General features: G+C 46.2%; 9 protein-coding genes and 2 long non-coding RNA genes across 16 annotated transcripts in view; 6 read left to right on the forward strand and 5 right to left on the reverse strand.

Moving 5' to 3' along the window:
- Positions 1-1,935: 1,935 nt before the first annotated feature.
- Positions 1,936-29,589, forward strand: ppp2r5d (protein phosphatase 2, regulatory subunit B', delta). Its single transcript, XM_013265551.3, has 17 exons — positions 1,936-2,638; positions 6,392-6,472; positions 7,901-8,075; positions 8,626-8,825; positions 8,911-9,021; positions 10,309-10,401; positions 10,481-10,611; positions 21,067-21,126; positions 21,215-21,323; positions 21,403-21,456; positions 22,090-22,260; positions 22,904-23,031; positions 23,629-23,730; positions 23,807-23,879; positions 24,355-24,402; positions 24,523-24,633; positions 27,005-29,589. Exons 1-17 carry the CDS (start codon positions 2,612-2,614, stop codon positions 27,140-27,142), a joined length of 1,812 nt encoding a protein of 603 aa, XP_013121005.1. The 5' UTR covers positions 1,936-2,611; the 3' UTR covers positions 27,143-29,589.
- LOC112841948 (uncharacterized) lies at positions 10,618-13,272 on the forward strand. Its single transcript, XR_003213447.1, has 2 exons — positions 10,618-12,041; positions 12,157-13,272. It is a non-coding gene; the product is annotated as an uncharacterized LOC112841948 (long non-coding RNA).
- A 573-nt stretch (positions 29,590-30,162) lies between the features above and the next one.
- On the reverse strand, positions 30,163-37,914 carry mea1 (male-enhanced antigen 1). The gene is given in 5 exon segments (XM_003457489.5): positions 30,163-30,923; positions 30,996-31,104; positions 31,176-31,408; positions 31,411-31,546; positions 37,780-37,914. Coding segments are annotated over 4 exon segments (648 nt in total). The 5' UTR covers positions 31,535-31,546; positions 37,780-37,914; the 3' UTR covers positions 30,163-30,741.
- Positions 37,915-44,100: 6,186 nt separating this feature from the next.
- Positions 44,101-52,572, forward strand: lrrc73 (leucine rich repeat containing 73). Of its 2 annotated transcripts, none has more exons than XM_005462231.4 (7): positions 44,101-45,335; positions 47,621-47,921; positions 47,998-48,158; positions 48,748-48,870; positions 48,949-49,049; positions 49,907-50,174; positions 52,208-52,572. In XM_005462231.4, the coding sequence occupies exons 2-7, from the start codon at positions 47,650-47,652 to the stop codon at positions 52,276-52,278; spliced, it is 996 nt and encodes a 331-aa protein (XP_005462288.1). In that variant the 5' UTR covers positions 44,101-45,335; positions 47,621-47,649; the 3' UTR covers positions 52,279-52,572. The 2 variants fall into 2 exon arrangements, with proteins under 2 accessions (XP_005462288.1, XP_005462287.1); XM_005462230.3 differs by lacking the exon at positions 44,101-45,335 and adding an exon at positions 45,381-45,819.
- Positions 52,573-53,141: 569 nt separating this feature from the next.
- dlk2 (delta-like 2 homolog (Drosophila)) lies at positions 53,142-61,718 on the reverse strand. The gene is made up of 6 exons (XM_005462240.4): positions 61,612-61,718; positions 58,477-58,588; positions 57,177-57,234; positions 56,844-56,974; positions 56,623-56,767; positions 53,142-55,627 (listed from the first exon to the last, which is right to left on the reverse strand). The coding sequence occupies exons 2-6, from the start codon at positions 58,562-58,564 to the stop codon at positions 54,862-54,864; spliced, it is 1,188 nt and encodes a 395-aa protein (XP_005462297.1). The 5' UTR covers positions 58,565-58,588; positions 61,612-61,718; the 3' UTR covers positions 53,142-54,861.
- A 10,192-nt stretch (positions 61,719-71,910) lies between these two features.
- tjap1 (tight junction associated protein 1 (peripheral)) lies at positions 71,911-100,375 on the forward strand. Its single transcript, XM_019366298.2, is given in 14 exon segments — positions 71,911-72,853; positions 76,029-76,191; positions 82,441-82,508; positions 82,846-82,892; positions 86,760-87,983; positions 88,532-88,560; positions 88,785-88,946; positions 89,475-89,541; positions 91,535-91,564; positions 92,804-92,911; positions 93,174-93,257; positions 94,540-94,933; positions 94,936-95,218; positions 95,330-100,375. Coding segments are annotated over 10 exon segments (2,976 nt in total). The 5' UTR covers positions 71,911-72,853; positions 76,029-76,191; positions 82,441-82,508; positions 82,846-82,892; positions 86,760-86,807; the 3' UTR covers positions 95,973-100,375.
- A 3,218-nt stretch (positions 100,376-103,593) lies between these two features.
- LOC109204699 (putative nuclease HARBI1) lies at positions 103,594-105,288 on the forward strand. Its single transcript, XM_019366242.2, has 4 exons — positions 103,594-104,553; positions 104,630-104,742; positions 104,828-104,939; positions 105,020-105,288. Exons 1-4 carry the CDS (start codon positions 104,121-104,123, stop codon positions 105,214-105,216), a joined length of 855 nt encoding a protein of 284 aa, XP_019221787.1. The 5' UTR covers positions 103,594-104,120; the 3' UTR covers positions 105,217-105,288.
- Positions 105,289-111,209: 5,921 nt separating this feature from the next.
- On the reverse strand, positions 111,210-113,312 carry dnph1 (2'-deoxynucleoside 5'-phosphate N-hydrolase 1). The gene is made up of 4 exons (XM_003457490.5): positions 113,043-113,312; positions 111,912-111,983; positions 111,718-111,828; positions 111,210-111,638 (listed from the first exon to the last, which is right to left on the reverse strand). The coding sequence occupies exons 1-4, from the start codon at positions 113,176-113,178 to the stop codon at positions 111,523-111,525; spliced, it is 435 nt and encodes a 144-aa protein (XP_003457538.1). The 5' UTR covers positions 113,179-113,312; the 3' UTR covers positions 111,210-111,522.
- A 1,452-nt stretch (positions 113,313-114,764) lies between these two features.
- Positions 114,765-120,465, reverse strand: yipf3 (Yip1 domain family, member 3). The gene is made up of 9 exons (XM_003457477.4): positions 120,239-120,465; positions 119,481-119,690; positions 118,104-118,210; positions 117,972-118,017; positions 116,304-116,396; positions 116,086-116,217; positions 115,823-115,936; positions 115,596-115,719; positions 114,765-114,907 (listed from the first exon to the last, which is right to left on the reverse strand). The coding sequence occupies exons 1-9, from the start codon at positions 120,302-120,304 to the stop codon at positions 114,786-114,788; spliced, it is 1,014 nt and encodes a 337-aa protein (XP_003457525.1). The 5' UTR covers positions 120,305-120,465; the 3' UTR covers positions 114,765-114,785.
- Positions 120,466-130,014: 9,549 nt separating this feature from the next.
- On the reverse strand, positions 130,015-134,318 carry LOC102080839 (uncharacterized). The gene is made up of 4 exons (XR_002064317.2): positions 134,011-134,318; positions 131,512-131,637; positions 131,259-131,365; positions 130,015-130,126 (listed from the first exon to the last, which is right to left on the reverse strand). It is a non-coding gene; the product is annotated as an uncharacterized LOC102080839 (long non-coding RNA).
- Positions 133,311-141,337, forward strand: part of ncoa4 (nuclear receptor coactivator 4) — an 8,655-nt gene continuing 628 nt past the window's right edge. Inside the window, exons 1-11 of one of the 5 annotated variants that reach the window (XM_005462243.4) lie at positions 133,311-133,470; positions 136,389-136,512; positions 138,743-138,883; positions 138,965-139,053; positions 139,311-139,419; positions 139,514-139,594; positions 139,666-139,794; positions 139,878-140,567; positions 140,641-140,922; positions 141,007-141,105; positions 141,182-141,337. The exon at positions 141,182-141,337 is cut by the window's right edge and continues 628 nt beyond it. In XM_005462243.4, the coding sequence (XP_005462300.1) occupies positions 133,433-133,470; positions 136,389-136,512; positions 138,743-138,883; positions 138,965-139,053; positions 139,311-139,419; positions 139,514-139,594; positions 139,666-139,794; positions 139,878-140,567; positions 140,641-140,922; positions 141,007-141,105; positions 141,182-141,187 (1,788 nt within the window). In that variant the 5' untranslated portion in view covers positions 133,311-133,432 and the 3' untranslated portion in view covers positions 141,188-141,337. Of the gene's footprint in view, positions 133,471-134,483; positions 134,620-136,388; positions 136,513-138,742; positions 138,884-138,964; positions 139,054-139,310; positions 139,420-139,513; positions 139,595-139,665; positions 139,795-139,877; positions 140,568-140,640; positions 140,923-141,006; positions 141,106-141,181 lie in introns of those variants that run through there. The other 4 variants (XM_019366678.2, XM_019366679.2, XM_019366680.2 and 1 more) reach the window with 4 other exon arrangements.

Genomic DNA, 141,337 nt, shown 5'->3' on the forward strand with positions numbered 1-141,337 from the left:
TTCACACTTGTGTTTGTTTCAGAAAAGGCCCTGAATAACTCTTCTGCATCTGGGATGTCATGCCCCTTTGCTACCATCATGTCAGCTGCTCTTTTTAAGGCTCCCCCAACACCATCTGGTGCTCCTTTTCCATGACTAGCCTCGAAACAATTCCAAGAACCAGCCTTGAATCCTCTTCTGTCCAGTTCTGTAGTGAAAAGGTAGAAGTTTCTTCGTTGTTTGTATCGCGTACAGGGTCCGTCACTTAAAAAGTGCAGCACAGACACTTGTGGATGTTGGCCTTGAAGGTAATCTAGCACAGGATTTAGGTGCTGCCATATTGCTGGAGGGCCTTTATGTCTACTGGGGGAGATGGTGCTAAAGCACAGAGGCTCTGAGAGTCCACCAACATACAACACACCAGTATGAAGGGTGGCCTGCTGATGTGAAGCCCCAAAGTGGACCACCTGAATTTGAGAACTGTATTTACAGCTGTAGTTTTCTGAGAAGTCAACATGTATCAAAGTCTCCTCCCCTGACATGTTGTTCTTCAGCTCACGGCAGAAGGCATACTGCTGCTTGATATTAAAGTCATGCATTTTAAATTTCTTTACAAAGCTCTGGAAGAGCTCAACGAGGTCCTCTTGTGTGCCCTCCACGGATTTCTTGACTGTCACCTTGACAGTTGCCTCCATCTCTCACGCTCACTCTGCAGGTTTCTCTCCCTTCTTTCAGGATCAGCTTTAAGGCGTTCACGATACTTCCTTTGCCTTTCTGCTGCTGTTGTTGGTGCCATCTTACTCGCATCCTTAACATGGAACATGAATCACATTCAGCATGCATGCAGTATAAGAATGGTGATTGAATATAATAATAATTAATTTAAATAATTGGATAACTTAACAACCAAAGTATTAAAATCTCAACCCCATCACAATCTCACAACCCCGTTACAATCAAAAACATGACAGGGTTGAGTGTGACTGGGTTGAGATTTTTGCACAAACTGCCCGCTGCTCAATGTAGTGAATACCAGACAGAGAGCACATGGCATGCATGAAATTCAAAATCACCATATATTCATGAACTAACAAAAAACTTTTTCATAAGTAATAGTTTTCTATCTTTTTTTCATGTTACAGTGTTGAGTCATTGAGGTTGACGACCACAATATCACAAGATAAATGACTAAAATAAAGGAAAAGAATGGAGCAACTTGCCTGTCTCTGTGGTCCTGTTGTCCAAAAGACTTCAGTGATGTCACTTCCTGATGTATATGGAATTCTGGGTCACACCATTGTATTTATGGCGGTGGGATCATTCATGTAACGGGGTTGAGGGGTTAGTCAGGTACAGGAATAATTGTGATTTTAATGAATAATTAACAATTAAATTTGAAAAAAAACAAATATTAACAGCAAAAAAGCACAAATAGATGTTTAGGTTGATACCAAAATTTATTGACTTTTTAAATATTTTTATTTGGTATTTTCAAAGTAAACTTTCATCAAGGCCATGAGGGACATGACAAAATAGGTGGTGTCAAATGAAAAAACTGTATTATTTCCCATAAAAAGATAAAAATTAGTTCAATTTTTTTACACTGTATTAAAGGGTACATTTCAATATATATGTAAAGCTGTTTAAATAGAAAGTTTGGTGACCCAATAGATGAAATACACCATAAGAGACGAGAGGGACTCAAATTGTGCCATTTTCATGGAATGACTCTAATACTTGAAAAATATGGAGATGAAAAAATAATAAATTTAAAATGTAAAATAAAAAAGAACACCCAAACTTGGAAAACATGAAAATGAAAGAAATGAAAAAATGAATAAATGACATAAGTTTTTTTTTTGTTTGTTTTTTTTGTTTTAAAGAAGGAATATTACAAGTAAAACTGCCTGCAGCACACAGCTGAAAACATCTGGAGCTGCTTAATTCAAACATGTTGCTGCCTCCATCCATCGACCCATCATCCATCATCCATCATCCTCCGCTGATGACGGTGGCAGCAGGTTGAGCAGGGACTCCAGATCTTCTCCTCAGCGACACCTCTGGGTCCACCTGTGGAATTTGAGGCGCTCCCAGACCAGAAGAGGGGGTTCGGGGTCTCCCCTGAGGTCTTCCCCCGGTTAGGCATGTTGCTGCAACAAATTCATGCTGAAGAATCAAAAGTATGATTTCAGGTGCTGAGATGTGTTCTTGGGTTCTGATTCTGTGAGTGGGTGCAGCTGGAACTTTGAGCTTCGGGCTCCTGTCTGTGTGATTATAACATGTTGCTGCCGCTGCATCGGGGACAGGCGGGGGACTCGGGTGGTTCTGGCGATTCTCTGGCTCGCTCCGGTCCGCGGGGCTCGGTATCATCAGGTTGAAGGTGTTTTGTTGCTGGGGAAGACTCCAGTTCTTCCTCACCTTCCTGCAGCCTCACCCTCGCCGTTATACTCAAACTCAGCCAATCAGAAAAATCACTCCACGTATCACTAGGCAGACGTCCAGGCCGGCAGCCAATCGGATTGGGCGGCTCGGGAAAGGTCGCAGGGAGCTGAGACAGACCGAGTGACAGCGTCTGAGTCCCGGGGAGGAACATCAGGGAATCTCCGTGGAAAAGCCCCGCAACGCGGTCAAGATGCCGAACAAAACCAAGAAAGAAAAGGTAAGATCCGCGTCACTGGCGTGCCCGGGGCATTTTTCCACTGAGATTCGGTGTGGCGGGTGTTTTTTCTGCTGCTGGAGACTTCAGACGTTTTATTTCACCGAGCTAATGGCTAGCTCACCTGCTAGCTGTTAGCTCGGGCCCAGCTAGCAGAGGACCGCTAAGCTAACGGCTAGCCGCGAGTCTGTGCTCGGCGCCCGCCGCGGAGACGCTTCGTTTAACCGCACACCTGCTGAGTGTTTGAGCGCACACTTAGCAGGGATATTAGCGTGTAGCTGGCCACCGTGATTAGCCGTGCTCTGTTGCCGGAGCTCCGGAAAGAGTCGCTGACTGTGCCTGAATTATTGATGCAGGGCTCGGCTGAAGGAGAGGGTCTGAGGCGCTAGAAGCGGTTAGCCGTTAACTGAGACTACAGGATGACCGGTAGATGTCCCGCTGGATGCTGTGATTCCTAGGCTCACAGCGCAGTCTGAGCTCACCTCACACACCCAGAGAAATACCGGATTAAAGCGATTTGTTTAATGATGCAGCGCTCAGAGCTGATCAATCATTGATCGTAATGATCAGATAACTGATCAGTTTATAACCCAGCACTTATGTTCGGTTCTGCTGATTGTTATCGATTATTTGTTTAGTCTGTAAACTTGAACGGAGCAGCAAGAAAGCCAAAAGAGAAAAACTGCTGATAAGTAACGGCCACAGTCATTGATTATTGATGATCTTCTCTCTGTGAGTAATTGATTAATCGGCTGTTTCCGATGTCCGAAATTGTATTTTTCGGCGACTTTAAACTGAAAATAATTTTACAAAAGCAGGTTTGAAGTCACATTTATGTAATGAAAACGACTCGCTCAATAAATCACACAAAAAAATTAATACATTTTAAACATGAGCGAGAAAAGTATTAAAGAATAAAATAAAAACACAAACACAGCAACGAGTATTTAAAACGCGTTTAAACGATCAAATATTTTTATTCCATTTAAATATCTTTAAAAAAATATTCTTTGCAAAAATGAGAGAACTGCAAAATACAGCAAAAAACAAGACTTAAATTAAACCTAAAAATATTAATAAAGTTTCAAAATGAGATCAAAAATAACATCTGACCCCAAAATGAGTAAATTCAGTTAAAACAAAAAACAGAAAAATTAAAGCTAAAACATATAAAATTAACATTTAAAGTAAAAAAAAGAAAAGATGAAAACAGAAAAGTGTATGTATAAAAATATAAATATATTTATAAGGAAAAACCCCCATAAAACAATTGGAAACATAGAAGATCAAAATCAGAATTTGACATCCAAAACATAAATATACAGCTTCAAAATCAGAAACATGTAAATATATAAAAACAAATAAAAACTCTAAAATACACAAAACCTAATGAAAAATAAAAATACTTTTTTAAAAAAATAAATAAATATTAGAAGACTAAAAAATGGAAAATCATTTAAAAAGATGATGATAATAAATCAAACTTTGGCAGAGATCAGCTACTTTTAAGCTGAAAGGGTTTGGCTCGGTGCTGATTTCCTGTCTTCGGGTTTGATCCCGTGTGCTGGTGACACGCCTGCAGACGTCCTCACGCTGTGGCGATGCGCACATGGCTGTTGTGATAAACGCGGCTGAGATCGCGTGTTAAATATGTTAGAATGAGAATGAAGGATCGCTCAGCAGGTGAGAGGGTTCACCTGTGGGAGCACACCTCAAAGAGCAGAGGGAGCTTTGAGCTCACGCAGCCTTTATTGTGAAAGTCTATCTAGAATGATTTTGTGAAGTTGGAAAACTAAAGTAAAAATATAGAGGAGCTGTTGTGATTTCACTGTCAGTGTGCTAAAGTTCCCACCTCCCTGATGACCTGTGATACGTGCGCTCCATACAGTAAGACGTAAAAAGACTGAAAGTCATAAAAACAGATCGAAACACGGCACAGTGAGACGAGTAACTCGCCCTGGAACCTGAATTAGGATCAAAAAGTCAAAATAAGAACTGTGAAAGTGCGATGCCCGTGCTGCTGCTCAGGTTCACTCGGAGGAGAAACGCTGGTCGGTGTTCATCGAGTCTTAGCGTACACACCGGAAACTCTGATTGGCCAGCATTTAGAGCTGGGCGATAAAACGATAACGATATGTATTGCGAAATAACTTTTTCTCGATAGAAAAATTAAACTATTGCGATAGGCCTCATCTCTCTTGTCCTCTTAAAAAAAAAAAAAAAGAAAAAAAAAAAAAGAACAGCCAATCCAAATTAAGTAGTGCAGAGCCGAACCAATCACAGCCGCAGCGTCACGTCACGTGACTTGTTACGTACAGCACAAGCGCCAAGGCGCACATGTGTATTTGTTTTTGCAGCCGTGCAGCCCGGGTAATGAAGGAAATGAGTTTGCCGACTAGAGAAAAATCAACCGAGAGCGTGAGCGAAGGTTACCGAAGAAAAAACAGATGATGGTTCCAATGCCGGAGAGCTTGTCGAACGGAAGGGCCACAGAAGTTCCGTAGTGTGAAGGTATTTCGGCTATTTCAAGTCTGACAAAAAACAGAGTAGCGCGCACTGTAAATTGTGCCGAAAGCAAGTCTGGAAATACAATAAAGCGGTGCATGCTCAATCTCTGACTGAAAGCGCTGATTCGTCATTCGGCTTTTGTCAGACTAAAGTAACTGTTAAAACTGTTTGAAAAGCTAAGCTATACAACAAGGAGAGATTGAGAATTTCCTTTTAGTTCTCAGTTTATTTGATATTGACAAAAGTTAGTCAATTTTGTCTGTTCTTCTGTAAAACGACCTAAGATTTATTTTTAGAATTAATATTTTGTTTCTAAGTGGAATTGACAATTTAGTCTGTTTTGTTTTTTCTATTTTGAAACTTAAACGCTTTAGCGGCTGCCTTTTGTGTAGTTTGCAATATTTGCCTTTATTTATCTGAAACTGAAGTCTCATGTTCCTTAAGTACATCTACCCTGTTGAACTTATTATGGGAAATAAATATTTTAATTAAAACAAGCTGCTGATTATTTCACATTTTACTTGTGAGCAACGGCACATTTAAATCTTACAAATATAGTTATTTGGCTTATATCGTGATATATATCGTTATCGCCTGAAATGAAAAAAACATATCGTGATATGAAAAAATCTTATATCGCCCAGCTCTACCAGCATTTCTTTGGGATGGGTCACATGACTGCTGGCTGGAGGAAAGCATTTATTATTTTTAACATCCCGGCTGAACGTGCCGCACGCAGTCAGAGCGTCCAATAAAGAGGACGTGGCTGTGATTGGTTGGGACTCGAGCAGAAGTCCCTCCCACACGTGCCTTCACGCAGTCACACATTCACATAAGTTCAGGTTTGTGCTGCACTGATCCATACTGAGTATTGATCGATACCAGCGTTCGATCGGTAATCTGTATCCCTAGACTGGGAGTCGTTCTTTATGTGAGGAGATGTCTGAGCACCTGGGTGTCAGTGTCAGCCCGCCGGGGGTAACCTGGGTTACCTTAACCTGATCAGCTGACGGGTTACATCATCACGCCCCACACAGACAGACTGAAGCAGCTTATTCAATAACTGCAAATGTTTGATGCAGATCAGAAACAAAAATGCCGGGCTGTGGCGCTTCCTCCTCTTCCTCAGTGCTCGGTAAAGGTTTCATGTTTCAGCTCAGCTGATTTTCTTCAGCTCTGGTGTGAGTTTGTTGTCACAAAAATCAAAACAAGATCAGCTGATTTATGTTTTTCTCTGTGTGGGAACAGGAAACGACCAAATCTGCCAAAAGCAGCACGAAGAACAGCAGCGGCAGCGGGAAGGATGTGACCCCGGAGAACTTGGATGAGGTGAGTGCCGATTTGGTCACATGACAGCGAGGAGCTGATATGAAAGGTTCCACTTTAAAAAGTCGAGCTGAAGCTCTGCCTGTAGTGATTCACAAACATATGCAGAGTAATAAAGGTGAAAGTAAATATACTCGAGTCCTCCCCCTGCAGGCTGCAGGTATCCCTGCTAGAAACAGACAGAGGGTTAAAATACAGCAGCTTCATCAGTTTCTGTGGAGTCAAAGCCTGCCTTCAGTTGTCAGGCCACTCTTCTGTGGAACCAGCTGCCAGTTTGGATTCAGGAGACAGACACTGTAGCTGTGTTCAAATTCAGGGGCAGCATCCTCCTCAGGACCTGGCCTTCGCAGTCTACGTGGACTGGGGCCTCCAAAGACCGAGAAGGCCGGAAGTAAACGACTGTGAAAATGGACGGTCTAGCCTTCAGATCTGCGTCACCGCTGTCTCGGTGTAGTTTAATAAACTCGGCCGTCCTCTCCTTGCTATCTAAAATATAACAGGACACTGGCGTAAACTCGCGACCGTCTCACACTTCTGTTTAATCAGTTTTCTGTTTGACGTTTATTCAGCTGTGTGAAAACTATAACTTTAATCTCAGCCAAACTGATTTACTCAGGAACAAATAAAATACTGAAAAAAGCCAAACAATAACATTTTTAAGTTATCTGAGTGATTATATATCTTGTTTAACCTCAGTAGCCAAAGACCGCAGGTGGTCTGAAAATGATGTGCCGGGAGTCCGCTGTTCTCGTCGGCTCTAGTGACCCTTGACCTCCCGGTCAGCTATCGAGGTGGTGGGTAACAGACGTCTCCGAAAATGTTGGAGCACTTTTGCAAATATGCGATGTCTTGATAAACCGAGCAGATATTTGAAGTTTACACAGCTACTTTCTCGTCTGAAAATATCTTAAAAGTTTATTTTGTGTCACAGAAAGTTAAAGTTAGTTATGCTGCTATAGGTGTAGGCTGGTGGTGGATTCCCATGTTCCACTGGGTGTTTCTTCTTCACTCACCATGTGTTAATAGACCTCTCTGCACTGAATCATTAGTCATTATTAATCTCTGGCTCTCTTCCACAGCATGTCTTTATCTTGTCTTCCTCCCCTCACCCCAACCAGTTTCTCAGATGGCCCCGCCCCTCCCTGAGCCTGGAGGTTTCTTCCTGTTAAAAGGGAGTTCTTTCTTCCCACTGGCACCAAAGCGCTCGCTCACAGAGGGTGACATGATTGTTGGGTTTTCTCTGTTATTAACACAACAGCATCAACTTCCGGCAATTTCCATGCCATGAAGAAGAATAGATTCAAGTCAGATATTGAATGGCTGGTGTTTGTTCATTAACATCGGCGACACAAACAGACAATTAAATCTGTGCTCACTGTTTCCTCTGAAACCTGTTTTATAACCTGTGTGTGTGTGTGTGTGTGTTATCAGTCCCAGCAGCAGAGCGGCAGTAAGCGTCCCAGTAACAGCACGCCACCTCCCACCCAACTCAACAAGATCAAATACTCCGGAGGTCCTCAGCTGGTGAAGAAAGAGCGCCGCCAGAGCTCGTCCCGCTTCAGCCTGACCAAAAATAGAGAGTTACAGAAGCTGCCCGCCCTCAAAGGTAACAAAGATCCAGCTTAAACCTAATGTAAAGCCAAGTTAAACTCCTCTTGAACCATAATTAAACCTGGTAGTATCACTCAAACCTGCTGCAGGAGGGGTCTCAGCTGACAGCAGCAGTAGAATCAGCTGACAGTAGAATCAGTAGTAGTAGAATCAGCTGACAGTAGAATCAGCTGACACTAGAATTAGCTGACACTAGAATTAGCTGACACTAGAATCAGCTGACAGTAGAATCAGCTGACAGTAGAATCAGTAGCAGTAGAATCAGCTGACAGTAGAATCAGCTGACAGTAGAATCAGCTGACAGCAGAATCAGCAGCAGTAGAATCAGCTGACAGTAGAATCAGCTGACAGTAGAATCAGCTGACAGTAGAATCCCCTGGCTGTAAATAGAACCAGGTGATTGGCTGTAAGGCATGTCAATGGTAGCACGTGTGCTTTGTCAGTCGGTGGTTCTGATTGGCTGGACCTTCATCACATTTGGTGAGATCACTGATGATGTCACCACCATCGTGTTGTATGGTTGTTTCTGACTCCTCCCCTCTCAGACGCACCACCGATAGAGCGAGAGGATCTATTCGTGCAGAAGCTGCGTCAGTGCTGCGTCCTCTTTGACTTCATCAGTGACCCCCTCAGCGACCTCAAGTACAAGGAGGTGAAAAGGGCGGGGCTTAACGAGATGGTGGAGTACATCACGCACAACAGTGAAGTGGTGACCGAGTCCATCTACCCCGAGGCCGTCATCATGGTGAGAGGATGGTCTCCACCACAGAAGAACTACTTCTGGTTTGTTACTCTTTAATTAAAATAACTTTTATTTTTACTTTGTTCAGTTTTCAGTCAACGTGTTCCGCACTCTTCCTCCGTCCTCCAACCCGACCGGAGCCGAGTTTGACCCTGAGGAGGACGAGCCCACGTTGGAGGCGGCGTGGCCTCACCTGCAGGTACTTCCTGTCTGGTAAAGGATGCAGTGTTTGTAGCGTTTATGAGCTAATGCTAAAAACTAGAACCATCAGCAGACACTCAGAAACCTCAGAAAACTAGAGCCAGGCATCACATGGCACCGAAGAAGGAGAGGGAACCACAGACATGAGCTTGGTAAACATCAATTCCTCTCTGGACGCTGCTCTGATTTCTTAAGCTCATCCACACAGGAAGCAGTGAGCAGGCCATAAACACAATCAGTGACACTGCAGAGTGTTCCAGCTTCAACGCCGACCAATGAGAGCACAGAGTGAGAGTTACATCTGAGCAGGCTATGAGTGAAACACTTGGTCAGATAATATCATTAAAAATGCATAAACACGGTCCACAGGTCCAGTTCAGATGAAGATAGCAAACAGCTAGCAGCTAATCTGAGGAGCTGGAAAGAAAAGTGTCTGGACGTCTTCAAGTTTCTTGAACAGATTTCATCCAAGAAGCTTCTTCAGCTCTAACAACGACTGGTGGAGAGTCGCAGGTTTAAGCCATATGGGAGTGTCCTTTCATTCTTACAGATGTATAGGAGGCTCTTAAAATGTGGTAATCAGCGAAGCTGCACAGAAACGAAGGTCAGACACCAACGAGGGAGAATCAGAAGGACAAACAGGAGTTCAGGTTTGTCAGAGACACTCAGTCTTCTCCCAGCACGATGTCCTAGTGTACCACAGACACACACTCAACAACACAGCTGTGCAGAGAGGAGTGCTCAGGCCTCTACACTGGAGACGCCAAACAGTTCACACACGGTCACTCTGAGGACACCAATGTCCGCATGGTGGACAGAGAAGACAGATGGTTTGAAAGAGGAGTGAAAGAAGCATCTATGTCCATCTTTGAACAGAGGCCGGGGCTTATGACACGGGACTTTAACCTGCAACTCGCCACTGTAGACCGTAGAACTGAAGAAGCTTCTCGGATGAAACTTAAAGAAGTCCAGATGCTTTGTTTCCTAAGCTCCTTAGACTACGATGACCTGGATGACTGAGAACCTTCACAGATGGCTAAGGAGCTACAGCCCCCTGTGTCGCCATCCAAAAATTATGAATGGTGAAATGATCAGTTTTTACAACAGCTGTGATCATGTTTATTCCTGCTGTGAGGCTGAACATCCTGGTCTTTGTCAAAGCTCCACCTGTCAGAACATGACCTGTTTTTTGTCCAAAACCCAACGTGTGTGTCTGTGTGTGTGTGTGTGTGTGTGTGTGTCTGTGTGTGTGTGTGTGTGTCTGTGTGTGTGTGTGTGTTCACAGCTTGTGTATGAGTTCTTCCTTCGCTTCCTGGAATCTCCGGACTTCCAGCCGAACATCGCCAAAAAATACATCGACCAAAAGTTTGTACTGTTGGTAAGAAGTCAGCTGTTAGTGTTGGTGTCAGAGTTCAGGTGTGACCTGTGGGCCTCTGACTCGTTGAATTGTGTTGAAGCTGCTGGAGCTGTTTGACAGCGAGGATCCCCGAGAGAGAGACTTCCTGAAGACCATCCTGCACCGGATCTACGGCAAGTTCCTTGGCCTCCGCGCCTACATCCGACGCCAGATCAACAACATCTTCTACAGGTCAGAATCCACAGATTCAGACAGAACCACGGGCTGTTTGTCAGTACTGAAGTACGCAGGTCCGTACTTCGTAATGTCACACGGGAGTCAAGACTTCCAGAGAACACAGTGCGATTGTTCTACAATATTTGCAATACAAAATGACAGATGACATAAAACAATTCCACGTGATGTAGTAGATTTCTTTAAGAAAAAAAAGATACTTTTTTAAAGTCCTTTGGCAAAATTCACTTTTGCGTATCATCTGTTTCATAATGTCTAATAAGCCTCATACAGTTAAACTCAATCACTACATGACAGAATCACAAGCTTCTCTTAATAAACATAGTACACATGTATGCCTGAATAAAAACAAACAGGTGAGATGTTAGAACGCTTTTATTTTAGTAAACACTCAAACTTACAACAGACAGCTGCTGGGGTTTGGAAGAGAACTGAACAAATGTTTAAAATATAATCTGATCATTGTTGGAGCCGCCTTCAGGATCTCCACGTATTAACATCTGTTTTTGTTCCCGGGCAAAATGTTTCCCAGATATTTGAAGGTTACACAGCTACATTCTCGCCTGAAAATATCTTAAAGGGTTTTTTTGTGTCACAGAAACAGTCATGTTTCAAACCTTTTAGCCGCTCTACTCCGCCATTGCTGCGTTTGAGTTTTGGACGAAATGCATTCTGGGAAATTTGGCTGCACTAAGTCCACACTTTCATACATTACGGGGTTTTTCCTGTGAGCCGGAGCCAAAGTAGCACGGCTGTCACTGAGGTTAAAAATTTTATCCCAGGTTCTGGTATTTTGTGTTTGTGATATACAGACACTGCAGACACAGCTGGAGGACCGAGCTTTGGGCTGTTTGGTTGAATGTGATCCTCGGAGTAGAGATTAGAGCAAAGTGAGCTGCAGCTGCTCTGTGTACTGTGCAGTCGTCCTGTTTTTGGTTCAGATGCTGTAACCACCTATGATCACCAAACACGTCTAAATCCCAGTTTGACAGTGACCAAGATAATCCAACAATTTACCAGTCAAAGCAGCCGTATGTACGTGGAAATTACGCTGGTTACCCAGCGTTCTCTCCCCAGAAGATGCCAGAGGAGGAGCGGGGAGGTGTGCCAGTGCGGGTCAGAACTCACCTGAAACCTCTGATCGTCGCCCTTGGGGTGATGGTTTTCGACACTTGGAAACTGTTGGGGTATCTGTGGAATTCAGGCCAATTGCTTCACCGGCCATCATGGAGCATCCCACACATGGTGGGGGATGTGGGACTGTGGAGGTGGTCCCGCTGGAACGGGACGCGGCCTCAGCGTGCAACGATCCAAATGGCTCTGTTGAATACTAGATCACTAGCTAACAAAACTTTCCTTCTCAGGGACTTTTTTTTCCGTCCCGGACTTGGACTTTCTGTGTTTAACTGCGACGTGGCTTCATGCTGGTGAGTCTGCTCCTTTTTCCGAACTTCTTTCACCCGGCTGTTCGTTTTTTAGGTCCCTGCAGACCTCTGCACCGGACTAGCTTCCATATTTACATCCAGTTCTCACTGTTGTCAGGTCTCGGCAGATCTTTCAAGCTGCGGCAGGTTGGAGTTGGGTCTGCTGTTGTCTGGATGTGACACGGGTATATCAGACTGTTTCCTGTTTTCAGCCCCAGCTCTGCAATAAAGCTAGCGTCCTCTGTGAGACGTGTGCACATAGTCCTTCAAGTGTTGCAGATTTTCTCACTGCTTTTAAAAACTATGACTTTTGGACTTCCACGCAAGCTTGACTACCGAGGACCGTATTTCCCTGCACTGCTGTATTGGCTGTATTTTTTGCCCCTTTTATAACCAAATGGACTAAACCGTCCTGTCAGGCCTTGTTGGTGAGTCGACCAGCGCTCTAAGACGTGCTGAGAGAAAGTGGAAAAGGACAAGCTCCAGGTCTTGTTAGAAATCTCTGTGACTGTTTGTCAGCAGTCTGTTTACTTCTCAGATATTGTTTCTAATAACAGTCACAGGCCTCAGTTTCTTTTTAACGTTTCTAATTCAGTGGCTAATCCCTGCTGTGATGCTGGTCGGGCTGTGGTCTGTCCTGGACTGTTGTCACCTCAGGCAGAAGCAGGCCCATCTGTACCTCATCCCAACAAAGCTATCTTTGAGACCTCGCCTTTTTAAAGTGACCTTTGACTGGGACCAACTATTCTAGCTCTGATAAACAGTTCTTTTGCACTTGGTTGTGTTGCAGCTGCCTATAAACACGCTGTTGTGCAGTGTCTTATGAAAAGAAGCTGTTCTTTCTAATTACAGACCTATATCTAAATGACCATCTCTGTCACAGACACAGTTGTTTCTAAGTTTATATAATGTGTGGTAGAGTTTGAGTCAGGTTCTAGATCACATAGACTGCTCTTTGCTTCTTAATGATCTGCTTTCAGACGTTGACTCTGGCAGTTTTCGTGCTTCTAGACTCGTCTGCTGCCTTTGACGTCCTTCTGCCTCGTCTAGAACACCAAGCTCCAATCAAAGCCACTTCTGACGAGGTTCATGCCTCACCAGCAGAGGTTTCTCTGTACTTGTGGGAGACTGTTCTTCTACAACAGCACCTCTCACTTTTGGAGTACCTCAGGGTCCATTCTGGGCCCACTTCTTCTTTCACTGTGTATATTACCTCTTTGCTGATGTGTGTGTGTGCCCATTCGGCTGAACAGCAGAGATCCACAGGAGCCCGAGCTAAACTGTCTTAGCAATTAAGCCCTGGATGAGGATACGTTTGTTAAATCTTAATGACAGAAAGACCGACGTCACAGGCTTTAAGTTTGACCTCTTAAGCGAGTCTTCTGACACTCGAGTCATTTGGCTCCTTACGGTTGTGTTGCTGGGCTGGTTTCATCAGAGCCAAGCTGAAGCCTTATCGTGCTGGGCTTCACAGGTATCGAACATGCATGCATGTCCACCGTGACCCCGACATCACTCCGTGGCTGTATTAACTTCACACCAGATAAGAATCCGCTACACCCTTTCCCCATCCACTCACACTAACTTCCATTAACATCTGTTTAACTTACTAATATCAAATCGCATCTTAAGTGTGATATCATAGCAGAATTAACACCGTCACTCTCCGTCAATGGTTTGATTGGAATGTTTCCGGGTTTTTTTCTTCTCATTTTTTTTCTCACTTTTCCCCCTCTTGTTTTTATGCTGCTCACACTTGTCCTTGGTTTCTTTCTTTCTTTTTTCTTTCTTTCACTGCTTCGATCACCTGCTTCCACACTCATCCACAAACAACATCCTTTATTTCGACACATACGCACAGCACGATCACGCACAGTCATGCGCTCAACGGCAGCACATTTACATCAGTCAGACAGCGCACACAGACCTACAGGATACACACACTTAAGCCAAGCACACTCATATTAGTAAATATGCACACACATAGTCAGACTCAGGGAGCATCTCGCCACATATTCTTTCTCTCTCTCCTTCTCTTTATTTATGAACAAGTGATGTACTCTCTCCACCTGTCTAAGCGACACACACAGCGTACACCCCTAGTTATACACAGGCATCTATGGGTGCACTAAGATTCGTTACATGGAATGTAAATGGAGCTGGCTCCAGAGAAAAGAGGTTAAAAATATTTAACCAACTCAAAAAACTACAGGCAGATGTTGTCCTTTTACAAGAGACCCACAGACCTCTTAGAGGTTCGAATGAACTTAAAACACCTGAGTTTCCTAATGTGTTCTCAGCCTGTTATAATTCTAGACAAAGGGGAGTAGCAATTTTAATCCATAAAAAAATTAAATTCACAGTACTCGATACAGTTATAGATCCAGAGGGCAGATTCTTAATCATTAAACTATCTATACTTGATAAAAAGCTAAGTATTTTAAGTGTATATGGTCCAAATGTTGATGATCCCTCATTCTTTCACGGTTTTTTCAGTGCACTCTCTGAACACTTAGATGGCACACTTGTTCTTGGAGGTGACCTCAACCTTGGACTAAATGAAGAAATGCATAGGCTCAATACAGCAGGAACTCAGCGTAATTGGCAGTCCACAAATATAATCAAACAGTATATGAGTGACTTTGGTCTTTGCGATGCATGGCGCTCCCTTCACCCCAACAGTAAGGAATATGCTTTCTTCTCACATGTTCATCACTCCTACTCTCGTCTGGATTATTTGTTGGTCAGCAGCTCACTGCTGAGTGACATCTCAGACAATGAGATTCACCCTATAGCTGTCAGCGATCATGCTCCTGTATCTTTAGCACTAATACATAAGAAGAACGTTATGCCAAGTAAAAACTGGAGATTTAATACATCACTGCTTAAAGATGAAGACTTTATTAAATATTTTAAAAAAGAGTGGACTTCATATTTAGACTTTAATGACACTCCCGGAACATCAGCTTCTGTTCTATGGGAAGCAGGGAAAGCTGTGATGAGAGGTAAAATAATTTCTTTCTCATCACATAAAAAGAAAAAAGAAAACAAAAATATTTAGGAATTAGAAAAAAACCATCAAATCACTAGAAGAAGCCTACGCGTCCCACCAAGATCAGGAAACACTGAACAAAATACGCAAAACAAAACTAGAATTAAATGAGATAATTGATAAAAAAAACAAAATTCTTAGTACAAAGACTACGCTTACAAAATTATGAACATGGTAATAAATCCAGTCAATTTCTAGCAAACCAGCTAAAAATAAATAAATAAAAAACAACTATATGTGCTGTTCAAGATTCATCTGGGAACACAATATATGAACCGAAACAAATAAACAACATTTTCAGGGATTTCTATAAAACGTTGTATTCACCACAAATAAACCCATCTAAAAAGGGAATTGATCAGTTTTTAGACAACATAACTCTCCCAAAATTATTAGACACTCAAGCAATGGCACTGGATTCGCCACTGACACCAGGTGAACTCCAGGAAGCCCTGATAAGCATGCCCAATAATAAGGCTCCAGGTCCAGACGGCTTTCCTGCAGAATTCTACAAAGAATTCTGGACGATTCCAGCACCAGTTTTTTACAGAACGTTGTTGGAAAGCTTGCAGATCTAACTAAATTAAACCATATCCCACTTTTAAAGAAAGTAGAAGGTGATCTGGCTAGATGGAAATGTCTACCCATATCACTCATGGGAAGGGTTGCCGCTATAAAAATGATGGTCTTACCAAAAATAAATTATTTGTTCTCAATGATCCCAACTAAACCGCCACAAGATTGGTTCAGATCTCTAGATTCATCTATGTCCAAATTCCTTTTGAAAGACAAACCCCCACGTATAAGCTTAAAAACACTACAAAAGACCAAGGATAAAGGAGGATTAGAACTACCTAACTTTCAGCACTACTTCTTAGCCAACAGGCTTCAGTTTATCTCAGGATGGCTAAAACATACCCTCTTAGATGAACCTTGGCTAGATGTAGAACAAGCACTTTGCAATAATCTAGAGATTTCAGATCTACCATTTATCAGCTCAAACATCCAACGACATGAATGCTTCAAAAGCGTCAACATCAGCTCTTCTCTGACAGCATGGTGGGAGTTTCTAAAATTGACGGAGTCTTCATTAATCCCACGCAAACGTACACCTATCTGGAACAACCCTGACATATTACAAAACAATAATATGATAAACTTTTCAGATTGGAGTGGTAAAGGAATCAAATATTTAGAACATATACTAGAAGGAACAGAATTTATTTCATTTGACAGACTAGTTACACAATATGGGATCAACAAGAAAAGATTTTTAGAGTATCAACAAATTAAATCCATAGTAAAAAAGAAATTTAAACCGGGTCAAGTTGAATTACAAACACCACCAAGTGTGGTTCAATTTCTTACTCTTAAAACCCCCAAATTACTGTCCAAAATATACAGAATGCTTTCTAAAACAGATGAATCAATATCACTTCCTATTGCAAAATGGGAAGTGGATTTATCGATCAGCTTAGACCAAAACTTCTGGTCTCAGATTTGCTTAAAAACCTTTCATTTAATTAGAAATCCCAGTCTTCAATTAATTCAATACAAAATACTACATAGAGTGCACTATACAGGTCATCGGATGTTCAAGATGGGCTTTACGTCTACCAACAACTGCTCACACTGCCAAACCAATTCACCGGACAATTATATCCACGCTCTTTGGTTCTGTCCACCAGTTCAGAAGTTTTGGCGTGAGATATGTGAAGACTTATCGACGTGTCTGAAATGTAACATTCCAACTTCCCCTTTAGTGTGTTTGTTGGGTAGCTTAGATAATGTCACTACTAGAGCTGGGCGATATATCGAGTTTTTTAAAAATATCGATATATTTTTATACGAGATATAAGATGTGACAATATCCTTTATATCGATATAGTCTATGTTACGTTATAATTATAGTTGCGGAGCCGCAAGTTTGCCTCTCTTTCGTCCACTTTTGTCTTTACGCAACGTTACTCGACCTCGCCTCTCCTTCACTGAACACAACTCCCCCTCCTCCCCCATCGCTTCACCTGCAGGCAGCGACAAGATGGACACGGCAAATCTCCGTTAATGAGTTACTGCGCATCGCCCCGTGTGTGGAGCTGGACGGCGTCAACGTGAAAACGAGCTAACCACGCTAACGAGCTAGCCACGCTAACGCCATGCACGGCCTGAAATCCTTTCATTTTCTCAAAAGTTGACTGCGCGCCTTTTGTATGAATTCTGGTTGTGCTTGATGACCGCGAACTGATTTTATGTGATACACAGCGCTCAGCAATCTGTCAAAAAATGTTTTAGTTCGACTTTGCTAAGCTACGGAGCTGCACCGCTTGATGGATTGTCGGAGCATTACAGCTACCGAGGAGCCTCGCGGAGTGATACGTACTGTGCTTCAACGTAATATTACCGTACTGTGTGTGTATAAGGACCATAAATGGCTCCTGTTCAGAGACATGGTTACGAAGCGGATTTCAAACTCCAGGCTGTCAGTCACGCAGTAGAAGTTGGGAACAGAGCAGCTGTGAAATCTGTCTATGTTATTATGCTCAGCGTCTGTTAGTTTACATTTTGACTGCACAATTGTGAGCTCTTTGTTATGCACAAAACAACATAGTTTTCTTTTATTTATAGAGCATCATTATTTAATAAATACTCATAATTTATTTTTGAGTAGTTTTTTTCATGTACATCTATGCTGTATGTTAATAAAAGTGCCTGTGTGACATCTGGGACACAGCTTTGACTAAGAACTCTCTTTTTGTTCTTACTTTATGGCTTTAAAAAAAATATCGAGATATGAATTTTGGGTCATATCGCCCAGCTCTAGTCACTACAGAAAGGAATATCGCCCATATGGTTTTCACTGCCCTATGCATTGCCAAGAAAACAGTCCTCATGAACTGGAAAAATAAAAATAATCTTAATTCTAACCAATATAGAAATTATCTATTAGATTACATTAGTCTTGATACAGCCTCTGCCAACACATCAGATCAATTGCTCTGGGCACCTTTGATCAGCTCCATCACCTAGTGGGTGTGGGGGGTCATAGTTTGGTCCCACCTTCACTGTTGTGATGGGTGTGGGGGTAGGGACAGGCTTAGGGTGTCGGGGGGTTCCCCAGGAGCATCTTCCTTGGGGGGCTCAACCCGGGGTAGCGGTCATGGCCAATTAAGGGCTCTGTTGGCTCTTAGGTGACGGTTTCCTCATGGCTGCGTGCAGCAGGGCTAGGGGAGGGTCTGTGCTGACAGACGTGGGTTACTGACCTGGTAGCCTGGCTGCCACTGGGTGTGTCCGGGACGGGCATGAGGTTCTGGGGGCGCTCCGTCTCTGGGCTGGGCCCCTGGCCGGGCCTCGGGGGCTTGGGTCCTGGTTGGTGTGTTGCCGGGGTTGTGGGCGGGTGGGTGTATGGGGCCCAGCCCTGGCGCAGGGTGCCGCCAGTGCATCGAGCCACCTGGGGGGCTCTTCAACTGGTGGGGGAGGTTGTCACATCTTGCAGGAGCTTTCCTCTCTTCAGGAACTCTCTGCAGGAGGGGGAGATACAGGAGAGGTGGAGGAAGATCTCAGCCTGGGCGTCTATTGTCTTGTGTAGTCTGGAAGATGAGTGGATGATGGGGTGGGTGCAGTTTTCTCTGTGGTGGGGTTGGGTGGGCTGTCCCGGGCTCTGTGGGGCCGGGCGGCGCTGCTGCACTGGGCCCCGGTCCGGATGGGCCTGGGCCCCCTTTCCCTGGCGGGTTGCAGAGTATGGGGGTGCCTACTGGGGTCAGCGGGGGAGCTGGCCCCAGGGAGGGGTCACTCGCCCCTCCCTTCCTTCCCTCCCCATCTCCAGCTGCCTCCCTCTTCCCACTCCACCACAATCACCCACACATGCAGGGCCTTGGGGTAGGGGTGTGTCACCAGGGTGGAGAGGAGGCATTCCCCCCCCCCTCTGTCCCCTTCTGGCTGCCTCTGCCTCAATTTTATCCCACAACTTAGACATTCACATTACTCACACTCTCATAACACATACATATAGGACCTTGGAGGTGGGCACGCAACACGGACTCCAAATTACCATCAGGGTGTACAACCTCACCCCTGGCGTCGTTGCCCACCTCTCAATTTTAAATACACGTAGACATTGAGGGCTATCAGGAGGGGCTATGCGCTTACCTGCTGCTCTGGCAGGTAGCTCCATGCCCTCCTGGGTTTTAAATGCACCTTAGAACACACATGCATCAACACTACATATGTGCGGGTGGAGGAAGGTTTGGAGTCTTCCTACACCCCCGTTCTCTGCGGCCTGCTGGAGCGGGGGGGCTGGGAGGAGGAGTTGGCCATCCGATTGGGGTCTGGAATGTGGGGCCTCCCTGCTGCTGCCGAGTCGGGGCGGTCTGCTTCTCCCCACCGCAGGGAAAAGGGTAACACCACCTGGGTCTGGGTGCAGTTTCCCCCTCCAGGGGCAAGGGTACCCAGACCCGGTTCTTAGAGTACGCTTGGGGAGTGTGATTGTGTGTACAGCGTCTCTTTATGTCTGTCTCCATGTTGGATGAGTGTGGAATAATTGCTTATGAGAGCATGAGGGTGGGAATGGATGTTTGTATCTGTGTGTGCCTGTATGTCTGTGTCTATATGTCAGGTTGGGTATCAGACGCCACCTCTCTGGGGACATCTCAGGCCCTCCAAGGTATGGAGGCCTATCTCCCCCCACCACTCCCCTGCCAGTGGCGGACGCCCTCAGACATCAGTGCGTTGGTGGTTCTTTGTGTCCGGGGATGGGCGTCCAGATACACACCGGCTCACTCCTGGTGGCTGTTTGTCGGGGCCTGGAGCCTGGGGCTCGCTCGGGCCCCTTCGGGGGCGGGGTGCCCTCGGCCTCTCGGCCTGGGGCTCGGTCACTCTGGCACAGCTGGCTGCCGGCGGAGCTCACGGGCACGTCACTGCAACCCCCCCTGGCTTCTGCTCCGCGGCTGCTGAGTGACCCCTCATCTGGGACTCTCCTCAGCTCTTTCCTGGATAGTGGCGCGGCTGCCCCTCTGTTGGTCTTCCTTGGTCTCTTGTGTTCTGAGGGCCTCTGGATGTCTGGAGTTTTGATCTCCTCCATACCTGCTTCATGCCCTGGAGGTCGGGGCAGTGCCCCCCCCCACACCCTCTAGCAGATCATTACATGAAGGAACCTTTTAAAAACAAGCGCGCTCATGCTCACAGGTGTACACACGGGTGCTCACACACACAAACTACACCCTTTTTGGCTCCTACCTCAAAGCACACTGTGCGCTGTCGATCTTACGTGCTGCACAATAATGTTCAATATTTAGTATTTACTGTCATATTCCCATAGATCATTGTGATGATCCAGGTGATTAATATATTTATTTTTTGTCTGCTTATTCTGTTGGTTTTTGTTTGTTGCCCTTTTTCCCCGTCCCTCTTCCCCGCTGTTTTTCTTTCCTGTTTCTTTCTCTCCTTTCTTTCCACCAGTCAAGTCTGTCCCGTATTCAGCAAGTGAAAATAAAATAAACAATAAAAGGTGAATCAAATAGACCATTACGGCAAGGCTGGGATGGTCCATTTGGTAAAGTAAATCCGTTGGGCATCTTTCTTCACCTTTAGACAATAATTCTGATGGCAAAAGAGCCAAACGGGACAGGCAAAAAAAAAAAAAAAAGAAAAAAAAAAAGAACATGCATGCATGAACACATCACTCCTTCATCTTCTCTGTGTTCACCTTAGAATTGATTTTATGATTGTATTGCTACTTTTTAACAGACTGGCACCTGTGAGAGCTCTGAGCTCACCTAATGGAGGTGACGGAGCTTTTGCGGCAGTAACAGCAGATCTATGGAAAAAGCTACCTTTCCACACCTGCACACATTTAAGTCTTTATTAAAAAAACATTGGTATTTGACATCCTCACAGACGATTGGATTTTCTGATTTTATTTTAATGTTGAGTGTTGTGTTAGTCAGCTCTGTTGTTTTAAATGACGTGCTCCACCTGCAGGTTCATCTATGAGACGGAACATCACAACGGGATCGCTGAGCTGCTGGAGATCCTGGGCAGGTAACACACACACACACGCACACACACACACACACACACACACCCTGTGACCTCTGACCTCAGTGACCCCCCCCTCTGTGTGTCTCAGCATCATTAACGGCTTCGCGCTGCCTCTCAAAGAAGAACACAAGATGTTCCTGATCCGGGTTCTGCTGCCTCTGCACAAAGTGAAGTCTCTAAGCGTGTACCACCCACAGGTCAGAGGTCGCCCTGTCCGTCAGTTCGTCTGTAGCGTCCGTGTGTCTGTGCTGACTGCGTCTGTCTGTTTGTCCTCAGCTGGCCTACTGCGTGGTCCAGTTCCTGGAGAAGGACAGCGGCCTGACCGAACCTGTGAGTACCGCCCTGCTGAGCCTGTTTCCATGACAACCCTGGGTTTCTGCAGCACCACACGCACAGAAATACCCACATGATAAAAAAATACATGGTCATGCACTGAAGCGCGCACCGAAACACCTCAGAGCGCCTTCAGCCCGGCAGGGTGTTCAACTCTGTACCGGCCTCACCGGTCGCTATGGAGTCCAAGCCTGCCGAAACAGGAAGTTCAGATTGTCGGCATAAACTCACGCTGACGCAGAAATGTCACAAACACTTAAAAAATTGTGCATGTGGACACCATGTGCACGTTTGATCAGCCAATCAGACATCAAAGTTAAAGGCTGAGGAGGCAGAGCAGATTTAACCCAGAAAACAAGCAAACAAACTTTATCCATGTGGCACGATTCGGCCCTGCTGATCTGATGATGTCATAATTATGGGCGGAGCAGGCCAGCTACTAATCAAAAGGTTGGCGGTTCGATTCCTGGCTGCAGGTGTCCTGCACGCCGGGCGCCATTTACACTTAGTTTAGTCAGAGCCGCTCTTCATCACATTGAAGCTCAGCGACTGAATCGTCATGCTTGGAGAGCTGCAGTTATGATCGCTGTAACTAAACTTTTGTAACACGCTGACCTTTGACCCCTCCAGGTGATCATGGGTCTGCTGAAGTTCTGGCCAAAGACTCACAGTCCGAAGGAGGTGATGTTCCTGAACGAGCTGGAGGAGATTCTGGACGTCATCGAGCCGTCCGAGTTCGTCAAAGTCCAGGAGCCGCTCTTCAGACAGCTCGCCAAGTGTGTCTCCAGCCCGCACTTCCAGGTACCAGAAACCAGAACCTGGACCAGGGCTTCTGTTAGCTGTTTGCCATGGTGCCAGTTGTGCGCCTGGGCTCTCTAATTCCAGCTCACTGAGGGTGGAAGCATGTCGGCGTGGTGGCGCAGTGGTTAGCCTCGCAGCAGCAAGGCTGCTTGTGGTTGTGGCTCTTCCTGTCTGTGCGGCTTCCTCCGCAGTCCAAACACATGCATGTTGGCTTTACCAGTGACTCTGAGATGTGCGGTGGATAAAGTGCTCAGTAACGCTGGGATGCTGGGTCTGAACCGGGCACGGAGAGCACAGCCTTCAGTGGGAAGTCGGATCCAGTGAACGATGTTGTGTCTGAGCACGCTCAGTGCTGCTGTTTGTTTCTGTGAAACATGACAGCTTCCTGTCCCCGCAGCCTGATGATGGACACGTGGGATCAGATTAGAGGGAATGAATGTGATTGGTCGAAAAGGTGTTCAGTCGTGTTTGTGATGATCCATGTAAACGTGAACATGTCATTTCCTCTGAATGTCAGCTTTTGTAAAAATGTGTGACATCACAGCAGGACTACACAGCGGGCTTCTAATCCGAGTCCAGATCAGACCAGAGCTCCCAGTTACTGCAGCTCCGCTTAACTACACAGGTGTGTGTGTGTGTGCAGGTGGCAGAGAGAGCGCTGTATTACTGGAACAACGAGTACATCATGAGTCTGATCAGTGACAACGCCGCCAAGATCCTTCCTATCATGTTCCCTGCACTCTACAAGAACTCCAAGAGCCACTGGAACAAGTAACACACACACACACACACACACACACAAACCACTGATCAGCTCTGCCCACATCTTTGTTAGCCAGTCAGCGGTGTCCTGACAAAGACAGCAGGAGCGCTGACGTAACGAGTGTGCAGATCAATACTGAGCCTGCAGAGAGTGAGTCAGCCAATGAGAGTTGAACTTTGGAGGATCAGCGTGAGGGCGTGAGCGCAGGAAGCTGCTTGAGGTGCCCGCGCTCGTTTTCTGTCCTGTGAGATCAATGATGTCCTGCAGGGTCGTCAGGAGTGACATCACAGGAGTGTGTGTGACTCCTGATGGTTTTCTCATACAGTCGTAAAAATAAGTTTAGAAATCATCAATCGAGCACATTTCAATGGTGCAGCGAGCCTTTCATTTAAAACAGGAACTGACCAAAACACTCCCTCTGACCCCGCCCACAGAGTTCAGTGTGACGGTGAGACCATCACAGTCCCGCCTCCGTCACAGACGTTACACATGAATAAAACATAAACAAATGAAAACAAACAGTCTTGGTTCCTGTTTGTTCTCGCTGCGGCTCACACTGTCCTGTTGTTTCCACACTGATCTTCCTCCTCCTCTATCCTCCTCAGGACGATCCATGGCCTAATCTACAACGCCCTGAAGCTCTTCATGGAGATGAACCAGAAGCTGTTTGACGACTGCACGCAGCAGTACAAGGCCGAGAAACAAAAGTACGACTCTGGGATTCACACAGCTTTCGGCTCCTCTTCCTCTGCTCCTCTTTCTCACTGTGTGCGTCTCCTGCAGGGAGAAGTACAAGCTGAAGGAGCGGGAGGAGGTTTGGCACAAGATCGAGGAGCTGGCTCGGCAGAACCCTCAGGTACAGCACGCACGGGGACGTGAAACGCTGCACACTGAGCCCTGCAGATGTGACAGGGACGCTGGCTTTAAGAAACAACTGCTAATGTTTTAAAACCGAAGCCATCGTCTGTCAGTGTGACGTCATGTGATTGGTTGGTTGGTTAGCTAAATAGTGACAGGACGATACCTGGGAGGAAACTACCCATCAGTGTGAGGGGAGCACTTTGTGCTGCAGCAGTGAGTTCATGTTAAACCAGGACATACTGTGTGTCTGTAGCAGGAAGTGGCTGTTCACTGTAGTGTTTCATGTCCTCTTTAAACCTGATCACAGTATTGATCAAGATAACTGCCCACTGATTTCACTCTGTGGACGATTTCTGTTTGATCGATCTGCAGATTATTCAGCTCTGTCCCCGGGTCTCTAGATGAAATGTGGGTCAGAGGTCATCAGGATTCCTCCCCCATTAACATTATGTGTCTCTCTTTACTTACAGAGCAGTAAGCTCCACCCCCTACGCCCAGGACTCCACCCACAAGAAGAGGTCAGCTCCCAGTGTCTAATTAATGTATGTATGTGACGATCCATGAGGCTCAGGGCGCCCTGTAACACGTGTGTGTGTGTGTATGTGTGTGTGTGTGTGTGTGTGTGTGTGCGTGTGCAGTACATGGTGTATAGTAACAGCAACGTCGCCGTGTACTCGATGGAGACAGAGACGCCAACAGCCGAAGACATTCAGCTGCTGAAGAAGACTGTGGAGAGCGAGGCATCGCAGGTAGCACGCACACACAAAGACACAGAGTGATCTCACTCACATCCTCGCAGACAAAATGCTTTAATATTCTGGCGTGACATTTTCTCCGTGGCTTCGTGTTTGATGTGACAACAGTTTGATTCCAAACTCTTTGACATCAAAGTCATTAATAATTATTAGTTATAATCAGTGTTGGGTAAGTTACTTTAAATTAGTAACTTAGTTACATTACTAGTTACTTCCATCAAAAGTAACTCAGTTACTTCAAGTTACTCGTTACTTTCAAAGTAAGTAGTTACTAGGGAAAGTAACTTTGGTTTTACTCAGAATTCTCTTGTTAATGTGTTGCTTCTGTAACTGGATACCCAGCCAGATTGCCAGTCTTCTAGCTTGCTTACTTGCCACAAGTGCACTGTGCCACCTACCAATAGAAAGGAAAAAATAATGTGCACATTTCCACGAGAGAAATCCCACGCCTGGACCGTCGTTGACCGCCGCCATGATTCTAGCCTGCTTTTTACATCCAACACAAAAACTGCAGTCGTGGTGCTTTTGATTGTACTCAGAACTTGGAAATTCTGCCTTCTGAATAGGAAGATGTAGGTAACACCAGACTGCAGATGAGCTGCATACAGAGCTGGACTGGGACAAAAAAATCGTCCTGAGCATTTTGACTAGAGACCGGCCCACCATTATAGGAAAAATCATAAAGCCTTTGAATGAAAATAAACACTGTTGTGACAGTGATGTGCACTGTTCTGATGGTATATATATGTATCAATCTATCAATCGTTTGTTGTAAGACTCAGATAATTATTTATTAAAAGCGAGACATTTTAAATGAGAATAAGAAAGTACTTCTTTGTGCCCACCTTTCCCTGTTAATGCCCTACCTGGCCCCCTGGCAACACTTTGCTAGACCCGCCCCTGCACAGTTACCAGCTGTCAGCTACATAGAAAAGGATCCTGGTGTTATTTGTCTCTCAGAAACAGCTCATAACTTCCCTTCAACTCATCCATGTCACCTAAAAGGTAAACCTGTTTCTCCATCACCTGTTCAGCTCTGATGATTCAGTAAGGACATCTCCTGGTTTCATCTGCATGTTTCCCTCTCACCAGATAACCAAACCGATATCATGACCAGCAGCTTTACAGCTGTGGCTCCAGCAAACATCAGCTGATACTAGAAATTAATATTAAATAAATTCTAACAACAGCTGATCAAGCTTAAACGTGCTGCTGTTGTTTATCCGCTGGTTTCCTCTTTCTGGCGCAAAGTGGGCGATAAATAAACAAGAGAGAAAAGCCGATCAGCTGATCATTGATCAGTTTCATGATTGAAGTAGAAACAGGAGAGAATGAGAGAAGAAGAGGCAGCTGTGCAGCTTCAGCTTTGTGTCTTTTTCATTGTAGCTGAAGTCCGGGACAAACTGTGTTCCTTTTCACCTCAGTACGAAACGCGTAATATTTTCTCTGAATACGAGACGATTCTGTTTTTTACGGGACGGTTGGCAACTCTAATAATTAATCTTATGAACAAAATAAAGTTCAACATCAGTAACATAGCACCCACACAGCTGTATAGAAACTCCGTCATGCTAGCTAGCACGCAGTACGAAAATGTCAGCAAGAAAATAAACTCGCTTCGGGTCTCTCCTCTTGCCTCCCTTTTCCTTCATCCACCTGCTGGCCTCCACCACTTGCTAATGTTACTGAGTCTGTGGAAGCTCCGTGATATCCACCACACGAAGTAACGAGCCTATCTAAATCCCAGTAACGAGTAACGCGTTCCTGGTTTTGGCATAATAACTAGTTACCGTGCTCGTTACCACAATAATAACGTAGTTACTGTAACGCGTTACTTAATAACGCGTTAGTCCCAACACTGGTTATAATTACATCAATAAGTATTGTTAATTTAAAAATTACATGAATATGAATATTATGAAACTTATTGTTAAAGATTTCCTGTAATTTTACATTTTAATGTTTGAATCTGTACAAAATAATGTAAAAAATCATTTTTAGAATTTTTTTTCTCTTGTCTGACATTTTACTTTAAATATAAAAAGAAAAACATTTAAACCCCAGAGAATATTTTTATTGGTACATTTGTTTTTATTTTGGAACACATTTAAATTTACTTGACTTTTATTTTGAAATCTTCAAAAATACAAAAACAAAATTAGTAATTTCTAAATTAACGTCGACCAAGATTAATATTGGTTCAGTTTCAGAGAGTGTGTGGAATATTTTTAATCACTGAATCTTTGTGTGTGTGTGCGCGTGTTTGTTTGTGTGTGTGTGTGTGTGTGCGCGTGTGTGTGCGTGTTTGTTTGCGTGTGTGTGTGTGTGTGTGTGTGTGTGCGTGCGTGTGTGTGTGTGTGTGCAGGGTCTGAAGGATCTAAAGAAGGATAAGGTCCTGATGAGGAGGAAGTCGGAGCTGCCGCAGGACGTCTACACCATCAAAGCTCTGGAGGCTCACAAGCGAGCTGAAGAGTACCTGACGGCCAATCAGGAGGCTCTCTGACCGGAGGAGGCGGCCCCTCCTAATCCCAACTCCGTCCCCTTGCATCCGTCTCTCTGGGGAGGAAGTTGATGCCGTCGTGGAGAGCCTGGTCCCGGGTCAGACTAAGGCGAAGCTGACGCCACCGCGTTCACGCAAAAAAAACCAAAAAAAAAAAAAAAAAAAGAACGGCTCAGCTCTGCCCCCGGTGGCCGACCACACGTAGGACACTGTAGAAGCTCCGTCCGTTCACCTGCTGTTTAAACTGTGTCAGCGGTCCGCCGTGATTGGACATCAGCTTCATGTTGCACTAACACTCCCACGCCTCCACCCACGCTTTAACTCCTGCTGCTGCTTGTTCTGAACCTACGTCGGGCAAACCAACGCATCGCTGACAGCCCGTCCTGCCGCAGGAAGCCACGCCGCGTGATCTGCAGCTGCTGTCTCTGCATCTGCTTTTTGCCCACGCGCCTCACCATTACTTTTACAAACGTCTTTGAATGCTTTATCCAGCGAGCCAGCAGCAAGTCAGCTGGTTCCTTATTTTTACAGGAAGTGATCAGAATCTTCGCAGGTTCAGGACAGCAGAACAGCGATGATGGCAAACGCACTAACAAATAAAAGTCGGCCGAAACGATCAACTAAAATTTTATCTGCAAAATAAAAACAGGACTGAAAACGCCTGGACGTCTTTCAGAATAAGAGCATTAGCTGTAGCATCTGTACACTTCAAACTAAATGCTTTTCATTTTCTATTTTTCAGAATAAAAGCAGCTGTATCGTCTTCACAGTTCAACAAAAAGGCATCAGCTACAGCTTTCTGACATTTCAGAATAAAAGCATGAACCGTGACAAGGCGGAGTTTTGTCTGTAGAGCCCTTTCCTCAAAAGGGTGGATTTTTGACCCAGTGTTTCCGTGGAAACGAGAAGCAGACACAGAGTGGGCTGTGCTTCGCAGTGCTGCTGCAGCTCCTTCACTTCTGTCCCGTTGCACCTGAACACAGCGCTGATGTGTTCACTGACCCGCTTGGTTCTCCAACAGCGGCTTCATTCCACAGCTCCACCCCTGAAGCCTAGCTCTGCCAATCGACTGCTAGTCTGTACGTCCGGCAGACTGAAGCTGGCCGATGATGATGATGATGTGGAAGACACAGTGAATGTAAACATCCTATCAGGACCCCCCCCCCCCACACACACACACACACTGTGTATCTGTGTTTTAGTCCGGCTGAGGGCAACTCGCCTCAAGCGTTAGCTAGCAGCTCCTCGGGTTAAAGGTCAAATGCTTCTGATTATTGATCAGTTATTGATTGACAGCACTGGTGCCAGATGGGAGGGCCCTTAAAGAGGACACAGGAGGAAAGGTTAACGTGAGGAAGGCCACGACACCGTCATCATGTAAAAGAACAACTTCATTTTGAGTTGGGTTTTTTTTTTTCACATTTTAGTTTTAAATTTGTAACTTTTTTAAATCTAATTTTCACATTTTTTTGACTTTTTTTGTTTTATTACATGTTTTGCTGCTTTATAAATCTTTTTTTTTTTAGTTTGATTTTTCTGTCAGTGGAGTCGTAGCCTTATTGGCTGCTGAGGTCACATGATCCATCCTTTATTCTCCACAGCTAAACTTAATTAGTGTAAGTTTTGATGCTCGTAGTAAAAGCAGATTTGGAACGATGTGATTGGCTCGTTTTCAGCTTCCTGTTTGGCGTGGCTGACATGAAGTCAGTTGTATGAATTTAGCACCTCGAGCAGTTTCTGGGTGTTTTTCAGTTTAAGTATTGAAACGTCTCATTGGCCAAACATTTCCTGCGCTGTGACGCGTCCACCTCGCCGTTCGTGTGTTTTTGTTTAACGGTTTGAAACATGAGGAACAAAAGAAAAAAGGCCTCATCCGTGGAGGTGGGCGGTTCTGTCTGTTTTGTAACTATTGGACATGGCCGTGCCCCCACCGAGGCCACACCTTCACACTTTCTTGTCTTTGTTTGTTCTCGTGGGCCGGTTTCGTTCGTCATCTCTCGTGCACTTCTTCCTGCTGCCGTGTGGGTGTGTCCTCCACAGATCCAGCTGTCAGTCAGAATCGGAGACCATTCCAGTGTTAGTATAGCCCCGCCCCCTATCAGTCGTTCGCTGCTGGAGTGAAATCTTCAGTTTCCAGGCTGAACCAAACTTTCCTGCACTCAGTCTTTAAGTCATATTTTTGTTTTTTGTGAGGGCTGAAAAAATGTTTTTGAATCCGCCGCCGAACCAAATCTTTAGCACAAACAGCTGTTTGTTTTTCCCTCCAGCAGTGACTGATAGGGGGAGTGGGGTCATGTGACAGCGTGCTGTTCACTCGGGCTGTGACAGTGAGACATTGCTTCCTGTCATCGTGTACAGATGTTTAATGAGGTTGAGCATCACATGGTATGAAAGTGTGATTTTGTACAGATGTTCATGTATGTACAGAAGAAATAAACTGAAGTACAGTCGACCTGCCCGCTGCGTGTTTCTCTCACACCCACACACACAAGTGAAAAAGCAGTACAAAGATGGTGGTCTCACCGGTCTCACAGCAACACTCAAACATCTCAGTGAAGACGAAACTGGTTTTCTCTCAGCGGTGTCCCTGAACTAAACTCAGTCCGACTAACACGTCCATTTAAACAACCTGAACCTCTTGGTGGGGCGTAGCCTGTTCATTGTTGACATCTGATTGGATGTAATCCCACGACAGCTCCCCATCACAGCGGGCGGTGTGATGTTAACCTCCTGGTTCTGCACGCGCTCAGACTCAAATTGAAGGAGGGAGTGTTTCAAATAACCCCAAAACTCTGCAGATGGTGCTGTTATTATTCCACAGGTACAAAAATCCACCCACTTCCTGTCCCAGCTGCTGCTCACAGGAACCTTCCTGTGCTGTGTTCAAGCTCCTGTTGATGTTCTCGGACAAGCTGACTCTGAGAAACATCCTGTTCACAGCTGGAATAAAACCAGCTGAGGACCTAAGGCGGGTCACAAACAGTTTGGGGACGGGTGCTTTTTCACAATAAAACACTGATGCAAACATTAAAGTAGGACTTTATTTATTCAGTTTAAAAACTCGTCACAGAGCCAAGAAAAAAATATTCCAGTGAAACTACACCATGCGCCGGTGTGACGTTTTTATTTGGAAAGGGAAAGATAGGAAGGGGTTTCCACACAGGTGCAAAATAAGTCAGGCGTGAGTTATCAAACAGTGATCAATAACTGATGTTTTACCACCGATCAGCAGATGCAATCAATAACTGATTTATACATCTGTATGATTTTAAAGTTAGAAAACAATTTTATTGTTAGTTACATATCTGATTATTTATCCAGTGATAAACAGAAACACCAGAATCTTTACTACTTCAATAAATTACATTTTTCTGGAGAAACACAAAGCTCTGTATTTATCTTTGGGCCCTGAAGTGGTCATAATGAGCTACAGGTGAGCTCAGCTCAGGTGTCCAGGGCTCCTGAAGTGGCTGTGCTGTGTTCAGTCCATTAATCTGTAAGAATGGTCGCGATGCGTTCAGGGTCCCGCGGTGACGGTGAAGTCTATGTGGTGCATTCAAGGACAGTCAGAGTTCAGAGATGATGTAGTTCTTGTGGTGCGTTCAGGGCCCGGGGAGGTTTGCACAGCGCGGCAGGCGCAGGGCGGCGGCACTCTGTCGGCTCTGCAACGTGTCACGCACCATGTCCTTCCACTGGTCATCGGAGATCTCCCGTGCCCACGGCGGCACGCCCAAAGACGGCAGCGCCACGGCCGCCATCGTCCTCTTCACCAGCTCCACGTGATCTGCAGGTTACAGGAAGTGATGTCAGTGTTTATTTTGAGTCACTGAACAGGTGTCACAGGTGTGTGTCTCACCTGCATCCATGGGGATGGAGGCGCGGCTCCTCTGAGCAGCTGCCCCCTCGGGGTCCTCTTCCTCGTCGCTGTCAGGAGGCGGAGCTTCGGGGAGGTGCAGCCCCATCACCTGTGGAGAGACGTGCAGGTAAGCTGAGTGCCAGGGGAGGCATGGCTCACCTGTCGCAGGGCAGATCTCACCTCTATCCGCTGCTGAACATGCTGCAGCTGCTCGGAGTGGGAGGCCGCCTCCCCCGTCTCCTCCCCCCGCTTCTCCTCGTCGTCCTCTGGCTGTTGGCCGCCGTTCACGCCGTCGGGCTCCTGGTTCAGAGGCTGGTAGTAATACCCTCCCCCACTGCCATCTTCCTCCTCTTCCTCCTCCTCGCCATCCAGCTCCATCTCCCCCACAGCCTCCTCCTCCTCCTCTCCATCCCCCCACCCCACATGGCACCCGGCGGCGGTGGCAGCGTTCCGTCCGTCGGTCGCTCGTCCTCTCCCAGCTCGTCCTCGGAGCTCGGTAAGACGCGCTCTGGTCCCATCACAGAGCTGCACACTTCCATCCACAGACACACCTGAGGACAGGTAACAGGTCACGTGACTGCATAGCCTAATGTGACATCATCATGCTGCTCACACACACAGATGCTAACAATTAGCAATCATGATCATGACAGGGAGTGTTTACAACATATAACCAATGAAACGAGTTCTCAGGAAAACAGCCAATCGAATGCCTCCTTCAGTATGAGCGCGCTCAGAACCTTCACACTGATAACCACTGTCCTGCCACCTGCCACCATACAGTAATCAGAGTACTATCACTGTAGTAATCAGAGTACTTTAGCAGCAGCTAAAGTGTAGATGAGACTGAATTATGAAATGCAGCATTTTTCCTTCTCATTTTATATATTTTTAGCATGTATTACTTTAGGGTCAGTGTGATGACCCCTGAAAACCTTGCTTCCGGCGCCCCCCGTGCGTGGCAGCCTGTTACAGCAGCTCTGCTCATTCTGAGCTTCTTTCTTATCTCCTCTTTACTTTCTCGTAATTTTTTGTAACTAAAGTTTTAGCAGTTAGATTCTGCAATCATGTTCTAACGTTTTGTGCTAGTCTTGGTTGTCTTTCTCTGTTTTTTTCCACCTTTTTCACCCGTGTCTTGGGACCCAGCGCATGGATCCTTTGTTTACAGTAGGGATCAGCTGTTAGCGCTGGATCCCGCAGCGGTGCTGCCGGCAGACAGACACGACATTCCCAGCGAGCTGTGGAGGAAAAGATGTGGGTGTCGTGCTGGGAGGGAGTGCTGTCGCCCGAGAAGGAGGCGTTATAGACCATCTCTCCCTTCTGTAATCACTGGAAATGTAAGATCTTTGCCCAATAAGATGGATGACTTCACGTTGCTAACCTGGTCACAGAGGGAATACTGGCAATGTAGCATCATGATGCTAACGGAGTCGTGGATAACACCACTAACTCTGGTACCGGACACGAGCGTGATGCTATCGGGATTCCAGCTGCTGCGGGTGGACAGGATGAGAGAGAGCGGTAAGAGGACAGGAGGGGGACTGGCAGTGTTTGTGAATGACAGATGGTGTAACCCCGGGCACATCACTGTGAAAGAACAACTCTGCAACAGAGACATTGGCCCCTCGGCCAACGCGGATGCAGCCTGTGACTCTCTCCACTCTGTGGTCAGCAGACTGCAAACGCAATCTCCGAGAGCCCTCCTCATAATATCAGGGGACTTTAATCATGTCTCACTGGACTCCACACTGCCCACCTTCACCCAGTATGTGAGATGCCCAACCAGAGACAATAAAACACTGGACTTACTGTATGCCAATGCTGAAGAGGCATACAGTTCATCACCTCTCCCTCCCCTGGGCAGATCTGATCACAACCTGGTGCACCTTGTCCCTGTGTATGAGCCCTTAGTGCGCAGGGAGCCACCAGCCACCCGCACAGTGCAGAGATGGTCAGGGAGAGCGAGGAGGCTCTTAAGGATTGTTTTGAGTCCACTGTGTGGGAGGTGATCTGTGACATGCATTACCGACTATATTCATTTCTGTGTGGATAACATCGCACCCACCAGGACTGTGCAGTGTTTCTCCAACAACAAACCGTGGATTACCCCAGAAATTAAAGCCGCCCCCAAGCAGAAGAGGAGGGCCTTCAAATCCAGAGACAAAGAGGAGTTGAAAAGGGTGCAGAGAGAGCTGAGGGGACTGATAAGGAATGGGAAGGACAGCTACAGGCAGAAGATGGAGAACCAGCTTCAGCAAAATAACGTTGGTGAAGTCTGGAGAGGCCTCAGAACCATCTCAGGCCACAAACATCAGAACTCTCTGCCTGGGAGGGATGTGAGGTGGGCAAATGAACTGAATCATTTCTTCAACAGATTTGATTCATCCATGAGGCAGTCTCCAACATCGGCTGCAGACTCACCCACCCCCACTGCTGCTGTTCCACCTCTGACACCTCAGACACTTCACACCTCCTCTATTCACCCTGCTCACTCCTCCCCACCCCCAACAACAGCATCCAATACACACTCAACACAAGGCTCCAGCCTGTGTCTCTCAACCACCCAGGTTAGGAGGGAACTGAGGAGGATTAATGGCAAGAAGGCAGCGGGCCCAGATGGCATCAATTTAAGGGTCGTCAGGTCCTGCGCGGACCAACTGTGTGGGGTGATCGAGCACCTCTTCAACCTGAGCCTGAGGCTGGGAAGAGTCCCACAGTTCTGGAAAACCTCCAGTGTTGTACCAGTGCCAAAGACTTCACGCCCCAAGGACCTCAACAGCTACAGGCCGGTGGCTCTGACATCCCACCTGATGAAGACCCTGGAGCGGCTGGTCCTGGCTCAGCTTCGGCACCTGGTGAGCTCGTCACTGGACCCACTTCAGTTTGCCTACCAGCCTGGCACCGGAGCGGATGATGCCGTCATTCACCTCGTGCATCGTTCGCTCTCTCACCTGGAGACCGCTGGGAGCACTGTGAGAATCATGTTCTTTGATTTCTCCAGTGCCTTTAACACTATTCTGCCCACAGTCCTGAAGGACAACCTGGAGTGGACCATCACCTCACTACATGGATTTTGGACTACCTCACCGACCGACCACAGTATGTGAGGACTCAGGGCTGTGTGTCGGACAGGGTCGTCTGCAGTACGGGGGCCCCACAGGGAACGGTTCTGGCTCCGTTCCTCTTCACCATCTACACTGCAGACTTCTCCCACAACTCCACCCAGTGCTTCCTGCAGAAGTTCTCTGATGACTCTGCAATAGTCGGCCTCATCACTGATGGGGACGACAAGGAGTACAGTAGGGCTGCCACAAACGATTATTTTGATAGTCGACTAGTCACCGATTATTTTTGCGATTAGTCGACTAATCAGATCATGCATCCATTGAACGTAAAACATACAGCTTATTGCACCAGCATGCATCTGCTCTTATATAACTATCATTATCTTACAGCTTTAAGTGTTTAAGGTATGTGCTAACTAAAAATAAAGACAAGATGATAGTTTATTGAATTTAAATGAAATTTGCAGATTGTTTCGGAGGAGTTTAATAAACGCAGCCGTCTGCTCCTTGCTATCTAAAATATAACAGGACACCGGAGCATATTCTCGAGCATCTCACACTTCTGATAATCAGTCGCCTGCTTGACGTTTATTCAGCTGTGTAAAAACTACAACTTTCATCTCAGCCAAACAGATTTACTCAGGAACAAATAAAATACTGAAAAAAGCCAAACAATAACATTTTTAAGTTATCTAAGTGACTTATATATCATGTTTAACCTGAGTAGCAAAAGACGGCGGTGGGTTTGAAAACGATTTGCCGGGAGTCCGGTGTTCTCACCGGCTCTAGTGAGCCTTCAACCCCAGCTAGCTATCCAGCTAGTGGGTAACAGACATCTCCAAAAACGTCGGAGCGCTTTTGAAAATATGCGGTGTCTTGATAAACTAAGCAGATATTTTAAGTTTACACAGCTACATTCCCGCCTGAAAATATGTTAAACGTTTATTTTGTGACCCAGAAAGATTAATAAGAGTAACATTAAAACTAACTAGCTGCTGCCATTGTTGGAAACTGAGCAGGGCCGCGATGGGTCGCGCTATGAATTCTGGGACAGTTTCTTCTTCTTCGGGGTTTAACGGCAGCTGGCATCCTTGTGCATGCAGTGCTGCCATCTTCTGTTTCAGTCCGTTATTACACTCTTAAATCCTACTACTTATTCCTGCGTCTTTTGCGATCTTACAAAGCTTCAAACGACGTGTCGACTATTAAATTAGTCGTCGACGATTTTGATAGTCGACGTAATCGTGACTAGTCGACTAATCGTGGCAGCCCTAGAGTACAGAGGACTGACTCAGGACTTTGTGGATTGGTGCCAGCTGAACTACCTCCAGATCAATGCCAGTAAAACCAAGGAGCTGGTGGTAGACTTCCACAGGCACAAACATCCTCCACTGCAACCACTGAACATCCAAGGTATGGACATCGAGGCTGTGGACAGCTACAGGTACCTTGGTGTTCATCTGAACAATAAACTGGACTGGACTCATAACTCAGACGCCCTCTACAGGAAAGGGCAGAGCAGGCTGTACCTGCTGCAGAGACTCAGGTCGTTTGGAGTGGAGGGCCCACTCCTGAAGACCTTCTATGACTCTGTGGTGGCCTCAGCCATCTTTACCACTGTGGCCTGCTGGGATGGCAGCATCTCTGCCGGGGACAGGAAGAGACTGAACAGGCTGATCCGAAGGGCCAGCTCTGTTCTAGGATGCCCTCTGGACCCAGTGGAGGTGGTGAGTGACAGGAGAATGGCGGCTAAGCTGTCATCCCTGTTGGACAACATCTCCCACCCCATGCAGGAGACTCTGACAGCACTGAGCAGCTCCTTCAGTGGGAGACTGCGGCACCCACGGTGTGGGACGGAGAGATTTCACAGGTCTTTCCTCCCCACTGCTGTCAGACTCCACAATAAAGACTTCAACTGATCAAACACACACATTCACACATGAGCAATAACACTAAGTGCAATAATCTTTTTCTGACATAGTTGTATTATACTCAAGTGTATATAGGATTTGTATTTTATTTTATTCTATTGTATTGTGTACAGTTGTGTACAGTATCCTATTCTTATCTTATTCCAGTGTTTTTTTTTTATTTTTCTATATAACTTTGCACTGTCGACTTTCTGCTGTAACAAAACAAATTTCCCACGTGTGGGACTAATAAAGTTTCATCTTATCTTATCAACCTCAACTCTGAACTCAAAGCTGAGGCTTTACAAACTTCACCAAGTTTCGAGCCGTCGCTGAGGAACACCAGTCCAGAAGTGAGAAACAGAATCGCTGAAGCTCACAGAGCAAAATCACTGCAGCGGCTCAAAGTGCGAAGAACTTCAAAGAGAGCCACACAGAACAGAAGAAGCCTGGCAGAGGAACGAAGCAAAGACTCTGAAAGGAAACTGTTGAGGGTCTGAAGAGCCCAGAACAACCGCAGAGACACTCGTGGATGACTCAGCCAAGTCGGGAATCGTAGTCTCAAAGAAGACTTTTCAATTCAATTCAATTCAATTTTATTTACACAGCGCCAAATCACAACAGAAGTCGCCTCAAGGCGCTTTATATTGTACAGTAGATCGCACAATAATAAATACAGAGAAAAACCCAACAATCATATGACCCCCTATGAGCAAGCACTTTGGCGACAGTGGGAAGGAAAAACTCCCTTTTAACAGGAAGAAACCTCCGGCAGAACCAGGCTCAGGGAGGGGCGGGGCCATCTGCTGCGACCGGTTGGGGTGAAAGAAGGAAAACAGGATAAAGACATGCTGTGGAAGAGAGACAGAGATTAATAACAGATATGATTCGATGCAGAGAGGTCTATTAGCACATAGTGAGTGAGAAAGGTGACTGGAAAGGAAAAACTCAATGCATCATGGGAATCCCCGGCAGCCTACAAAAGACGGTCACTAGAACCCTGCACAGGGACGCACTGAGAGGCTGCAGTCAGTCAGACTAAAGTATGCCGAAGACGACCCGGAGACAGATTCTGCAGACTGAAGCGTCCTTTGGTCAGACCAGATGAAACTTTGTGGACACAGAGACGCTGCTCATGTCTGGAGAAAGAAGACGGACGCTACCACCCAAAGAACAGCGTCCCACAGCATAATACCGCCACCACCGTGTGTCTGAAGGTGGACAGGAGAAAGATCACCGCTGCAGGTGAACAAAGCCCCGGCCACAAACCAAAGTGAGCGCCGTGATCTTGGGTCCTGCCAGGAGACCATCACATGGCGGGGGCCTTCTCCAAAGAGGGGCTGGGTAGAACTAGCATGCTAGCAAAGCTACTAAGTTCAGTTCAGTAATCTGTAACTGAAGCGTAATCGAATTACCTTTAGTCAGGTAATCCGAGTCTTTTACTGTTTTACTTAAACCAATCAAAGTAGTTGATCTGCAGTACTCAGAGTATTTGGAGTAACCTGATTACTTTGTTAGTATCTGGAGGCTAACCGGGTATACACCGGGCTCAGAGACCCGAACGCCCCCCGAGGCGTCACCTGCGACCGACACTACCTGCTGCTGCTGCTGCTGACACACACACACACACACACACACACACACACACACACACACACACACACACACAGAGGAAGAGAAAGATGAAACAGCTGGAGCAGCTAACAGTGACTCAGACGCGGTGTGTTTGTCATGAAGCCTCCAGCTGTTTCTTTGTTTCCGTCTTTGTTTGACAGAGTCGTAAACACGCCGGTCGCACGTGAGCCTCACCTGTCTGTCGTTCCGTCTGTCCGCTCGGAGCTGCTACGGGGACTGTTAGCCGCTGCTAGCTGCAGCCGCTACTGCGCACAAATACTTCCGGGTACGTAAGGACGCAACAGCGCTGACGTCAGAGTACGTAGTGGAGGTCGTCCAAACATGAGAGTCTCTTAAATTATTTGAATGTATGTAACTTTTTAAATTACACCCCCTGGCATATGTTAATTTTGTTCAAGTTGTATACATTTTCTGTGTGCTGTTCCATAATAATAATAATAAAAAAACATGTACAGTGTTTGTTTTTCCTCCAACTTTATTTCAACTGGAACAATAACGACAACCATAACACATGGAGGAGACACTGGAAGAGTACGTACAATTAAACAAACTCGATAGAAACATAGATTAAAAGGGAGGGGAAAAAATAAATTAAATTAAACCAATAATAAACCAGAAAGAATAATAAAAAAAAGAATGTTACAGTTGTTCCAAAAATAAAGTCTTTGTGGAGAAAAGTTATGTTTATAGATCAAAAAGCCGAAGCGCTTGTTGATGAAAGTTGGAGAGTTTCATTGGGATTTTCTTGCAGAGAAGAATAAAGTCCAAGCCACGCAAATGTAAAAAGATCATAATAATGTAATAATTATTACTCTCTGTATTTAACCCATTCACTCAGTGAAGCAGTGGGCAGCCACCAATCCAGCGCCCGGGGAGCAATGTAGGACGGCACCTTGCTCCGGGGTCTCTCTCGGTAGCCGTTCGGTGGATTCAAACCTCCGACGTGGCGAATCACAGAGTGACGTCAAGGAGGAAGGCGATGTCAGCAACATCAGACCATTTAAACATGGAGCCAACTTCATTATAAAAAAGGGACATTTTGTTGGTTTGACACACTCGTAATGTGAACAAGTCATTTTCATACATTCAACAAACCTTAGTCTTCATCGCTGATCGGATTAATTTAATGACTGAATCTATGGAGGGTATTTTTGTACTGGGAACATGCATGATTACAACAGCCACGCAAACACGATAATTTTTATGAATTCAAAGAGGAAACTTGAACTTTTCAATTCAATTCAATTTCTTTATTGTCCCACAAGGGGAAATTAGTTTAGCAGCAGGATAAAACAGAACAATACTAAAAAATAATAATGACAATAATAATGATGGAAAGTTCAAGGACAAGACGCAGTAGGGACAAAAGAGACCTGGAGTCTTTTAGTCCTCCTCGGAGGTACTCTAAAACGGCGGCCGGAAGGCAACAACTCAAACTCACTGTGAAGTGGATGGTTCACATAATTAATAATAGAATGAGCCTTTCTAAGCACATTTCTATTGTAAATGGCCAAAAGTCCATCTTGCCAGCGCCCTGAAATTTTGCTAGCAGTTTTTACCAGAAGTCCCAACCGATTCTTATTCTTCACCGTCAGGTTACCAAACCAGGTATCAGTATTAAAAAAAAAAAAAAAAAAAAAAAAAATAAGAGGTGGAAGACTAGGGAATACTTACGTTGCTTTAGGTTTTTGGTTTCAGATACCGTTCTGAATAAAAAGCTAATTTTAGGAGGAGAGTAGAACCGCGGTAATAATCCTGAAACCGCTGAGCTTCATCATTTATATTTGCCGCTGAGTTGTCGGGATATTTGACTCATCTGGAAAGGATCTAGAAGAGATTTGTGGCTCGTACACCAAATAAATTCACAGATAAAGTTAAAATAAAACCATCAATATTTACTGATCGTGCGGCACTCCTTTGAGTTTGGTCAGCTAGTCAATAGAACATGTTCCAAACTATTGGAAATTAAATAATATCCCTTTGAATAATAAACTCTTCAAAAAAAAAATCATTATTATTATTATTAGCAGTTAGTGTAGAAATGAAGAAAATGTTTATGATAAGCACGGGGAATAAACCCAATGTAGATTAAGAGACGGAAGAAATAAGCCAATGAAAAGAGACTTAACAAAATAAAATGATAAAAGAAATAGTTGGTATCCGTGACAATGATGTCATTCAGACGAACATAATCAATCTGAATGACATCATGTTTATCAGGATCTGCCTCAGGGTCTCCACGTGAATGGATGGGAAGGAAAATCAAACAGTTTCATTGTTTGGTTTCAACAAATCAACAATGAACAGCTATACTCTAAAAACCCGACAGCTATAACCTGCCCCCACTTCAAGTGTTAAAAAAAATCAAAAAGAGTCATGTGATCAGGAAGATCACAAGATCTCTGTCTAAATAAATAAATAAATCTGGGCCAATTCCCAGATGATTAAACATGCAACTATTATTCTGGTAATACCCGAAATGAATAAAGAAAATCAACAGCCTATTTATGTAAGATAATTCATAATTTTATTTGGGGGGGGGGGGTTATATTGGTTGGGTCTGATTAATGGGGGGGTCATAACCGCCTAAACCCCCATGGAAATTACGCCCCTGATAGTAATCATGTGGTCGTAGCCTTTGCTTCTGGAGGCTACCACTGAACAAAACACATTTAACCTCATGACGTGAAAGGAATATTGAAATAATTACAAACATAAACAAATAACTCCAAAATGATTACAATAAAAAATAATGACTAAGATAAACACAGGAAAAAAGTCATAAAATAAAATAAATAAATACACAGAGGTGTCAGGACTCAAAGGTTTTGTTTTTTCCATAACGTAGACCTTTTCAGTTCTCTCTCCTGTGTGATGCTGGAACCATGAAAGACTCTCAGTACATATTTACAGTGTTTGTCCACCATGTTTCAAAACGAATACGGATGGATATAAAGTATAAATCAACCCATAAAATACTTTTTATATCTATTTGCACATATTTCCAAACCTCAATGATTCTGGAGCCTACCTCTCCACAGTGCTGGATGGACGGACTGACGGACGGATGGTTTATGTTATGGTTCAGGTTTAGGTTCTTTATTGATATATTTAAAGCCTTTGATGCTGTAAACCACAAATTGTTAATTAATGTTTTGGAGTTTCTAGATTTTGGTCAGTACTTTAAAAAAGCATGAAAACATTGTATAATGATGTTAGTAGTCGGGTTAAACTTTGATGTAAACCAGGGGAGAGTTTCCATTTCTCAGGTGTTGAACACGGAGTTCCTGCTTCTCCCGTCTTCTTTCCGTTAGTGCTGCAAATGACATATTTGAAGGATCACCGTCTCAGGTCAGGAAATTAGATGCTGTCAGCTCGCAGGTGACACAGTTGTCTTCATTAAAGATGAGTTCAGATCAAAGATGATAAACTTTCTCTGAAGTATCAGGTCTGACTTTAAACATGAAAATGTGTCCCGTTCCTCTCAGGCTCATCACTGTCGGATCTGTGAGTGCTAAAATGATCCTGTTACCACAGCCCATTAACTTTCTTAAAAAAGTACCCTGAGCAAAGTACCGTCCCTACACATCGCTCCCCCGGGCGCCCAATGACTGCCCACTGCTTCACAGAGTGAATGTATATTACATGCAGAGAGGAATTTCCCCTCTCTGCATGTAATATACATTATATGCAACACGTAGCTTTTGCATGCTACATTGTTTGCAGAATGACCACAAGGGGGCAGTATATAGCGCTGTGCCATACGCTTTACACAAAGCCACTTTGACTGGAAGTGAACAAAAGCTAAATTTGCGTGCAGTAGTATTGCATGAGTCGCTATAAGAACTATGATTGTATGCGAAAAAATGAAGATCCTTCAATCTCTTCACTTTTTGGCTTAATCAGTTAAAACTTCTCCCCCTAGCATATGTGTATTGTAGGTTCTAAATAATGATTGTTTGTTTGTAGCTTACAATTTCTGTACAACACCTTTAACGTAATACTGTTCAATTCTACTTTGTATTGTGTTAAGGTTCAAAAATATAGGGAAGTAAATACAGGTGGAATGCAAGTAACCACACTGGTCCAAAAGGTAAAGACAATGATTTTAATGAAACACGCAGCGTGGAGCCAATACTGTGCAGATTCAGTATTGAACTGTCTTACAATAGTCAGAACAAAGGTTTTATAGGGTTAAGATAGTACAGCCCCCTCTTTTGCAAAGCAGACACAATACAGCATACGTCAATCCAAAACCACAAATGTTCAGTTAACTTTGACATAGTTTAAAAGAACATCGCGTCTCGTCTCCATCCAGGTGTCTTCCCACAAGCTCGCCTTCGCTGTCGCCTCGTGCACCTGCTTCTTCATCAAACAGTCACATACACCAACATAAAACTGCAACCCTAGCAAGACAATTTAAACTTTCCTCTATAAATGATCCCTCTAACTAAGTGTGTGTGTGTGTGTGTGTGTGTGTGTGTGTGTGTGTGTGTGGTTACATGTGTGGTTACAATCGCACCCCATTTCACCTCGCCGACTAGCTCCTGGCCTCTCCCCAGACAGAGAGACAGAAGCCGCTCTCGTGTATGTAATAACCGAACCGAAACTATGTATGTGTACTCTACTGAATAAATGTTTTAATCAAGAACCTCTACTAAAAGCTTAATCAAAAGATATAAAAGTATAAAAGATAACAGCATCATCGAAACTGCTCCTCAGAATAACTTTCACTCAGACTCTGGTTTTGGTTTCACTTCCTGCAAAGCATGTAACTTCAAAAACATGTAACTTCCTGTCTTATTTTGGCACAGAGTTACTCAGCGTTGGGGCCTTTTCTTTCACCATGCCGTCTGCATATAAACATTTAAGATTATAAATCCAACTCAACAGTTTAAAGTGGTTATAACTGCACCTGTAATAAAGCTTAATTGGGTGCCAATATGTTTAAACATCTAAATGCAATATCACTATTAATAAATGCGTCAATGCAAATGCTTGTTATATGATTATGATGCAATAGCAATAACAAAATAATAAAAATGGAATTAATAAAATGAAATAATAAAAATGGCAGAAAAATAACACCTCAATTCCTCACAATTGTACTAATCTTTAAATGAAGGTGGTGGTGGGGAGGTATTGCATAACTCTGTGTGGAAAATAAATCTCATTATTTAAACAGATCTGTTGTAAATAATCATCCTTATAATCACGGGTGTAACTGTGTTAGAGCTGAATACTCATGCTGATCTCAAACAGACTGGAGGACGGAATTCCACCTTCAATGTGATTTGGATGTCAGCAGAATTCCCATTCAGTTATCACGCACAGGATTTCCATGTTTTTGACATGGGTATGGTATTTTTTTTAAGCTTTATTTATCACATTTTAGACATACAGTTAAGTAAAACAGGGATCATATAAAAGATGACATTGTAGTATTACAATGAGAAGCAATGAAAGTGACTGGGACAATGAGATAAAAGTGACTACAAAAATAAAATAAATTAAGGAGAACATAAAAAAATAAAAGTTTGCAAGAGCCAAAATCAAGTTAGCAGTTTCAAACGGTTACAGATGTTAACAGTCTTGAGAGCCTTAGTGTTTTTGATGAGGAGATTGTCCTTATATATTGTGCAAGTTCCATTTTTAATACACGAAGTTCAGGTTTTTTTTGCCGAGGACTTTGCTTTTGTGTATGTGAAATTTTGCCAAAAATAAAACCATATTTATAAAGAAGAAAGCATCATTGTCCTTGTTTTTAAAATTATAATAGCCAAAGATAACATCCTTGTAGTACAGTTGAAAAATTAGGGAGATTAGAGTCAGTAATAAACTTGTGGAAGTCCTTCCAGAATTTACATGTAAATTTACACGACCAAAACAAATGAGTAACTGTTTCAAGTTGCTCTTGACAGAAGGTACAATTTACATTTATTTCAGCCATAAATTTGGACAAATATTGTTTGGTGGGGTAAAACTTATGAATCAATTTAAACGAAATCTCTTTAACTTTGTTCATTAAAAAAAACCTTTGTGGTAAAGTCCAAACTTTTTTCTATTCAATATCTGTTACAAAATTGGCCCAATAAAATATGGCTGATGGAACAGAGACCATTGCATCCTGAAAGAGAGATCTTATTTTGGTATTCATAGACTTATGAGAGCAGAAGCAAACATTGCCAAGGGAAGAATGTAACACATCTGGGGGAGTGACCTGTAGTGGAGCACTGTGGGAGCTTCTGAGTAACATGGACAGACCAGATGGGATGGCATCGAACACTATTGAGAATTCTTTAGGCGTTACTGGTACATTGTATCTCCTGAGGAATTCAGAGTAATTATATAAGAGTCCATCTTCTTTATATAACTGACTAACCAAGATTATTCCATTATTAAACCAGTTATTTAAAAAAAGAGTTTTATTTTTATAAATAATATTGCAGTTATTCCAAATAAAACAATTTTGTGGAGAGAAATTGTTTGTAAATCAGTGCAAATGCCAAAAGAATGTGTTGATGAAAGTGAGAAAGTTTCAGTGGTATTTTTGGAATACTATAATTGCAGAGCAGCAGGAAGTTAAGGCCGCCTACATTAGAGAACACATGATGTGAGATAAAGTTCCAGATAGAGGTGGGATTTTTTTAAATAATTTTTAATCCAGTTTATTTTAAAGGTGTTGTTAAGAGCACCGAAATCAATAAAATTTATACCTCCTTTATCATATGAATTTAAAGCTACTGATTTACGCAAGTAGTCAGTTTTATTTTTCCATAAAAAATTGTATAATAATTTGTTAATTGACTTACAGGTTGTATTATCAACATGTAGTGACAGGGCAGCATAGGTTAGACGGGAGATACCTTCAGCCTTCGAAAGCAGAACTCTTCCCTTCAACGACAGGTCTCGCTGAATTCAATGATTAAAGATTTTTGGGGTTTTATCTATAATAGGAATGAAGTTTGTGGAGCATCTGGATTGCTTGTTTTTTATTATTTGAATTCCAAGGTATCTTACAGAGTTTCTTACAGGTATTCCACGAATTGAAGTTGCTGAACAACTTTTAACTGGTAGAAGTTCACATTTATGCAGGTTGAGTGAAAGTCCAGAGGCTTTAGACAATGGCTGTATGTTGTTAATGGCCACTGAAACTTGCGAGGCGTCTCTGAGGAAGAGAGATGTATCGTCTGCCAGCTGACTTATGGGTATTTCTCTGTTAGCAATGACCAGACCTTTTAAAGAAGACACGGGTATCGGAGCAGGTGAATGACGTCATCATCCGGAGCTGCAGACACCAGCAGACCGGAGGTTGGGCTCTGTGATTGGAGACCGGCCCAGCTGTGGCGGCAGCTCTCACCTGTCGAGCGATGACGTCATCACCCCTCTACCTTAGGCTCGTTGTTTATTCACAATAAAACTGAAGGTGAAGCTGTGACAGATTCGCCTCGATCAATAAATCTATAAATATCTCCGTGCTCGTGCAGGTGAAAGATGCCAGAGCGTGAAGTTTTCCGCTTTTATTGTGAAAGTCAGCACCGGAAGCTGTAATAGGTGATCGGCTCAATTTCATTGGCTTCGTTTGTATCGTGAAAATCAGCCGATCGAGCATTATTGATAATTAATCAGTAAGTAGAATCAATGATCAGGGGAGTGTCCGTTTCCATGACGAACGAGGACGATAAAACGAGGCTTGGTGATGTCACCGTCGTGAAGCTCGTGTATTTTGGGTGAGGATTCACTCCGAACAGGATTTGAAGTCTCTCTTTGACGTCACAGAGAACCCCAGACTTTAGTTTGAATAGAGTCTGTGTTTACTGTGTTTACTGCTTCAGTAGAAATTCACGCTGAGCTCGTGAACGTTTCCTATCAAAGGCTGTTGTTTTGTCATTAGCCTTGTTGCCATGGTGACCGCTGTTTCCGGTCCCGGTGACGCGCTCGGAGTGAGTCCTCTGTCCTCTGCGCGCTCTCTGGGTGTCATAGTAACGGTCACCTGCAGAAGCACATCGGGACTGGCGGAGCTCGCGGACCGACGGACGGACCCGCTGCCGCACGCTCCAGCTGATCCAATCAATCGATGGCGGATCGATCGGCTCTGATGTCCGCCGCTCTGGATCGGATCCCGCGCGTGGCCTGCGGCGAGATCGGCGAATGATGACATCAGCGCGTGACAGCCCCGAACCTCCCCGCGTGAGCTGATCGATCATCTATCAGGTTAATTGGTTACCTCATCGATACCAATCAGCTGATCGGTCACTGCCTCGTGTGGAAATTTAACTTCAGAATCCTGCTGTAGTCGAGTAAAAGTACTCAGTTACTTTCAGCTGTCGTCCAGGAGCTTTATCAGGGAGTCATCGAGGAGTCACGTGATCTGAGCTGTCACCTGACACCTGTCCGTTCTCCTCTTTGAGCTCAAAGATTCCTGAGGCATGGTTTACCTGAGGAGTGTCAGTCAGGTGGACTCACCCGAGCTGGTCCTGTTCGGCCTCAGCGCAGCGCTCCATACTCATGAGCGATACCACCAAGTTACCGACCGGATCCCGACACGTTTGGGACATAAAAAGTTTCCAATTTTACATTCAAAATAAATACAAGAATCAGACTTCCTGCTCTTATCGTTTAATTATGAAGAATGATAAGAAGTTAAAAACCCTGAAAAGGCGATACGACATTATAAAATATTCACCTAACAATGAAAAACAAAAGTGACTGAAAATACAGCTGAGAAACAGTTTAGAGTTAATATCTGTCTCATGAATGAAGTATTTTGTATTTTAACGATTAGCCTGTATAATCCACTTTCAGTGCTCTATTAAGGATGCGGTGGATTCCCATCATTTAAGCACAGATACAAAACCCTGAGCCCCCTGGATAACTCCACCCTAGCAGCACCTGTCCCTCTCCTTCTTTTCAATTCGCCACATCATAAACTCATCATCATTCTGTGTTATAATTTACTTTTGTTTGTGTCTGACGAGGTTTGTGATCTTGCCACATGTGTCACAAACCTCATCTTGGTTGTTTGTAGCTCCACACAGCGACTCCGCTTACGATTATCAACTGAGCGAGCACACGTGAGCCGTGACGCAGTTCACATATCACTATGAAAGGCAGAAGAAGAAGTAGTCCTTACCAATCATTTAGACGATCCCAACAATGTTGTTGCTTTCCATTGTGTTCCTGTTAATGATAAACTCCAATTTTCTCAAAATTACTAAAATATCAATATTTTAATAGGAGAATCGATTCTAGATTCATAAATAACGGAAGAATCAGTACATCAGTGTCGATCCGCACACCACTACTGTCGACCGTAATATTCTATTAGAGCGATTAGAACATGCTGTAGGTATTACAGGTACTGCACTGCAGTGGTTTGTATCATATCTATCTAATAGACTCCAATTTGTACATGTAAATGGAGAGTCCTCTTCACACACTAAGGTCAATTATGGAGTTCCACAGGGTTCAGTGCTAGGACCAATTCTGTTTACATTATACATGCTTCCCTTAGGCAGCATCATTAGAAGACATAGCATACATTTTCACTGCTATGCAGATGACACGCAGCTCTATCTGTCCATGAAGCCAGGTAACACACACCAATTAGTTAAACTGCAGGAATGTCTTAAAGACATAAAGACCTGGATGGCCGCTAACTTTCTGCTTCTTAATTCAGATCAAACTGAGGTTATTGTACTCGGCCCTGAAAATCTTAGAAATATGGTATCTAACCAGATTCTTTCTCTAAATTCATCTCTAAAATTAGAAATATCCTGTCTCAGAGTGTCGCGGAAAAACTAGTTGTAGTCAAATAATTCAAGTCAGATCTGTGTTTCTTTGTCAACTGATCAGGTGTAATGTGCATCTATTACTAGAAGGTGGCTCCCAGTCCAATTCAGAAAACTTGGGTTAACTCTGATCCAAAAACTAGCCAATAGCAGACTTTGGTGCAGTACCCATGTCTCACCAGGTGAGGAAACACTTTTGTTTCAGTGTTCGTTTTCCTGCGCAGGTGTCCCAGTGCTCCCAGTGGCGTCCGCGATGCTGCCCGCCTCTATCCAGATCACAGGCGAGATGCTGTCGGCGGCTGAAGTTCAGGACATCTGTGAGAGTCTGAAGGAGGATGGCGTGCGCCTGCTGTCTGTGCGTGGCTGCCAGCTCTCCGATCGTGACTTTGGGCGTGTCTGCCGCAGCGTTGCTGAGTCGCGCTCGCTCGCTCAGCTCAACCTTAACCTGGGCGTCGTCTCCAGTATTGGCCGGACGCGGCACCTGGCTGACGCCCTGAAGACTAACCGCTCCCTGCAGACCCTGTTGTGAGTAGAACTTAAAGCTGATTGGCCACTAATCTAACTGTGATTGGTTCGTAAGTCTCTAACTCCACCCCTCCAGCCTTCATGGCAGCCCGCTATTGGACGCCGGCCTAGTGACCCTGAACCCCGCCCTGTCCACCCATCCTTCACTGGTGTGCCTGGATCTTGGTGACTGCATGCTGGGAGACGAGGCGCTGGGTCTGATCTGCGGGATGCTGCCGCCAGACGGCGCAAAGTCAGGTAACACCTTCTGCCCACCCACCACAGGTGAGCCAGGTCTCTCAGGTGTGACCCTGAACCTGGTCTGACTCTCACAGACAGAAGCTCATTTAAAAAACTCCCAATTTGAGGAAGCGTTATCCCCCTCGGGGACCCTTGCTATTTCAGGCTCACATGACCTGAATTTGTGGGCGGCACGGTGGTTAGCACTGTTGCCTCACAGCAAGAAGGTCCTGAGTTCATTCCACCTTTCTGTGTGGAGTTTGCATGTTCTCTCCGGGTACTCCAGCTTCCTCCCACAGTCCAAAGACATGCAGTTAGTGGGGTTAGGTTAATTGGAAACACTAAATTGCCCCTAGGTGTGAATGGGTGAGTGAATGTGAGTGCGATTGGTTGTCTGTCTCCGTGTGTTATCCCTGCAACAGATTGTTGACCTGTCCAGGGTGTACCCGCCCTGTGACAGCTGGGATAGGCTCCAGCGCCCCCCCGCGACCCTGAAAAGGACAAGCGGAAGCGAATAGATGGATGGGTGACCTGAATGGCTCTGCTCAGACCACCACGCAGCAAAGCATTCTGGGAGTTTTAACTTTTCACTGTGTGTGTGTGGCAGGGCTCAGGGAGCTCACTCTCAGTGCTAACCCAGGAATCAGCTCCAAAGGCTGGGCTCGACTCTCCATTGCCGTGGCGCACAGCTCACAGCTCCGCGTGCTCAACCTGGACTACAACCCACTCGGTAACACATGTGTCACGATAGCATGATGTCATAACAGCGTGATGTCATTATTGTTTGACGCTCTCGCTCTGTTTCCAGGTGATCAGATTGCAGGGATGCTGGCAGTTGCCGTGGCATCCAGCAGGACTCTGGAGGTTCTGGACCTAGAGGGAACCGGACTGACCAACCAGTCAGCACAGGTCAACCAATCACAGTGCTCCATTCTCTTCTTTTTCTCCAGTTCTCATCAGCAGAGAGCAGCTCTTTAAATACAACTAGAATGCAGTTTTCAGAGAAGAGATGAGCATCTGTTGGAAATCATTCAGTCTGGTTTTATTCATACCGTCAGGGTTTCTCCTCCACTCTGAGAACAAAGCCACCATCCTGCAGTGATGTTTGGTCTGACCTGGTGGTGGTGCTGTGTCCCCGCAAAAAACTGTTTCCAGACCCTGAGTTTGGACTCAGTTTTCAGTTCACTTGTTTGTCCACCAGGGGGGAGTGACATGGCAGCATTGTGGCCTCATTCATGCTGTGAAAGCATGTTTCCTATTTCAACTACTTTCACAATAAAAGCCTGAGTGTGTGGCCTGTGGAACAGCTGGATAAACAGAGACAATAACATAAATAAAAACAGAGTGAACATCTAGAAGCTCTGAAGTGGTCGGAGGTGGAGGTAGCTCTGAATATTTTTGTTTGTTTGTTTGTTTGTTTTTCTCAAGGTGAAGGAGTAAAATCCAGGAGAATGTAATTAAAACTCTGTCCTCACTAAACTGCATTTCTCTCTGATGTATGTAAACTGGCTGTGTGGTCCAGCAACAACTCAGCCACACATGTGGATGAGAGGCATGCACATGCAATTGGTGTGTTCCAGTACTGTAAACACAAAGGAGCACACCTGACTGTAAAGATGGTTTTAAACTGAAAAGCTGCAGTCACGACCGAGTGGGGTCAGGTTCACTGTCCTCCCTGTCACGTTAAACATTTTGTACAGTTTTATTTTGAAGCCATGCTGCACTTCCTAAGAGATTTATAATGTGGTGGTCTCACCTGTGTGCAGGTATTCCTGGACATGGTGGAGAATTACCCGACCAGCCTGCGGGTCCTGGTTCTGGCTGAGAACGACATCAGTCCGGAGCTCCAGCAGCAGATCTGTGACCTGCTGTCTGAGGGGGAGGATGACGATGACAGAGAGGCCTTGCCTCTGGTGCCAGATCCTGCCTCCATCACTGCTTTCCAGCAAATCAGAGACAAGTATCACCCAATCAGAGACAAGTATCACCCAATCAGAGACAAGTACCAGCTCCCCGCCTGGCTACCCCACAGCAGTAAGGGCTGAACAGTCACCTTGTCCTCACTTACAGAGTGTCACTGCTCAGACTGTCTCTCCCTCAAACTGCACAAAACCAATGCAGACCCAGTAATCTGGGATTATTTGCCAGGTTATTGCACTGGCTCCACAGGTACAAGAGCAATATTGCCCCCTTCCTCTAGTATAGACTTTTCTTTTCCACTTTAATCTATTATATATTCTTTTCTAACCCACTTTGCCTTCTATAGATCTGATTCTGTCCCACTTTACCCACTGGAAACCCATTTCTCTTCCACTTTCCCCAAAACACACCGGATTCTGTGTTACTGTAATCTGTACAGAACTAGTTCTTCAAAACTGTAATCTCTATAAACACGGTTCTTTCCTACTTTACCAAATATAAATCTGGTTCTGTCGCAGTTTATCCACTATAGTCAAAGGTTTACTTTACTCAGTACAGAGCCAATTCTCTCACTTTAGCTTATATAGACATGGTCTACGTGCTACTCAACACACTATAGACCTGGTTCTTTCATTATTTACCCTAAAAAAAACCTGGTTCTGTCCCACTTTACTCAATTTGAACCTGTTTCTTCCACTTTGTAGATCTGTTTTGTCCCACTTTACCTTGTATGGACCTGGTTCCAGTTCATTCAGTGTAGACCTGGCTCTTTTGTACTTTACTCAATAATTTACTTTACCAACCTGATTATGTCCCATTGAGTATAGACTTGGTTCTGTTGAAAATTAATCTCTATAGACCTGGTTTTGCCCACTTTATCCAGTTTAGATTTGGTTGTGCCCCACAATACCCTCTACAGACTTGGTTCTATCCAACATTACCCACTATCAACCAGTGTCCCAATTAGCCAGGTTTAGATCTGGTTTTGTCCCACTATGCTGAGTATAGACCTGGTGCCGTCCTTTGTGTGGTGTTTAGGTGTCCTTGGTGACAGTAGGAGGTTTGTGTTTTGTATAACTGTGGACAAAGTGTTAATCTGGTTAACCTGCTACATATCTAGTCCCACTTGGTTTTACAATAATTGATATTTAATCAATATTAATTAATTATCCCTTTTAAGATTTTCTGTTCTTTTGTGGTTCCTCTGTGATCCATAACAGCAGTGTGAGCTTGTCCTGATCCCAGTTCAGGTCAAGACCAGATAAATTCTTCTTAAAAGCTGCAATAACTACTGAGCAACAAATTTAAAAAGACACAGTACAGAATCTTTGCTTTTTATTTCATACAGTGTCATTAAGTTTGAAAACCACTGCATACCAGCAATGAAGTTGAATTTAAGACTGAGTGTGACTTCAGCTTCTCAGCGAGTTCAGAAGCTTCATTCTATTTGAATGTGCCACAAATTTGGCAAACGGAGAGAAAATCTGCAAACAAACCTAATCTAGCAGCCTCTCTATACCAGGGGTGTCCAACTCCAGGACTCGAGGGCCGGTATCCTGCAGCTTTTAGACGTGTCAGCCTATTTAAATGGCTAAATGACCTCCTCAACATGTCTTGTAGTTCTCCAGAGGCCTGGTAATGAACTCATCTTTTCAGGTGTCCAGACCCAGGGTGATATCTAAATCCTGCAGGATACCGGCCCTCGAAGCCTGGAGTTGGACACCCCTGCTCTACACTATGTCGTTAGATGAACGAGGTGTTTTTGTCTTTTTCTCTCGAATGTTGAGACAAACTGATTGATCTTACTGCCGCTGTGACCAAGGTTTCCAATGATTGATCGTACATATTTAAACCTTTTCCACATCAGATTTTAGGTTGGTGCTCTTAAATGAACAGTTCACTGTTGCCCTGTAGCTTAGTTCAGTATAAACAGAGGAATTAATGGGCCTCCACCTAATTGTGCTTATTCCTGGACTTTTTCTGGGGTCTTTGAACCGACTTTTATTGATCCGATGGAAGTAAATCAATCTAAATGTGTGATCTGGGAAAGGGCACGGTGGCCGTGGTGTGAGCTGCTGGTCCTGGTTAGAGAAATCGTGCTGAACTATGGCGCGAAGTTCTCAATGTCTTATTCTTTGACCCCACAGACTCCAGCACCCAGGCGGTTTTGCTGACGTCAGGTCTAGGTGAGAGCTTATTGGCTGAGACTGAGATGTGACCCCTCCCACAAACACGCCCACTTCCTGTCAGGCTGCCGTCACTTTTTTCGGTTTGAATGTTTTTTTTGTCTGCACTGCACTTCTGTGGTTGTCAGATCACCTGATGGCTTGCAGCCAATCACACTCTCCGCATGGTTCGATGTAGCACCTGAACACAGACAAGCAGAGAACTCAAACACGTCACGTGACCTCCACACAGGTGTTTGTTCTGCTTCTGATGAATGTACCTTTGGCTCTGTTGATTGGTTCTGATGTCACAATAATAAAACTGTTTACAGCTTCTTAAAAACAAAGGCTCTGATTGGTCGTTTGCTGCCAGCACACACTTAAACACACTGAGTCAACAAGTTTGTCTGAAACTTGCTTGCCATGTTTGGCGTTTAAAGGCGGCCCTTAAACCGATCTCCGTTTAGCGAGAGGTCCAGTGGGATGAGCTGTTTCATCTGTAAAAACAGAAAGTGAGTCAGTCTTTCATCAGCCCGGTGACGCTTCCTGTTGATGCTGTGAGGAAGCTTGCTGAACAAATCTGGCATTGAAATCAACCTCGTGGTCCCACGTGGTCCACGCTCTTCACATCCCTTTGCCTCATCCACGTTGTTCATCGCACATGGCAATAAAGCTGCAGTCCCGTTACCAGTCTTGACAAATGGAGCAACTGCTTTAAAGTTTTGGATCATTTAAATGGAATTTTTCAAATATCAGTAAACACACAAAGTGAATCTGTGCCAGGAAGCACAAAACTTCACTGTTTCATGAATTCAGTTTGAGAGGTGACGAAAGATGGAAGGAGGAGAGAGTTTTCAAAAGTCAGAGACACGAACTGATGAAACCTTCCAGTTAGTTTCAAATATTTTAATCAAATGTGTTCACATGATCGTTTAATAAATGTGACAACTGTAATGTGTGATAGTATGGTGTGGTTCTGCAGGAGGTCACGCTGAGTTTTTATCTTCGTCTGGTCTCCAGCTGGTCTCAGTTTTATCGGTCGAAGGATAAAGACGCTCAAACACTTTGTGAAGGTTCGCTCAGACCTGCAGACGCCATAGAGCAGCAGCAGCACGCAGCAACAGGACGTGACAACTGTCATTACAGAGGTTAGGGCCGCAGGGTGGCGTGGTGGTTAGCACTGTTGCCTCACAGCAAGAAGGCCTCAACTCCACCATCTCTGCTTTCTGTGTGGAGTAGGTGGGGGCTCCTCCTCCCAAACACATGCAGCTAGTGGGCTTATTTTAACTGTGATTCTAAATTGGACATAAATGTGAACGGTTCTCTGTCTCTCTGCATTAACCCGTACCCGCCTCCTGCCCTTCGCTACCTGCAATAGGCTTCACAGAGGTGGAGCCTATTGCAGGTAGCGAAGGGCTGTGGAAAGTAATGGATGGATGTAAGAGTTTTTCCTTTTTTCTACTTTTTCAATAATGGTTTTTACCATGCCCGGTTTTCAATTTTACTTCATTGTAATGACCTTCCTGTGTTACCATGGCAACATGACTGCGTAAGAAGAGCTTGAAAAGACAGCGTTAAACCTGAAGACACGTCAGTGGCTACAGATCCAGGCCGCTGACTCCTACCTGCAGGTCAACGGTTCAGTCCTGCATGTGATCCAGACTGACTCGGGGATCCTGGATCAGGACTCCTGCAGGCTCAGACGCCTCCTGGTGGAGATTCAGACTGCTGCATCAAGTATTCAGACATGAAAGATCCCAGGAGGCGTGTGGTAAAGTTCAGAAACAGCTTTAATGTCTGCGTGAGGATCTGTTCAGTGACATCAGAAGTTTCAGTCTGCGTTTGTGTCCCTGTAACGTGATGAGGTCTGACAGCGGTGTGTGTGGGCGGAGCACACATGCATGTACACCATACAATAAATAAACACGTTATATACAAATACAGTTGTGACATATTCGCACTTCACTTTGATGTGAGTAGATTTCACTGTGGTCACGTCCCATCAGGCTTCACTCAGTAACCCACGGCGACGCCAAACTTTCATTTAACGGTTTATGTTGTGCAGAAAGCTGCAGCTTTCTGAAAGCTGGCCAATCAAAGAAAGCTAAAACAGGAGGATTAATCTGAACTGTGAATCATGCAAAGCTGCTCAGTCTGAGAATAAAAAGGCGGAGCCAAGCAGCACAGATCTCCATCTGAAAACTTCTGGAAACCTCCGTCAGAACTCCGTCTGATTTTCATCCACGTTTAAATTCTGGACTTTTGTTTTGCGTCGCTCGGCGTGGCCGAGTGTGGGCTGATGATGTCAGTCAGATTCTTTTAAAGGTCAATCTACTCACAGTTAACACGATTTTATTTTCCAAGTGATTATAAGAAATGGGTTGATAAATTATTGATTTATAAAATAAAGCTTCAGTTTCTAATGACATTTTCAAAATAAAAGCCTCCACACGCTCAGTGCAGGTGGGACAAGCCCCTCTGAGCTGACTGCAGAGGTGCACCCTGGGTAATGTAGGTGGGGTTTAAACTATCCATTCAGTCGTCCTGTGACAACATGGATGATGTCACAGTTCAGGTGCTCGCTGGGAGCTGAACCTGAGGCAGGTGGAGCTGTGTCCCCGCCCCCTCCGGTCAGTCTAAATAACCTCCGTGTTGAGTTTCTTCTTTTCTGGTTCTGCTGCACTCAGAAAACTGATTTGTCTCTCCTCCTCGTCCGGCCGTGCTCGCTGGCGGCTTTTCTGTCCTCTCTGTGAAGACGATGATGATGTCACAGAGGACCAGCAATAGGTGTGTCCACAGTTCCTGCAGTGACCCTGCAGAACAAGGGCGGTGGTCAGCACCACCATGGTGAGCGTCACCCCTGCCAGCACCAGCACGATGATGAGCTGAACGTCTGACAGGCCGGCACCACTGCGCTCACTCACAGTCACTTTCAGCAGTCTGTCACCGTGACGGCTGCTGTTCCTACCGTCGCCGCTGCTAGTCGTGATTCTCTGGTTCCTCCCTCTAAGTCCTCCTCCCTCCCACCCAACCGTTGTCCAGCCGGGTTTGCCGGCATCGCTGCTTGTTGGCATCTCACAGACATCTCCAGTGAAGCCAGGCTGGCAGATGCAGTGGAAGCCGCCGGCGCGGTCAAGGCAGCGGCCCCCGTTCAGGCACGGCTGACTGGCGCAGTCGTCCAGGTTGACGGTGCAGAAGCGCCCGCTGAATCCCACAGGGCAGACGCACAAGAAGCGGTTGACACCATCCACACAGGTGGCGCCATTGGCACACGGCTTCATCAGACAGTCATCAATGTCAGTCTCACAGCGTGGCCCCGTGAATCCGGCCAGGCAGCGACACGTCAGCTCTGGCGCAAAACCGTCAGCGTCCTCACAGAGACCGCCATTTTTACACGGAGACCTGCAGGTAGAGAAGAGGAAGATAAGAAAACCAGCAGGTCTGCAGCAAACATCAATGTCTGGGTCATAAACAGGAAGTACCAGAACCTGCTGTTCCTCTACCGTCCAGCAGAGGCAGCAGTGTGTCAGCCTCCATAGACCCATGTTAAAACTTTATAGCAGAAATGAACGTGTTTACAGCCTGATACACAAACTGTTCTGGGCTCTGTAGATAACGTCCCCTCCATAACATCTGTATTAAACTTTTGTTACAGAATAAAGAGAGGAGGAAGTAGACGAGAGCAGAAGAAGAGTGTCAGGATATGCAGATGACACAGTTTTGTATGCGGGACAAGACTCTGACAGTTTATCTGGGGTTCATTTCAGGAGTCAGAGACAAATGTAACACCCACATTGTTTTGGGCTTAATGTTTGGATTATTAGGGGTGTGGCCTAGTTGACAGACAGGTGGATGGTGACACAGGCAGCTGTCCCTAAACTGGACCTCATGACCGTGTTTTAATGACATCATCAGGCCAATCATATGGCTGCTGTGAGGTTAGTGTACTAACAGAGCGTCCAGAAGGCGGAGCTCCAATTTCAGGATTTTATTTGCATGGAGCACTGATTAGCAGAAATCTGTGTCCATGTGACGCTCCGCCCTCTCATCCATAGTGCTAACTGAAACGCTCAAATCAATGATCTCACAGTGGCCATGCCCATCTGTTCTACAGTTTACGGTCTGCAGGTCGACACCAGTGTGTGCACCTGAAGCTACTTCGCTCACAGACGTGCTCTCCTCCTTTACTGCAGTAAAATCTGTCAAATGTACTGAAGTCATTTATTTTTACTGCTGCTGAAGAGTCATGTGACAATTACTAAGCTTGTTAATCAGCATAATTATTCAGCTAATTATTAAAAATAAATTCAGCGGAAAACATTCCAGGAAAAACAGGAAACACTTTGTTGTTTGATCATGTTAGTGTGCGTTCTCTGAACCATAAGACGAGCTCACACCTCCTCTGGTGACACGGGCCGGTCCTCTGCTGGCAGTTGTTGCCGTGGAAACCTTGAGGGCACAGACAGGTGAAGTCGCCGCTGTCCTGCATCACACAGGTGGCTCCGTTCTGACACGGCTGCTGCTGCGAGCACACGTTCAGGTCTGAGAGACAGCAGGAGACAGGTGAGCTCAGACGCACGGACAGAAAGATGTCGTTAATGCACAGGTGACCTCTGACCTTTGTCGCAGAAGCGCCCTCCCCACCCCGGCTCACAGGTGCACTGCCACGGCTGCTCGCAGGAACCGTGCACGCAGCCGGGCATCGGCATGCAGCGGTCGCACAGTTCCCCGTCCCAGCCAGGGTCACACCTGGAAATGGGAAGGAAGCAAAGAAGGAAGCAAGGAGACATTAGGTGGAAGGTTAGTAAAATAGATCTGTGACAGAAACACAGATCAGGTGAGTTACACCTGTGTAAAGTCCTCCTGAATAAGCCACGAGCTGACAGGCAGCCGGGACATTGATCGGGCAGTGATGGACAATTGATTGATTGATGGATTGATGGATTGTCACCTGCAGACTCTGAACTCATCACAGTGGCTGTTGGCGATGTTGCAGCTGCAGTCAGTTTCTGCAGGGTGAAAAACAGGTTACATCAGTCACACCTGCACAGATGTTTAACCAAGAGCAGCAGAGCTCTTCGTTTGTGAGGATTATGTCACTGTGACATCATCCACACATGTCACAGTGCCCCTTTAATGAGATACAAACACACAGAAGCAACAAACTGACGTTCATTACCTAAAACAAAGAAAAACTATAAAAGCAGGTGAAAGAGCCAGAAACCTGGCCTGATTGGCTGGCCAATCACAGCCAATCAACAGAGAGACTGAGGGGATGCAATCATGTGTTGAGGTGTGGCAGGTAAACAGGTGGAGTCCCTGACCTCTGCTTTAATTTAAATGGTAAATGGCCTGCATTTGTATAGCGCTTTACTTAGTCCCTAAGGACCCCAAAGCGCTTTACACTACATTCAGTCATGCACACATTCACACACAGGTGATGGCAAGCTACATTGTAGCCACAGATGCCCTGACAGAGGCGAGGCTGCCGGACACTGGCGCCACCGGGCCCTCTGACCACCACCAGTAGGCAAACATGGGGTTAGTATCTTGCCCAAGGATATTTGGCATGCAGCGTGGAGAAGCCTGGGATCGAACCACCAACCTTCTGGTTAGTGGCTGACCTGCTCTGCCACCTGAGCTACAGCCATCCCATTTTTCAGCCCTGCGTTCATTGTTGTTAATTATTCCATCTTTTTCTCTGACTGTGCGCCCATCCCCCTCATCATCATCATCGTCATCATCCTCATCGCGTTATCATCTTCTTCTTCGTCTTCATTATCTTTACCCTCAAAGTGTTTTTTATCTAGACGCCATTTTGGGAACTGCCGGGAACGGCGAGCGCGCCTCTCATAACTGTAGCAGCAGCTGAGAGTTATGTGAGACGGGTCAGACAGCAGCGAGGGGGCTCCGGCTGACAGCTGGGAGAGCCCGGATTAGTAGGAACAATGAGCCGCCGAGCACCTCGGAGCGTGCTCAGTCAGGATCCATCCATCCGGATGGATAAGATCATTTTACCTCAGACAGAAGAAACTGTGAGTGTGGATCACACCGTGTTTCCACGTTAGCATGTTTGACTGAAACACGTGACGACAGCTAGCGGCATTGGGGTTGCAATATTTGATTTTGCTCGTGTTCGTGTGCATCGTGACAAATGAAGTTTGTAGCCTCTGATCGATGGCTGAGCCTTGAAGCAGCAGTCTGCAAAGTGATTGGTGCACAGCAGGAGGAGATGTGATCATGTGACCTACCTTGACCTGTGCAGGGCGGGGAGATGATACCGTGGAGGACACAGCAGCTGAGCGCCAGCGTGGTGGCTGCGGCTCTGAGCACCCACATATCTACTGGGGCAAAGACGACGGTCTGAAACAGAGAACGGAGAGCTGGTCACGTGACCTGCGGGGTCATAAACACAGCAAAGACTCGACAAGCTGCAGGTAAATGTGAACACGCTCAGTAACCGAACAGCACAGACACACGAAACATGACAACAGACGCAAACCAAACACAAGGCTTTTATTTTTAAATCCACAAAGGAAGGACAGAGCATCAACAGACGCCAGAAGACCGATGGGTACGACTGACTGTGTGAGGTCAGGAGGTCAGGAAGGCGGGACAATCACGGAGCAGGACGCTACAGATACAGAGCAACTGGAAGCTGACCAAAGCGGACACACCATCTCCAATCCTACAAAATAAAAGTCTGAGCCAAAAAATGCAAAAAGGAAGGTGAACACGAGCCACATAGCCCAGCGCCGCGGTCACACGGCGAGAGGAAGCTGACCCCAGATCGAACACGCATTGACTCCTGGAAACTTTTCAAAGGCGTCTCTGCGGTGCGTGAAGCTGAGACGCCGCTTTTCAAACAGCACTTTGATCTGTGATGATGCCGCGGCACATCTGAGACAAGCTGTGAAGGAAAAGATGGAGAGCATCGGAAACGAGGTGCCGAAGCTCAGACAGGAAGTGCAGTGATGCTTCCTGTTTGAGGTGATGTCACTGTACTTCCACATCTCGGGATTCCTGCTGGGATCTCTCGGAGCGTTTGTGTGATTTCTGTCGTTAAGCATGGGTCAGGAGAGGAGATGTTTCCAGGAAGTGAAGCAGCATTTGAAGCTTCCCTTCAAACGCGGCGTCACTCTCTGCCCTCGCGGTGATGTCATTGTTACCTAACAGCTTCAGCTGTGACATCGCTGCACTTCCTGCCACTGAGACTTCCCGTTGCCAATGGTGACATCATCAATGGTGCTCGATGATGTCAAGGCTGCTCTGAGGTCCCTCTGAAAGTGGGCAGCTCCTCTGAGCAGCGAGCTCTTGCTGTTGGAGGGTCGTTGGTGGAGCTGAAAAGACAGACACGAACTAACCCGTCTGCAGGCACAGATCTGTGCCGAACAGTGGGCGGCGTCCACGATGTGACCGTCTCCCAGCCCTTTCCTCAGGGGTCTAGACAGGAAGTCCTCTCACTGCTGAGTCTGAAAGTCATCAGCTGACGGTCAGGAATGAGGGAGGAGCTTATCGCTCAAGTGAACATCGCGTTCATACAGAGATGGACAAAAAAGGCGCTAAAAGGACCGAGACCTGATCCCTGAGGAGCTCCACACCTGAGGAGGTGTGACCTGATGGCGGCTCGGCAGAGCGGCGCTGCCTCGGGATACAGCAGCTGATGGAGAACTCATTGTGAGCAATGTTCAGCGGTTCCGAAACATCACGGTCGAGGCTTTCTCTTTCCTCCTATTGATGTCACTTCCTGTTTTGTACAGTACGCCGGACCCCAGCACACAGAAATGAACCTCCACCCACAGCTGTCCAAGAAAGCTGGATAATTATACCACTTTCCCAGCCAAATGGAGTCAACATCTTTTGTTCACAAGATTCTTGGATTTTGGTCATGCTAGACCACCCCCAGGTAAACATGAACAATCAAATATACCACTATACCACTCCACAACTATCGCTGGAGATTCTGAAACTTGTTCTGATGCTACTTTTGGCTGGTGATATAGAACTAAATCCTGGACCTAATTCAAACATCAGTGATTTGGACTGGCTACAACTAATTAGCCTAGTTAGCCTATGGGCACAGCTATCTCTGCATTGCTTTCCACCTCAATTAACTGTGCTCCAACCACCGTCCCAGTTAGTAAGGCTACATCTGAAGCCGCCTCATTGTTCTGACACACACAACAAAACTACTGACTACACTACACACTAACTACACACTAACTACACACTAACTACACACTAACTACACACTAACTACACAAGATTTGCGCTAAACGTCTCAAATCTCTCACATCTCAGAACACCGCCGTCACTCCTAAAACTTCCCCCCGTTTCTTAACAACTAGACAACAGGAAGAAAACCAAACATTGCAGATATTTTTATCATAACTCTGGTTTTACGTGGCCGATCAACACAATTTAAAAACTGGTATAAAGTCCACACTTCTCCCGTCAGTTGTTCCGTCTGTCCTGCTCACATCTCCAATGGTTGGACACGTTGTCATTAACGTGGCTTCACTCCACATCAGCCACGCCGCTTTGCTAGCTAAAACACCGGTGTCGGCACATAAGGACGCTGTCATAGCCTGTCAACAACGTTGATTGGCTGCGTATATACGAATGTGAATCGCATTATTGGCTGGACTATAGGATAAGGTGGCATCGTTCTAATCCCATACAGGAGCAGCCAGTCACTCACTGACTAACACTACAAAACAGAATTGTTAAAGTTTTAATTTTAATTTCAATTCAGGTTAGATTTTTTTTTGTGCGCAACGCAGATTTTCTGTGCGCAGAGACCGTGCCAGCAGTGCGCAATTGCGCACGTGCGCAGCTTAGAGGGAACATTGGACGGGACCACTCGAGCTACAACCCGAGGAGACTTGTTTATACCCCACAGACGGACAGCATTTGGGCAGAACGTCCTTTCTGTCCAGGGTGGCCATCTGTGGAACAGTCTTCCTCAACTCATTAGAGAATGCTCGACATTCAATTTGTTTAAGGCACAGGTTAAAAACTGGTTATGGACAAATCAAGTGTGTGATCATGTATAAGTTGTATAGTTTTAATGTTTTATTTGGGAACAGAATGGTGTGTATGTGTAAGTTTGGTGATGGAGTTTTTATTATGAATGAATGATGAATTTTTATGAATTATTATGTCTTTTTTTTATGTTTAAGGACAACAGATGGAAATTAGCCCTTGGCTATAATCTGGTATGTTTACATTCATGTAATTTTTTTAATATTTATGTTCATTAACATGCTCTGTCCTAAATAAATAAATTAAACCTAAATTAAATTAAACCTCTGGTGTCCAGCAGAGGCGCCATCACTGTTACCTCATTAAACCTGCGTCTGGAGCTGGGTCATGTGACTTCCTACCTGCTGCCGAAGCTTTAGACTCCCTCCCCGTCCTCCTTCAGGTGCTCGTGGCTCGCTCTGAGCTGGCCTGTCTTCATGCTCGCAGCCTGTTGCTATAGCGACGGCGCCTCAGGTCGCTCTGCCCACGCGCTCGACTGGCAGGCGGGAAAGTGCGCGGGATCATTTTTCCTGAGATTACAGCGACGAGCTCAACCTCCGCACGGACAGGAACTGACATGCCAGATCAGTGTGTCTGGCATACCACAGCACACACACACACACACACACACACACAGTCTTTATCCTGCCTGTTTGCTCCAGAAAGAGAAGAATGAGGGGAGTGTGTGAGGAGAGATGGCAACAGGTGGCCAATTTAATGCTTCAGCACACACACACACACACACACACACACAGCTGACTCACTGCATCCAAGTGTTTCTGTGGAAATAAACCAGCGGTCTATGTGAGCAGCATCGACAAGGGGTGGAGACAGGGCTGCAAGGTCCCGCCCCCCACCACGCCTGAGTGTAACCACACACACCTTCAGCTTTCATCGGCGTGTGTTTGTTTTGGTGTGTTGTGGAAACTCGCCATGTGTTTTTCTACCATCGTGTTTAATAACTGGAGGGCGTGGCTAAAAGAATGAACTCGCTGACTCATCTCGCCGCACGCAGGCCGACCACCCGTCAGCCTGCGTGCGGCGAGATTATTTAGTTTAGTTTTTATTACAGCGTTTTTACGTGAATTTCATTTTAATTTTTTTATTCATTTTCCTGTTATTTTGATTTTTTAAAAATTATTTTCTTATTTGTTTTATTAACATATTAATATATGTGCGTCCATGACATCACAGACCTGTGATTGGTCAGTTTCAGAGACGTTTTGAAGTAACCTCAGCTGCCTCACTGCAGAGATATCCTAACCAATCAGGGGTGTCCATGACTGGATCCTTTCCTCTGGTAAACACTTGGCCTCAGGCTGACGACACTTCGGCGGCCATCACGTTAGAGAAAAGTGACAGTTGGCGAGAGATCGTCACACTTCCTGTTGGCGGCACAGCCAGCTTTCACACCTGTCAGCTTCTTCATCGAACCTGCAGACATCAGGCTGCAGAGATGGTGCAAAAGGACTCCAGCCATTGCACAGCTGGGGGGATTTATGGGGTGTTTACGGGGGCGAACGAGGTGAAACGTGCAGAAATGTTTCAGGAAATGAAACGATAAATGTGAGAGCGAGGTCGAGGCTGAGTGCACACAGCTGGCAGCCAGGAAGCGGATGAGGAGGAAGATCTTAGAGCATCTTTGATGTCGGCGGCTCTGACAGGTCAAACTCTAAACCTCCGGGGGGAGAACGATCTGCTAACAGGAACACTGAGAATGGTGCCTTGCTCTGAAGGTCGGAGCCGTTGCCCTGGCAACAGAGTCAGAGAATGGGGATAGGAGGGGCGGCGGGTTGCCATGGACGCAGGCAGGATGCAGATGCTGTCCCCACTGTGATGTTTCTGAGGGTATCATCAATCTGACACGGCTCGCATCACCGTGTCTTCACGCATCATAATGCCTGCTGCTGGGGTCAAAGGTCAAACAGCCTCTCAGAGCTGCAACATTTCACCGCAGACTCTGCTCGCTACCGTGAGGCTGCGTTTAACTGAATCTAACTGGACAAGACCAATCACAGAACATCTTCAGATACAAACCACTCATCGATCCATCCATCCATCATCATCATCATCCATCCTTCCATCTGTCATCCACCCATGCATCATCCATCCTTCCATCTGTCATCCACCCATGCATCCATCCATCCATCCATGCATCATCCATCCATCCATCCATCCATCCACCCACCCACCCACCCACCAACTATCCATCCATCCATCCATCCATCTATCCATCCACCTACCCACCCACCAACTATCCATGCATCTATCCATCCATCTATCCATCCATCCATTCATCATCATCCATCCATCCATCATCTACCCATCCATTCTTCAATCTATGCTTCAAGCCATCCGTCCATCCATCACCCAGCCATCATCATCCATCCATCATCCACCCATCCATAATCCATCCTTCCATTCTTCAATCTATGCTTCAAGCCATCTGTCCATCCATCACCCAGCATCATCATCATTCGTCCATCTGTCCATCTGTCCATCCGTCCATCCATCCATCCATCCATCCATCCATCCATTCATCTGTGGCGTGGGTGTGACCACGCCACCCCTCTGGCCGGCTGCAGAGGAGGGGTGACGCACTGAGCTCCCGGGGCGGCACAGGGGCGGGGTGAACAGGTGTACTGGGATGTAAATGTGATTGTGACTCTTTATATGTTCACATTGACAGTCGGAGGGGAGGAGAGCGGATGTGAGAGCGGAGCGGGAGTGTCTGTGTCCCATTGTAAAACCACAGTAAAACTGAATGTCAAAATAAAGAAGCGCTGTCACCACGTCCGTGTCTTGTACGTGTGTAAAGGGTCTAACTTCATACCATCCATCACCCAGCCATCATCATCATCCATCCATCCATCATCCATCCATCCATAATAGCGGTTTCCATTAATGTGACTGTATGCAGTGAGCTACTGAGCTACTTTGTTAACCAAAATGCGAGATGTGAAAACATCACTGCAGCTCTGTAGAGTTTTACAGATAATTATGACTGGGGTCAAAGTTCACATGAGCAGGAGTTCTCCCTGTCCAGTTCCAGTTCTGTGTTTAACCTGCATCGGCTCATTTTAGGCTAACCATTTTAGGCTAACCTAAAACCTCTATTTAACCTCTATTTAGACTGCTTTAGAGGCGCTCAGTAACAGCTTAATGAGTTTGACAGAATGATAACACTGAAAACACAGCATCACTTTCACAGGTTTACAGAAACATTCAGATTCGCAGTCTAGTGTGAAATCCGAGCTTGAAACAAACCACAAGATGATAAAACAACAAAACTGAAACTCATCCTCACATTCAGTCACACAGGAGGTGAAAGGGTAAAACCTTCAATAACTTCAAGAACACAGCACCAACCAATGGAACCATGACGTATAATGACTGCCAACCGTCTGTGCAACGCCAGCTGTTCCTGATGAAGGTGAATATTTTCTTTCCTCTTAAAGCAGAGAGCTGAGGGACCATTAAACCTCACTGTAAAACTGCCCTGAACAGCATTTAACTCAGCTGCTGCAGGTCCTGATCCACCTGATGGTTCCACATGTCAGGAAGAGCCACACACCACACCTGCCTAATCTGGCCTGGACACTTGCTGCAGCTGGATCTAGAGATGGCTCTATAAGTAACGACCAGCTTGAAGGCCTGTGGTACATAGCTGATTATTAGAGATAGGTTGATCATATTTAAGATTGAAGCATTAATTATTGGCAGGACTTCTTTGAGCAGTTTTGTAGGAATGGGGTCTAAAAGACACGTTGATGGTTTGGAGGAAGTAATTATTGAAGTTAACTCAGAAAGATCAATTGGAGAAAAAGAGTCTAACTTAACATCAATGGTACTGAAAGTAGCTGTAGATAATATTACATCTGTGGGATGATTATTGGTAATTTTTTCTCTAATGATAAAAATTTTATTTGTGAAGAAGTTCATGAAGTCATTACTAGTTAACGTTAAAGGGATTGTTGGCTCAGTAGAGCTCTGACTGTTTGTCAGCCTGGCTACAGTGCTGAAGAGAAACCTGGGGTTGTTCTTATTTTCTTCAATCAGTGATGAATAGTAAGATGTTCTGGCTTTGCGGAGGGCTTTCTTATAAAGCAGCAAACTATTTCTCCAGGCTAAATGATGATCCTCTAAATTTGTGACACGCCATTTCCTCTCCAGCTTACGAGTTATCTGCTTTAGGCTACGTGTTTGAGAATTATACCACGGAGTCAGGGACTTCGGATTTGAGGCCTTAGTTTTCACAGGAGCTACAGTATCCAGAGTCGTACGTAGTGAGGAGGTAAAATTATTAACAAGATGATCGACCTCTGTTGGAGTAGCGTTCAGGTAGCTGCTCTGCTCTATGTTGGTACAGGGCATTGAAGATGATAACAGTGGGTGGATTATATTCTTAAACTTAGTTACAGCACTTTCAGAAAGACATCTACTGTGATAAAGTCTACTCTCCACTGCTGTGTAATCAATTATTGTAAATGTAAATGTTATCAGGAAATGATCAGACAGCAGAGGGTTTTCAGGATGTTCAGTTTCTATGCCATATGTTAAAACAAGATCTAGAGTGTGATTAAAGTGGTGGGTGGGTTCTTTTACATTTTGACAGAAGCCAGTTATGCCTGAATTCCTGCTGTAGCGCTCTAAATGGCAGAGCCTGTTTTAGATATATGGGCTTCCCTCACAGACACATCACGTCGTCCACCTTCATGTTCTTGTTGTTCAGGTTATTATGGTTCTTAGCCTCCCTTCATATGCACAGGCCTGAGGACAGACCTGGGTGGCTCGGGACTGGAACTGTAGCTGAGCCTTCAGTATTCAAAAGAATGACTGCCTGAAACCTGATTTCTCTCCGATGACCAGCAGGGGGTGACTCCTCTGATCTGAACGTATGGAAGTCTGAGAGCAAATGAACGCCCTGCTCAGTGCACGGGCTCAGTCTCTGGTTGCAGGTTTGACTGAATGAAACATGGGCTCCACTTTGGAACCAAAGGTTATCACTGAATGGACTCTTAGGCAGGTTTACATTTACTTCCTGTCATGTGACTCGTGTTCCTTTGGTGGATGTTCATGGTAAACAGGACAGTTTGTGCTCAGTCATCCACATCCACAGCTCAGGCTCTAAACACTCACTTTATCAGTTTTTTTCTGCTCTGGGATCTGTATGATGTCACAGAGAGAGGATGGTAGTCCCACCCACTTGCTGGCAGCAAATCAGAAGAAAGCTAGCTAAGAAAAAGGGAGGAGCCCATTGGTATAAGACAAAGAAGGCTCATTATGAGCTGTGAATCAAGCACAGCTGCTCTGAGTGAGAGAACAAAAATAAGGAGCTGGAAACAAACAGCGCCACGTCATGCTTTACATTTTAGGAAATAAAACACGAAATTACCGATTGTTCTGTAGAGGTCAGAGGTAGAGCTGACGCTGTAGTCCATTAAACCACCACAGAACAAGAGAAGCTTTTTTGTTTGGTATTTAATTGTAAGCTTTTGGGTCAATGTCTCCTCAGTCCCAGTGATCCTTACAGTCACATGATCTTTACGTCATGTTTGTTCCTGACTCTGTTTCACTCTTTGAATTTACCCAGTGGAACACAAGGAGAAACCTTTACTACGCTTCAGTGTTTCTGGGTTTTGTCACCTTCTGACACGCGACACAGACGTCTTAAAAATAACTGCGAGCCAAAGAAAACATCCAGCAGCCCCCACCAATCAGAGATGTCAGGAAGTCTGTACCTGCTGCACTGCAAAGTTTAGAAAGCGCAGCCTGGAAACCAGAGCCAGAGCGTGATCTGCGATCTGATCTGCGATCTGAGGCTCAGGAACTCTGGACTACGCAGCAGCAGTGCTCAGTGACAGCTCTGAGCTGTTAGGGTGCTTACCTCGAGCTGGCAGCTTCCTCCTCGCTGATCCCCTGTCACAAACCAACTTGGTACTCAGCTGCCGTCCACGCCGTGTCTCCAACACACACTCGGACACGCACACACAAAAACACTGTGGGACACACACTGCGCCGTCGTTCAGAGTGTGTGTGTTTGAAGCTGCAGACGAACGACGGGGAGGCGCTGCTCCGGTCGTCCTCCCCTCCTCAGTAAACACTCCCCCTCTGCAGGGTACGACCCCGACACAGCCCCCTCTGTGTGTGTGTGTGTGGAGGAGGGGCTGTGTGCTGTTACATGTGATCACAGCAGGTTTACTCACCTGGAGCAGGGCTCTCAGGTGTAATGGGTGCTGATTGGGCGATTATGCTCGGAGCTGAACACACTCCTCTAAGCTTCAGCTTCATTTTCTTCACACTGACTTTAAACAGGAAAACCAGCAAAAACCACGAATATGATATTAAACATGTGACTACTTTTCCTGAAAATGTCCCAACAAACCGCCGGCTCACCTGACTGAGGAGGCAGGTCGAGCCTGTGGCGTTGTCACGGCTCATCTCTTTTACTCCCGCCACAATTCACAGAAACGTTCATGAGGACTTATGAAAGGTTTCTATAATAAAGTCTGAGTGACGGATCAGGTGACAGCGCTCTGACCACCTGCGCAGTCTGCAGGTAAACATTTACAGCATCACGCTGGCTAGCCTCTGTGCTACGGGAACTTCCTGTGGCAAACCCAGCCGCCACGCGAGGCTTCACGGTAGTAAAGGCAAACTTATTACTGAAGTCGCTGCTGTGGAGAAGCAGGTATGAATACACTCAGTGCGGAGACTCCCACAAACAGCTGGATGCAACGATGAGCCTGTAAGTCAGAGCACTGTCTGCAGGGGGCAGCAGGACGCCCCTGTGTTTGTGTGGCAGGGATTAATGCACAATGTGTGTGTGGCTCACAGTTTGTGTAACTGGAGGTGGCGGAAAAACACTCACACTCAACACATATTTCGCCTGCAGCAAGTTGTGGTCCTCCTGGAGTCTCCTCCCCCTCTCCTCCTCCCAGTGTTTGTTCAGGCCTCCCTCCTCTATCTGATCCTCCTCTCGTCTGTTATGTCTCTGCACCTCAGCTCCCAGCAGGCCGAGCGCCGTCTGCGTTTGTTACTGAATCAGATCCGCCTTCAGATCGGGTGCCGCCTCACGTCCCGGCAGGCTCGGACTCGCCTTGCCTGGAACACCGTGGTGCTTTTAAATGTTTTAAAGAGACTCTGAGGTAACGACAAGCTCTCAGAGGAGAAGCTTCACTTTGACCCTGAAGCTGTGAAACAGCTCCACTTTGCACAAATCAGACCTTTCTTTATTCAGCAGACTGAACAGCGCCTGAGGAGGTTCCTCAGACTGTTCCACAGTTTGACCTTTGACCTTTGTTTGGAACCTCCCAACAGTTCAAACTGGTTCTGGTGTCAGATCGGTTTGGTTAAACTGCTCAACACTGCAGATATCCACAAAACCAGATTATTACCTGCTCCAGGTGTCACAGTTTCATCTCTGAGCATGAACACCAACACCAGGCTGAACCTTTACCCAGAATGCACTTTGTCGACTTTCCCACAGTGAAAATGGGGAAACAGATGAAAGTGGGCAGTGTGTGAGGGATCATCACCCTGAAGCTCAGAGAGCAGGAACCTGGTTCAGAGTCAGACTGAGGCCCGGGCGGTGGGACTAAAGCTGATCTGGGCTCAGCTTTGATGGCTCCGGTTTGGAGCCGAGCAGGCGTACGGGGAGGGGGTGTGACACTTTCACAGATATTTTTGTCCGATGATGGTTTGGTCCTGCTCAGGTGATGAACCAGGTGTTCCTGGGGTGGACAGGGAACTCGGGCCATGCTCACGGGACAAAGTGTCGCTGTTGTGAGAAGGTCCTCGGCCCTCTCAGAGGGCTCCTCTGGACCTGATCTTTAACGATCTGCAGGATCTGTGTGGCTGGAACATGTCGCAGATTTAAGGGTGGAGGACGAGGCTATGACGCCTGCTTCCTCCATCCTCAGCAGCATGTATCTATCGATCAATAATCAATACCTGCTGGTTACTTGACTTCAGCTTAGCTGTAACTCGATCCTCCCATGACGGTATCTGGATCTGAGCGTGTGCTGAGGTTTGGCCTGCGGTGGGTAGTGGGTCATTATAGGTAGCAGTGGTGTTGAGGGGTTGATGATGGTGTAACCTGTAGCTGGGGCAGTTGGGAGATTCCCGTGTTGGAGTCACAGCGAAGCTCTGTTTACCCTGGGGGGGGTTCAGCCTTGACCCCTGCATCACCGCAGCAGCTGAGGAAGCCTCGCGCACATATACCCACTCTCAGGGTGATTAATAACCAATGTGTGTCACCTCTGACCCCAACATGCAGCCGTTTCAGCCTGAGAGCAAACACCGACATGCTTGGGAGGTGTGAGGTTTCACTGAGAATCTCTGCGTCTCTGAAGGGCCACAGCAGTTTGTGTTTAACCCTGTGAGGCTGTTATCAGTGATGATCCCTGACCTCTGACCCCTGAGCTTGGAGAGAAGCACTAAACAGTGTTTGATGTTTATCAGAATGACTTTTGCCTGACTGCTGAGACAAGAACAAGTTTTAACCTAAAGAAATCTTGTGAGTGGGTTACAGTCCTCAGTGACGGTTACTGAGACCAGCAGGCCCAGTTCTGCTCTGGTTCTGGTTTTAGAGAAACTGCCTGAGCCTCGGCGTGTCCGTGTCCTTCCTGTCCTGCTGTGATGGTGTCTGAGTCTAATCCCTGACTGTAGTCTAAAATAATCCCGGCTCCTCTTCATGCAGTCTTCCTCCTGCCGGCTGGTCCCTGAGGTCAGAGAGATGCGAACAGCTGCCGGGACTCAAACCACCGACGTGTTCTTCATTCCTCTCATTCCTCCCATAGCCATTGTGCCCCCAGGGGGGAGGGGTGGATGGTGTGTGTGTGTGTGTGTGTGTGTGTGTGTGTGGGGGGGGGCATTGTTGTGGAACAGCTGGACATTGTCTTCTTCTTTCTGGGCGGCGAAGACTTGATGAGCTCGGCGGCTGCTGTGTGCACGCCATCATGTGACCTGATATTTTCCTGCAGATCATCACTTTACACACACACAGTTGTGTTTTCATATCCTTCTGGGGACATCTAATTAACATAATGCCTTTCCCAACCCCAACCCTTAGCCTAAACCTAACCGTGACCTAACTGTAACATTTTCAAAAATGCCTTCAAACTCCTGGGGACGGGTCTAAACATAATACACACACACACACACACACACATACACACAGGTGGATGAAAGTTTAATGACCTGCGGGAGGAAGTGGGACACTGCAGAGGGGACAAGATGACGGTGAAGCGACATGTCACGTCATGCTGCCACACTGCAGGGAAGCGAGTGCCCTCAGTCCTGACTGCAGGTGCCGACAGACGAACAAAGACACCAAAACTGTAACCGCCTGCTTCACGCCGTCCAAACTGATCTGCAGAATAATCATCACAGAAGAAGAACAATCAAACATCTGTAAATAATAAACAGTTGACTGACAGCTGAGGTTGCCTAGCGACAGCATCCCAGCCTCTCCTTAGTGACTGTGTCCTCTGTCAGGGGCTCGTTAGCATCACTGGTATCCAAATAGCTGAGTCTGAGCCCCGCCCCCTCTGTCTCACCTGTGTCAGCCTGTTCTCCCAGGTTCTGCAGTTTGGGGCCTGAGCTCAGAGATCATTAGGGTTCCTCAGGTGTTCTAACCTGGACACTGAAAGCAGACCACACATTTCAAATCTTTATTTTTATGCTCTGTGGCACCATATTAACCCCTCTGCTGCTTCAGCTCTCGGATTATTTTACTGTTACAGTTTTATGTTCCTTATAGATTTTATCATCATTGTCACTATGTGACTGAAGCAGGCAGTGCTCACAGGAATCGTTTAGTGCAGCTGAAGAGTCACATGTCAGCCTGCTCAGAGCTGAAACGGGGACGTTTGATAACCACCATCTTTGAAAGAAAGCCTGGATAAGTTGGTCACTTATGTTTGGCTTTCCTCATTGAACACATGCAGTGTCTGCCTCACAGACTGATGAATCTGATCATGTAAGCCAGCGGTCTCAAACTCACCGCTCGGGGGACACTGGCGGTCAACCTCACCCCTACTTGCACCCCATATATAGATGTGAAGAAATAAAATGCAGTTTATCCCTTGATTTTTTGTTTGGGAGGATTTGTTTGTTGTTGAGTTCAATGTTACAATAGTTCTTTAAAAAGCCAAAAATGATTTAATATGAAGACAACATGAGCTGAGAGCACAAACATGCTGAGGCTGTTAGTTCAGTCAGAGAGTCACAAACTCATGTCTGCACTTTGGTTTTGTGAAACACGAACACAATGACAGCAGAAGTGCTGCCACGTGTCTGCACAGACAGAACCATGTTTATTTGGTCGTTCAATCAAAGGCTTCGGTTAGTTACAATCTGCGTTCACATTTGTAGTTTTGTTTTTTCTTTACAATATTTGATATTTGAAAAACAAACATTTTCAGAAATATATGTGGGTGGTTTCTTGTTTGTTTTTTGTACTACTTGAACACTAAAGTGGCTGTCCAATGAGACGACAGTGCCAGCAGCGGCTCATTTCAGTTTGACACCCCTGATGTAAGCGTTAGAGGAGCCAGGTAAGCAGAAATCTCCTGGATATGACAAAAGGGCTCTGATTGGTCACTTTTCATCAAACAGAATAACCAGGAAGTTAAACGTTTCATCTCTCCTGAACTTACCTGAATGAACTCTGTTCTATGGGCGTGACCTCAGGTGAAAGGCAGACAGTTCAGGTAGGAAGATCCAGAAACACCTGGAAGGTAGAGAGGAACAGGTAGACCATCGGCACATGTGCACGGGGTTTACTGGGTCAGCTGTGAGCGGCTGATTACAGCTACAGTCTCACACACCAACACAGGCCCTGATCCCACCTTTTACCGGAGTACTTTTAAACACAGGTATCTGTACTTCTACTTAAGTAAAGAAAGTCTCCGCGCTGAGCGGCTCGCCGCCCGCCTGTCTGTAGGTGTGAGGAGGTTCATCAGGGGTAGATGAAACAAACAGCACGGTCCACATACTTCTGCACAACTTGAAACTTCTTCTTCTCTGGTTTAATTGTTGTTTTCACGCTGTGACGTCACGTCAGAGCAGCCGCAGCGTTGAAAAAGCTCAGTCCTTCATTCTGAGCTCTCATCATCAGCATGATGTTCAGCTCCCAGCTGATTTAGGCCCTCCTCTCCAGGTTTGGGGCTGAAGGTGACGTGCGTCACTCGGATCACCTTCCAGGTAGCCTCGTCACCTGCTTCTCCTTCTGCTGCCTCGTCACTGTGACGTCAGCACGCAGGACGTGAGGGGGCTTTAAAGGAGGAGGGGGGTGGGCCGGGATTCCTGAGGATTACCCGTCATGCCCCGCGGGTAAAGATGGCGACAGCTGAGCAGGGCAGCGGATCAACTTTCTTGGAGCGGCTATGAGCGGATTTCCTGCCGCGGACGGAGCGTCTTAGCCGGCCTCAGCCCGCCCCACTGCTCGGAGCTCCAGCGCGGTCCTCGGCGCTGCTGTCCGGCATCGGATCGGTCCGGAGCCCCCTCCCTCGGCTCTCCTGCTCCTCCGGAGGAGCGGAGCGGAGCTCGGACAAAGTTTCCTCTCCTCCCCGGGACCGAGCGGCGCGGACCGGGCCTCAGGTAAGTTCGCGGCGGGGCGGGGTGGGGTTGTCCTTGGTGTAAGTCTCCGCGACGAGTCGCGCGGCTCGCGGAGCGCGGAACTGGGCCACGATGGGCTGCGTCGGTTTGACGGCCTGCTGGGGGGGGGGGTGTCGGTCGTGTTTGTGCCTGTCAGACAGAGCCGAGGGCGCACAGCCCCGCACCCGCAGCAGCTAATCACAGGACGAGCAGGACGACACACCAACCGGGGGCCCCAGGCCCTCAGCGAGGCCCCCGGCTGTTTCAACAACTTTATTGATGCTCAGCAGGAAATGTCAAAATAAAAGCCTGTCAATATTCGATCAAAAGTTTAATCAGAGCATTATAGAAGACATGACGACGATAAAAAGAACGAATCCTGATTTTAAAAGTTCAGCAGAGACTTCTGAGCCGGCGATGGCAGTAAACACAAAACGTCTCCGCTGTTCAAACACGTCATTCGTCTTTCACTGATCTGGGCTCAGTTGCAAGACAAAGCTAGCATTAGTAAGCAAACCGGCTTCAGTGAGTTGGCATGTAACAGCCAGAGGTGGGAGTCACCGCACGACTCGACGTTAGCGCGATACCTCGCCCACGACTCGACGTTAGCGCGATACCTCGCCCACGACTCGACGTTAGCGCGATACCTCGCCCACGACTCGACGTTAGCGCGATACCTCGCCCACGACTCGACGTTGTTGTGTCGAATTGAATCGCGTTTTTTCAACTGCAGGTTATCAAAGTTCATCTTTGTCGATTTCTGTTTGATCTGTTTGAACACATCCCAGAATTTTTCGCATTCTCGGCTTGATGCGTACTTTGAATTGGAACAGTACTTGGTCTCCGACTGATGACGTATCACGAGTACACGAGAATGCAAGTACGCACAAGTACGCATATTGAGACAGGCCCATAATCTAACCAACGTTACATTTATTGCATTAATATGTGAGATGTTTAAATTTTAAATACTGAGGGGACAGTAACCACGGAAACAGCAGAGGCAAAAACAACACATGCAGTGGAAGCAGAGAAGTTATGTGTAATAATGAGAAATGACAGGAATTGTATCAATTACATGAAAAGAGGGAGGTGCACAACATCATGGAGGGTCAGGAGCTGAACGCCAGCCTGTGTCACACAACCGATGCCTGATGATGCTGAAACTGCTGCACCTTTAGACAAACATCCAGTGTTCAGCTTCGCTGTATTTCCATTTCGAGTCGCCTCAAAGACACAGACAGTGCGTATAAGTATATAGAAGAGAGATACTACTGGCTCCACTACATTTGTCTGACTGTGTCAGGTTAAAATAAATTCACAACCTGTGATCAGCTGCATGTTTCTGATAAAACAGTGACACGACATGACTCTAAGGCGGAGCTTTACACGGGCTCATTTTTCATCCCCAAACAGAAAGTAAGCACTTCTAGTTGAGTTTCTTGATTACAATCAGGAATTAAAGCTGATTTTTATACACATTTACGTATAAATGATTGGCGTTCCTCGTTTGTATAGTTACTTTTTTTTTAGGAGTGCCATCACCAGATACTAATCTGATATACTTTTTATTGTTGGTCAGCATTCGTCAGACGGCCTTCAGCCGGTTTATCCGTTTCTAAACCAGGGGAATCTGGTTTCATCCGTGAAGCCATCAGTAGCATCATTCCTAATAGATGTATCAGTTTCTCATGTATTCCATTATCCGAGCGTATGACCGGCATATAAAGTAACGACTGTAACACTGCATCAATTCCCAGCATCCTGTTTTTGAACACGTTTCCAGAAATGAAGTAATGGAGGACAAAATATATTTGTCAACTTCCTGATCTGCCCCCGACCACAACAATGCAAACGCGTGACATCAATGATGTGACGGCGTACATCAGCCTGCCTCTCGATATATAAAGCATATAAACACGTGCAGCAACAATTTGGCACAAACACATCACGACCGTGTCCTGACCTTTATTTTCAGGTACAGTCTGATGCTCAGTAACTATGCTCTTTATACTTTTGACTTGAAGGACATCTCCTCCGTTGCTCGACACTGCGTGTATAGAGCAGGTAGTGCAACAATAGAAAAATAGTTGCGTGACGACACTGTGTAGCGTTTGTCTAGGGTGTTGATCATTTTCCTAAATCCCTCGTTTTGCACAGTGTTGATGGGAGCCATATCTTTGGTCAGGTGATAAGTAATATCCTCCGTAATTTCTTTGTGCCTGCGGGAGTTCGACGTGTATAGGGAAGCGCTGTATAAGGTTCCCGTTATTGATGTTTGGCTGGTTGATCAGGACGGATTTTCTCCTGTCACTTTCTCGTGTTCTCCGTTGTTTTTTTCCTGCCAATTTGAGCATCACAGGCACAGCTTCTGTATCACGTGGTATAAGGCTCCGCCCTTGTCATTTGTTGAGCAGGAAGAGTGAGCGCTTGTTTTCATGCAGATTACGTCCCGGATCAAAATGCGGTACAATCGTCGTCGTCTTTTTTTTTTTTTTTTTTTTTTTTTTTTTTAAATCGTTGTCATTTGGAAATGAGATCGCACATAAGTATGAATTGAGATTGCGATTTTCTAACGATTAATCGTGCAGCCCTATCACTCGACCAATAACACAGCTGCTGGGAGGTCACTGTACTAACAGACCGTCCAAGAGGGCGGAGCTCCCATTTGGGTGCACGCTGAAATTCTGGGATTTTGATTGGTTGCTGCTGATGGTCTGATGATGCTCCACCATCTTGTCCAAATATGGTCATTCCTAGAAACGAAAAGCAACGTGGAGGCAGGTGGCGTGTTGGTCGTAGCTATGGTGAAGGAAGGTGTCGACACAGCGCCAATGAGTCGCTGCAGGCTCAGAAAAACATTGTCTGTCGGCTGGAATGGAAACAGGAAATAGAACAATGGTGGTTTCCTGCTCCTACACAGTTACTGCAAGCTGATTGGCTTACAGTTCAGTGTGTGCTCACCTGAGGCTGCGGGGTGGTTCTCAGCGAGTTTTAAACTTTCCTCACAGCCTCAGACACCTGAAGGCACTGCTGTGGGGACCTCTGGGTGAGTCTGGCTAGAAGTAATCTGATTACAGCATGAGACACAGGAAGTGAAACTATCCACCCCCCCTTTGAGCCCCCTGCTGTGAGGTCTCATACACTGAGGTTATGGCTCTGGCATGTGTTCATGCAGGTAGTGAGGGAGACTGAGGGAGGGAGATTCGTGTTGTTGTTGAAGTGGAGGAGGCGGAGCTGACGGTTGACTGAGACACCATCTGTCCTCACTGCGTCACGAGGAGAATTGGACATGCTCCGCCGCTCGCAGGACACATGAGCCACAGAGCTCACCTGCTCAGGTAGGGGTGTGTGTGTGTGTGTGTGTGTGTGTTTTCATGTTGAGGTAAGTCACATTCAAATCAGTCAGCTGATATCAGCTCTCAGGTGGAAAGGTGACTGCTGCTCGGCTCTGATAGGACGCCTCGGGTATCATCATTAGCTGTGAGATGGCCGAGCTCTCGGGTTTCAGATGATTTCATTCTGTGTGATAAATCAAACGCACCCTCTGCTTCTTGGTGCCAAGGTCAGGGCCAGGATCCCTGCATAGGAAGTTTCGGTGACCTTTGTCCCCTCATAGGGTCTTGGCATTCCCTCCGTTTGTCTAAAGCTAATCTCATAGCACCGTCACAGGCCGTCATGCACTCGTTGCTGTTTGCTGTGATGTGACGCTTTGTGGTAGAGTATCACTTCCTGTTCCTGCTCAAACACAGTGGTGTTTCTGAGTAGCTTTTCTGCTTAGCAATTTAATTTAAATCTTTTGATACATTCCTTTTTCATAGTATAATCTTAACGTGCTTCATCTGAATCACCCTTTCTGTGTGCTCACTACCTAATTTATAGCCAAAGTATTCACTCACTGTCTCTTTACTGTTTCGCTAGCTTAGCTTAGCTCGTAGCCGACTCGTTAGCACCATGGCTACTTCACCTGTCCCTCCTGCACTTTCCTGCTCATTGTGTCAGATGTTTAGTTACTCCTCGGCCTCCTTTAGCAGTAATGATACCTGTAACAAATGTAGCATATTTGCAGCTCTGGAGGCCAGGATTACTGAATTGGAGACTCAGCTTCGCACCCTTCATTCACCCGTAGCTAGCCAGGCCCCTGTAGCTGGTGCAGCCGAAGATAGCGTAGGCCCCGCTAGCTGTTCCCCGGCAGACCCCAAGCAGCTGGGGAAAGAGGGCGGCTGGGTGACGGTGAGGAGGAAGCATAGTCTTAAACTGAAGCCCCAGGTACACCACCAACCTGTTCATGTGTCTAACCGTTTTTCCCCACTCGGCGACACACCCGCCGGGGGTCAAACTCTGGTAATTGGTGATTCTGTTCTCAGACATGTGAAGCTAGAGACACCGGCAACCATAGTCAATTGTCTTCCAGGGGCCAGAGCAGGCGACATTGAAGGAAATTTAAAACTGCTGGCTAAGGGTAAACGTAAATACAGTAAGATCATAATTCACGTCGGCAGTAATGACACCCGGTTACGCCAATCGGAGGTCACTAAAATCAATATTGAATCGGTGTGTAACTTTGCTAAAACAATGTCGGACTCTAGTTTTCTCTGGTCCCCTCCCCAATCAGACCAGGAGTGACATGTTTAGCCGCATGTTCTCCTTAAATTGCTGGCTGTCTGAGTGGTGTCCCAGAAACGATGTGGGCTTCATAGATAATTGGCAAACCTTCTGGAGGAAACCTGGTCTTGTTAGGAGAGACGGCATCCATCCCACTTTGGATGGAGCAGCTCTCATTTCTAGAAATATGGACCAATTTATTAAACCCCCCCAAAATATGACTATCCAGAGTTGGGACCAGGAAGCAGAGTTGCAGTCTTACACGCCTCTCTGCAGCTTCTCTCCTCCTGCTACCCCCCCAAAAACCCATCTCCATTGAGACTGTGTCAGCTCCCAAAAAGACAAAAAACAAACCAAAAACCAGCAATAAACAACTTAAACATAAAAAATCACAAAGAAAGAACAATACAGTATCCACATCTGAACCAAAGGATAAAACAGTGAAATGTGGATTATTAAATATTAGGTCTCTCTCCTCCAAGTCTCTGTTAGTACATGACTTAATAATTGATCAACAAATCGATTTACTCTGCCTTACAGAAACCTAGTTGCAGCAGGATGATTATGTTAGTTTAAATGAATCAACACCCCCGAGTCATTCTAACTACCAGAAACCTCGAAGCACAGGCCGAGGGGCGGTGTGGCAGCAATTTTTCACACCAGTCTATTAATTAACGAAAGACCAAGACAGACTTTTAATTCATTTGAAAGCCTGATGCTTAGCCTCGTCCACCCCAGCTGTAAAACTCAGAAACCAGTCTTACTTGTTATCATCTATCGTCCACCTGGGCCTTACACAGAGTTTCTCTCTGATTTCTCAGACTTTTTATCTGATTTAGTGCTCAGCTCAGATAAAATAATTATTGTGGGTGATTTTAACATCCATGTAGATGCTAAAAATGACAGCCTCAACATGGCATTTAATCTGTTATTAGACTCAATTGGCTTCTCTCAAAATGTAAAAGAACCCACCCACCACTTTAATCACACTCTAGATCTTGTTTTAACATATGGCATAGAAACTGAACATTTAAGTGTTTCCTGAAAACCCTCTGCTGTCTGATCATTTCCTGATAACATTTACATTTACAATAATTGATTACACAGCAGTGGAGAGTAGACTTTATCACAGTAGATGTCTTTCTGAAAGTGCTGTAACTAAGTTTAAGAATATAATCCACCCACTGTTATCATCTTCAATGCCCTGTACCAACATAGAGCAGAGCAGCTACCTGAACGCTACTCCAACAGAGGTCGATTATCTTGTTAATAATTTTACCTCCTCACTACGTACGACTCTGGATACTGTAGCTCCTGTGAAAACTAAGGCCTCAAATCCGAAGTCCCTGACTCTGTGGTATAATTCTCAAACACGTAGCCTAAAGCAGATGACTCGTAAGCTGGAGAGGAAATGGCGTGTCACAAATTTAGAGGATCATCATTTAGCCTGGAGAAATAGTTTGCTACTTTATAAGAAAGCCCTCCGCAAAGCCAGAACATCTTACTATTCATCACTGATTGAAGAAAATAAGAACAACCCCAGGTTTCTCTTCAGCACTGTAGCCAGGTTGACAAACAGTCAGAGCTCTACTGAGCCAACCATCCCTTTAACGTTAACTAGTAATGACTTCATGAACTTCTTCACAAATAACATTTTTATCATTAGAGAAAAAATTACCAATAATCATCCCACAGATGTAATATTATCTACAGCTACTTTTAGTACCATCGATGTTAAGTTAGACTCTTTTTCTCCAATTGATCTTTCTGAGTTAACTTCAATAATTACTTCCTCCAAACCATCAACGTGTCTTTTAGACCCCATTCCTACAAAACTGCTCAAAGAAGTCCTGCCATTAATTAATGCTTCGATCTTAAATATGATCAACCTATCTCTAATAATCGGCTATGTACCACAGGCCTTCAAGGTGGCTGTAGTTAAACCTTTACTTAAAAAGCATCTCTAGACCCAGCTGTCTTAGCTAATTATAGGCCAATCTCCAACCTTCCTTTCATATCAAACATCCTTGAAAGAGTAGTTGTCAAACAGCTAACAGATCATCTGCAGAGGAATGGCTTATTTGAAGAGTTTCAGTCAGGTTTCAGAGCTCATCACAGCACAGAAACAGCTTTAGTGAAGGTTACAAATGATCTTCTTATGGCCTCTGACAGTGGACTCATCTCTGTGCTTGTCCTGCTAGACCTCAGTGCTGCGTTCGATACTGTTGACCATAATATCCTATTAGAGCGATTAGAACATGCTGTAGGTATTACAGGTACTGCACTGCAGTGGTTTGTATCATATCTATCTAATAGACTCCAATTTGTTCATGGAGAGTCCTCTTCACCCACTAAGGTCAATTATGGAGTTCCACAGGGTTCAGTGCTAGGACCAATTCTGTTTACATTATACATGCTTCCCTTAGGCAGCATCATTAGAAGAAATAGCATAAATTTTCACTGCTATGCAGATGACACGCAGCTCTATCTGTCCATGAAGCCAGGTAACACACACAAATTAGTTAAACTGCAGGAATGTCTTAAAGACAAAGACCTGGATGGCCGCTAACTTTCTGCTTCTTAATTCAGATCAAACTGAGGTTAGTGTACTCGGCCCTGAAAATCTTAGAAATATGGTATCTAACCAGATTCTTACTCTGGATGGCATTACCTTGGCCTCCAGTAACACTGTGAGGAACCTTGGAGTCATTTTTGACCAGGACATGTCCTTCAACGCACATATTAAACAAATATGTAAGACTGCTTTCTTCCATTTGTGCAACATCTCTAAAATTAGAAATATCCTGTCTCAGAGTGACGCTGAAAAACTAGTTCATGCATTTATTACTTCCAGGCTGGACTACTGTAATTCTTTATTATCAGGATGTCCTATAAATTCGCTGAAAAGCCTTCAGCTGATCCAAAATGCTGCAGCAAGAGTCCTGACAGGGACTAGAAAGAGAGCGCAGATTTCTCCTGTTTTGGCTTCCCTTCATTGGCTTCCTGTTAAATCCAGAATTGAATTCAAAATCCTGCTCCTCACATACAAGGTCTTAAATAATCAGGCCCCATCTTATCTTAATGACCTTGTAGTACCATATCACCCTATTAGAGCACTTCGCTCTCACACTGCAGGCCTACTTGTTGTTCCTAGAGTATTTAAAAGTAGAATGGGAGGCAGAGCCTTCAGTTTTCAGGCCCCTCTTCTGTGGAACCAGCTTCCAGTTTGGATTCGGGAGACAGACACTATCTCTACTTTCAAGATTAGGCTTCAAACTTTCCTTTTTGCTAAAGCATATAGTTAGGGCTGGACCAGGTGACCCTGAATCCTCCCTTAGTTATGCTGCAATAGACGTAGGCTGCCGGGGATTCCCATGATGCATTGAGTTTTTCCCTTCCAGTCACCTTTCTCACTCACTATGTGTTAATAGACCTCTCTGCATCGAATCATATCTGTTATTAATCTCTGTCTCTCTTCCACAGCATGTCTTTATCCTGTCTTCCTTCTTTCACCCCAACCGGTCGCAGCAGATGGCCCTGCCCCTCCCTGAGTCTGGTTCTGCCGGAGGTTTCTTCCTGTTAAAAGGGAGTTTTTCCTTCCCACTGTCGCCAAAGTGCTTGCTCATAGGGGGTCATATGATTGTTGGGTTTTTCTCTGTATTTATTATTGTGCGATCTACTGTACAATATAAAGCGACTTTTGTTGTGATTTGGCGCTATATAAATAAAATTGAATTGAATTGAATTGAATTGAATTGACCTCTGCCACGCCCATGTTGGTTTAGGTTCAGGGATAACTCTGTTGCAGCGTCACTACTTACCTGATGCATTCCACAGCTGATGCAGCAGACCCAACCTGTGTTAGATCAGAGTCAGTCAGCAGACGTCGGTGCCTGTTGGCCAATCAGATGTCTAGAAATGGCATCGGTGCTCTTGATGGTGAGTCACGTTGACTCTGATTGGAGGAGCATCGGTAATTAACGAGCAGAAGCTCGTTAACTCAAGTGCAGCTATGAGCGCGCTTGTCTGCTGGATGCCACAGGAAGTGCAGTCATATGATCACTGAACCTGCACCAGCTCAGCTTGATCTGAGGTCAAAGGTCACGCAGAGTTTTACCGTGTTTTTACTGCGTCAACCTTCAGAGTATCAGCAGTATTACTGCTAGTATCAGTAGTTCTAGTACTGCGCCTGTGCTCATTAGTCGCACTAACCTCTGAGCAGCTTTGTTATTTACTGGCACAGCAGTCACATGACCTCCACCCTCACAGATCCATCCTACCCATAATCCTCTCTGAGTGGAGATAAACCTCTGTGGCATGTACTCTGACACACTCACTCCCGCAGCGGCAGGTCAGGTGGTCATCCTGACACCGACCCTTGCCTCCGATTGGACGGTATTGATCACAGGTGGGTGATGGGTGCAGGATCCTTATGGTGCATTGTGGGAGATGCGATCTGCTGGATTTCCCAGCATGCCATCTGGGCTGTGATGTCAGAGGCAGGTTGTCAGAGGCAGGTTGTCAGCTGCACTTCCTCCCAATCAGACGGCCATGACGCGGGCGCACCCTGCAGAGCCTGCAAACTGACCCGAGATCAGCTCAGCTCACTGTGTGTTTCGGCGAGTGTGTCTCTCAGGTGTTGGGCTCCTTGCTGTGATTGGTCGATGAGCACCTCGACCCGCTGATTCAGTTCATGTTTACGTGAACACTTGTCTGACACACCTGTGCAGGTTCAGTGTTGGGGAATAACAAACATGTTGTGTATATTTACATTTTTGCTCATAAATATGTTTCTGTTTTATTTCATTAAAACTTTATTATCACTTTGGTCTTTACGTGTGTGTGTGTGTGTGTGTGTGTGTTCTTCGTCCTGCGCCTCGTTGGCCTCAGTCTGTTTCCTGTGTTGTGCCCCCTGCCCTTCTCCCGTGTCCTCTGTGTGGCGGCGGTGCTGACTCATGTTCCTGTTCCTCCATCTTGTGTTTCAGGTGCTTTCAGGCAGTGTGAGGGTCGCACAGCGGCACGAGGAGGAGCTGTGTGTGCGCTGACCTACAAGGTGAGGATGTGTTCGCTGTCTCTGCTCTTTCCTGGTGAAGGGTTCAGATTCTGCTGCAGCCGTCACATGACCAAAGCGGTCATATCGATTGGTCAGGAGACATAATGGTGACGCTGCAGGTAGCACTCACATTCAGCTCTTCGTTCGAGCTAACTGCAGCTTCATGTGGAAAGGGTTAAATCTGACCTGAACCCGTAGCCAGGATCAGCTACAGGAGGATTACTCTGAGTGTCACTCATGCTAAGCTACTCTGGCCTGGATCAGTCTGGCTAGCTCACACCATTAGCTCGCTGGGTCATGGCCGCACTTCCTGTCTAACAGCTGCTCTGTGTTTCAGGCTGGATCGTCCTGTGGATGACCTCTCGGGACTCACTCACCTTTCAGGTACAAACACCGGCGACCTGATGATGATGATGATGATGATGATGATGTCACACACCCCTAACACATGTACATTCACCTGTAATACCCAGCAGGAGGGGAGAGACTAATGGCCCAAATCGCGTAACCGAAAGGCTTTCCACAAGCCACAGTAAGCTCCTCCTCCTCTTCAGCTGTCGGTCGTGTCATCATGCAGGTGAAATGTTTGAGGGGCGTTCGTCTTTCTAACATGCTGCAGGTCTGTCTCGCCATCGCCGCTCTCACCTCTGCAGCATGTCATCAGATCTGCAGACCACTGTTTATGAGGTCATTTAATAGAGGAAAGGGCCCCGCCCTCATAAACAAATCAGCCCGTAATTATGTCTCCCAGCAAACTGACACATCTTTGGAAAGCTGGAATTAAAATTCATCGCAGCCGGTTTGTGATTTATTACAGCGGACGGGAAGGACAGCTCCCTTCTGACCACGCCTGGGGTGGACGACAAACGGTGGGTGTCTGCGTGCTGTAAGGGTAAATTCATACCTCCACCTTGAGATTTGAGATATTGTGGTTTATGCTGGTAAAGGAGAGCTCCTTTACCAAGGAGACCAAGACGGGAAGCAAAGAGACCGCACCGCTGTCGTCTTAATAAAATGTCCTCGTCTTCCTCCTCACCTCAAGCCTGAGCTGACGTCATGGCGCTAACACACAAACGCATAAACGTGCTCATTTATTCCCCAAATTGATTATTATAATTATTTATTGGCAGAATAGACATGAGACCTTCCCATCTCCATGACAACAAGCCAGCTAAACAACAGCCTGGTTAAGATTGCGTCAGGTTCGAGCGTCCTAAAAATCCCACGTTCCCTCTCACTGACAGTTTGGTTACATCGTTTAGAGATTGAAAATGTGACGTCATTCAGGGGTAAAACCGCAAAGGATTGTGGGAACGAGTGGCAAGCCATACTAGTGCAGGCTTTCACATGAAAACAGTCACACAGCGATAAAAAGAAACGCAAAAAATGGCAAGAAGCTGTTGTATTATTAACTGCAATAGCCGGTCGCATGACAGCCACGGGAAGCCGACGGGTAAAGAGATCGGTTTTTATCGGATTATGTCGTGGAAGAGAAATTGTTCAAGCCATGTTTCCGAAGTAACAAAGAGCCGACGGATGGCCTGGATTGCAGCCATTCGAAGACCAAATATAACGTCCCAGAACACTCCAGCTCACATGTTAGTCTGCTCCAAGCATTTCCACAAAGGTAAGTCTTCTGTTGTAGTTATTACATAATTTATCATAACATAATTGTTGATGTAGGTTACAAATAAGTCTTATATTGATTTGAATTGAATTCGTTGCGCTATGCTGCTTTGTTCACTGTGGCTTTGCGGGCTAATGTTTGTTGTGTTTTGTAGGAAAACCAGCCTACAAAATGCAGGAATGCGATGCAGACTGGGCACCTCTATCAGCCTGGGTCAGACAGAGTTTAAAGCTGCTACCACAGCCAGATTTGATCGGTTAAGAGAGAGAGCGACATCAAAACAGCCACGAAACGTCCCGCATATATGTGCCCAAGGGTTGTATTGAAGCAATCAAGTGATGAATAACTGTTTTCCAGTATGTTGTTTTGCATTGTTGTTTTTCACCGAAGCAGCTAATAAAGCATAATCGAATACAATTTTGCTTCTTTCTTGTAAGATTCTATAATAGAATGAAACAATAATGCCAGTTATAAATAAAGACAATAAATTGAATGAATTACGAAACACTCATGTTATTTCTATTAGATCTGAAAATGTTGTGAAACGACAAATAGATGCGTTTGCCTGTACAGGAGATAAAGGAAAAGAATGTAACAACAGCTGTGAAATGGAATAGTCCAAATCACCAAAGTAAACTGGACCTGGGCTTGTTGCAGGGATCTGAAGTTAATAAACAGCTTGTGAGTGTCTGCACTCACACTTAGGACCATATAGTAATAAATATGTGCGTGATGAAAGTTGGGCAGCACGCTAACGTCCTTACTCCGCTCTGTATGCTCGTACGGGTCTGACCCTTTCACTCCTTTCATTTTTTTTTCCCTCGTACTTTTTTTTTTTTGCCTTTTCGTCAACTCTGTCTTTGTACGGACCTGCCGTGTTCTCCGTCGTTTTGTACATAACTGTTTTTAGGGCAAATAAAATGCAAGTAGGGATTAAAACCGCAGAATTAATGATTACCGGTGCTGGAAATGCTAGCGCTTGATGCAGTGTTTTGATTTTGTTGCCACTCGTACCCACAATGCAATGTGCGCAAGTCATGTGGTCTGTCAATCTCTGTTCTTCTTAAGAGTCCAGCAGCGTTGTAGACACTTCAGTCAGCAGCTAGCAGAGGCCAACAGCTGTCCTACTCCCAGAAAGGTTCAATGTATCGTCAGCAGTGAGCTCCTCGGACTCTTGTCAGAGTTTTACAGGCGTGTCCAGAGGAAGCAAAGGCGGACGCTTCCTACACAGCATTGACAGCTGAGGTAAACAGTGACCTGACAGCTTTCAAAGATAGGGAAAATCTCCCTCACTCATTTTTCCGCTGCCTGCTCTCTGCTGACCTCTAGTGGTGAGACTTTACACTCAGCTGTCAGAGCGATCCAAACCAGCAGCACCAGGTTCGACACCGATCTGTGACTGACTCAGACGTCTCAGAGGTTCCTTTGGCTGAACTTTGCCCTCTTTTCAGTGTCTTCCTCCTGCAGTGTCTCGTACAGTCTCCGCCCCCATCATATGACATCTTGTAGCCTGACTTTACTACCCCTCCTGCGTCGCTGCTGATTAGCCTTCTGTCTTCATGTACATGAGAGCAGGCAGGACTCCGGTTTCCTGTCGGCGTCCTCACACACGTGGCATGTTCTCCCGCTTCGTCTCTGAAATCAATTCATTCATTTTCCAGTAGCTCCCACTTCAGGCGCTGTGGTCCGTTTCTCACAGACGTACACAGCTGATTTTAAACGCCACTGCCTTCGACTTCACTCACAGAGCAGAGTTTATTTCAGCAACATCGGAGACCTCCGGAGGGATTCATCTTTCAAATATAGCGAAATGATCCAATGTGAATTTTTTAAAGATCACTGGTTTATAAAACATTAACAAAGCTTCAGGCGTGTGCACGAGTGTGTGTGAGCATGCACATAGGTGTGCGTGCGTGAGGTGGAACAGAGGGAGTTTCCATCGTGTGGAGAAGCTTTAAAGGATGTTCAGTGTGGTCCTCACAGAGGGGGAATGTCAGAGTGTGTGTGTGTGTGTGTGTGCGTGTCCGTGTGAGGAAAAACAGGAAGTCGCACAGGGATCAATGGCCTGCCATTGGCTCCCCAAGGGCAGGACGCAGTCATGTGATGTGCATTAGCAGAGAGTGGCAGGTGCGTGTATGAGCACTGGATTCACACCTTACCAAACCCAGCTTTGAGCTTTGACCTCCACCTGCCAGTCGAGCATCCAGTGAGCTCACGGTCAGTCAGAGTGGACCGCTGTAGCAGCTGTAATCATGTGACTTCATCATCAGCTGTTAGCACATTAGCAGTGTTAGCTCCACTCTGTCACATGCTAACATTAGCATTGGATCAATGCAGCTGCACTTCCTGTTCTGGAAACAAACGCAATCAATGAGAGGCCTGAGGGACGGACGCACGCACGCACACACACACACACACACACACACTTACTTACTGTAGTGGCGAGGGTGTATTTGATGCTGATGACGGGCAACCGAGCATTGATCTACACACACACACACACACACACAGAGGGCAAGGGGGCGACGGTTGCAACAGTCCAGTTGCGGTCGAGGCATTGTGGTGGGTGGTTGGCGGGCGTCCGTGTCGTTTTGTGCCTCCTCTAACTCGTCTTCTCCTGGCAGGACTGACAGACCGACACAAAGTCACGCAGGAAAGAAGCACGGCCTAGGATGGCGAGTGCGGCGCCAGCCAGGAAGCCGTACCGCAAGGCTCCACCGCAGCACCGCGAGTCACGCCACACCCTGCCCACTGCTCCCCCGCCACCTGCACCGCAGCCCGACATCAATCAGGTAATCAAACACACCTTAAAGACACCCCCACACCCCCCGCAGCACCTTGCCCGTCAGCGGCTGTCTGGCGATGGGTCGAGGCCTGGCATCCCAACTCTGCCACCGCCACTCTCAGACAGCGAGCTGGAGGTTTCCAGCCTTTCCAGCCTGGAGCTCTGCACCCCGCCGGCGCTCTTCAGAGGACATATCCACCAACCCAGCTCAGCCAGAGCGGTGGTGGCAGGTGTGACTGCAGCCGGTCACGACGCCGTGATTCCTCACCGAAAGCCGAGGCCCCAGCGCGGCACGAGTCCTCGGAACGTCAAGACTTCCAACAACACAGGAAACCAGGCTTTCCTGGGACATGGAAGCCCCGCCCCAACCCTGAAACACGCAGTGAGCTGCAACCCCCGAGGAGAGCGTCACCGCCTCAGTTACTGCATGAACGCCGCTGGCCGGACACAGACTACCGGCGCTCCTCGGAGCATCCTGAAGCAACCGACTTCGCTGGGTGTGGAGCACACCTATGACATCATCAGGAAGTCAAAGTCGGTGGAGATGCTGGATGATGCCAGAGGGCGGAGCAGTGCCAGCCGGCGCCCTCCAACCCGTTCTCTGGATCGGGTAGAGCAGCAGGGACTGACCTGGCGGCGGTCCTCGGCCCCGCCCTCCCCTGTCAGGACTGACTGGAACTGGAGGATGCAGGCGCTGCAGGAGAAGGTCCGCTTCTCCAACTTCTTGGATGAGATCACATGTCGGGTCCTTAGCCCCGCCCGCCTAACGCTGCTCGGCAGGTCAGCTTCTAAAGAGTATATAAGCCCCGCCTCCCAGCGCCGCCGCTCTGCCTACAGGAACCAGCAGGTGGAGGGGTCCTCTGCAGATCGGACTCGGCGCTGGAACGACTGGGTAGCGGCGCTGCAGCGGTCTGAAGGCACGCAGGAGGAGGGGGCGGTGCGGGAGACTGCGAAGCAGCAGCAAGGGTACAGAGAGTGGGCGGGGACTAAACGGCAGGTGAAAAGAGAAGTTAAGGTGGACAGACGTCCTCTCTCTAATCTGTCACTGCTGTCACACATCAAGGTAGGTCCACCCCATTTTTACCCCGCCCCCAACTGTTTCCTGTTGTTGTTTTCCTGCTGGGGGTCAAAAGTCACCAGTCCAGGGTTTTACTCCCTCAGCGGTTCATACTGAGCTCATTAGTTATTGATCATCAAGATGACATCACACAGGGGCCACATACAATACATAGGACACCAAACTCCCAGTGACGCACTCTGACCTTGCTCTGACCTCTGACCGCACTCTGACCTCCGGTCGTGCACCCCTTGATTTTTGTAACTTGTTTGTGACAAGTATAGTAGAATGCAGATTTCGGTCCTCACAAAGATAGCTAGACAGGAACACACACACAGACACACGAACTATTTTAGCTCATTTGTTTGGTTTTTCAGCCTGTAGTTTTTGAATCAAAGTGTGTGTGTGTGCGCGCGCGTGTGTGTGTGTGTGTGTGCGCGCGCGCGTGTGTGTGTGTGTGTGTGCGCGCGCGCGTGTGTGTGTGTGTGTGTGTGTGTGAGAACAGTTTAAAGTACAGTTTGTTGCGTGTCTGATGATGTCGTGTTCTGTTTCAGGAGGCGTTGTCGGACTCGGACAGGATCAGGTGAGTCCGTTTGAACTTAACTTCCTGTCTGTCACGCCTTCTCGTTAGCTTAGCCGTTGAAACAGGAAACTGGGCAGCGTTTGGATGATGTCATCAAGCAGTTTCAAACTAAAGGACGTGTGGGCGAGCGTTGGTTATTAACAGGAAGCGGCTTTTAGGTCAGCCAGGGTCATGTGGTCTCTGAACAGGAAGCTCTGTCTTCATCACTTCCTGTCTCCTCCCAGAATCCTCCAGCAGCAGAATGAGGACCTGCGGCGCCGCCTCTCTCTCACCACCCATAAGATGGAGGCCATGGAGGCGGAGTTTGACAGCAACCGCCACTACATGGAGGCAGAGCTTAGCCGGACCCGAGACGACCTGGACAAGATGAGAGACAAGTTCCGCAGGTGGGTGGAGTCAGTTCAACAGGGATGAGAGCGTCAGTCGCACTGCTCACTCGACTCCATGTACACTTGCAGTACTTGTGCTTTGATGAGTGATCCCGTGCAGCTGTACGCTCACGGTTGAGTTTTCTTTAACCAGCAAACGCGATACTCGCAGCGCTGATAAAGTCAGCTGACCCTTTGAAATCCATACGTGTGTGCTTTGCTCTGATCAAAGGTTAATCAGCTGACCGGCCTGCGCCCGAGTCTGCACACGCTCCGTCACGCTGTGGCGCCCGCCATCACAGCCACACGTAGAGTCCAGTTGTCTCTTACGCGACCCGTCCATGTGGCGGTCTCTCGTCTCTACAGGCGGGGAAATGCTGATCACAGCATCGAGTCTGTATCTGCTCCGGCTCAACACTCTGGCCTCTAATAAGCCTCGCCTCCAGCGCTCCGCCTCCGTGTCTGACGCGGCAGCCAATTAAGGTTGGCCGAGCATTACTCATACTTGCGCTCTCTCTCTCTCTCTCTCTCTCTCTCCACCTGCAGACTCCAGAACAGTTACACAGCGTCTCAGAGAGCCAATCAGGATCTGGAGGAGAAACTTCACGCTCTGGTAAACCTCTGCCTCCCACTCACCTGACCTTTGACCTTGGGATACTCGGGAGCACTGTAGCAACAGGGTTGTTCGAGCTCATCCAATATCTGATCGATACCTGAATAAAAACACTGAGGCAGCGTATTGATCACCTGTGGGAGAGCCACGGTTACAGTTTGGACGTGTTTGTTCAAACAAAATGTTCTGTTTTATTACAAATCCACTGAGCATGTGCAGTGACCTCGGGTTATTGGGCAGTGCAGGGGTGCATTATGTTACTGAGCGTGTGCATTTATGGTGATGTCATCAGCAGGAATGGTGTGTTCAAAAACTGTCACAGTGACCAGCGACTATTCACGCAGCGTAGACAACACTAACTGGCATTAGTGTTGAAATTGAGTCAACCAATCACTAACAGGGCCAAATGAGTGTCAAGCAGCATGACTCCGCCCACTGACTCCAAATGAAAAAAATGATGAGCTGCTGTGGCTTCACGGGAGTTCCAGAGAGGATGTTAGAGTGAAGCTGCTATCCGGTCTTTAAGTGACAACGTATGAATCCTGCTTCGGTCCAAACTGTATTATTATTATTATTATTAACTGCTCTGTTTATTAAGGCTGTTGTGTTTTTAACATGTTTTGCATTTTGTTGTATTTATTCTCAACAAGCCCCTAAAAACAGTCAGTGATCACTGTCGTCCTCTCTCGGTTTTTATCACCACTGTTCATTTTAAAGGTCAGTGTTTAAACCCTTACGATGTAACTACAGCACAGCCCATGCAGCAGTATATTAATGACTAACCTCGTATTGTGGATGGATTATCTCAGTTGTTCTCCTGACTGAAGTTTGGTCTGTTTACAGCATCCTGCCATGCGATTGCATTTGTCCCTAACCATCAGGAACCCTCACGTTAACTTTTATCGAGTGGGAAAAAGTTAGCGTTCATCCTCCAGCTTCACTGTGTTTATGCTATGCTAACATAGCTGTGGCATTGTTAGCGTAGCACATCATTATATACCAGCTAGCCCAACTTCAGTAACCCTACAAACGTCACTGCTGTTTAGTTTTCTGTCTTCATTTATGTTGGAAGTGATAGCAGAGCTGTACATTTGAATGTTTCAGAAATCTCTCAGTCAGAACATGCTATATCATGTTTAGGTGGAAGCTAGCGAGCTAACTTCCTGCTAACTTCTAACTCTGTTAAATATAATAAATCCTGTTTTCATGGATGCCTGGATGTTAAACTTAATTGTTACACCTGGTAAAGCAGCAACACTGATGATTTTATTACAGATAAAAGAATTTAGATAGTTTGTAGCTCTCAGTGATGCCGCAGTGTTTGTTTGACTTTGGGACCTGAAGTGGAGTTTGGACCCAGAAACAGCTGATGACGTCAGACTTAAAGACCGGATATTGGGTATCAGTTTATTCGTGCTAGCATGTGAGCCAACTGTCCCCAGGTTCATGCAGTGTAGCGGACTCACAGCTAGCTGGCTAACTGTAGCTATGTTGCTAACATTATTGCTAACAGGCCATTTTCCAGTTTCACTGAGCAGCTAACGTGAGCCTGTTTCAGTCTGTGGTCAGAGTTTTTATTTCACTCCTCAGGAAATAATTTACAGGCACAAAGTGATATAGCGTTTACTCTCCGCATCATGGCGGCTGTTAGCCAGCTAGCTGTAAGTGGGGTCTGACATGGGCAGCGTCATAAACGGCTCTGTTTCTGGTGCTCAGGTGTGCACGCTGCCGAACACGCAACGACTCTATTGGCTGCAGCTCACTGAGTGGGCACAGGGGGTGCCAGCGACCACTGAAAGTTTGGGTGGGAGCTCAGCTGGGGTGGGTGGGGTTAGAGGTGGTGAACAGTTGACGAACTTCCTGTTTTTGTCTGACTGTCGTTCTTCATCTGTTTCTTTCTTTCTTTCTCCTTTTTCTCACGCTGCTCCCTGGTGGATTGACCCATCTTCATCACCTCCATCTTCATCGCCTCCATCCTCATCGCTTCCATCAGGCTGCCGTCAGTCAGACATGGGTTCATGCAGTTGCGTTTCATGTTCTTCTTCCTCCGTTTCTGTCCTTCCTCCTCCTCCTCCACCTCCTCCTCCTGTTTGAGCACCAAGTCCTCTTGTTTAGCTGTTAAACTGATTTTTCTGGGAGAAACCTGAGCAGCTTTGAGAGGCGTGAGCTCAGCCTCCATCAGCCTCTACCTGTTCCTTCTTTAGTGTTGCTGTAAGTTCTCTGTGACCGAGCTGGACTGAAGATCGGCTGATTAAAGACTCGGCTTGCTGCGTTTTGAACTTTCTGGGCTTGGTGTTCAAACTCCGCCCGTCTCCGCCGATGGCGGTCGCAGGGCCAGTTTCTTTTAGTTTTCAGGTTTTCTGAGCTCGCCTGACGGATCAGGACGAACTGAAGGTTCGTCTTCAGGAAGAAATGATTAAAACGTGTCCGATATTTACCGAACGTTCACGTTTAGTGTGAGGAAAATCATTCTCATCTAAAATACTTTTCTCCAAGAATATTTCCTCAATTTTGTTTGTCCTCTTTTGGAGAAGTATCACATCTTAATTTTAAATCCAGACTTTTTTGTTTGTTGGATAAAAATGTCGTTTGTATTTTTAGAAACGTTCAGATTCAGATCAGAACTTTTCTCAGATTATTTCGACATAAAAAAATATATAAAAAGAGTGATTTTTGATTTTTCAGAGCTGCTGTGAATGGCACACCTGATGATCAGTAACAAATTGTTCTCATTTCCACCTGCAGTAGGCGGAGCTCGTCCATCACACTCTCCGTGGTGCTGCACACGTGCAGAACACGTTCCTCTAGCTGTGGTCGAAGGTCCTGATCTGACGATGAGCAGAAAACTGACGCTCACGTTTGAGACGTGCTTGCAAAGTAAAAGCTGAATATCGAGCTTTTTTTCCAGCTGCAGCGCTTTGATCGGGATCTTATTGATCTCCTAGCACACGCCACTGCTTCCCATAATGCATCTGTAAGAGATGATGGCTTAATGCAGCATTCAAATGATCTGGGAAAACTAGCTCACAGCCCTGGCTGAAGGGGGACTAGGTTGAAAAGGTGACAGGAGAAGTCAAGCTGCACGGAAAACTACAAACATGGCGCCCACATGGAAAAATGTGCGATTCAGTTTTTTTCCCACATGATCTGAATGTAGGTCTCCGCTGAAGGCCCGCCTGCTGTTGCCTTAGGCTCCCAATTGGCTGCTTTAGCTGTGACTGACGGCTAGTACACTAATGCTTTGTATTTGCCCCGCCCACAGCTACGGAAGGTGGAGAGGGACAAGAAGACGATGGACCAGGAGATCGTGCAGCTCACCAACAAACTGCTGGACGCTAAAAACACCATCGACCGTCTGGAGGAGCTCAACGTGAGAACAAACCGTCGTCCGTTTAAAAGCGTTCAGCTTCCAGATCAAAGTTCAAGGTGTCAGGTGTTTCACAGCGAGACGACAGGAAGTAAAAACTACTGCGTGATAACTTCCTGATTGACGAGACTTGCTGTGACCCCACTGGTGGTTTCTGTAAAACCATTGTTCTGCAGGATGGGCTTTTATTTTGTTTGTGGTGTTTCCTGTAATGGTGTCTGTTTCCTGTGAGCGCGCTCTGACTGATGCTGTCTTCTGTCTGCAGGAGCGTTACAGGCAGGACTGTAATTTGGCCGTTCAGCTACTCAAGTGCAACAAGTCGCACTTCAGGAACCACAAATTTGCTGACGTGAGTGACTTTTATTATTATGAGTGGGAAACGCTCTGAACCTGCAGTCTCTCGAATGTCCAGCAGGGGGCGACTCTGAGAAAATGAACCTCCTGCTTGGCTGACCTCTGACCCTAGTAAAGTATTTCCTGATTGTTTTGAGGTTTGATTGAAACAAAGGTGAAGTTAATTTGGGAGGGTTTTAGTCCCCGTGGCGTCACAGCGCAGCAGGAAGCAGCTGAGGGGGGCCTACCTGTAGTTATCAGGGCAGTGTAGCTCAGCAGTGTTTCTGGGTTCAAAGGTCACATCTGCCTTTCACTCTGCTCCAACTGTGGTGGTTTCTTGCTGCAGCTGACAGGCAGAGTGTCAGTGCTGAACGTCAGAGCTGACGTCACTGGAAGGTCCACGCTGCTGCAGATGGCGAGGAGTTTTCCACTCGTCAGCAGGAAGCGGGCGAATGAATCTCCAGTATAACGCTTTAATGGAGGAAACTGGCACGCGCTAATGCCATTAAAGCGTGAGAGTGGGATCGATCTGCTGCCTGCATCAGACCCATTAGTTTAGAGACACACACACGAATATTTCCAGGAGTGTGTGTGTGTGTGCGTGTGTGTGTGTGCGCGTGTGTGTGTGCGCGTGTGTGTGTGTGTGTGTGTGCGCGCGCGCGTGCGTGTGTGTGTGTGTGCGCGCGCGTCTGTGCTTGTGAGGACTACTGACTTTGAAGTGGGTCACCATGACAACCACTGCATCTGACCTTAGCTCTGCGCTGGATTTCTGGAACAGGAAGTGACATATTTGGGTGAGAGGCGTGGTTATCTGGCCGTAGGTATCAAAGAGCTCCAGTTAAGGTGAAGCCTAGCAGACCATTAGCAGCAAGAGGCCACGCCCCTAATAATGGAAACCTTAAACCTCAATACTGTTTTGACAGGTGAGTTAAAAGCATCCTCCCCATGGACAGGTGTTACATTTGTCTCCGACTTTTCTTTAAAATATAAAACTGTGTCATCTGCATCTCGTGATAGAGGTGTTACTGTAGAGACCAAACAGTTTGTGTGTCCGGCCGTAAACACGTTCATTTCTGCTGTGATGTTGTAACATGAGGGACTGACTCACTGCTGCCTCTGCTGGTTGTTAGAGAAACTGCAGGTTCTGTAACTTCCTGTTTCAGAGCTACAGTTTATTGGCTGATGAAGACTTTAGTCTGTGACCCTGTCTGTGGAGCTGAGTGCCAAAAGAACGGGAATTAAACCTGTGCGCGTGTGTGTGTGTGTGCGTGTGTGTGTGCGTGCATGTGTGTGCGCAGCTGCCCTCGGAGCTTCAGGACATGCTGAACAAACACATGAAGAGCAGTCTCCCGGAGCGAGGCCCCGCCCCCGGCTCTCAGGACCCAGACACGCTCAGTTTGACGCCTGCCGACGTCGTGCCGACCTCAGTCATCGCCCGTGTCCTAGAGAAACCCGAGCCGCTGGTCCTGAACTCTGCACAGTCCAGCAGCTGCGGCCGGCCCGTCGCCGAAGACGTCTTCGTGCACGTGGACATGACGGGCCCCAGGGGCTCAGAGGGGCGAGGCCGGGAGAACGGTGCCGGTCAGGAGGCGTCGCAGCAGAACGGCTCGTGTCGCAGTCAAAGCAGCTTGGATGAAGAGGCAGGCGGAGCTCCATCTTTCGAGAAGCTGAACCCGTACCCGGCGCCGCCTCCGCCCACCCCCTCTACCCCGGACGCAAGGTCATTGAGTTCTCGTCGGACGACAAAGTGAAGATCCCGAAGAACTCTCCGCTGCCCAACTGCACATACGCCACGAGGCAGGCCATCTCGCTCAGCCTCGTGCAGAATGACGACGAGCGGCTGGCCCCTGGCAGCCCCGCCCCTCCTCCTCCTCTGGCGGAGGGGGCGGAGCACAACAGCGCACACCACCATCACAGAGAGACGCCACCAGTGAGCCGCTGTCCAGCCAGTCCAGCCCTTTCAGCAGCCCGCCTCAGGTAACTGAAGCCCCACCCACCATCACACCAGTTAAATCTCAGATGAGAGCTTACGATGATTATGATGATGATGATGATGTTGTTTTTAACCCCTCCCACTCAGGCACCCAGTGTCTTGGCGAGCTCTGGCAGCTCCGAGGAAGACCTGCTCACCAACTGGCAGCGGATGTTCGTGGAGAAGATGGCACCGTCCAGCGACGGCACGCTGCTGCACCGCACGTCCTTCAGTAGCCAGACGGCTCAGGAGCTGCAGAGGAGGAGGCAGGTGGCGGTGGGAGTGGCCTCCTCCTCAGACCGGCACAGGGCGGCGTACTCTGATGGCGAGGAGGGCTCGTCGGCGCGCAGCTGGACGCCGAGCCGTGGCTCCAGCCTCGACACGGACACGGACACCGAACAGCGGGTGGGGAGGCGGGGCTGCTACGGCGGCAGGGACGGCTCGGAGGAGGAGGGAGAGCAGCTGCTGATGAACCTGGATGATGATGGCGGGAGCGGGGACACTGCGGTCACCGTGGTGACCAGCCCCGGCGACGCCCGCAGGAAGCTGGAGGAGGAGGGCGAGAGCTCAGGGGAGGAGAGAGACATCCTGCCCCACGAACTGCCTGTCATTTCGCCCCGTCTAATGGACTTGGACCCCGCCCTTGGCGCCATTGCACCACATCGGCCCCAGAAGAGCCCGAAGAGGATGGGCGTGCACCACCTGCACCGCAAAGACAGCCTGACCCGCGCCCAGGAGCAAGGCACGCTGCTGGACTGATTCTCGCTCGCCCCGCACTGTGCGCCGCTGACCTGATGCTGAGGTCAGAGGTCACACCCATCCAGGATATAGCCATACTCTACCGTATGCTGCCGAGCTCGCTGCCCCACCCGGGTGTGTGCATGAGACACGAATCGCTGCATGTCCACGTACTTTTGGTCTGATGACGTGTCCAGAGTGGTGATGATGTAGCAGAGAGGAGACATGGCCAGAAGTATGTGGACATGTCAATCGTAACGCTTGGCAAACCGTGTGTGTGTGTGTGAGTGTGTGTGTGTGTGTGTGTGTGAGAGTGTGTGCGTGGGCCTCATTCACTAACAGTACGTCCACACAAATCTGTGATTTCTGTTTTCGTACCTGAATCCGTACGTGCGGTCAGAGAACGCTGCAGTGTCCGCGTCACATATTCAGCACTCCCATTAGCCTGACGGTCACTTTGTTTGTCTACATTTGAACAGTGGTCGCTTCCTCCTCGGACACTATAATTCAAGTTTCTTTTTCTTCGCCTCAGACACGTAAGCGTGTGTCCTTGGATAGAAAAATGGGGGCGGGGCTATATGTGGATAGTATGCTAATTATATTGCGATTGCTCAGGGCTGATTAATGGAAACAGGCCGGTGCACATGTGAATCCAGCTGTAATATGGCGCCATTTAAGAACGTTTCCACGCAAATATTGGTGAATGAGGCCCATAGAGTTCTGATCAGCTGATTATCAATCAATCATCAGATAATGTCCATAAGTATGTGGACAGCCTAAACTGAAGTTTGACATTCCTGTGAATTTGGAAAAAAAATAGTTTTGACTGTTTGGGTATCGGCGCTCCACGAAGGTGTCCGCATATTTATGTCCATATGGCGTCTTTGATTATGAGTCTGCATATAGTGTATACAGTATGAGCAAAAGTATGTGGACAATTAAAGGTTCATTTAAATTCTGAACAATCTACATTCAAAACCACGTCAGGCATTTGTGCGTGTGTGCGTGAGAGAGATGGAGCAGAAAAACAGATTTTAAAAGCAAAACTTTACCGGATGTATTTGCCTTCTTTCCTGAGCAGGAGCTTTTATTTTGAAGAGACACACACACACACACACACACAGACAGTGCCTCACGCGCCCTCAGTCTCTCACTCTCTCACTCCATGGTTGAGAGTGTGACACCGGGCACACTAAGTCTTTTTACTAAGACTTTTATTTTGAAGTCAGTACTAATCATTGATTTCCTGTTGTTTAGTCAGCTGATTGATTTGTTGTGGAGCTGCAGACTGAGGTTTGGCCTCTGACCCAGATTCACCTCTGCCCCCTCGAACACTAGGACTGCGCCTGTGGGTTGGGGGCGGGGCTTCTCTTTGACTCACACCTGGAATGTACCAGTTTTGTTTTTTTGCTGTCATGTTTTTGTTCTTTTGTTGTGAAATGTTGAGTATTGATCTGTTATTAGTTTTATTGTTTGCCGTTTATTGATTTGTGGTTTTTCTGATCAGTTTGTGCTTTTGTCGTGCGTCTACGGAAGCCTGGCGGTCACAGAAATGTCAGTTTCATTTAAATGATGATTGAAAACAAAAACTTAACTAATATTCCTTTAAGTAGCAACCTGATTCCTACAAAATAAAAGCCTCTATAGTGAGGGAAATTGGGGTTAAAACTAGAAATCAAAGGATCTGTTTGACTTCCTGCAGCGCTCCTGGTGGCCTGGAGCAGTTTATATTTGTGGCACCTGTGAGCCTCCATACGTGACCTCAGTCTGTTCTTCTGATCGAATGTCAGCTCGTTGCCTCCTCACAGCTCTGATTGTCACTCCCACCGAGGCCCGACGTTGGGTCGTCGATCGCCCCGCCTCTCTGACTAACGAAGGTGATCTATCATTGGACGGATTAATGCTGGAATGTTCAGGGGCTGTTTTCAGGTTTCCTGCAGAGAAAACTATTTACACAAACAGGAGCTGCCCACAGGTTTCAGTCACTTTCACGGGACGTGATGTCACAGCGCAGAGCGCTGCAGTCGCTGACAGGCGTGTCACCATGAAGCGAGGCTGCTCGCTGATGTGGTGGGAAGGTCGAGTTGTGGTTGCGGCGTAGCGACAATTGGCTGTTTGACGAGTTTCAGCGCTGTCTGAGACGTAAACTGCCGGTGTGCACACTCCGTGACATTTACACACCTGTGCGTATGTCTGAAACTCCACGGACTAAACGCTGCACGAGCATTTTGAACGATGCACGCCGACACTTATCGGAAGTCCGGTTGCTGTGGCAGCAGGGAAGTTCATGCCTCCCTCCTCCTCTGGGGAAATGTCGTGGCGTTCATGTTCATGTTTATGGCATTTCTCAACAGCGATGCGCCACCCGGTGGCAGATGGCTGCATAATATTTAGGGCACAATCGTTTACCGCCAATGGTCAATTCAAATTTTACTGACTGGATTAACTTGTACATCTGGTACCTACTAGTGACGGCAGCGACCACGCAATGACCACATGTGAGGTCAGATGTGCCCGCTCCTGTAACTCGCAGTTCAAACAGGAAGTGAGGCATCTGGGTCCGACCGTGGCATCGTGGGACTCTGGGGTGTTGAGTTTTACTTTTTCTTTTTTTTTATCGTAACTTTGACGATGCGAATCAGCACGTGACATCTCGCTGAAGGACGCCATCTCTGTTTGTGACCTCACAACATGCTGCATCTGCCCCATAATACATCGTGATGATGTCACAGTGATGTAGTTTTCCCAGTTTTACAGGGTGACAGAATGCATGATGGGACACAAAGACCAAGAGTACACACTGATTCAGCTGAAATTAAACAGCAGAAAAAGTAAACTAATCCGCACCAGATGTCACGCCGGAGCATCGAACCCTGAGCGTGTCCAGGTGGACTGTGTGTGGTGGTGGTGTGGGGGGGTTGTGTTGATAGAGACGTGAGGTGTTTGTGAGGACATTTCAGGCATTTTTCCAGTGGAAACACTGAGGTGAAGGTGGGCGGGGCTTCCTACTTAGACTTCAGGTGTATAACACATAGACGAGCGGAGTGAGCGGTTCAAAGCTCCGAGCTGATGAAACATTTAAACCTTTTTTTCCTTTTGCGAGTCCTTCATCCTGCAGACACGTCGTCCTCCTGCTGGAGTCGTCAGCTGCTGTTAAATTATTCACCTTTTTTCCGTCTCGCTAATATTTCACAGTCTCTGTGTGTGTGTGTGTGTGTGTGTGTGTGTGTGTGTGTGTGTGTGTGTGAGACTCTGTGAGGAATGAGGTCACTGAGACTTTCCAAACAGACCAGGTTTCAGGGTCGGAGTCCTGGGACCGTTTGAGGCTGAGAGTCCTCACAAAACCAAAATACGTGTGTTCGTGCGTGCGTGCGTGCGTGTCTGTGTGTGTGTGTGTGTGTCTGTGCCTGCGTGTGTGTGTGTCTGTGCCTGCGTGTGTGTGTGTGTGTCTGTGCCTGCGTGTGTGTGTGTGTGAGAGAGCGGGTATAAATAGATGATACATGAGGACTCGTACATCTTTAATGATGCAACTTGTCAGAGCGATGACATCACTCTGCTTGTTTTAAACTTCACATTAAAACGCTTCACAGCGTCAGTGTGTTGTAGACTTTAGTTAATACTTTTCAGAATAAAAGCATTAACTAAAGAGGTAGGAAACGGTGATGAACAACTCTGGTGATCTGAGGTCAGACTGAAGTGGCGTTTTCTTGTCTGCTTCCTCTTTAAAGTGACTCGGTGTCCCAGCATGCATCAGGGAAACATGCAGGTGTTCCCGGCAGTGGGTCCTTGATTTCCAGGCCCTGTGACGGCGGTGAGCAACTCCTGTTGTCGTGTTCGTCTGATGTTTTTTGGAAGCTCCATTATCAGAGCGTGCTAACGTGTGGCGTCGCGCTGTCATGCGTCTCCTTTTGCGGTGCAGATGATTTTTAAAAAATGGCGTTGATGAGTCAGATCCTGTTTGTCCGTCTGGAAGCATCTGTATTAGTTCGCTCACCTGTGCAAGTGGAGCTGGGCGGCCTCACTGTTGGCGCTAAAAAGGTAAACACACGTTTCTACTGTATTTTTTTTTTTTTTTTTTTCTCATTCTGTTTCGATGTGTCTGCACCAAGCCGACTCCATCATGGCTGCGGGGGTGGGGGCTTATGTGAAGAGGACATGGAGTCACCCGAGGACCGACAAACAGTAACTAGTGGGGGAGTGTCTGATTGTAACCCACCCCCCCTCACGCTTTACCCCCAACGGGTGCTGTCTGAGGTCGCTGACCTGTGACCCCGGGCGCGGTGTTTTCAGGGTCAGCTGGGTGGTTTCCTGTCCTTGCCGCGTCTCGCATGGCGGACAGAAACGGACTGTTAACCTCTGGCGATTTTATTTTCTCAGTTTGTAAACGATGTATATTTTAAAGCTAATAAAATATTTTAAACAAAGCTCCGCCTCCTCACCTTCATCATGTGACCATTCACTGTAGAGGGCACAAACCAGAGTTTCCTGTTAACCATGGTAACCACCTCCAGATTAACAAGTTTAAAGTTGATGCCGTCTGACCAATCAGAGCTCTGCAAAACTGCATCGCTGCTCTTGAAGCTCCCTCACCTGTACAGGTCAGAGGTCAGAGGGGTTTCTGTTATTGTTTTAAGGACCTTTAAGTCAGGTTGGAGTTTGGTTTGTACTGCATGAAGGAACTAATCAGATCCTCTCGTGTCTGAGCTTCACTTCCTGGTTAAAACTTTATTAATACAGCAACTTGTGAACAGTGTGACTGACTGAAGCTGGCGCTCCCGTGTTCGACCTTTTCATGTTCTCATCGTGGCGTCACATGACCTGTGAGGCCTTCAGGGGCTGTGTCCCAATTCAGGGTCTGCACGCTTGAAGTACGCACACTACGCGTACTACGTACGGTGCGTACTACAAGTACGGGAAGTGCGGAAGTGAGAGGCTTGTGAAATGGGACGGTCTAGCCTTCGTCGTGCTGCTCAGGTTGCCTAGCAACCATGATACTAACCGTGAGAAATGTTTCATACAGCTTTGTGTGACAGAAATGAAGGAGAAAAAATGTTTTGTTGGTCATTCATTTTTGTCATGACATCACTTTGATTAGTTGAGACCACAGGACTGTAAAACATGATAGTTGGGCTTCATTTCTGTACTGAACAGTCATTTAAGATTAGCTAGTAAATAATAATTAGCTAATGTTATTCATGAGACTAAAGTCATCTCACTGTGGTAATGTTAATATAATATGGACAGTATTATAGTATTGTCAGATTATATATATATATATATATATATATATATTTTAATATATATATTATGAGCTTGAACTCTGGGTCAAAGATTCAAGTTGCAGTTATTTATATTTCCTGTCACCTTAAATCTTCACTCAAAGACAAGTATCTCTGACAGTGTATATACAGATGTATTATATATAAGAGACAAACATTGTTCCTTCAGTATGTTGGCATTACTAAATTTGGCTCAATGCTTACATATATGTGTAAAAAGCAAATGTACGAGCTGTGATAACTGTTTCTGATAGAATGAAGATCAGACTGATATATGAAATATTCCTTTATTGGGTGAGAAAATCAGACCATGTCATAACTGCTTTAAGTCATACAGAATAGATATCAGAGCCTTAAACAGGCTGACTTCTGCTAAATGGGTCAAACTGGGCAGAAAGTCTACAAACACATAACATCCTTATAGAATATGATGTAACACTATAGATCAACTTAGCTCAGAATATATAAAGCATATAAACAATTACAGCAATATGATGCAACAAACACAGCAGTGCTACTAATCCAAAATACTCAAAGCTTCATAGAACTGAAACAAACATTTATTTTTAGCTCCATTCTGCTGCTGATACATACTTTAGGTTTCTGAATATTAAACTTGTTGCTGCCTTTCATAGTATGTAACTTGAAGGCCCTGTGTACTTTCTCCCACACTGAAAACACTGGGATGATAACATTATTTGAACATTACCTAATAAGACTGATTCAGGACAGACAATTATTTATGTTAAACTTTCCTAGCAGTCCTTCACAAACAGGGAACAGTCTGTCTATTCTCTCCATCTGTCAGCTGCTGCTGGCTCTTCCTCCTCCTCTTCCTCACACACTGCTGAGTTTGTCCTGGTGGATCATCAGGGGTGCAAAGCCTCACAGATGATGTGCAGCAGTGGGTCCCTCAGTCTGTCCTCACTCTGGACACTTGCAGTCGTCACACATGGAAATCAAATGTGTGATAAGCTGCAGGATTCAAACACAAGTGTAACTTATAAATACATGTTCATACTTTTATTCCACAATCAGAGAGAAAGAAACAGAGAGAGAGTGCAGGACAGACAGACAGGTGACAGTCTCAGGTGTACACACTGCTACAAAACAGCACAAGAGAAGGAGGATTTAGTGTTTGTGTTATTACGAGTGCTAAACAAGAAGAGTTCCCAGATGGTCCAGTGGACACATGTGTGACTCCTGTGATTAAAGCATCTTTCTTTCAGCTTAACGAGTGAACCGTCAGCTCGTTCAAACACACGTTAAAGTCCGTTTGGCTCGACACCACCGAACAGAGGCAGCAATATAACATAGCTAACATTAACAGTGCAGTGAATCCTGCTTGTGCCGTCATATTCAGGACTGCAAACCGAGCAGCATCACTGACTTTCAGCTTGTTGTGTTTGTGGATATATGACTGACTTTAATTATCCATAAAATCATCACATTCTCTGTAAGATTAAGGTCGACTATATATATATTTAGACGTAGAGGCTTTAAAACCAAGTTACCGCTGAAAGTACAAACATCACTAATGTCACATAACTTTCCCGACATGTGGCCAACAGTAATGTTTTAATGTTCTTCATTATTGAACATTTGGGCATAAATAAGTGACATAATACTCAGTACTTACTTTTGATAGTTCACTCTTCGGCCGCTCCCTTCTGCCGTATTTTGCGGCAAAATTATCCACACCCACCGCCGCGCTATGGATTGTGGGATATATGGGGCCACGAAGCGTGCACCGGACCACGCTTGATATTTGGGGAAATCGACGGCGCATTTGGAGTATGCATTTGAAGTACACTTTGAATTGGGACAGCCGTCGTCGCGTGGCGGTGACGTAATCGCACTTGAAATGCGTACTTCAAGCGTGCAGACCCTGAATTGGGACACAGCCAGGGAGTTCCCTGAGGTGCTGCGCAGGTAAATGGGCGATGCTTCTCTGTTACCGATGCCCGAGCAGACTTTTATCTACCACTGTGATGCTCGAGGAGGTGGAGCCGGGATGGACCTGGCGACCTCCTGATGGCGCCGCAGTTCTGTATGTGGATGCAGAGATGGACTGCTTCTCAGTGATTGATCAATAAATGCATTGATCAGCAGCAGATGTTCCCCCACTGTGATGTGTGTGGAGTTTGGAGCTGAATGTTGGGAGGAGCAGCAGCCTTTCCTCATGTATTTAAGGTGGAATTCCAGATGTCAGAGCTGCTCTTCTTTTATGTCGATCAAGTGGAATAAAGATTCCAATGTGCAGGTATGTTACACAATCTGATATCCTCGTGTTGGTGTTGTTCCCACATCATCATCATAAATGTTGTTCCAGGTTCAACATTGCAAGTGACCAATCACGTTGTTGTGACGTCATACTTTTGCGACTTCGGAAAAAACGCCGCAAAAAAAAAAAAAAAAAAAATCTACTTAACTTGCGAGAAACCGCCGCTGTCCGCCGATCCAGCAATTTGAATACTTTGCATTTCAGGATACTGTTCTTTAATAAACAGTAAGCATTATACATATTGTCCTTGCAACATTGGAATTTCATAAATGAATGAGTCGCTTGGCTTGCAAACAACAATGTGACTGGTCACTTGCAATGTTGAACCTGGAACAACACCGACACGACGATATCAGATCATCCCAGGTATGTTACACCTGGGCCCTGTTTCAGAAAGCCGGTTTAGTGCAAACTCTGAGTAAGTATACCCTGAGTTAACGAAAACTCTGGGTTTTCGGTTTCACAAAGCGAGTTTAGATTAATTCTGAGTGAGTTACTATGACGACACACTCCGTGAAGCTAACCTGCCCCCTAGCAGGTTTACTTCAACTAACCCTGACTTTCTCCGCCTCTTTGTCGGAAACCTGACTGTAGGAAGTGTCAGACATGGCGTGCCCCTTCCTTGAAGAGCCAGAAGATGTTGAAGCCCAAATTCTCCGCAGAGCTCTCTGCCGGGAGAGAGTGATTAGAGCGCGTTTGGACATTTTATCATTTCCTGATGATTTTCTGTGTGAACGTTACCGTTTTTCAGCACAATCTATAATTTATTTGAATAACATCCTCAGGGCTTATACTGCTCATGTGACACATCGCGGACATTCTCTCAGTTCTGTACATATTATTTGTATTGCACTTCGGTTTTTTGCAAACGGGAGCTTTCTGTATAATATTGGTGACGCTGAGCACGTTTCCAAGGCTACCGTCTGTCGGGCAGTCAGGAATGTTACAGTTGCACTGAAACGTCTCCTGTACTCGTTTGTGGTGTTCCCCGGTCATAGACCCACAAGATTTATCAAAGAGGGATTCCACAAAATTGCAGGTATCAGGATGAACAAAACCTAATTCATGATGTGGTGATACTTGAACTACTACTTAGATTCTACATTTATTTTCAGGGTTCCCAGGCGTGATTGGCTGTATAGATGGCACTCACATTCCAATCATTGCCCCTTCAGTAAATGAAGGAGACTATGTGAACAGGAAGTCTTTCCACAGCATTAATGTACAGGTACATAGTTCCCTGTAGCATTTCAAACTAACACATTATTTCATTATGGTAATGGATGCTAATTTGTGTTCTCTGCACTGTGAAGATCACATGTGATGCTGCCAACATTATCACAAATGTGGAAGCCAAGTGGCCAGGCTCTGTTCATGACTCACAAATTTTTCGTGAATGTACACTGAGCACAAAATTTGGACATGGTGAGTTGAAAATACTTTAAAATATATAAAGACCAATTGCTACAGGGACATTTGAACTGAAGTGTATCCTTCTGTCTTAGGAGAGTTCACTGGCTACTTGCTTGGTGATAGGGGGTATCCATGTTTACCCTATTTGCTTACCCCTTACCCTGACCCTGACCCGGGCCCACAGCAGCGATATAATCTGGCTCATTGCAGGACAAGAGCCAGAGTTGAAATGACTATCGGAATGCTTAAGGCCCGGTTCCAGTGCCTTCACCCCAGAAAGGGCATGTGACATTATTGTGGCATGTGTGATTCTTCACAACATTGCCACAATTAGAGGAGAACACTGTCCTTCTGAACCAAACATCAGCAGTGATCCAAACCATGAACATCCTGACCCTCCCACGGACAGACAAGATGGAAGAGCAGTCAGAGACACCATATGTCACAATCATTTCCTTTGACCCATCACCTCAACATGTTGAAAGAAGAATAAACAGATTTTTTGTTCAACTGGCTTTATTGGTCGCCTGTATTTCCTGTACACAAAGTATTAATAAGTATATTATTATGTTGTTCAAACACTGAAATAATTCGTCCATCTCTGACCACTTCACCCACCCTTAACTGATGTTCCAGCAGTAAAATCTCAATCTTGGTCTTTTGGATCTGCTGCTTGAAGTGTTCCATTTCCAAGTCGCATTTTTTTATTTTCTTGATCAAATAGGTCTTGTACAGCTGCTTTACAGGGAACTATTGAAACACAGGAAATAGCATTGACATTCATAGTACATGCCTACTTAGGTTGGTTGTAAATCAGTGCTGAACATCTTACTGAGGAAAGGTTTGTTGGAGAAGTGGCTGGACCCTCTTCCTCTGCATTTCCATCATCACTCTGTTAGAGACATAGAAAGTCCATGGTTTTATTATAGTACCACATTTTATTCAATTGTTATATTTTCCATTGTAAGATGTAAACCTCATGAAGTGTCTCTGTTGCTTCTTCCTCTGTAACAGCTGTCAATGTTTCTTCATTATTTTCCTGTAGTAATGAAATTAACAACATTGCTGTTCTACTGTAAACTCATATGATCTGTGGAGTATTAAGAGTACTCACAACTGCATGTTGGTCTGGCTCAACAGGAGGCTGCACCAGATGCAGTACACCATCACCATCAACTGATAGAATATGAGGTTTATACAGGTCACTTATAACTTACAAGGGACCAAATGGCAATTAACAAACATATACCAATCACCTTACACTTCATTGTCATTATGCTCTCAAAGACAACCAAGACTGAGGGAAGGCAAAATCAGTAGGAAATTAACTTCACTACAAAATAATTCATTATGGTAAAGAGTTTATCAAATGAATGAGTAGCACTGCAAAGGTGACTGTGAAGAAAGGATGTATGCACATCATGTATTATTTTGAATTTATCTCTTATGTAGGCACTTGTGTCTTGCGGGGTTATTGACTCAGAGGATGTCCCCACAGAGATGCCTTCAGCCACAGGGCGCCCACTGTTTTGGCTGAGGGCCAACTGCTCAGCCTCTGTGGGTGGTGGTGGTGGAGGTCCCCCACCTGTTTTTCGGGCCTCCGCTTTTTTTCTGTTGGTTATAACGGGTCACATTTGAGCATACAGAGTAAGCAACTATGTACTTGTAATGTGCTCAGATAATTTCAATAAGTGCTTACAGAAAGAAAATTAATGTAGCCTCTAACTGCAATTGATTTACATAGGACAAACAGACCAAGCACTATGGCTCATAATACAATTACACCTTACCTGTTTGGACTATATTTTTATATTTCATTTTTACTTGCTGCCAGGAACGTTTGGGGCCTGTTGGGTTGCACCTGCGCTCACATCACATCACAAAATAAAATGTATAAAATAAAAAATAAAATGAAATATGATAAAATAACGTGTTAAATGGGTGGAAATCCCTAGATCAATGTTTAAATTAACACTCACGCATTGACTCTGTCGGCTATGTTTTGCCATGCATGCTCCCTTTCTTTTGCAGCTGAGGCTGTGTTACTTTTTTTCCGCAAAATTTGCATGTTATTGGCATATGCTGCCATCAGAATTTCGGCCTCAAGCGCTGTAAAATACATTGACCGCGCCTTCTTTCCCTCCGTCTCCATGGTGACTCGCTTAATCTGTGCTCCACTAATCAGGGCTTTATGTATCCTCGTGCACGCGCTTAACTTGGGGTTAAAGCAACTCCGCGTTGATTGAACTAATTGTTATCAGCCTTTCTGAAACCGAATATTCCGAGTTGGACAGTTCGGGGTTACTCAACCCTGAGTATCATTTTTAACTCTGAGTTTTCTAAGCCCGCTTTCTGAAACAGGGCCCTGGTCTGTAGCGTCTGTGGACGCTCCTGTTACCTGCTTGCAAACATAACCAGGTTTATTAAGCTGTTCCTGAACGCCTCATCAGCAACCGTTTCCTCTGAGGCTGGACGGTAGCCTCACACACACCTTTGTGTCAGGCTCTGCTGCCACCTGCTGGTAGCAGCAGGAACTGAGAGTCCTACTGTGCCTCCCTCTGTGCGATAACTCAGCAAAGGATTGTGGGTAATGCAGTTTGAATCACCTGTAACAAGCTTCCTGTGAACCAGGAATCAGCCAACGAATAGAATAGAATAGAATTCAACTTTATTGTCATTGCACATGTCACAGGTACAGAGCAACGAAATGCAGTTTGCATCCATCCAGAAGTGCTTTAGCCATGATATAGATATATTACAATATATATTAGCAATAATATAGATATGTAAGTATATTACAGAAAAGGGTCTATATGGTATGTTATAATGTACACGGTATGAAGCATGTTATGAATATTCTATAACTATAAGTATGTACAGGCTGTGAACAGGATATAAATATGAAATAAAAACTATACAGAAATATGAGATATACAGTTATACAGAAATGTGAACTATGCAAGTTATAAACAGTTGTAGGATTAAAAATTATTGTATGTACAGAATGATATTTACACAGAACTATACAGTAGTGGTAAAGTGCTAGTGGTTGTGAGTGGTGGTTCAGTCCATGTTATTATTGTGTGTTTGAGGGTACGGTTGTCCATTGTGTGTGTGTGTGTGTGTGTGTGTGTGTGTGTGGGGGGGTGGTTGTGGGTGTGTGTATGTTCAGTCCTTGAGTTTAACGTGGGTCAGATGTCAGGAGGCAGAGTTCAGGAGTCTGACAGCTGTGGGGAAGAAGCTGTTCCGGTACCTGGTGGTCTTAGTCCGGAGGCTCCTGTAGCGCCTCCCAGAGGGCAGGAGGGTGAAGAGTCTATGTGATGGGTGACTGGGGTCTTTGATGATTTTCCCAGCCCTTTTCAGACACCGCTTCCTGTAGATGTCCTTTATGGCAGGAAGTGGTGCTCCGGCGATGCGCTGGGCAGTTTTCACGACCCTCTGCAACGCCTTCCGGTCCGAGGCAGAGCAGTTCCCGTACCAGACTGTTATACAGTTGGTCAGGATGCTCTCGATGGTGCAGCGATAGAAGTTCACCAGGATGTCTGAGGACAGGTGGTTCTTCCTCAGAGTCCTCAAGAAGAAGAGGCGCTGGTGAGCCTTCTTGACCAGCTTGGAGCAGTTGGTCGTCCAGATGAGATCCTCGGAGATGTGGACACCCAGGAACTTGAAGCTGCTCACACGCTCCACAGCCGTCCCTTTAATGTGGATGGGTGGATGTGGGTCAGCATTCCTCCTGTAGTCCACGATGAGCTCCTTGGTCTTCTCAGTGTTAAGCAGCAGGTTGTTTGTGTCGCACCACTCAGCCAGACAATCCACCTCCTCCCTGTAGGCGGTCTCATCGTTGTCACTGATGAGGCCAATCACCGTGGTGTCATCTGCAAACTTAATGATGGTGTTGGAACCATCAGCAGGTCTGCAGTCATGGGTGAAGAGCAATGTTCCCTCTAAGCTGCGCACGTGCGCAATTGCGCACTGCTGGCACGGTCTCTGCGCACAGAAAATCTGCGTTGCGCACAAAAAAAATCTAACCTGAATTGAAATTAAAATTAAAACTTTAACAATTCTGTTTTGCAGTGTTAGTCAGTGAGTGACTGGCTGCTCCTGTATGGGATTAGAACGATGCCACCTTATCCTGTAGTCCAGCCAATAATGCGATTCACATTCGTATATACGCAGCCAATCAACGTCGCTGACAGGCTATGACAGCGTCCTTATGTGCCGACACCGGTGTTTTAGCTAGCAAAGCGGCGTGGCTGATGTGGAGTGAAGCCACGTTAATGACAACGTGTCCAACCATTGGAGATGTGAGCAGGACAGACGGAACAACTGACGGGAGAAGTGTGGACTTTATACCAGTTTTTAAATTGTGTTGATCGGCCACGTAAAACCAGAGTTATGATAAAAATATCTGCAATGTTTGGTTTTCTTCCTGTTGTCTAGTTGTTAAGAAACGGGGGGAAGTTTTAGGAGTGACGGCGGTGTTCTGAGATGTGAGAGATTTGAGACGTTTAGCGCAAATCTTGTGTAGTTAGTGTGTAGTTAGTGTGTAGTTAGTGTGTAGTGTAGTCAATAGTTTTGCTGTGTGTGTCAGAACAATGAGGCGGCTGCTGAATGTTACAGGTGTTACAGCAGTGATACATCTCCTGTTGTCAGGCCTGCAGGTATCAGGCTGTTGTTCTCCTTTATCTCATAGTGGACACAAATTATTTTTTGGAGTGGCACAAATAATTTGTGTGGCATCAGATTTGATGCAGAACAGCTGATTGTTCTGTAAATAGTTTGAAATGTTTGTTTAAAAAACGCCTTGGCTGCATTTAAAAAAATAAATAGCTGCAAAAAACTTTGTTGTTTGCCAAACTGAGTTACTTTTTTGAAGAAGTAACTATATAATTAATTGCCCAACATTGGTCATTATATCCTGTATTTTGCAGACAGAGTTACAGACTCTCTCCCAGACCATAGACTCATAATACAAGTCAGAGCTTTATGAAAAAAAGAAAAGAAAGAAAGTTGTGTTTTCAAAATTGGAGTTCAAGTTATTTTTACTTCCAATAGTGTTAACATCCTACACAGGTCATGAACAGGATTTTTCAAATTTTCATTGTAAGTGGGCTAAAGCAGTTAATTAAAAGTAGTCTAACATAAATGTAAATGCTGTGATTTGATTATTTTAATAAACCATGTAACTTGGATGGATTAGATGCTGGCGTGACCACAGTGCACACGTCTGATGTCGCTCACAGTGGTCCAAGGGACGCTCAGGGAGTTTGTGTGTTCGCTCAGGCACGTGAAAAATTAGAGGGAACATTGGTGAAGAGGGAGTAGAGGAAAGGGCTCATCACACAGCCTTGTGGTACACCGGTGTTCATTGTGATTGTAGATGAGCAGTGGTTGTCCAGCCGGACATGTTGGGGGCGGTTGGTCAGGAAGTCCAGTAACCATTTGCAGATGAGGGAACTGATGCCCAGGTCTGTCAGTTTCCTGATGAGTTGTGAGGGGTGGATTGTATTGAATGCTGAACTGAAGTCTATAAACAGCATTCTGGTGTAGGTGTTGTTGTTGTCCAGGTGTGAGAGGACAGAGTGCAGTGCGATGGAGACTGCATCCTCTGTGCTCCTGTTCTGGCGGTATGCAAATTGGTGGGGTCCAGGGTGGGGGGGGACAGGATTTGAAGTGTGCTAAGACCAGCTGCTCTAAGCACTTAGTGATGATGGGGGTGAGTGCTACTGGGCGGTAGTCATTGAGGCTAGATGGGTTGGAGTTTTTGGGTATCGGGACGATGGAGGTGGATTTGAAGCAGGCCGGTACCACAGCGTGGGCCAAGGACAGATTGAATATGTCTGTCAGGACTCCTGCAAGCTCCCCAGAACACGCTCTGAGAACACGCCCGGGGATGCCATCAGGACCTGCAGCCTTGTGGACATTGATCCTGCTCAGCACCGCTCCTACATTGGTGGGGGAGAGAGTCAGAGGTTGGTGATCCGGTGTCACGTCTGTTTTGGTTGTGGTCGTGGGGTTCCCTCGCTCAAAACGAGCATAAAAGTTGTTGAGCTCGTTGAGGAAGGAGACATCAGAGGATGCGGGGGAGGGTTTGGTGGTCCTGTAGTCTGTGATGGTCTGGAGTCCTTGCCACATGCGTCGGGGGTTGGAGTTGAAGAAGTGTTCTTCTACCTTCTTTTTGTAATGGTGTTTGGCTTTTTTGATGCCCTTCTTTAGATTAGCCCTGGCTGTACTGTAGGCGTGTGCATCTCCTGGCCTAAAAGCAGTGAAGAAGAAAGAACCGACTGTCCAGAGTATTTTAATGCAGGGTGACCTTTGAACTTTTACATTAAGTATGAACCAAATCAGAGTCTTTGAATTTAAAACACTTTCAGGACAAAAATAAAAGAGAATCACCTGAAACCATCAGAACCATAATGACCATTTCAGCAGGAAATGACCTCAGAGACACGTGAAGCATGTCCCTTCACATTAAAAGCAGAAGAACATTCACGATCTCAATTGGAAAAGAAATCGTATTGATTTTAACAAACATTGACCAATCACAGGGCTTCACTTTATTCAGGAAGGCGGTGCACATCTGGAACAGCTGCTTTCAGTTTTTCAGGCTGCTGAAGAACTCTTCCAGAACCTTCTCCACCTCATCCTCGCTGTAATCTCGCACCACAAAGTTCTCAACGTCGGCGGCTCCTCGGATCATGGCCGACAGGACTGCACAGAAACAGGAAGTCAGCATGAAGCAGCCAACCAGGTTGAAGCGTGTCAGTGAGGAAACAGGAAGTGTACTCACTCCGTCCTGATGACGGTCTAAACAGGCAGAAGACTTTCTTCTTCATGTCGACGGCCCGGCCGAGCTCGTAGCCGACACCCAGAGACGGCTGCGTCACCTCGGCAACGACCACTGAGGTCACAGAGGTCAGAAGTCACATGGGTCACTGGTACAAAGTTCCATGATCAACGATCAATAAAACGATTGGTTCTCACCATCAGATTGATGCAGCCAATCCAAGTCTCGGTCGTGAATGGCTCGGTCCCCGGACGCTGCGTTGTTCTCTCCTGTCCAATCATAGTGCAGCAGCTCAGTGACATAACGGGCACACAAACACACACACTCTTATTTTGAAGGTCTGAACCAGAAAACCAAACCTGAAATGGGATACAGCTAATGTGACTCCGCCCATTTTTGTGATGCAAATGCTTTTATTTAGAAATATTTTGTGATTTTTACTTTGGAGGTCAGCAGGTGCTGGTGTGACCTCGCCCTCTCTGACCAAAACTGACTGAACCAGCAGCAACAGAAGATCAAACTATGCTTCACATTTGATAAACATGCTCATGGATTCACTCTGACTTTGGCTGTTACTTCCTGCACAGCTCTCTCTCTCTGTGTCCTCAGAGACCAGTTTACCATCAAAGCTCTGTTATTATCATGCACCAGTCTGCTGCTGTGTTCAGTGCTGTCGGCCTCTGACATCACAGCCTCATTTCTGCTCTTCAATACTGAACAAATGTTTGCTCAGCTGTGTCTGTAACTTTACCTGATGCTGCTGAAGTGAAGCAGGGCAATGTTCACATGCTGATACATGGTTTGCTTCAGTTTAATAATTTTAAGGTTAACTGCTATAAAAAGCCAAAGCAGGAAAATCTTCTCCATGTTTTTATCCTCAGTTACTTTGACACAAAGGCCTCTGCTGTGATGCTCACACCTCCGACGAAGTCTCACAGCTTTGTTTTCATACACAGATATAAGATATGGAGATGTGCCGATAAATGATCAGAATTATATTTCTGACTGTCTGAGTCCAAATCAAATCGAATAGAATCAGTTACAAAAATCGATTCCCAGCCCCAGTAATGCCAGCTCTGGAGGAGGCGTTGCTCAGAGGCATCACTTCCTGTGGAAAAACTATTACAGACGTCCACCATTGGTCAGAACTGCTAGCCCCGCCCCTTTCATGTGAACACGCAAGACCGTTCTGACCGCCGGTGTTAACGAATCTAGAAAACGGAGAGATAAGCGACACAGGCCAGAGTCTGTTACCATGGTGACAGACTCCGTTAAACCCGGAGGGGGGTAACCTTATACACGTTCGTTTTTTGTGTGTGACCTCTGACCTCTGTCGCTGAGCTCGGCGCTGCTCACGTGTTCGGTCAGTACGGTCCCGTAGCTCTGTAGCACGTGCACGATCCTCCGGTACACGTGCACGTCGTCCCTCCCGCCGCGGATGCTGCCGCAGAAATAAACCTTCATCCTGTTTCTACTCAGACTCTACTGACTGTTCCCGCGCTGTCGCTATACGTCACCGGAAACAGGTGACGGTGACTCAGAGCCTGCGCCCTGAGCTCAGACTGACAGGTAGCTGAACATCACGGAAGTGAAAGGTCAACAACCCTCCTCCTCCTCATCGGGATCACGTGCCTTCACGGGGTCTGACACCTGAGGGTCACGGTGTTTATTTCCACTGCTGTGATTGGCTGCTTAGAATCTGATTGGCTCAGGCAGGAGGTTACCTGTCAGACAAAATTTAGGGTGAAATAAAATTTGATAAACAAACTTATTCTTCTGTGGTTTAGTCCTGACAAACTTCCTGTCTGTTGTTTCAAAATAAAGAATTTTCAAAGCAGAACATTAAAAATGTCAAAGGTTTCAGACACACTAAAAGTGTTTCCACTAACAGGTATTTTACAGCTGGTTTCCAATTCTCCCTCCGTGTATTCCCGCCTGGATATTTTTTCAGTTTGGAGACTTCAGATTTTTGCAGTTTGCAAACAAACAAAATTCCTCTGATTCTGTCGTGCTGTCAGAAACAGCTGTTGCTGTCCTGCTCAGTAATTCATAAACAGAGATATTTGATGGATGTGGCTCCTGGCGTTTACAGGTGCTGTCAGCCTGCCAGTAGATCACCTGTTGGGAGCTTTCTGGCACAGCTGTGGGGGAACATCTGCTTCCCTGCAGAGCTTTACTCCACAGGGAGGTGACCTCTGATCCCCTGCTGTTGTATTTGGAATTATTATATCAACGGTGTGAGGTGAAACAACATTGGGGATCTTCATTTATTTATTAAAGACAATAATTCATCAATACGACCCGACAGAAGCGCCTCAACACATTTGAGTCCACATCTTCAGGTTTGGCTTCATAACCAGAAGATTTGTGGTTTATCTTGGAAAGGTGCTCGTGTTGGATCAGACTGGATCAGTAGGGCTCGTGTTCGGGGTTGTTGATGGTGGTGACTCACACTGAACATTTCTCTTCCATAAATATAAATGTAGGAACCAGAAAACTGTGAAAACAACAAAACGCTCTTTTGTTTATGATATGACTTCTTTTTGGAGTGAGACAAGAATCTGTTACTATTCATGATGTTTCATATTTTTGTGCCGTCAGTGGAGCTGCTGTTGCTGTAAATGTTTATGCGTCTGTTCTGAGTTTTAGTTATTAAATCGAGTAAACAAAACATCATGAATATCTTCACGTTAACACACATCATGTGACCTCTTTTTGGTTTGTTTTTTTACCTGAAGTAGACTCACGTGAGTTTTCTGTTGACTTCCTGTTCACCTGTGACAACACACAGCTGTGAATGCATCCGAACATTACTCTGAAATACAGGCTTTTATTTTGGAAAAACTGAAGTACAGGGAGTCTGAACTTGATGAAACCTTTATTATCCCATATGTACACGATCAATAATCAGAAAGTGAAGGTCGAAGAAAAAACAAAACAGCGCCTCAGCCACCCCCCCGCGCCACACACACACACACAGGTCTTTGAATTGAGGCGTTTAAGTTTCACAGACATAACAGAACCCCCCCCCCCCCCCCCATCCCCTCCCCTCCCTCCCCCATCCCCTCCCCTCAGTGGGTGCTCAGCAGCATCCCTGGGTTCCTCGCTGTGGCGTTAAGCGTCACCTCGGGCACGTCTCTGGCCACCCGCTGCATGGGTGCCATGTTGTGTCCTTCCAGAGAGTCAAGCAGCCCTGAAACAAACACGGAGGAGAAAACACGAGTCAGCAACACACCTGTGTACAGGTAACTTCAGGGTTACCCTGGCTCCTACAATACGAAGGTGGGTCACTTCTTATTATTTGTGAACCTAACCTGCTCCATGGTCATAGTATCGGTTACCATGGAGATTTACTCGATAAAAAGCAAAACACCTTTATAGTACACAAATCCAGGTTAACCCTGGGCCAGGGGAGATCCTGCTTCAGGGCTGTGAGCAGGTAACAGGTGTGTGCGTGCAGACACTGAGCAGACAGGAAGTGCTGGACCTGCTGGCAGATTACCTGGATACACCTGAACAGCTTTAACCAGCCGGTATGAGTGTGCTCAGAAGCTCCATCTCTGAACAAAACCTGATCAGCTAACAGGAGCTAACTGGAGTCATGTGACCAACCTGACTGCAGGTGTTTCCTGTTAGCTCACCTGGCTGCTGTGAACCGATGGGAGGCAGAGCTTCGATCACCACATCTCTGTGCTCGTGAAAATCTGGAAGCTCTGTCATTGGTCTAAACTTAGTCGATGTTTCCATGGTGACTGACAACACAAAGTTATTTGAGCATAAGCATAAAAACCAGCGAGACAGAGCATGCCGTGGCGACCGAACTGCCCCGGACTGGCAGCAGGAGAACCACAAAGACCTGCCTCTGTGCTTCTGGTTCTGACCTTCTACGATGGTGTGGTAGTTGAAGTGCAGGTAGAGCAAAAAGAGCATGTGCAGCAGCGCCATCGTCCCGCAGAGGAGGAGCCGCGGCGTCTGACCCACGGTCCGAGAAAGCAGCGCTGCCACCTGCACGCACACACACACACACACACACACACACACACACACAGGTGAGCTCACACAGGGAGAGTTTCCTGGCACAGGGGCTGATGGGAAACGACAACCTCACCATGCGCAGCGTGGACAGGCCGCCGAGCAGCAGCCATAGCCCGTAGAACAGGAAGTGGAAGTGGATGTTGTAGGTGACAAGGAGGACGATGCAGGGACCAAACAGGCCGTAACCCTGGCAACAGGCGACAGGAGGTGAGGTCACATGGCATCATGTAGGAGGAGGGCTGCATTCAGGTGCATCTCAGAAAACTGAATCACATCTGAGAACAGCGAAAGCACATCACCCTGCTCTGTGTGTGTGTCTGCAGTTCCAGGACTTACCAGCAGGGACAGCATCTGCAGCATGGTGATCTGAGCATTGACCAGGTACGCCAGGAAGTAGATAAAGGCAGAGACGCCGAGCCAGTAACCGAAACATGTCCCGATAGCAGTGCCCATCAGCGTGCCTTCTCTCTGCAAATACACACACACAGAACACTTTAACAGACAAAGAAACATGAACTGTGTGTGTGTGTGTGTGTGCATGCATGTGTTCTTACGATGACGGTTCCTGAGGTCTTCATGCCGTGCAGCAGGATTGCCACCAGAGTGAAGACCAGCATCAGCGGCCCGTACAGCTCGCCTGCGATCTTCTGCACAGGAAGCACACGTGTCAGAGGAACCTAAACCTGGATCTGAACATCACCTGTACAGGTGTGAATCTCATGGCGTTATTTTTGTGCCACTATTCTGAGCGCACGTAAAAAAATTTTGAGTGCACGTAAAAGTAATTTGCAGGTGCAAGTGTTGCATTTTGAGGAGAAATTTATTTTGAGCGAAGAAAAGCTAAATTTGAGTGAACAAAATTCATTGCTGCGTGCAAAAAATGTATTTCAGTGTTTGCTATTATCCACACACACACACAATAGCAGCCCCTCTCGCTCAGTTTTTGCATTTGCGCTTGCTCGCAATGTGTTGCTCGCGCTCTCAACATTTCTGCCCATGCGCGCTCAACTCTTTCTGTACACCGTTATATTTGTGCCACAAAACCAGCCAATCACAGACTTAGATGCAAAAAAATCTGATTGGCTGTTTTGGTCTCCAACCAGCTCGAAATGACGAAATGCAATGTCGCCCTCTTTGCGCCAGAAAGAGAAAACCAGCGGATGTTGCCCTAAACAACAGCAGCACGTTTAAGCTTGATCAACTGTTGTTAGAATGTATTTAATATTACTTTCTAGTATCAGCTGATGTTTGCTGGAGCCACAGCTATAAAAGCTGCTGGTCATGATATCGGTTTGGATATGTGGTGAGAGGGAAACATGAAGGTGATACAAATCATACATATATACCAACAAGACAGTGCACATCACTGTCACAACAGCGTTTGTTTTAGTTCAAAGGTTTATGGTTTTTCCTATAATACCTGGTGGTGTAGTCAGCCGATTTTTTGTCAGTTCAGACATTAGAGCACTTCTGCAAATATGTGATGTCTCGATAAATCGAGCAGATATTTGAAGTTTACACAGCAACATTCTCGCATGAAAATATCTTAAAAGTTTATTTTGTGATCCAGAAAGAGTAATATTTCAAACTCCGCCACTCTGTGTTCCTCCACCACTGCCTCGTTTGAGTTTTGGACGAAATGGATTCTGGGATATTGCATTTCGTCATTTCGAGCTGATTGGAGACCAGAACAGCCAATCAGATTTTTTTGCATCCAAGTCTGTGATTGGCTGGTTTTGTGGCACAAATATATCGGTGTACAGAAAGAGCTGAGCGCGCATGGGCAGAAATGTTAAGAGCGCGAGCAACACATTGCGAGCAAGCGCAAATGCAAAAACTGAGCGAGAGGGGCTGCTATTGTGTGTGTGTGTGGATAATAGCAAACACTGAAATACATTTTTTGCACGCAGGAATGAATTTTGTTCACTCAAATTTAGCTTTTCTTCGCTCAAAATAAATTTCTCCTCAAAATGCAACACTTGCACCTGCAAATTACTTTTATGTGCGCTCAAATTTTTTTTACGTGCGCTCAGAATAGTGGCACAAAAATAACGCCATAGAATCTGAGCATTGAACTGCAGTGAGACACGTTTGAACCCTCTATCAGCATCTCCACCACTAAGCTCCCTCACGAACATCAGCTCCAGCCTCCGGTCCAGCAGGAGGCGCTAAGCCTGCTCACTAACTGTCATTAACACTATGACAAAGAGACTCATGCATACCTGGGGGAAGTTGATCATGCGGACAGGTATCAGCGACTCGATCAACCTGCGGGGGAGTTAGCCATTAGCTGTTAGCACTAGCAGAAAGCAGGGAACAGCAGGAAACAGCTGACAGGAAGCAGGAAGTCTTACCTGTTGCGCACCTGCACCGGCTCTACGTCAAAGTATGGCCGCAGGATGTCGATGTTAGCGTACAGGTTGAAGGCTTTGGAGGCCTGACGCTTGCCCGCCTGCCACACCTGAACGCATCACACAGGTAAAACATGTCAGAGAAGAAGAAACGAGTTAGCGCTTTTCCACTAACACCTGCTCGGCTCGGCTTTTAGCTGTAGTACCTGGTACCAGGTAAAGTACCTTTAGTACCTGCTCAGCCAGGGTTCCAAGTGATCTCAGGCGATCCAAACATGTAACATCAACAGACTGCATCCCACCGATTGGGCAGTCAGTGGCTTCACTCGATGAGTCATGAGGGTGACTCCTTCAGGAAAATCAAAACCGCCTTTTTTGAAACCGGGCAACAAGGAATGTGGCCACACAAACCAACACCGCGGCGTCTGACGCCAGTCTGACTGAACAGTGGGTGCACCATCGTCTCGACATCCTCCACTGTTGTGTCGTGTTTGTGTCGCGTTAAAACGACGTCACAGGACTGTCGTCCCCGTTGACGTCAAACGAACGAAGCCGAGCAGGTACTAGTGAAAAAGCGGTAAGAGTGATGTCACTAAGTAACAACAGAGGCGTCCAGGAGCTGTTAAGAGTTAAATTTGTTGATTTTTTATTTTTCTACTAAATAAAGCTGTTGTAATTATCTTTATATACACACTGCAAATGTACTCGTATGAGTTGGCACTCTGTCTTTTGAAGGTGAAAGCTTCGTTCGGCGTGACTGTCCGGACTGATAAACTGTAGGAATGACGTAGAGTGCAGTGGTTTGTTCTCAACACGCTTACACACAGATAATAGTTAGAATAAGTCTCTGGGTTAGAGCGTCCGAACAAGATATTCTGAACCAGAACTTAGAGTCAGTAGAACAGCAATGGATAATAACATTAGATTATCAAGGCTAGGCAGGGAGGTGTTTTCCTTTTCTGTCTCTGACAGAGGAGCGAGCATATATCAGACGATGGACGGGGAGGATTCGCAGGGAGACAGCACGACTGCCGTGTCCGTGTGGGAGCCAGATAGCCATGATAATCTTTGTTTTTGTCTGACTATAGAAAGTTGTACCGCCCGTTTGAGGGTCATCCTTTTGGTGAACCGGATGCTTGATTTCACACACAGGTCCACGGCGCTGTGTAAACTTGTAATTTCAACTGCCAACACAAATTAAATCTTTTTGGCTGACAGACCTTTCTCCTGAATTTCCTTCTGAAAAATTTGAACACGACAGAGCCGGTCTTTGTGTGGAACAGAGGAGCTTCAGCTGGCCTCTGTAACAGCAGCTAACAGCTACAGAAGAAGAAAATGTTTGCAAGTGTTTGAGAACAGGTAAACCCGCCCCCGCCTCACCTCGTCGGCCACCTGCCGGCCCAGCTGACCCTTTAACCCCTTCATGCCCAGGAACTCTCCGTCATCGGCCACGTCGTCCTCGGTGGCGGCGGCCTCTGCCGCGACCTCCTCCTCCTCCTTCATCCTCTGGTGCATCTCGCCCATGTCCTCAAAACTCGAGCCCGACGTGTCGTCCATGTTCTCCATGTCGATGACCGCTGAGCCGCCGCCCTGAGCGCAGGAAACACGAGAGTGAGGGAAGGAGACAGGAGAGGAAACATGGGAGACGTGGAAGGAGACAGGAGAGGAAACATGGGAGACGTGGAAGGAGACAGGAGAGGAAACATGGGAGACGTGGAAGGAGACAGGAGAGGAAATATGGGAAACGTGGAAGGAGACAGGAGAGGAGTTTTACTGAGGTAGAGATCGATCAGTTAAACTGATTAACAAACTGTTGATCGATTTATCAGAGGACCTCCAGCTGATTACAGATGTTCAGTCAGCTGATCTCAGGTCTCCAAAAGTTGATTCTGTTCATCTGGACGCTACGTCAACTTTTGAAGATTTACTTACCTGGATGATTGAGAATGGATCAAGACTGATAGCCTGTTAGCTCTCGGGTCTCCTGTTACCATGTTAGCATGATTCGATTCCTCACAGTGCTTTAACCTCGCGCGCTCACCTGTACGCTGTTTCGGGCTAACCTGCAGCGTCACTCAGGTGCTGTTACTGTTATAGGCCGGCTGGGTGGCTCGTTAGCCTGTTAGCATGTAGCTCACCTGGATGAGGTTATCGTCGAAGCTTCCCCATGGTTCCGTGTTCCTGCTCCCGGAGCCCGAAGACATTTTCCCCGCAGCAGCAGCGGCTCTCCGTGGGGTGGAGTCCGTGTCCGTGGTTGGGTCGGTGGTCCGGTCGGTGGATCCGCGGATGGATCTTTTTCTTTTCCTGCTTCTAAAATCTGATGTTTTGGTCCGTAGAACGCCCCGCCCACCGGCTGACGCCACAGCCCCAGTTGACGTGGAAGTCGAAGATATCGCGATATTTCCGTGAGAGTTTTTTGCTGTGAGGGTTGCGTTTCGCTGCCGCTTGAATGTTTTATGTAGTTTTGAACATGAAACAGTAGAAACTGCTGAAGAGGACTCTTCAAAAGGACGAACAACCGCGTTAAACACAAGATCGTCTCTAACCCGGGGCTGGGTCTGACTTGGACCGAGCCAACCATCAACGGGCTTGGGTTATTGGTTTGACCCGATACTGGGTTTGGATAACTATCCAAAAATTGAGTTAATGTTTAAAGTTGAGGTTACCAAAAAATGTGTTGATACTCATAACCCATCGAAACGGTTATATGAACATTAACATTTGGGTTAAAGACTTCTGCCTACTTTTAAATTCAGCATTCAAAAGCTGGACTGAAAACAGTCAGACTGTCTCAAAACTACTTTTATTGCCACATGATACAAAGAATATAGACAGCAGAATAAAATATATCAAACAAAGTCAAATACAAGTAAAAAATAAAAGTACATAATTCATTATACTACATCCCTTACTTCAAACCAGTCTTTGGTTACAGCTCCAAAATTTCATGACTGACTCTGTTTTAGAACAAACTCATGTAAACACTCATTGAACAAGATGACATCATCATTACTTCGTCATTACCTCTCAGATCATTGCACGCACCCTTATGAGCAACAATATACCCTTCCATCATAGCTAACTGAGCCCTCATTCATTTGATCATATCTGATTCATGTCCTGAGATTCCACTCATGACAAATCGATGTTTTACAGAAGCTCACCACTCCCATTCTTCTCAGATATGCAGATGATGTTTGTCGAGAACAAAGGCTTCCAGTTTGAAGCAAAACTGTAAAATCAGCAACGTGTAGCAATCAGAAAAGACGAAGATACAAATTTTAAATCTCAGTCAGATTGAATTCTTTCTCGTGTGGCACTAAATCTGCTCTGAGTGGTCTGATGTTATTTTCTGATGGTTCACTGTACAGTCACACATCACTTCTGAGAGATGATTAATGCCAGGTTGTTTTTAATCCTGGTCCAGTGAGCTCCAACAGCATGCTTATTTATGGGTCTTTTTAAAGATTTGGAAACATATCTTGATGCTCAATCATCCAGGTAAGTAAATCCCAAAAAGTTGATTCTGTTTATCTCAGTTGATACTCCTGACACATACAGGATCACTACAGGTTTTCTTTATGTGATGATGTCAATGGAAAATTGTACTTAGTAGTCAGTAGTCTTTTAATGATATAAGTTTCCATATATGCTTAGAGGTGTATAATCAATTGTGTAGTGATAGGATGTGTGATCTGTAGAAGGCTGCAAGGACTTTTATGTGCATTCCAGAGTGTTCTGGTATTCACCCCACATCCTAGGATCATGGGAAAGGGAACACCTTCTTTTATTGTTTTACGGTAGGATAAATGTTGCTATGTCAGTTTCAGTCTAAGTGCCTTTTTTACATGTAGATGAACTGTTGGATTTTCCAGACCAGCAGGTTTAGGGAAGTCGTTTATGGGGTCACACTCAGACACACACACACACCTAAACATCCACATTCCAATGTAAGGAATAAATAAAGACCGGGGCAGTCTCAGAGCGCGAGTCTCAGAGCCCTCACTTCTGTGTGAGTGCTGTGACTGCCCTTGCTTGCAAGTAACTAACTGCAGTGTGTGTTTCTCCTCTCTGATTCTAAGCTGAAGAAGTGTCTTAGAATACATATCTTGACAGATGTCCTCTGCTTCTCTGACTGTTGTGTCAGTGGGAATGGTTTTCGCTCCTGTTCGCATCCTGATCACACCCAGTTTGTGCTCCAGTGGATGATGAGAGTCAAAACTTAAATACTGATCCATATGCGTAGGTTTACGGTACACATCAGCTTTTAGATGTCCCCCATTACCGATGAAAATCTCAAAGTCTAAGAAGGCTAACCTGCCCTTAGTGATCAGGAGTATCGGAGTTTCATGTTTCCTAAACACCGTGTCTCTTTGGCTTTTAAACCCCAAAACACGAGGATTGGGTCCCCCGACTCAAACAGAGTAACATAGTGTACGCTGTTGCCACGGCGTACACTGGGCCAGGAGGATTAGCAGGATTTATACATCGGGGAAACCAAACAACCTCTGGCTAAGAGGATGGCACAACACAGAAGAGCCACCTCGTCAGGCCAGGACTCTGCAGCCTACTTACACCTACAGGCCAGTGGACGATGGCCGTTTATCAATGCCCAAGTACGCGAGTACGTACTCGCATTCTGGGTGAGTACGTACTCGCCGAGAACGCGAGCACGGACTCGCGATATGTACAATTGGAACACCTGCGTACGTGATGATGTCACAGGTCCGGAGTTTTTACTGCCGTCCCCTCCTAATTTAACTGTGAGTAACATGTTATGAAGCTTAACTTTAATCACAGCCAAACCGGTTTACTCAGGAACAAATAAAACACTGAAATAAACCAAACATTAACATTTAGACGTGATCTAAGTGACTTATATATCATTTGTAACCTCAGTAGTGAAACCTCTATTAATAAAAATAGTGTACATGTACATACGTGTACATACCTTAATAAAAACAAGCAGGTGAGATGTTAGAACGCTTTTATTTCTATTCTAGTGGACACTCAATACTATAGACAGCTGCTGGGGTTTCTTTAACCTGAGTAGTGAGAAGACCGCGAGCGGGGGGGGGTGTTGAAAACGATGTGCCGGGAGTCCGCTGTTGAGTTTTGGACGAAATGCATTCTGGGATATTTAGCTGTCCCAAGTCCACACCGATGCATGCTCGATAAAACGGGCGGAGCGAGAACACATCCGGGACTTTTTCGCGTTCTCGGCTTGATGCGTACTTTGAATTGGAACAGTACTTGGTCTCCGACTGATGACGTATCACGAGTACACGAGAACGCAAGTACGCACAAGTACGCATATTTGTTGCCCTATCAAATATGTATGTACTATTAATCTGAAAGGTATAAATACGGAAGTGTGTGGTCAATAAAAGATGGCGAAAGGAGAAGGCGTGTGCCTCGGATGTAAAACTCGAACAACGTGTATGTGGTTTATTCCTCCATGAGAAGTACGAGATACCACGGTATTTCCTGCCCTAGAGAATGGAACCCGCAACAGGTTATGGGCCCAGAAGGGATGTGGGAAGCCGGTGGAACCGTCTGTGCTTCGACGGGGACGAGAGAAACTACGAATTGTGGGAAACAAAGTTCCTGGGATACCTGCGGCTACTTGGGCTAAGGGCCGCCATTTTGGACGAGCCCGGCGAGTCGGATGAAGACAACAAGGACTTGGATGACAAAAATGAAGTAGCTTATGCAGAGCTAATCCAGGTATTGGATGATAGAAGTCTTTCACTTGTGATGAGAGATGCCAGGGATGACGGACGGAAAGCGTTGAAGATTCTGAGAGAGCACTACGCTGGTAAGGGGACACCACGTGTGATTAGCCTGTACACAGAGCTAACGTCGCTACAGAAAATGCCCAGTGAGAGCGTCACAGACTATATGATAAGGGCTGAGACTGCCATTACAGCTCTGAGGAATGCAGAAGAGACATTAAGTGATGGACTGCTTATTGCAATGGTGTTAAAAGGGTTGCCTGAATCTTTCAAGCCGTTCTCCATAACCCACAGTGACAAAGCAATGACATTTAGTGAATTTAAAGCTAAATTAAGAAGCTATGAGAGCACCGAAAAGGCCACATGTTCTGAAGATAATGTGATGAAGGCAAATAACTGGAAGAAAGAGAGAGACAATGCAGAAATCATATGTTACAACTGTGAGAAAAAGGGTCATATAGCACGTGAGTGTTACACAAAGGCCGAAAGGAAAGAACAAAAAGAGAAGCAGTGGTGCGGTTACTGCAAAAGCTCAACGCATAAGGACAGTGACTGTCGCCGACGAAAGAAGATTACTGCTAAACACGTAACTGATGCAGAAGATCATAGTTTCGTGTTCAAAGCTAAAGACTGTGTAAATCAAGGGCTGAAACAGAGAGGCCTAATGGTTGACACAGGGGCTACTTCTCACATCATTACGGACATTCAGAGATTCAAAAGTTTTGACGAGACGTTCACACCTGGAAGACACTTCATGGAGTTAGCTGACGGGACGAGGACGAGTGGGGTCGCACTGAAGAGGGGAGATGTGGAGGTCTATCTACAAGACAGCGAGGGACGAAAGGTGAAGGCGACACTGGAGGGGGCACTTTACATTCCCTCTTACCCGCAAGATATCTTCTCGGTCCAGGCGGCGACGGCCAAAGGAGCCTCAGTAACCTTCAAGAAGGGCTGCAACCAGCTTATCCATAAGAACGGGACAAGGTTTCAGATAAGTGAATATGAACGCCTATACTATTTGAACAGTGTTACATCTGATCATCATGTTGACAACGACGAATGCAATGGCTGTCATGATGTAGAGACTTGGCACAAAATCCTCGGCCACTGTAACTATGAAGACTTGGTTAAACTAGAGAACATTACCGAGGGTATGAAAATAAAAGGTAAAGCTAAACATTATCAAGACTGTGAAGTGTGTATAAAAGGGAAATTTATCCAAACCAGGAATAGAGAGCCTGATGAAAGAGCAGAAAAAGCATTAGAGCTAGTGCACACTGACTTGGCTGGACCAATAGAACCAGAAGCTAAAGACGGGTTCAGGTACACGTTAGCATTTACTGATGATTACTCAGGCACAATGTTTGTGTACTTTTTAAAGGCTAAAAGTGACACTGTAAAAGCAACTGAAAGATTTTTGGCAGACGTCGCCCCCTATGGGCAGGTAAAGAGAATTAGATCAGACAATGGAACTGAATTTACATCTAAAGAGTTTCAGACATTGTTAAATAAAAACATGATAAAGCATGAGACATCAGCGCCGTATTCGCCTCATCAGAATGGGACTGCCGAGAGACAATGGCGAACACTTTTTGAGATGGCACGGTGTATGTTGATTGAAAGTAACCTGCCAAAGAGATTATGGACTTATGCTGTTATGGCTGCCGCAGTAATTCGTAATAGGTGTTACGTCAGACGCACAAAGCAAACCCCTTATTACATGCTGACAGGAAAGAAGCCAGACATGTCGAGGATGGGGATTTTTGGATCAGTTTGCTACGGTTACGGGCACAACAAAAAGAAGTTAGATGCGAGATGTGACGAAGGGGTTTTTGTGGGTTACGATAAAAACAGTCCGTCGTATCTAATCTACTACCCTAAAACAGGACGAGTTCTTAGACATAGGTTGGTCAAGTTCCTCACTAAAAGTGTAGTTGAGCACCAAACCCAGACTATTCAGGATGATGACGATGGAGATAATGATTTGACTCCAGGGGACATTTTGCAGTACCCCGCTAGAATGGACAAAACAGGGAATGACCAGAGATCAAATGAAAGTATGATCCTTGAACCTGAAAGTGGTATTCAGGACAATGGCATAAATGACACACAAAACTCAGACAAACAGAGTGACAGAACAGAGTCTGAACGATATCCCAAACGAAACAGGAGAAGGCCAGATTACCTGAAAGACTATGTCCAAACTGCAGAAGATGACCAAACATCACTGACTGTAGATTATTGTTACAGGGTGATGTATAACATACCAAAGACATTTGAAGAAGCTATGCAGTCATCGAACTCTAAGTGTTGGTCAGACGCTATGGAAGATGAAATGAGATCTTTGAAAGACAATAATACATTCACTCTAACCACGCTGCCAGAAGGTAAAAATGCAGTGGGAGGGAGATGGGTGTATGTGATAAAAGAGAACCCGAATCGGACTAAAACATTTAAAGCAAGATATGTTGCTAAAGGCTATAGCCAAGTTCAAGGCATTGATTACAAAGAAACCTTTTCGCCGACTGCAGATATGACATCGGTGCGTATTCTGATGCAATTAGCAGTACAGTACAACTTTAAACTCCATCAAATGGACGTGAAGACTGCTTATTTGCACGCCCCAATCGATTGTGAGGTGTATATGCAGCAACCAGAAGGTTTTGAAGTAAAATCAGACACAGGTGAAAAACTGGTCTGCAAACTAAACAAATCACTATATGGTTTGAAACAATCTGGCAGGAACTGGAATAAGATGTTACATGACCATTTATGTGAAAAAGGTTACAAACAAAATCCTGTAGACCATTGTGTATATTCCAGACAGACAGTGAGTGAGACAGTGATTCTTATCATTTGGGTTGATGATGTAATCATAGCTGCCAACAGTGAAGATGCTATTGGAAACGTGAAACAAATGTTGAATGAGAAATTTAAGATGAAGGATCTTGGTGAGCTCAAACATTTCTTGGGTATTGACTGTATACAAGAGAACCATGAGATAAGACTAAACCAGACACGGTATGTCACAAAAGTCCTGGAAAAGTTTAAAATGTCTGACTGTAAGCCACGTTTTACTCCTTGTGAACTCAAAACTGACTTTGATGCACATGGTGAATCAGTTGATTCAGGAAAATATAGAGAATTAGTGGGCAGTTTGATTTACTTAATGACATGTACAAGACCAGATTTGAGTTGGATAGTGAGTAAACTGTCACAATCTCTGTCTGAGCCAAAAGAGCATCATTGGACAGCAGCAAAACATGTATTACGTTACCTTAAGGGGACACTAAACAAAGAGCTGTGCTATAAAAGGACAGAAGGAAACCTAAATCTTATAGCATACAGCGATGCAGATTGGGCCACAGATTTGAGTGACAGGAGAAGTACAACGGGTTATTGTTTTGTACTATCCAAAAATGGGCCAGTCATTTGCTGGAAAACCAGGAAGCAAGCTACAGTAGCTTTGTCAACGTGCGAGGCAGAGTACATGGCGATGGCCGCCACAGTACAAGAAAGCTTATACCTCTCACAGCTACTTAATGGCATGGACATGAAAAGGCACTATTCACCAGTTACTGTTTTTGCAGATAATCAAGGTGCAATTGCATTGTCCAAAAATCCTATAAATCGTCAAAGATGTAAACACATTGATGTCAAGTATCATTTTATTAGGTCTGCTATAACTGAGAAGGAAGTACAAGTTGAATATTGTGCAACAGAAGACATGGTAGCAGACATCATGACTAAGTCTGTAAGTAAAGTGAAAATGGATAAGTTTACGCATGTTTTGTTTGGAACATAAATGTTAATCTGTGAATGTTATGTAAGTATGGATATCATGTAAATGTGTAATGTACAGTGTTAAGAGCAAGTGGGGGTGTTGCCCTATCAAATATGTATGTGCTCTTAATCTGAAAGGTATAAATACGGAAGTGTGTGGTCAATAAAAGATGGCGAAAGGAGAAGGCGTGTGCCTCGGATGTAAAACTCGAACAACGTGTATGTGGTTTATTCCTCCATGAGAAGTACGAGATACCACGGTATTTCCTGCCCTAGAGAATGGAACCCGCAACAATATTGATAAACGCCCACTCTTTCAATGATGAGGAAGTACACATCCTGGACAGGGAGGAACACTGGTTTGAGGGCGGAGTCAAGGAGGCCATTTAGGTGAAAAGGGAAAGACCATCTCTGAATGGAGGAGGGGGCCTAAGGGTACATCTGTCACCATCTTACAATGCTGTGATTGCAGCCATTCCCCAACTCTCTGTGAATGGGACTCATGGTCGTTGATCAGTGGTCTATGGTCACGACGATTTGCATATTAATGATCAGAAACTGAGGTCACAGCCCATTGTTAGTCAGTGGTGCTAGTTTCAGTCACTGTACAAATGTCCTGTTTATAAGGTTGGAAACCTGCAGTCAGCTCAGACTGAAGAAGTCACCTGATGAGCAACCAAATGTTTCATCCAACGAACAGAATCGACCTTTGGGATGTGGAAACATACAAGTTGTATTTTTTGCTTGTTATAATCACAAAGACATTCAGTGTACCGACTGAAAAACGAACCAGGGGTCCGTTCTTCGTACCTTGCTTACTACATCCAAGATCAAATGACACATCCAAGATCAAATCATCGCGCTAACTTTGAGCTCGCTAATCCGGTTCTCCGAACACACCTGTTGTTGACGATTAGTATAGCTGGATGAAGTAATCTGAGATCACTGGGTGGCTTAAAAGGGGCTACGCATCGATAGTAGAAACATTGATCGGCAACTCTGTGATTGGTCGGCGAAGATGTCGAAGGAGCGCGCTCAGTATTTCACGGCAGCAGAGCAAGAACTCTTGATTGAGGGATATCAGGAGTTTCAGAGTTTAATTAAAACGCAGGGGAACACTGCAAAGGCTGCAAAAGCAAGGAGAGAGGGCTGGCAGAAAGTTGCTGACAAATTAAACTCGTAAGTAATTTATTATATTATATTACATTATATCCTCTTTCACATTAGAGCCACAACAGGACCCACTAGAACATGGGAACAAGTAAAAGTGAAATATAAGAATATTCTACAGAATAGTAATATTTATCACTTATATTGCTTTTAGTCTCTTGAAAAGAGACCCTGGAATAATCTGTTTGTTTGTTTATAACAGCAACCAAGAAAAGGGCAGAGCAAATAAAGACAGGTGGTGGTCCTGCACCCCCTCGTCACACCCCGGCAGAGGAGCTGGCCCTAGGGTTGAATGCCACCAGACCCATTGTTGAGGGCATCCCTGGGGGCAGCTCTTCCTTAGACCAGCAGCCGGGGTGCAGTAGCAGCACCTTCATAACTGGTGCTATTTGTACAATGTAAAATATTTGGTTGTTGCCTTAATTAAAATGCTTTTTGTACTGTGACATTTATTGACATTGTGGGGTTTTTTTGTGTAGTTTTACATAACACTCCATCACTTCTACCTGTTCCCATGCAAGGGGTGACTGAAGCATGCACAGTAAGTTGGGAAATATATATATATCTATATATCTATAGAGAGAGAGAGAGAGAGAGAGAGAGAGATAGAGAGATATCTCTCTATGAGCACACCGTCGCGCCGAGCTAAAGGATCCTGTCTATCCCGCAATATCCGCTGAATTCTGAAAACTCTCCTTATCAATCTTGCACCTTCCTTGCTCGCGTACAAACGGACAGGACATGGCTGCGACAGACTTCCCAAATCCACCTTCGCTTTTATAGCCGTGGTCTCTCATCTTGATTGCACGTAGTAATTTACTATTACTACTCTAAAATATGAATTACATCTGAAATAATCTACTACATGTAATAGAATGATTAATAGTACATTTCCCTTTTTTTTAGGAAATGACCTGTATGTATCTGTATGAAATCAATAAAAGAATCAAATGCTGCATTATCTTTAGTTACATTGATAATATTTATTTATGGTAAAACAGTGGCGAAATATCGCTGTTGCTTTCGTATAACTGCAGCGGACATACCTGAGTGGCCGCGATCTAATCCTGTTTACATAAAGTAAGCCTGCTCCCGAGCAGGTTTACGCTTACGGATCTGTTGCTATGACAGCAAGTCCCGGATGAGCTTCGGAGAACCGAACGATCCAAGATCACGCGAAATCGTCAACATTCAAATCCGGCTAACTTACTTAGCGAGGTACGAAGAACGGGCCCCTGTATTCAGATTCTTTCTTCGTTGTTGTGTGTATCAGATCCTGTGCTGTGGCAGTGCCTTCAACATGGAAACTGTTGGTGATGCTTCATCGCTGAAGTTGGGCTGCAAGCAAACAATGTTGCATTTAATAAAACTGGACAAGCAGAAACTTCATTTTGTGTCGATTTCTTGTAAAATAAAGAAACACAGAGCAGAATCTTTAAAACAAAACCATTTTAAAAGATCCTCTTAGTTTTCATCAGCCCAGCATACACACACACTGCGCCAGCACAGCTAATGTAGCTACAGTGAAAATGTCACACACACAAAAACAACCTTACAACTGACTGGAAATACTCCCTTTTCTCCAATAAATGTGAGATGAGTATGCAGACCATGCCACGTCTTTCATGTATGGATATGTGCTGGTTTTCCTCAGAACTGGCAAGGAAGCGTTCCCCTCCAGTGATGTGTTCAGGACCTCACGGGTGTTCTGTTGGCTAATGTCTCATAATTACAATCATTTTTACTGCACACAGTGTATTGTAGAGAAGTTTTGGAAGTAGAGGGAGGCCCCTCACAGGAACGTGGCCTCGGTCGTAAATCTGTTCTTATGGAATAAACCCTAGCTCCGTCATTTTGCAGGTCTGACGGAGGGTAAGAGGTGGTTGCCATGGTGGAAGGAGAAACCTGAGCCGACATCGGTCCTAAGACCACCTTAGTGTCCGGTTTACTGGGTGGGATCAAAAACACTTACTGGGTTTGAGGCTCTGTGTTGGTTTGGGTCTCCTGAGTGAGCAGAGACTCGGCAGACATTTTTTAACTTAAACCTGCAACTGCTTCATGACTTTGAGGACGTTTGTCTTCTCTGTCTCAAAATGAACCCAACAGGTCTAAAGTCAAATATAGAAGGTCAAAAATGTTGAATGTTAATTGTAGAACAGGATAATAGTTTTAATATGCTCAAATGTTATATGAGTGGTGTACCGGCAACATAAAGAATCACGTCTGTGACGTGAGTAGCTAAGCACAGGGATGAGTGGTCTGCTGAACGATGCCCGGGAAGAAAATGGCTCAAAGTGTCAGGGCCGTCTGTCTTTTTGTATCTAAATGTGATAAACCTTCCTTGCCTTTAACTTTTAAAATGAAAAGATGTTACATTAGCAACATAGATAATTTAGGAAGGTCAGTTTTATAATTCCACTGTAATCCTAATGTGCACTCATGTGGTCCGGACGCCCTGTCCTCCTCTTACCTCAGATGGTACGTGGCTGATCACAGCAGGATCTTGGCTTGCCCACTGACGGAGGTGGAAGCCACATTCTGAAAGAGTATCCTAGCTGACGCTGCTGATGAAAAACTCTGCAAGCAGTTGTCAACATAGATACGCTGCGTTACTGAATGCTGCATATGTTTGGCAGGTTTGTTCTCTTTCACATGTTTTTGTAGGGCATAAATTGCACAACAAAGACTGCAGGTCGTAGCGAAAGTAAGAACCTGCCACTCACACACTGATGGGGAGCTTCTTTGTTCATATCACGCCAAAGGAATCGGAGGAGCGGTTTACCAGGTGGCAGAGGCGGACTTGGTGAAACATGCCTTTCATTTCGCCACTTATTGCTGAAAAATGCTGCCTAAAACACAACAGAACACCAAGAAGTGTTGGTCCAAGCATCGGCCCTGGTAAGAGCAATCAAAGACTATGCGATCTTTATAGTTGTGACTTATCATGTGATGAGGAATGTACCAGGCTTCTTTGCTATCGAGAAAGAAGCGTGTGGTCGGCATGAAGTTGGACACTCTGGTGTCAGTGGCAGAGAAAAGGACACTAAAGAAACTGCTGGACATTATGGACAATGCTGGGCATCCTCTGCACACGGCCATAAACAACCAGAGGAGTCTGTTCAGTGACAGGTTGCTTCTCCCAAAGTCAAGGACCAACAGACTTAAAAACTCCTTTGTCCCACACGCCATCAGACTGTTTAACTCCTCTCTGGAGGGGAGAGGGAGGGGAAACAGGAGGACAAAGGCGGGGGGACAACTAAGCTGTAGTGCCTTTTCACTGTGCAATACTTTTTGTTAAGTAAGTAAGTAAGTAAAATTTTATTTATATAGCACATTTCTAGATAGAAATCACAAAGTGCTTTACAAGATATAACAGATTAAAAAGACATAATACAAACAAAGTTAGCAAAAAGCAATTTTAAAAAGGTGTGTTTTTAACTGTTTTTTAAAAGTAATCAATGAATCAGCAGATCGTAAGTCCAGAGGAAGGGAATTCCACAGTCTGGCGGCCACAGTAGCAAAAGCTCTATCACCCCTAGTTTTCAGTCTCGTATTCTGGATGACAAGTAGGCCCTGACTACTTGACCTCAGAGACCTACTAGGGGCATAGGGCTGTAAGAGTTCAATAATATATGGTGGTGCCTGTTGTTGAAGAGCCTTAAAAGTTAGAACCAGAATCTTAAAATGGACTCTAAATTCAACGGGAAGCCAATGTAACTGCATAAGCAACGGTGTTATATGTGAATATTTAGAAGCTTTCGTCAAAAGTCTTGCTGCAGCATTCTGAACGATCTGCAGACGCTCCAAAGAACCTTTGTTTAGACAAGTAAACAGGGAATTGCAATAGTCCAATCGTGAAGAGATAAAAGCATGAATAACAATCTCCAATTCGGTATAGGATATTATAGAGCTCAATTTAGAAATATTTCTTAGATGATAAAAGCAAGACCGAACAAGAGATTTAACATTAATATCCAACGGTGCAATAGACTCACAATACGTGAAATGTGCAATTCCCTTGTATTCTTATTCCTATTTATTCCGTTTATCCCTTTTGTATCCTCTGTATTTCTATATGTCTCTGTATTTATATATGTGTATATATGGTATATTTCTGCTCACATTCTGTAACTTCTGTCGGTGCTGTGCTATTGGAAACCGAATTTCCCGGAGGAACCCACCCGAGGGATTAATAAAGTTTTATCTAATCTAATCTAATCTCTAGAATCCCCTCAGAGCTGAGTTTAGCCACATAACTAGGTTGCTCTAACTTTAAGATCTGATCTCTGTATGAATGATTTTGTCAGGATCTGTGGCTAATCGAGATTCAGTATTGCAAAGTCGTGACATGACTGCAGATGGAGGGACATACAAAAGACCTGCGCTTCAAGGCATTTTCTCAAAGTGGACCTTTTCAGATTTTAGTTCATTACCGTTGGCCTGTAATGTCAGAGGGCTACAGTTACCGGCTGTCTCACCAGCAGGGGGCAGCCTCAGGCTGTTTCGCGCTGCACGATAGTTTGCTATTTCTCGCGACACTTCTCCCCCCTCTGTGGTTCTTGTTCCTTGACGCGTTGGTGACATTGGGTTCATTTTCCGGACCGTTGCTCGAGCTGTCGTGTTGCCGAACCGAGCGGATCATAAATGATATCGAAGGGGAGAGTCTACGGTAAAGGTTCCGGGTGAGTACGGCGACACGCGGAGCAACTCCTCGAGGAGCTGTTAGCCGTTAGCTCCTCGGTGATCCTTTAAAACACGCAGTTAGTGTCTCAGCCCGAGAGAAGCTGGTTGATTGTGTGACTCTGAGTAAACTGGTGTGTGGTGTTTGTGTTGTTGTTATTACTGTTGTCACGGTTCGGTATCATTTCTGTCGAAGGTTAAAGGCGATAACGCGCCACAGAAGCTAGCCGCGTTAGCCGGAACACGCCGTGACCTCGTTCGTCGGAAATGTTAAAAATAAATTCAGAGCGGTCAGAGGTCATCCTTTTTAATTTAATGTGTTAAAATGATTTTGCTACACTGACAGCTGTTGGGTTTGTAGCAGTTTTAACGCGCTGTATTTGTTGTTGTGAGCCTTTAAAGCAGACTAGCTTTAAAAAAAAAAAACATGCATTTTTATCTCCTGCTGCTCCGTACGCGCGTTTTACTTTGTATGAAATTAGTTTTGTTTGTGTTTTTAACATTTTCTGTATTTCTGGGATCCACTCTGTAATTCGGCTTACCCCAAACACACTGATGCTTGTCAGGTGTGACAAAACGTCATCCTAAAGTCACCCTGGAAATACTTAATTTAAACCAAAGAAGGTGCAACAGAGGGAAGAATGTGTCCGGCTGTTGTGTCAGCTGTGCAGATTATTGCGCGACATGCAATATTCTGCGGACTTTGGCTGCGCTGTGACACGCTGCCGGCGGTTAATATGTCACAGATATCAGCTGCACTGAGCGACCCCATCCCCGCTTTATCTCGGCCTTTGGAATGTGTTCAGCGGATCCACCTCGGTGCCCCCGACCGGCCCCTCCCTAGTCTGGGCCCGGAGCGGGGCCCCTCGCCATCCCCGCCCTGGGCTAGTGGTTACCCAGTTGTAAGACGGGGTTCTTTCAAAACCACGCCCATCCTGGAACTGTTCCCCCATTGGCTTCGTCTCCAAGCCCCGCCCCTGATCTGTGGCCGAATGCGTACGTGCCGGCCGCCAGGCAGTAATGGAGGGCTGTGGCTCCTCCTCCCGTGAGCTGTGGACGGAAACACCAGAAACACCGGCTCTGTGCGAGACTGCCTGCGGCTGAAACGGAGCTTTACCCCTGCAGTTTTACCGACACTGAGTCAGCATCAGGTAAAATCCCTCGGTTTACCGGCTGTATTCCACTCTGTATGAGGCGGTGGTTATAAAACAGGGACCGGAAGAGACGGACTGACGGAGAGTTTTTGTATTTTCTTATGATTTGGTTCCTCCAGCGGCCATTTAACTGCGTGTCAGTTTCGTTTATGTGACAGATGACGCAGGAAAGCCTCCCATGTTGACATTTTAGTTGGGGGGGGGGTTTTTTGCTCCTAAAGGAGGTGCTGAAAAGCAGCAGGAGGCCCTGTTGGTGCTGGTAGAGTGCACGGAGAGCTGGTGTTGTATTTACAGCCTGCAGGAGCGCTGATATCCACAAACTCAATCCCTATAATGCAGTCATTTTCATTTCACTGGTGACAGTGTGTCAGTATTCTGACTGCATTAACTGATCAATCAACTCAGTACCTGCAGGTTCAGGCATGCAGCTGATTTACAGTAGAAGAAGTGAGAGCAGGTAGTGTGTGTGTGTGTGTGTGTGTGAAGGTCGGATTTAGTTCTTGGAAAACAGCAGAAACTTCCTCAGGGTTTTTTTTTTTCTGCAGACAAAGAAATAAATTCCAGCACTGCTCTAAAAATAGTGGTCATTTCCTCAACCATCAGTCATTATTGATGGTAAATATCAGGAACTAGTCGGTCTCGTTCATTCTTTTTTTAGTTCACCTGTCAGGTCATAAATAAAGTCTGGATGTAACAGGTTTTATATCATAATGTCAGTCAGCTGAGCCCACAGGTGTTACACATCATTACACACACAGGTTTTGATCCGGCGTGTTTCCTTCAGCTATTAATAACTCGGTGTCAGTAAATGAGTTTCCATATGAAGGTCAGACGTTGATGAGAGATGATCAATACCAGCTGTTGGCCTGTGCTCTGCTGGTCAGCTGATTATCACACAGGAAGTGGGTGAGAGTTGAGCTGGGGTCAAAGGTCACACAGTGAGGGTTATCAGCTGCCAGCTAGCGTCTGTTTACAGCTGATACTGAGACACTGCTGCACCCTGAGACCCCACCCCCTCTAACAGCTGATCAGCAGTTCACTGTGGAGGGTTTCTGCACATGCTCAGTAATGCATTTACTTTGTACTAATAATGCCAAACAGAGTATTGCTGCAAAGTACTTCATCGGGCTATTTAAAGTACTTTAGTGCAGCGGTGCCTAACATTTTTTGTGCCACGGACCGGTTTATGTCGACAATATTTTCACAGACCAGCCTTTAAGGTGTCGCGTATAAATATAACAAAATAAAACTGGTGTTGGTGCCAAAAATAGAAAATCATAACACACGGGAAAAGACCCAGGGAAACTGAGTTAATGATAAAAATGATAAGAAAATAACAATAAAAACCAAACGACTCACGGACCGGTCCGGGGGTTAGAGACCGCTGCTTTAGTGTCTTTCATTACTTCCGTGTGTGTGTGCTAGTGATGGGTTAATCTAATTGGTTTGTGGCAAGCCATGACCCTCTGACCAATCACGGAACACAATGCTGCAGCGCCCACAAACAGCTGATTGAACAGGAGGCACCGCTTTGGCGAGCTTTACTGTCGTTGTGTGAGTGACTCAGAGGAGCCACAGAGCTCGCTGTCTGACCGCGGCGGCTATTATTACCCCCTGAGGGCACGGTGAGGTCACGGGCAAGGATGATGATGGTGTAAAAATAAAGCGAGGGATGAAAAGCGTGTAGTCCTGAGCACACTTTAAATTCAGAGTCGTCGGTTTCAGTGAAATCACCGTGCTGTCTCCACTTCCTGTTTCCTGTCCAGGATGTCGTCGGAGGTGCTGGCAGCGAGCGGCCTGAAGCAGTGCCAGCAGGCCCAGGATCAGCTGGAGGACACCATCGGTGCCGTGATCAAGGCGGAGCAGCAGCTGAGGGAGAACGCCAGAGAGGTGAGCATCTCCCCTCTCTGAACAGGAAGTGCTTTAAGGCGTTGTAACCTCAGTGTCACATGGCCAGTGCAGTCAAGCCAAGGTATTTATTTTAAAGCGAGAACAGGAAGATGCCCTTTCAGCAGATCAGGTGGTAACGGCACAAATGTGTTTGACACGCCATGACACAGGAAATGCGTCGGCAGACTGAACCTAACGATTCCTGATCAGTCGATCAATAAAGTTTGTGCACAGCAGGTCAGTGTTGGATTAGAACAATTGATCACTGATCAATAACTGAACTGCTGATAAGCTCATGTGAGTTTGTAAAATGTTTACCTGCCGAGCTGCAGATGGGAGGAAGTGCAGGTCAGCTGACCTGACTGTAAACATCACCTGGTAGTAAACCTGGATCAGCTCACACGTTGACTACCTGCTGTCCTGATCAGTGCGTTAGTTACCTGCCACCAAATGGAGCTGTTTGAAATTTTATTGACACCCAGATCATTTTACGGTGAAACGCTTGTCCTGCTAAACTGCTGCAACCACTCAGATGGCTCTGTGCCACGCTGTTGGAGTCAAATTGTTGAATGTTGTCATTGTGTTTGTTAAATTTGTAAAGTCTTAGTTCAAGCAGCAGGATCAAAGACATTCCTTTGTCTCTGACCACCTCTCCAGCCACTCTGGTGCTGGGGGAGGCTTTATTATAGGCACATCCTATTTGAATATTCTGTTTCTTGTGTGGTAAGCTTCCTGCTTTTATGATCCTTTTGGTGAGCAGGAGGTCACACAAACGCACCCCCAAACATATTCTCACAGACACACACACATAAACACATTCTTGCACATGCATACAGGTGCTTACACGTGCACACACATAGTGCCTTGTCTTTTAGAACCATAGGGGGGTTTTACGAGGGGAGGTGCTTGTGTTGTGTAAACTGCAACTGTCATGGGAATAAAAGAGTACGAGGAGGGCTGCTCTTTGAAGAAGTTGGGTTGGAGACAGCTGAGGAGCGTTGAGCTCCAAGAGCCTGGTTCCGACCAAGCCTTCCCTTGCTAGCAAGTAAAAGATGTTTGCCTTGTTTCTGTTGTTAACGAGAACAAGTCTCTAAACTAGCGGGGCCTGTGGAAGCGCAGACCCAACACACACCCCTGTTTTTCATATCAAACCGTGAATCACCTGAGCTTTAAACACCTGAGGATTTACCTGTTGAGACCCACCAATCGCAGTTAGCCATCACTCCTCCTCCATCATCATGTTCATCACTGCTGACTCAGTGAGGCTGAAACCACCTGAAATCCTGCCTTTGTCTGCAGCTGAGCCACAGGTGAGGGAGAGGAAGAGGAGGGTCAGGGTGAGGCGGGTTATAAGACCTGCAGAGGAGGTGAGAGGAGCTCAGAGGAGGTGAGAGCAGTGAAGTGCGACGTGCTGGACTTCATACTTTATCTCCAGGTAAAACTTCAAGCTCCGGCTCAGGTGTGCTTCCATGATCATTGGTCAGGGACTCACAGCTTCATTATCGGCGTTGGATTGATCTCAGCTCTGTGATGTTTTGTTTTTCTCTGTGAGATAAACTTTATTTAAACTGAGCAGAAACAACAGGACAGGCTGTTTTACTTGAACCTGTCAGCTGACCTTTACAGCTGATCCACCTCCACAGGAAGGTGGAGCTTGCGTGTCCGTGTGAAAAAACTTTATTAACACAAAGCTTTGTTTACGATCACATGACTGTCCGCAGCGCTGCGAGGCTTCACGTCATCGTCGGTGTTTTACATCGATCGGTCTGCCGGGGAGAGGGGGCGGAGTCTCACTGCAGCTCTGAAGGCTGAGCTCACGGTCACTGTGGGCACGGAGGGCTCTGATTAGCCTGCAGCAGTTTAAACCTCAGCCTCAGGTCTCTTTGTTCACCTGTTTTTACTGTACAGGTAGAAATCTGGACTGTCACGCACAGACAGACACACACGCTGACCTATCACCTCAGAAATGACACGCTCTGTATCACTGTGCTTAACCTGTCTGGTCGTCAGTGGAGACTTCAGGTGAAATTTGCACTTAGAGGAGCAAACGTATCAGAGCTTGCAAGCTCCGCCTCCCTCCCCACCTGCAGGCGTCATATGGTTTAAAATAAGTGTAAGATGCAGAAATGAGCGTCTGTTGGTTGTTTTTTTTCCTGGAAGAATCTGTTTGGTTACTGCACATTTAATGTTCAAGTGTTGCTTAACACGTCTCACCTGTGTGTCCCCTCAGGTTCGCTCGGAGTTGCAGAGCTGCGTGAGCCGCCAGCAGGAGGCGCTGCGCTGCAGGGAGGTGTGGCTGTTGGGTCAGATTGAGTTACTCGAACAAGTGAAGACGGAAACTCTGCAACAGCAGCTGCATCAGCTGCACCGGGTAACTGGGGGGCAGGGACTGTTTACCTGTGCTGGCTGTTTGTTTACCTGTCTGCTTACCTGTGCTGTGTCTGTGCTGCAGCTCCGAGGTCAGTTTGACGTGATCGCCCACCAGCTGCAGAACTCCAGCAGCAACGACCTGAACAACCAGCTGACCAGCTGCATGGAGAAGTACGTGCACACACAGCCTGTGGGCGCATTAACACCTGAGCGGTCTGTTCTCCTTGCTGGTGCTCTCACCTGTTGGCGTAGCTGTCCCAGTCTGCAAACACTCAGTTTAGACATGCAGTCAGGGTTTCACTGTGTAATGTGATTACATCTGTGCTAAAGGCTGATGTAATCAGATTACTGACATACTGAGCTGGTTTTACCTGTAGACTCTCACCTGTGTAGTCATGTGATCTTATTTTCTTCTCCTGTGTGTGCAGGTTGTCCTCTCTGAGTCTGACTCCAGAGGAAACACCTGAGATGAGTTTCCATGCCGACACTCGCTCTCTGAAGCAGGCCATCACCTCATTTGGCACCATCACGGCCCAGGTAACACACACACACACACACACACACACACACACAGGTAACACACAGTGTTAGTGGATCTTTAAGGTGTGTTCTCTCTCCTTCCTGTTTACAGCTTGTGGAGGGTATGTCTTCTAAGAGCTCCACCCACCTGAGACCTCAGGTGCAGAGTTGTCCAATCACAGCGAAGAAGCAGGTAAGTTGCGTCCTGGTGGTGATGGCGATAATGATGAAGGCGAGGTGGTGCTGATGGCGTCTCCCTCTCAGCAGATGGCCGAGCCCTCCTCTCTGAGCAATTGGCTGCTAGAATCTCGACCCGCCAACAGATGCGCTCCCATTGGCTATCAGTCTAGCACAGACCCGCAGGATTGGCTGCTGCCACAGAAGGAGAGTAAGGTGAGTGCTAAGCTGTGTTTACCTGAGAGCAGGCTCTGACTTCGGGCTGTGCCTCTCACCTGCTTTACTTCCTGTTTCTGTAGCAGACTTCCTGTCCCGAGATGGCCTCCATGGACTTCATGAAAGCCTGGGGTCAGCTTAGGGACTTGGAGGCGTGGCTTATTCAAGACCACTCCCCCAACCGGGAGAGAAGCGTCAGCAGCTGTAGCTCCTCCTTCTCCATCGAAAAGATAGACGAAATGGAGCTGGCCGCTGAGGAGGAGGAGGAGCTGAACGACTGGCTTGTTACCCCGCCTACTGCTGCCATGGAGACCATGTCGGACGCCGAACGTTGGCAGCATGTCTTTAAGCCGTTTGAGGAAAGCTGGTCAGCTGATGATTGGCTTTCGCCAGCGAGCCGGTCAATCGGCAACTGCTCATCGTGCTGTCAGACCATCAGCGCCGTGGAGATCGAAAACCTCGGCCAGCTCAAGTGCCTGAAGACCACGCCCACCTCAGGCACCACCTCGCCCACTTCCCCCGCCGCCGTGTCGATGCCAGCGTCTCTGGAGATGTGGTTGCAGAAGACGTCACCAACGCTGCAGACCTGCCGCGCCAACGAGCTCTGCTCCGCCTACTCGGCCTGCGTCTGCGAGGATAACTGCGGCAAGGAGGCGCTCAGCCGCTGGCTCCTGCAGCAGGAGGACCGCGACAAGAACGGCGTCCCCAAGAACACCCTGCCCACTGCAAAGAACGCCCCGGCCACACCCTTCCACCGAGAGCAGGAACAGAAGGTAAGAGAGTCAGCTCTGCTGTGACACTTCAGTAAGAATCAGGTGATTGATTAATTGATCAAATGATTGACAGGTTCAGGCCATCCTGGAGGCGTGGCTCCACCCCAGAACCGGCTCCACCCCCTCCAGCTCTCCTCTGCAGGCTTTCACCTCCTCGCTCTCCGGCTGGGTGGCAGCTGAGGAGGAGAAGGCGAGCCGGGAGGAGAACGGCTCGTCCTTGTCTCTCTTCCAGAGCCCTCTGGAGACGGACCTGTGGCTGTTTCCACGGAAGAGCCCAGCGCCCGCAGCGCCGCCCCAGGAGGAGGAGGAGGAGGAGGAGGACAAGTGGCTGCTGAGGAAGAGGAGTCAAGCTCAGGTGAGCACAGCTAGAGCTGAACACGCACGTGGTTTGGTTGCTGCTCGCTTCCTGCTTCCTGACTGCTTCTTGTTTCCTGTTTAGGAACGCCTCGCTGTGGCGCTGCCCACCATGTGTGACCTGTTCTCTTGCATGAAGGTGGGCGGAGACAAAGAGAAGTGGCTGCACAGATCTCCCGTACAGGTGAGTCACCTGCACCGTGTGACATGGTGTGTATGTATGTGTGTGGGTCTGCCTGTCTCACCTGTGTGTCCTGCAGATGTGACGATGATGACGACAATGATGCTTCTTCTTCTCTTCTGGAGTCACTTTATCGCTGATCAGCGCACACGATCTCATCTATCTAACCATCGTCGCTGACGCCTTTTTCTCCTTTCTGTGACATCATCATGCAGTGCCGCCGCCCACCATTGAC

The sequence above is a fragment of the Oreochromis niloticus genome, linkage group LG13 (assembly GCF_001858045.2).
Source record: "Oreochromis niloticus isolate F11D_XX linkage group LG13, O_niloticus_UMD_NMBU, whole genome shotgun sequence".
NCBI lineage: Eukaryota > Metazoa > Chordata > Actinopteri > Cichliformes > Cichlidae > Oreochromis > Oreochromis niloticus.

Bases quoted from the DNA above. Each gene is read 5' to 3' on its own strand.
- lrrc73 (XM_005462231.4), top strand. From the start codon at position 47,650: ATGCTGCCCGCCTCTATCCAGATCACAGGCGAGATGCTGTCGGCGGCT. The intron at 49,050-49,906 runs GTCAACCAATCA...ACCTGTGTGCAG, and splicing joins TGACCAACCAGTCAGCACAG to GTATTCCTGGACATGGTGGA. The intron at 50,175-52,207 runs GTAAGGGCTGAA...TTGACCCCACAG, and splicing joins CGCCTGGCTACCCCACAGCA to ACTCCAGCACCCAGGCGGTT.
- LOC109204699 (XM_019366242.2), top strand. From the start codon at position 104,121: ATGGCGTGCCCCTTCCTTGAAGAGCCAGAAGATGTTGAAGCCCAAATT. The intron at 104,554-104,629 runs GTATCAGGATGA...ATTTATTTTCAG, and splicing joins GGGATTCCACAAAATTGCAG to GGTTCCCAGGCGTGATTGGC. The intron at 104,743-104,827 runs GTACATAGTTCC...TGCACTGTGAAG, and splicing joins TCCACAGCATTAATGTACAG to ATCACATGTGATGCTGCCAA.
- dnph1 (XM_003457490.5), bottom strand. From the start codon at position 113,178: ATGAAGGTTTATTTCTGCGGCAGCATCCGCGGCGGGAGGGACGACGTG. The intron at 111,829-111,911 runs GTGAGAACCAAT...CTGTGACCTCAG, and splicing joins TTGGCTGCATCAATCTGATG to TGGTCGTTGCCGAGGTGACG. The intron at 111,639-111,717 runs GTGAGTACACTT...GTTTCTGTGCAG, and splicing joins TAGACCGTCATCAGGACGGA to TCCTGTCGGCCATGATCCGA.
- dlk2 (XM_005462240.4), bottom strand. From the start codon at position 58,564: ATGTGGGTGCTCAGAGCCGCAGCCACCACGCTGGCGCTCAGCTGCTGT. The intron at 56,975-57,176 runs GTGACAATCCAT...TCCCATTTCCAG, and splicing joins GATGAGTTCAGAGTCTGCAG to GTGTGACCCTGGCTGGGACG. The intron at 55,628-56,622 runs GTGTGAGCTCGT...CTCTACCTGCAG, and splicing joins GGCCCGTGTCACCAGAGGAG to GTCTCCGTGTAAAAATGGCG.
- ppp2r5d (XM_013265551.3), top strand. From the start codon at position 2,612: ATGCCGAACAAAACCAAGAAAGAAAAG. The intron at 8,826-8,910 runs GTGAGAGGATGG...TACTTTGTTCAG, and splicing joins ACCCCGAGGCCGTCATCATG to TTTTCAGTCAACGTGTTCCG. The intron at 10,612-21,066 runs GTCAGAATCCAC...CTCCACCTGCAG, and splicing joins ATCAACAACATCTTCTACAG to GTTCATCTATGAGACGGAAC.
- yipf3 (XM_003457477.4), bottom strand. From the start codon at position 120,304: ATGTCTTCGGGCTCCGGGAGCAGGAACACGGAACCATGGGGAAGCTTC. The intron at 119,691-120,238 runs GTGAGCTACATG...TCCTGCGCTCAG, and splicing joins TCGACGATAACCTCATCCAG to GGCGGCGGCTCAGCGGTCAT. The intron at 118,018-118,103 runs GTAAGACTTCCT...ACTCCCCCGCAG, and splicing joins CCGGTGCAGGTGCGCAACAG to GTTGATCGAGTCGCTGATAC.